Source organism: Sciurus carolinensis, assembly GCF_902686445.1.
Source record: "Sciurus carolinensis chromosome 19 unlocalized genomic scaffold, mSciCar1.2 SUPER_34, whole genome shotgun sequence".
Classification (NCBI taxonomy): Eukaryota; Metazoa; Chordata; class Mammalia; order Rodentia; family Sciuridae; genus Sciurus; species Sciurus carolinensis.
This window is the reverse complement of record NW_025920112.1, coordinates 1578602-1722780: the sequence shown is the minus strand read 5'-3', so window position 1 is coordinate 1722780 and position 144179 is coordinate 1578602. Positions and strand designations below refer to the sequence as shown.

General features: G+C 39.8%; 4 protein-coding genes and 3 pseudogenes across 4 annotated transcripts; all 7 read right to left on the bottom strand.

Moving 5' to 3' along the window:
- Positions 1-15840: 15840 nt before the first annotated feature.
- On the bottom strand, positions 15841-16779 carry LOC124973466 (olfactory receptor 2L13-like). The gene has a single exon (XM_047537386.1). The coding sequence runs from the start codon at positions 16777-16779 to the stop codon at positions 15841-15843; it is 939 nt and encodes a 312-aa protein (XP_047393342.1).
- Positions 16780-34236: 17457 nt separating this feature from the next.
- On the bottom strand, positions 34237-35175 carry LOC124973465 (olfactory receptor 2L13-like). The gene has a single exon (XM_047537384.1). It carries the CDS (start codon positions 35173-35175, stop codon positions 34237-34239), a length of 939 nt encoding a protein of 312 aa, XP_047393340.1.
- Positions 35176-58824: 23649 nt separating this feature from the next.
- LOC124973464 (olfactory receptor 2L13-like) lies at positions 58825-59897 on the bottom strand (annotated as a pseudogene).
- Positions 59898-67349: 7452 nt separating this feature from the next.
- On the bottom strand, positions 67350-68091 carry LOC124973463 (olfactory receptor 2L13-like; annotated as a pseudogene).
- A 10111-nt stretch (positions 68092-78202) lies between these two features.
- On the bottom strand, positions 78203-83518 carry LOC124973461 (histone H1.0-like; annotated as a pseudogene).
- A 15911-nt stretch (positions 83519-99429) lies between these two features.
- On the bottom strand, positions 99430-100368 carry LOC124973374 (olfactory receptor 2L13-like). Its single transcript, XM_047537328.1, has one exon. It carries the CDS (start codon positions 100366-100368, stop codon positions 99430-99432), a length of 939 nt encoding a protein of 312 aa, XP_047393284.1.
- Positions 100369-142744: 42376 nt separating this feature from the next.
- Positions 142745-143683, bottom strand: LOC124973460 (olfactory receptor 2L13-like). Its single transcript, XM_047537383.1, has one exon. The coding sequence runs from the start codon at positions 143681-143683 to the stop codon at positions 142745-142747; it is 939 nt and encodes a 312-aa protein (XP_047393339.1).
- Between the last annotated feature and the right edge of the window lie 496 nt (positions 143684-144179).

Here is a 144179-nt window from a genome sequence, read left to right as displayed (position 1 = left end):
GAACCATCAGGCTGCATGTGAACACCAAGGACAGTGCCCAACACATGCATGAGAATATCACTCAGGCTGCAGATAAACCACAAGGACATTGCCTAACCCATGAATACAAGGAGTATATAGGCTTCAGGTTCATACTAAAGACACTGCCTAATGTGGGCATGAGTTGAATATTCAGACTGTATGTGCACACACCAAGGACAGTACCCAACACATGCCTGAGAAGAGTCATCAGAGTGCATGTATACAACAAGAACAATGTTCTGCACATGCGTGCAATAAGCCATCAGGCTGTATGTGCACAACTGGGACAGTGTCCAGCACATGCATGAAAAGAGCTAACTGCCTGTGTCGTATGTGACCAGCACATACATGAAATGGTCGATCAGGGTACATGTGTAGACTAAGAAAAATGCTCAGAACATGAATGAGAATATACATAAGGCCTCATGTACACACCAATGCAGTGCACAGCACATGTATGAGAAAATTACTCAGGCTGATTGTGCACCCCAAGGACATTGTCCAGCACATAAATAAGAATAGAAATTAGGCTGAATGTACACACCAAATACACTGCCTTCCACGTGCATGAGAAGACTATTCAGACTTCATGTGCACACACCAAGGACTGTGCTCAAACATGCATGAGAAGAACCATCTAGCTGCATTTGCACACCAAAGGCAGTGCCCAGCACATGCCTAATAAGAGTAATCAGGGTGCACGTGCACACATAAAACAGTGCCTAGCACATGCCTGAGAGAGGCAATCATGCTGCATATGCACACCAAGGTGATTTTCCAGAACATGAATAAGAAGAACCATCAGGTTACCTGTGCACACCAAGGACAATGCCTACACATGCATGAGAAGAGAAATCAGGCCACATGTGCACACACCAAGGACAGTGCCCAGCACATATATGAGAAGAACCATCAGAGTGCATGTATTCACCAAGGACAATACCCAGCACATGCATGACAAGAGTCATCAGGCTGCATGTATACACCAAGGACAATGATCAGCACATGCATTAGAGGAGCCATCAGGTTGTATGTGCACAGGAAGGACAGTGCCCAGCACATGCCTAATAAGAACAATCATGGTTCTCGTGCACACCTAAGACAGTGCCTAGCACATGCCTGAGAGAAACAATCATGCTGCATATGCACACCAAGGTGATTTTCCAGCACATGCATAAGAAGAACCATCAGGTTGCATGTGCACACCAAGTACAATGCTCACACATGCATGAGAAGAGCCATCAGGCTGCATGAACACAACAAGGACAGTGACCAGCACATGCATGAGAAGAGACATCTGGCTGCATGTGCACACACCAAGGACTGTGTCCAACATATGCATGAGAGGAACCATCAGGGTGAATGTATATACCAAGGTCAATTCTCATCACTTGCATGACAACAGTCATCAGGTTGCATGTATACACCAAGGACAATGATCAGAACATGCATTAGAGGATCCATCAGACTGTATGTGCACAGGAAGAACAGTGCCCACTACATGCATTGGATATGCCATCATGCTGCATGTGAACACCAAGGACAGTGCCCAGCACATACAAGAGAAGAGTCATCAGGGTGTAGGTATACACCAAGGACAATGCTAGCACATACTTATAAAGATTCATGAGGCTGCAGGTACACACCAAAGACATTACCTAGCCCGTGAATATGAAGAGAAAGTAGGCTGCATGTTCACACCAAACACACGACCTACCTCATGTTTGAGAAGAGTATTCAGACTATATGTGCACAAACCAAGGACTATGCACAACACATGCATGAGAAGAGCTATCAGGCTGCATTTAACACCAATGACAGTGTCCAGCACATACATGACAAAAGCAATCACGGTGCATTCATGAACCAAGAACAATGCTCAGCACATGCATGAGAAGAGCCATCAGGGTGCATATATCCACCAAGAATAAAGCACGGCACATGAGTGAGAAGAGCCATCAGGGTGCACGTGTACACCAAGGTCAGAGCCCAGCAGCTACATGAGAAGAGCCATCAGGGTGCATGTGCACAGTAAGAACAATGTTCAGCACGTGTATTAGAACAGCTATTCAACTGTATGTGCACAAGAAGGATAGTGCCCAGCACATGCATGGGATATGCCATCAGGCTGCTTGGGCACACCAAGGGACATGCATAAGGGTGTATGTCCAGTGCATGCATGAGAAGATCACCCAGGCTGCATGTACACACCACAACCATTGCTCAGCATGTGCATAGGAAGAGAAATTAGGCTGCATGTTAGCAGCAAATACACTGCCTCTCATGTGCATGAGAAGAGTATTCAGATTGCATGTGCACAACCCAAGGACTGTGCACAACACATGCCTGAGAGTAGCCATCAAGCTGCATTTACACACCATGCACTGTTTCCAGCACAAGCATGATACGAGCAATTAGGGTGCATGTGCACACTTAAAAAAGTGCCCACCACATGTCTGAGAGGAGCAATCAGGCTGCTTGAACACACCAAGGTGATTTCCCAGCACATGCATGAGAACAGCCATCAGGGTGCATGTATACACCAAGGAAAATGGTCAGCACGAGCATGAGAATAGCCAGCAGGGTGCATGTCTCCACAAAGGACAATGCTCAGCACATGAATGAGAATAGCCAGCAGGGTGCATGTATACACCAAAGAAATGCTCAGCACATGCATGAAAGGGGCCATCAGGCCACATGTACACAACAAGCACAGTTCCCAACACATGAATCAGAAGAACCATCAGCCTGCATGTGTGCCCAAGACATGCATAGGAAGAACCATCCATCTGCATGTACTCACCAAGGACAATGGCCAGCAAATGCGTTAGAGGAACCATATGGCTGCATGTACAACAAGGACAGTGGCCACACGTGTGAAAAGAGACATCCAGCTGAATGTGCACACACCAAGAACAGTGCTCAGCAAAAGCCTGAAAAGAGCAATCAGCGTGCATGTACACACCCAGCACAGTACCCAGCACATGCATGAGATGGGCCATCAGGCTGCATGTAAATACTAAAGTCAGGGCGCTGCACATGCATGAGAAGAGAAAGTATACTGCATACACACACCAAGCACATTGCCTTCCTCGTGCATGAGAAGAGTATTCAGAATGCATGTGTAAACACCAATGACAGTGACCAGTACATGAATGAGAAGAGCCATCATACAGCATGTGCACAACAAGGACAGTGTCCAACACATGCTTGTGAGGAGCCATCAGTCTGCATGTGCACACCAAGGACAGTGCCCAGTACATGCATGAGAAGAGCCATAAGAGTGCATGAATACATCAAGGACAATCCTCAGAACATGCATGAGAACAGCCATCTGGGTGCATGTATACGCCAAGGACAGTGCCCAGCACATGCATGAGAAGAATATTCAGACTGTGCACACAACAAGGAAAATGACCAGCACATGCATGAGAAGAGCCATAAGAGTGCATGTACACATCAAAGACATTGCTCAGCACATGCATAAGAAGAGAGATTAGGCTGCATGAACACACCAATTACACTACCTTCACATGCATGAGAAAAGTATTCAAACTGCATATGCACATACCGTGGACAGTGCCCAGCACATGCGTGAGAAGGGCAATCAGGGTACATGTGCACACCTAAAACAGTTGCAAGCACATGCCTGAGAGGAACAATCCGGCTGCTAGTACACACCAAGGAGAGTGTCCAGTACATGCATGACTAGAGCAATCAGCCTGGATGTGCACACCAAGGACAACGCCCAGAATATTCATGAGAAGAGTAATCAGGGTGCATGTGCACACTAAGGAGAGTATCAAGCACATGCATGAAAAGAGCACTCAGCCTTCATGTGCATGCCAAGGACATGCATGAAAAGAGTCATCTGACTAGGTATAACACACACGAAAAAATAAGTCCAAATATCTTTCATTCATGTAATTAAAAAATTCGATTTACATTTGGTAAAAAAATGGGGGTAAAAGATGTGGTTAAAATTACTATTCCAAGTTTCTCTAGGGTTTCCTCTTGTGCCCGGTGGCTCGAGACCCCACAAAGACCACCAGAGACCTCGATCAATGCAAGCAACAAAGAGTCATTTATTAGCAAGTTCGAGCCTGGTCCTTCACGCACTCGGTAACCGTTGATGCTAAGAGGCCCCGAGTCCATGTTTAGCAGGGTTTTTATAATGAAAGGCAAGCAGTTTTACAGTGTTCTTTTTAATTGGTTAACATATAAAATTGTATACAAAGCAAGTTATTTTAAGTTCTGGGTCACCCTGACCTCCGAGAGGAGGATTGTCATTATCTTTAAGTTTGTTTTTTGTGCCAGCAAAGTTTACTTTTGGGTCAGCCACCAGGCCTTTACAGATAAGATAGGAGACAAGACGAAAATTCTTTGCGGCTTTTATGAGGGGTTGAGGGCAGTTTGGGAAGAGCCTTGTATTTACACAGGTGCAAGCTTTTTCTATCTTTTCATTTCCAAGAACATTTAGAGAGCCAATCTTGGGTCTCTATTGTTTTAATTATTGCTGCTTAATGAGCTGATATTGAGCCTTTAGCACTATTAGCTGTACCGTATTTATTCTATCTTTAACAAAGGCAATTAACTTATTTAAAATGCAGGGACCAAAAGTTAAAATAAGCAAAAGCAGAGCTAAGGGGCCTACTAGGGTAGAGATTAGGGTAGCAAGCCAAGGGGACCTATTGAACCATGCCTCCAATCAATTTTCTTGGGCCTCCCTCTCTTTCCCTTGGCGAGACCCTCTCTGACCTTAGCCATGGATTCCCTCCCTACTCCAGAATGATTAGCATAAAACCAACATTCTTCTCCCAGGGCTGCACATAGACCTCCTTGCTTACAGGCTTTAAAGGCAGGTAAATTTGGTAATTAATGAGCTTAGGAGATCCTTAAATTTTATTCTCCCAGGGGCAGTCTCCAACTTCCAGAAGCAGATGGCCTTCATGGCCTTCATTTCCTCAATTTGACCTGATCCCATATTTCTATACTAAGTGCCTGTCCCCAATTCTGACTTCATTTACCTCTCTAATACTAGGGACTCCTTCACTGCTGTAGGGAAAATGGATGATGACCGATCTGGCTTCTTCAAGTTGGAAGTGGGCAGTGTGGGGCTAGCAGTTTGGAGTTCCCTTTTTAGAAATTGGGTCAACTGAGGGGTCCAAGGTAGAAATACAGTTGGGGAAGAACAGGCTGTGAAGGCATCTGGGGATGGGTGCTTCTATGAGAGAAGAACAAAAAGACATGAGTACTGAAATGAGATTGATACAATATAAATGTTGCGGAATCTGGAACATGCCAATGCATATCATAAAGATGACAGAAGTCAATAATTCCTCACCGGGGGGGGGGGTGGAAGAACTGAGAAGTTGTTCCCATAACAAGGCCTAGCAAAGGCTGGAGGGGACAAGGCCTTTATTTGGGGACTTTAACATTGTCCAGGTTATCAGGAATGTAAACACAATATTTAACTCTTAATGTCATTGATGTCCCCAGAAAATATAGTTAAGCTACTTAATGTCATCTGATTTTTGTACAATATCCCCTTATTGGTATAGCCTGGGTTAAGTACAGATCTCTATATTTCTGTTGCTTAGGGCTAGATAATCATACTAGCAAACATAGATTAAGCCTACCTGTGACTGTAGGCCTTAAACTGACTAAAATCTTCTGACTCTGGCAGTTTCCCTTGATAGTTATCAGGCACATTTGCCTAAGAATCTTTCTTTTGTAGCTTCGACTCTTAATTTTAGTGGGCTAACACAAGTGTACATCTTAAGTTACTTTTAACTATTATTTCTTTTAAATGCCCAAGAATGGCATATTTTGGTTTTAACTGTTTTGCTAGTTGTTTAAGATCAAGCTGGTCAAAGTGACCTGTTCCTGTCTGTTAAAGAGTCAGCTGGGTTTCCACAGGGGTCACTCATAGAGAACTTAAGAGCAGCTTCTTAGCTCCATTAGTGCCATTGGTTAGGCAGGGTCTTCTCGATGGGGTGGCTTTTCTTGAAAGCATTAGGGGTGTCTCCCTTTTTCCATGACCCTCCTCTGCAGTAAGTGCACTGAGTGGCTTTTCCTCTAGTAGACTCATCAATCTCCTTGGTCAGGAGGTTGTGTGACCCAGAGTTTCAAAGCTCCTTAGAGAAGTTCTCTTGTTCCCTGGATTCAAACTGACTAAGGGCAAGACTCGAATACTGGCTTTTCTTGGCCTCTGTATTTAATCCCAATCTCTAAATTTGATCTTAACCATCCAGCAAGTCAGTCTCACCAGTCATAAAGTAAGAGTACTGGGCTTTAGCTTCAATGTTTATAACTTTACAGTCATTTACCCTTCTATTAAAGCACTACCATATGCTATCTGTTTTGTAGCTGATGTCCTATTATCATGAGTTACCTAGGTTGTATGTTCTGGAAGCAGCTACTTCTGCAAAACAGTAACAGGCAACAGTTTTACAAAGTGAGATTAGCAAGAGTAAAAACATATTTGGCTTGTATAATAGTTATCTTGAATTTTGGCTGAGTCCTACATTATATACCCTGTTTGAGATCACAGTAATCTTTACAACAAACATCAAACTTTTGAGCTCAACTTTAAATGAGTTAAAGTCTGGCTTACTTTGGAGTCATTCTAACATGCAGCAGGGTGAGGCAGACTCTTATCTCAGGTAAGGCAGGGCTCTTCACAAGTCTTAAGTAAAATGCTCTAATCTTAAAGCTAATTTTTGCCCCTTTTGCCATGACCAGCATGACCAAATTTTCAAGTTCAGTGAGGGTCAAAGGAGTATTAGAAAATAAAGGCTTATAGACACAGATTTTGAAGATTAAACTGAGATCAGATAGAGCTCTGTTCTCTGATGGAAATGCAGATCTAAAGAGTTATGTTAGCAATCTTTATACATGTCTTATTATTAGGTTAAAGACTATGTAAGCATTATTCTTTGTCTTCAGGAAAGATACAGAGACTAGAGCACCTATGTAACTTTTTCCCACAACTGCAAAGTGTGATGTTAGGAACTCTGTGTAGCTCTCAAAGATGTCCACTGTCCAAAGTTACTGTAAGGTGGGCAGGAACTAGAGAAGGGAACTGATGAAACACTGGTTATCTAGCCAAACAATTTCTTTCTGCCCAAGAGCTGTGTGCCTGAGATCAATGTAAGAGCTGATAGCCTCCCCAGCGAGGCTACTGCCACAGCAGTTAGGCATCTTGTGCTCCTACACAGGAACACTCCCAGGCACCAGGCATGCTACAGTCATGAGCTCAGAGACCCCAATGTCAGTCATTGTTTTTCCATTTTTGCTATTGAACATTATACTCTTTCTTAAATGTCGTTTTAAGAAGTTTACATATATTGATTTCTGAGTCCATATGAACATTAGTTAACACAGTCTAACATTATATCCAAAACAGGAATCAATCAAAGAAAGGCTGAGAGAGCTTTTAACTTTTCTTTTGTGTAGCAAAATGCTTTCACCTTCTTTGATATGAACCTTTATACAAATCAGGCTGTCACTAACTCTTAGATATACATTTACATTTAAATTTTTATCTCAGTGAAATGAATAACCGATTTTACATATACCTTACTGATAATAGGTCTCATAATAGAACATTAAATGATAGAAATAAATCCCCAATAAAATGTACTCTTTAAGTTTAAAATTACCATTACAGACAAGTTTATTCTGGAGAATAGCAGCATGATAAATTTCTTGCTTTAAAAACTTGTATACCTGGAAAATATGAATACATTTAATATACAAAGAGTGAACATTTCCCAAATACCTTGACACTTTAATCTTACTAAATTTAGTTTTTAAAGAAAAATTTAGACTCTGTAACATAGTACAATACTCTTAACAGTTTTTAACCATAATTGTATAAACCCCAGTTTTTAAGACTAATTGTTTTAAAGAATAAAACTTAATAGACACAAAGTTAAGAGTAAATTAGTGTTTCTAAGAAACCCTTGTCATTTTACCATGTCATTTTAACATACAGGTTAAACTTTGGCTTATATCAGAACATTAGTATTTCACCTTAGGAAAAACCTTAAATAGCTTTAGCTGTCTCACATACATACAGCCAACTTAGTTACACACAAACTTGTTGAAACTTGCCCTTTACTTACACACAGACTTTCTTAGCACTTACTTAGACCCTCATGTATTCCATCACACAAGCACTTTCTTACACAGAAACATTTCCTTTTCCTTTTTATTAAATATATTTCCATACCCAGAACCTTTTATTTTCTCTTTCCTATCTGTTGATCCCTTTTTGTTCACATTCTGAAACAACTCTTATGAAATTTTTGAATTTAGACAAATACTCCAATTTAACAAGATAAAATACTTTGTTGTTTATAGTACTCTAACTGAAACACAGTGAGAGGGGAGATGATAACTCTAAATTCAAATCTAAGAGCTCCTTGGAGCTTTGCAGAACTGGAGGGAGAGCAGGGGGAAGTGGTAAGGGAGCAGATGGAATGCTCACCCTCTGGGTTGGGGTTTTACCTGTTAGAACATAACTCTTAATAACCTGGTTTTTAGTAATGAAACAAAGCAATGTTAAACACTTTTTAATTTACCAACCTATGAAAACACCAATAATGTTTAAGTATGTTACTCCATGGAATTTAAGGACTTAAGAGTAATTGATGTTATTTAACAATGAGCATTTTAACTTTGCAAATTAATCAGATGTCACCAACAAACACATTTGAGTAGTCCCATACATGTTAAATTTAATTTACTTATTTTGAAAAAGCCAAGATATCAGACAAGTGTCCTGAACAGTATTTGCCATCTCTTTCCTGTTGAAGAAAAGTCCTAGAAACAATTGATATTAGACATTGTTTAACATCAACATTTCATTAGTTTGATCACCTAGAGATTTGTGAGTTATTTCTAAACATTTTACTTTTATTAGTTTACCCAATTTAAATTGAACCCTTTTAAACCACGTGAATAAAAGTATTTGGATTCATTTTTTAAATTTTGATTTTATGCACACTTATTATCTATGTCAATTTTGTCAGGTACATATAGGCAATACGACCTTAAACAATAACACATACACCTAACACAAAAGCAAAGGCCTTGTAATGTTTATCTCCATTGCAATGTAACAGATGTTTAAAAATAACTCTAGAGTTGGATAAAAATAGAACTGATTAAAAAGAGAAAAAGTCATTAACCTAGGTATGTAGGATCAAAATTATGAGCTCAAAAATACAGCATTAAAGAGAAACAAAACAAAACAAGAATCCTAGGAAATGAGTTAGTTCTGTGTAGCAGCCCAGGAGTTTAAAACGGACACCTTTTTTTTTTTTTTTCCTTCAGGTCACCCCCCACTTCCTGCTGAGACTGCTGCAGTTTACATTCCAATGCAGGCTTCAGCAAGGCCAGGCAGGGGGGAGGTGGGGATCACCTAGGACTTTTTAACTGTTTTTCTTCCTGGTTGAGAAATCAGGTTAGGTATAAATGTAAGAAAATCACAAAACATTATTTCTCACTACTTTTGAGGAATGGAGCTGCTGGGCTCTCTGCCTAGGGGGATTGGAGTAAACAAATCTCTCAGGAACAAGGAGAAGGACTGTAAAGTACCCTGCAATGAGTATCCCTAACCCTAAGATCGGATTAACACAATAAAGAATTTAATATGAGACAAGAGTACAGACCATACGGTACAATACACAAACAGACAGACATATAGTGCGCTAAATCAAAATTGGTTAGTTGGCATTTTGTCAACAAAAACAATTTCCGATTGCAACAAAGAGTCACCCCGATGCAACACAAAGGCTGCCCAGATGCAACACGAAAGTTGCCCAGATGTGACAAAGAGTCACCCAGATGCAACAAAGAGTCACCCCGATGCAACACAAAGGCTGCCCAGATGCAACATGAAAGTTTCCCAGATGTGACAAAGAGTCACCCAGATGCGACAAAGAGTTGCCCAGATAGGTCGAGGGGACATCTCCCGAGACCCTGCTGGGGTCCTATAGCGCATCCACCAGGACTTTGCCAGCCCAGAACCAGAACCTGCAGGCAATCCAGACCAGAAAAAATGCGGCAATGCCTTACTCACCGGCCGAAGGTGTCACTTATGACTCTATGATCAGGCGTCTGGGTGGGCTTGGGGCATCCCAGGCGAACCCCCATGATGTTGTGCCCAGCGGCTTGAGACCCCACAAAGACCACCAGAGACCACGATCAACGCAAGCAACAAATAGTCATTTATTAGCAAGCTTGAGCCTGGTCCTCCATGCACTTGGTAACTGGTGACGCTAAGAGGCCCCGAGCCCTTGTTTAGCAGGGTTTTTATAATGAAAGGCAAGCAGTTTTACAGTGTTCTTTTTAATTGGTTAACATATAAAATTGTATACAAAGCAAGTTATTTTAAGTTCTGGGTCACCCTGACCTCTGAGAGGAGGATTGTCATTATCTTTAAGTTTGCTTTTTATGCCAGCAAAGTTTGCTTTTTGGGTCAGCCACCTGGACTTTACAGATAAGATAGGAGACAAGATGAAAATTCTTTGCGGCTTTTATGAGGGGTTGAGGGCAGTTTGGGAAGAGCCTTGTATTTACACAGGTGCAAGTTTTTTCTATCCTTTCATTCCTACAAATAATAAAATGTTTATTTCTAAAGCCAAATTTTCTCGGATGTGTTTCAATGTGAAGAGATGGCTAAAACTCTTCAACCTGCTTGTCTGATGTCTTCATGTTTATGATGAAAGATAAGTAAATTAGATTTGACATACACAACATTAATCATAAATGTGTTTGTTAGAGCCATCTGATTAATTTCCAAATTTAAAATGCTAACTGTAAAATGTATCATCATGTATTCTTAACTTCTTGATTCCATTTTGTGATAGACTTGAGCACTGCTTGTGTTTTCACAAATTGTGAAATAATCAGATGTATGACTATGTGCAAGGGTTCCAAAATTTCAACTGCCTTTTAGTTAGAGTATTGTAAACAACATAAAGTCTTCCATCTTATTGAAATGGAGTAATTTGTCTAAAATTAAAAAAATCATAAAGGTTGTTTCAGACTGTAAACCAAGAAAAAGAGCTCGGAAAGTGAAACTAGAAGGTTCTAGGTATGGAAATGTATTTAGTAGAAGGACAAAGAAAGTGTCTCTGAGGAAGAAAGTTTTTGTGTGGTAAAGTTGTCAATTGTCTAAGTATCGAGAGGGTCTGAGTAAGTGAGAAGATGGACTGTGTAAGTAAAGGATAAATTTGAAAAGGTTTGTGTGCAACTCAGTTGGTTCTATATAAGTAGCACAGTTATCCTGTTCAATGTTTTCATGAGGTCACATACCAAGTATTGGTGTAAAACCAGTGTATAATTTATGTGTTATCATAACATAAATTTCTTCAAACATTCACTTGCTCTTAACATTGTTTCTGTTAGATTTTATTCTTTTGAGCTACTAATCATGAAGGAATTAGGATATATACAACACTGGTTAAACAGAGCAACTTGTTATTTTAGAGTATTTCACTATATTACAGGGTTTAAACTTTTCTTGAAATGCTAAATTTGGTGAATATGAAAATATCAATGTAATTGTGGTGCTATTATGGACTTCTTAGCATGCTAAATCTGTTCTTTCTTCTAGGTAAACAAGTCTTTAAAGTCAGAGGTTTAAAAGAACATTTTCATCTAGCTCGTGTTCTGTAAGTATAATTTGTCTGTAGCAGTAATTTTAGATTTATAATAATAGAAAAAATAATTGTGGCTATTTATATCATTTAATGTTCTCTAACTGGACCTGAATTTTCTATCACTTTTTATACTGGGGTAGAAATTTAAATGTATTTCTAAAAGATAATGAGAGTCTGATCTTTTTAAAGGTTAATATTGTGAAACACAACATTTTGCCACTTCATCCACAAAAGAAAGTTGAAAGCTCTCTTAGTGTCTCTCTGATTCATGTTTCAGATGTAATGTTGTATTTTGTGACTGGTGAAGAGCTGAGACTTATCTGAGATAAGGCTCTGCCTCCCACCTCACTGCATATTTGAAAGGCTCCACAACAGGCCACACCTCAGCAAATAAAAGTTGTGTGTGAAAGATTGATTATTGTTGCAAAGTCTACTGTCATCTCAACTGACTCTTCTCAATAGATAGGAACACGGTCCATTTGACATGAACTTGAACAACTAACCAAACCTTTAAAACCAAAGTACAGCCATCCCTGAATAATTAAAAGAAATGAAAATAGTTCCTTTTAATGGAATTTCACATTTACACATGGGTCACAGACAGAGTCCTGATGCCCCCTCAAATCTCAGTTAATTTTTCTTTGTGAGGTTCATATATAACTCTGGCTACCAAATATTGGAAGGGCCTCTGTATCTTGGTCATCCTTACTCCTCAAGTTGACATTTTTCCTAATAACCAAACACATCCATTCCAAAAACATCAACACCAAATATAGGAGGGCACCCCAAATTGGTCTCTTACTCATACGGCTAGGAACATCCACCAGGATCGGCACGAAGGTAGCAGGATTAGGAAGCTCTATTCACTGTAAATTGTCAGCACAGGTTATTTCAGTTATCCAACAGATCACTGATATGGTACTGACTTTTCGAAATCATGTGGAATTCCTGCCTTATGTTGTCCTGCATAACTCATTAGGGAAGAGTACCATTTCTATGTAAATCAACCAGGAGTGGTAAGAGACAGGGTTAAATGGCTCCATGGAAACCAGGAATATGGAGGGCAGGTCTGGCTCTGGAGCTCTTTCAGATCTGCAACTGTGAGACTCACTATAGTAAGTTCAAAGCTGTTACCTCTATAAACATTTATTTTGATGAGGAATTTTATCCCACTGCCTATGTATTAAATCCCTATGTTTTATTATCTGGACCCATTCAAGTACAATATAATGCCTCACAAAATATATGTTATGGTACAGAGAAGAACTATATGCTACAACAGTGGTCAATTGACATGTATGGCAAAGTCCAGCCAAACTGTTATGATCCTCCAAAGGCCAGTAGCCACCTGGCGCCCTGGATACTTAGAAGCACCATGGCGGGAGACCCCTTCAGTGGCACTCATGCAGGACCTGCTGGGACACGGGAAACCCTGCCCTACACACTTTTTCCTGGTGGCTTATAGATGACGTTGTCATCTTGGTTGGCATATTCCCTCTGCACCCGCTGCAGTGGTGGCATCACATCTGCAGGCACAAACTACTCAGGACCTTCAATGAGTCCAAAAGAACTTTACAGAGGCCTGACAAACTCAAGTACATATTGACCAGGAGAGTTTGAGCAAATGTCGAAAAGTAAAAGATTCTATGGTATGGCTAGGAGAATGAACACAGAAACTTCACTGCCATTATACCATCACCCAGTTTTGTGTTACTAGAGTTCCACATAATGATAAAACTGAGTTTCGATGACAAATGTGGTAATCACTGAAGGAGGCTTGATCCTTTTCACAATGCTTCTTGGGATGTGTTGAAATTACTATCTCAGGTTTTGGCCATGGCTAATGCAAAATCCACTGCTTTAATAATGAAGAGATTTGGGGAAGTTTGGTTCAAGGGATTTCTTAACCCTTTTAAGAACAGTTCTACACATATGACTGGTTTATTAGGTAAAATTCTCCTTGAAATTTTGTTGCTCTTCTTGTTTTGCATACTCTTTTAAGTAGGATGAAGAAAATTAAAATATCAGAAAAATATGATTTCAAAGTTCATCATGCTTGCTGCTCTGCTTCAAAGGACCCAGAATCCTGAGTTCATGGAAAGTGCACCCTAAATTTGAGTGGGGCATGATGGCCTTTATTAAGGAAAAATATAGTCCCAAGTATATTACCAGCTATCTACTTTAGGTGTACGTTTCCTGGCATTTTAAAGAACATATACTGTTTGACACTGGAAAAATGTTCCCTAGTAGTAGAAAATCAGTTATTCTTTACTTTTTCATGATAACCTTTCTTCTTCCTATTCTTAATTTTGTACCAAAACAGTTTCATAGTGAAGTGACAGACCCAGGTTAAATTGCCTCCTGGGAACATATTAGGTGCTCACCAACAGACTCTCTGAAACTACAGAAAGTGGGCATCCCCTCTGATGACCTCCAGGTCCCCACCAAATATGCCGCTCTCCCACCTCAGCCATGTGGTCTCCATGTTGTGTTCCGCAGCTCTGAGAGGAGGGGTATGTCCACTTCACCCTTCTCCGCAGGAAGCAGTCAGATCTGCTACCAATGTCCCAATTCATTCTTTCCTTTCAGAGTCTGGAATAAAGGATATGAAAAGTAAAAAGCCCAAGAGACAGAGTGACCTAAGAAGAGAGAGGGAGAAGGGAAGAAGACAAGCATTTTTCCTTTCCCATAAATTCCTGGGGAAAGAATGCAAATATCCACCCTTCCCTAGTGAACATGAATCCTACAGGGGGAGAAAAATCAATAACAATAAGTCCCAGAGCTATCAGATAAGCAATGAGCTCTGGGCTCTAAACTTTAACAATAAGTTTCTCCTTCTTCACTTCCCAAACCAGCACGTTCTGATCAATTCTCTAATGATTAAGTCACCCTCACTGTAACCCAGAATACAAAATCTCCTCTTGTAGAGAGTGGCCATTTCTTGTTTTTTTTTTTTTTTAATATACCAGGGCTTGAATTCAGGTTCACATGGCCACTGAGCCACATCCCCAGCCCTATTGTTTATTTATTTAGACAGAGTCTCACTAAGTTGCTTAGCACCTCACTTTTGCTTAGGCTGACTTTGAACTCCCTCTCCTGACTCCATCCCCCAAGCTGCTGGGATAACAGGCATGTCTTACTGCCCCAGAATTTGAGGCCATTTTATACCCCCAAAATGAGCCCCTTGAATGCCTGATTGACTATGCAGCTGCATGAACAGCATTACTGATCTGTGAGGTCTGCTCCCATCTCAGTTACTTTGTGCTGCTTTAGTCAGCTTTCTCACTGCTGTGACTAAACCATCTGATGAACACATTTATAGAGGAGGACATGTTAATTTTTGGACTCATGTTTTTCACAGGTCTCAGTGCATAGAAGGCCAACTCCATTCCTCAAGACTGGACCTGAAGCAGAAAATCATGTACTACAGGGAAGCAGCTTGCATCAGCAGGAAGCAAAGAGAGAGTATATCCCCCCTCCAGATACAAATATGTACCACAAATTCATGCCCCAATTTCAATCTCCTCCTGTCACACCCTACCAGGTCAGTTCCCACTGAATTAATCCCTATCAGGGGATTAAATCACTCATTGGGTAAAGCCTCTTACATCCGAATCATTTGTCTTCTTAATCTTCTTGCATTGTTACACACGTGAGCTTTCAGGGACACCTCAAATCAAACCATAACAGTGCTCAGAGACCGTGGCTCCATTAGATCAAGGAGCACATGAAATATGAAAAGTACAGTTTGCTATGGGTTATAAATTTCACACAAAAATATGTAAAATTGAATGAAAACAAGGTATAGAAGCACAGTCAGGATTAATTTCAAATATATAGATATGATAAATATCAACAATCAGTACAAATATTATTATATTATTTCAAAGATATATACCAACAGTGCAGAATAACATTAATTTGTAATAGAATTAACTATGACATTTTTAATCTACAAATTTTAATAAACATTATAGTTGAATATAGCAATAAATGTATCATCTGATCATTTATATTGATAAATATATCACTAAAATTCTAATTACATACATAGGTCCTATTATAATCCTATTGGTCAGTGGTGCTCTAGAGTTCTCTACTCAACATTGAAAGAAACCATGCAGAGGAGCAAGGACAGCTGTGCTCATGTCTTCCTGGAGGAGAACATCCCACACACTCTTCGCATGGCCCCCAGGACCTCCTTGTTCCTCAAGCTGTAGATGATGGGGTTGAGCATGGGGGTGAGGATGGTGTAGAAGACAGCCAGGCTCTTATCCTCTGTTGGTGAGCGGAGACTCCTGGGCCGGAGATACGTGTAGACAAAAGGTGCATAGTAAAAGGTCACCACAGTCAAATGTGTGGAGCACGTGGTGAAGGCCTTTTTCCTTCCCTCTTTTGAGCGCATGTGAAAGACAGCAAACAGGACCCGTCCATAGGAGGCAGTAATCCCAAGGAATGGAAGAAGGAGAAACACAACTGTGCTCCCAAAAATTGTGTACTCGTAGACCCAGGTGTTCATACACACCAGAGGCAACATGGTTGGAACCTCACAGAAAAAATGATTGATGGCCCGGGATTTGCAGTAAGGAAGATGAAGAGCATAGATGGTGTGCACCAGAGAGTGAATGGAGCCCAGTGTCCATGTTCCAATGATCATCTTCAAACACCTTATTTTACTCATATGGATGGGGTAGTGGAGGGGGTGGCAGATGGCCACAAAGCGATCATAGGCCATGGAGGCCAGGAGTAAGCCCTCAGAACATGCAATGGTTACAAAGAAGAACATTTGCACACCACAGCCCAGGAAGGAAATGCTGTTCTGTCCAGACAGGAAGTTGATGGCCATCTTGGGCACTGTGGTGGAGATGTACATCAGGTCCATGAGGGACAGCTGGCTGAGGAGAAAGTACATGGGGGTGTGGAGCCGGGGGTCCAAGAATATGAGGACAGTCATTCCTGAGTTCCCCAAACAGGCGAGGACAAACACAAAGATGATCAGGAGCAAGAGAAGTAGACCAGTTTGGTTTTGGGGTAACAACCCCAACAAAATGAAATCATTTGAAGTTTGGTTCCATTTCTCCATGAAAATGTACTGTTTTATTTTTTTGAAAATAATAATCAAATAAAAACTAAGAACTAAACCTGAAATAAAACAGAAAATGACAATAAAAGTGAATTGCCTTCATTCATAGTTTTTAGGATGAACTAATTCTCCTTCAACACCATAGCCTTGTTCAGTAGTTTGTTAGGACTGAATTGAATATTCCTGCCCCTATTCTCTTTGTAACCCTCTAAGCATGTTGTAGACACAAACATGGTTTTTAAGTAATACAAAGTCAATTAGAGGCACAGCAAACCCAGTGAGGTAGCTGGAGCCTTCCTCCCTGCTGAGTCCTGGCAGGACTTTCCTCAAGACTATGCATCAGTTTTATCTCCTGAGGAGCCAGGGTCCTGTTTCCCCATGTCAGCTAAGCACTGCTATTTACCATAGACCTGGTTGTGTGACTCAGAAGGTCCCTGTGTGCTTGAACCTGTATCCTCAGTGACCTGCCTGCTCCACGTTTTCAGTTCCTGCCCTTCCCTCCCCACTTGCACTACTGCAGGCCTTCTCCCAGGAGCTGTGCTCCTAGACAGAAATTTCACATCTCATTCTAAAAGTGGGCCACATTCACAACATTGTTTTTTAATGTAATTGTGTCATATGTCCTTAAAAATCCACCCAAATTATAGTATGCTCTTTGGACTTTGTATAGTCTCCCTTCCCTAAAGAGGTTTCCATTTTCTGCTGTCCAACAAATTCACAATCAAACACATAGACATCCATTCACATTTTTATTTTCTTCCTATAAGAAAAGAACACATAAGAAAAGTGCCAGATCAAATAATGTGCAACATAGTTTTCACCCTGTTCCTCAGATCAGCAGTTAGAACTAGCACGGTAATGGAAACATAGCATTGGCGTAGATGAGGGGACACACACACTCAATCTTGTTTCCATAGAAATCTTTAGATGCCTCAATTCACTTAACCATTCTTACATCTTTCACTACAATTTAATCAACAGCCCTAATTCTGTAAGTTAAGCATTGGTGTGTTACCTTTACAAATACTAAAAATGTAATTCATTGATGTAATGAATAAGTTTCAAATTGATTTATACAGAATATCATACCATGATCCTGTCTACTTCCTACTATTAATCATTTAGTAATCATTTGGAAAATGCTTTACCCAGCACACAACAGTTCATTCAACTCAGTTTGTGGCAGTCTTGGTGTCCTCGTGCCTAATTCCATATTTGAGAATAGGTAAGAGCACATGGATCTTAGGCTGTTCATTTTATCTCCCTGTCCTGTAGTTTAGTTTTTGTACATTTCAGGCAGGATGGTGCACCACATGCTCAGCTGTTCCACTAAGAAGAATGTGAGCAGTGGTGCCTTGTTGATTTATACCTTCCATGTTGTCATTGTCATCTTCAGAGTTAATCATTCAAGGAAAATGAAAGAAAAAATAGGTTTTGATCATTAAGAGTAAAATCGAATTGAGATAAACATGAGTAAAATTCCCTTCCAAAATACTGTTGTGGATTTTTGTGCCCATGCCCTTAGTTGAGAATTTGTATCAGGAATTTAACTCTTTATAAACTGTCTTTTCCCTTTGTGTCATTCTTGTCCTGGTATTTGTTTTCTATCATTCATTCTCTCAAATATGCAGAAATCGTGATTTATATTTCCATTGTATGTGTTTTAACTTCTTTATTTTTCTAGAGTTGGTATGAGATTTTCCACTTTCTATGTTTGTGTTTTCCTATTTTAAAGTATTAATGATGACACATCCCAAACCCAATATTAATTTCCATTATCACCTTCCACTATCAATTTTCCAAAGAAAAGAAAATTACTAAAACTTTGGCCAATATTCACATTTATTAATTTAAGATAAATTGTCAGTTCATAAAACACTGGTGAAAATAAATAAAACTGTGAAAGAGAGTTTATTATAAAACTGGAAAGTATTTGGATAGCTGTGTAATGGACAAACACTCAGAGTTAAATATGTGTGGTCAGGACCCAACAGGAACCCAGAACCACAGTCCAGCAGCAGAGACGGGATCACAGGCTCCACTTCTTCTAATAAAAACTTTTACAAACAAAACTCATGACCTCACAGAGGAGATAAACACAAGATCCCCAGCATGGTGACACATTTGGTCCTTCTCATTATGGAATGATTGATGGCAGTGTTTCTGGCTATGGACTTGCTTCAGTGGGTAAAACACATGAGGTTCCACAATCTGGAGTCTATGTTTAGTGGGTGACAAGACAACAGAGCAGCAACTCACATATATGCTGTGAGGTGTGTGGACATCAGTAAGAGCAGGAACAGTAGAACAAAGGGAAGGGACAGAGGGACAGATGGGCAAGGCATTGAAAACCACTCCAGGAGGAGCCATGGGAACCTCATTCTCTGGAACACTCTGCACAGACTGAACAGCAGGATCAGCCCTGGAGGAGCCTGCCTGTCTTCAGCACAGCACAGAGACAGAGTGCTCTGCAAGCTCCAGGCTCCAGGGCAGGTGTGTGGGAGGAAAGAGGACTTGGAGCCTGTTCTGGACCAGTGGGTGTGGCATGGGGTCAGGACCTGGAGATCACACAGGGGACTCTGGTTGAGCAGAGGTGAAAGAAGGAGCCCCAGAGAGCCTGGGCAGTGGGAAGTGAGGACAGTGGGGCTGCACTGGGTTTAGCAGAGGATGCCAAGCCTGCTAGGGACCTGTGAAGATTGGGCACATCAGCAGAGCTGGGTGCTTCTTAGGGACAGGGGAGACACACTGGGTCACTGTCTCTGCCCACTGCCTTAGGGGCTACCAAATGAGAGTCTCAGCAGATCTACTGATTGACTGAACCAAATATTACTCCCCAAAGTTAATTAGTAATATAGACCAAACTAAGATTATGTGACTAATTTTATAAATCAGCCTTTAGCATACAGACTGTAAGAAGTATGCCTAAGATCCTCTTGTGTACTTCCTCCACTCCTTGCTTAGTCCAGATTTAATTTAAGAAGAATCAGGGTACCAACATCCCTGACACTGCCAAGCAACGAATACATAGTGTACTGAAAGTTTATGCCCGCCTGGTCCAGTCATTTAGAAGGGAGACCTCTCTTTATATTCAGATGTACTGCTGTATAATTATAGCTCAGAATATTGTTCAAAACTTTGATGATAGTTATTACAATAACTATTATTTTTCCTATATTGAAAATTTCATGTTGTCATACAATGGATAGAAATAACTCAGGACTTTGTACATCTATGAATCTAAGCATCTTGGATCTTGTTCACTGGAATTAGACATGAGGGTCAAAATTCCTGATGACCATGACTTACTTTATGAGTCATTGGACTTCATTTCATGCCCAAGCATTCTGTAATACACATGCTCTTGGCTACATTATTTCTTGCAGAATATTTTTCCAGTGGCTAAACTGTGGATTTAAAGTTAATTACCTTCCCTGACCTTCCTCCAAGGCATGTTGCTCAAGCACAGAGTGAAGAAACCCTTACTGGATAAGGCCTAGTACCTGTAAGTGTAGCATGTGTAGAAAGCTGTGTTCTCAATTTGAAAGTTACACGTAATACACACTGTGTAAGTATTATAGATGATCAGCCCAAGAAAAGTAAGGAAATTCTTGAACTCATTCCCAGTTCACTAAATCCCAAAAACCTCATATGAAGTATGAAGGTGGAATTGGATGAAATGTATGTGTCTAGCACATACAGGAGCCTGACTGTGTGTCCATCTCTTCCCTTCCTCCCACACTTTAATGTTGAACACATCAGGTCCAGAGAAATTCATGATATTAAAGTCACATCACTGCAGAGAGCAACACATGGATTTTGACAAGTTTTCTTCATCTCATTTTACATTTGAGATTCCTCATATTTTTTCTGGTTGTTTTTAGAGCTGCCCTTTTTTTCTTAAATATTAAGTATTTCCTTATGACAGGAAAACCACGACTCCCAAGTATCGCCCTTTGTGAAATCTAACCCAAGTCAACTCTGTTTATATCATCATTTCGAATCACCTTGTCTAAAGTTCTTGAGATTTTATTTTGGAAGATGTAGTTTTATACCTACAAGATTGCCTCCTGAAAGTTTATTGAATTCTTTAAAATGTTTAAGCCCTAAGACATGCTCACACTCAGCCAGGCTGAGCAACTAGGCTTGGATCTCACCAAGCTCTCCTGATCTGAGAAGTAAAGGCACCAGGAAGGAATGCTCAGGACACATTCAGTGCTCACTGCTGCCTCCTCTACCATCATCTCTATGCTGAATCACAGAGCTCTTCACCTCCTGCAGGTGTAGAGTGTGCTCACACACCTTCCTTCACTATTCCCTTGTTCAAGAGAAAGCAGAATTAGACATGTCACACTTACTTCCTCGGGTGGGAGAAAGGGATCAGGAAAAGATGATGCATCAGATGTGTGGAATCTTCTTCTCTCAATTCTTAAATGCCATTCTTTTTCCTCTAAATGATTCCTGATTCCCAAGTTCATAGGGAGAGGATCTGTGGTCATTTCACCTGAGTTTGCCGACATGGAAAACAACTCAACTCTAGCTTAGACTAATCAACGAACCCTTTCAACATTGTTCTGCTCTCTTTGTACCCAGAATTAATCTCTGGAGGGATGCAGACACTTATGCCAGAATGTGATTGGAGAACTCTGAAGGATGCTAGGTGATGATTTCTGAATTCCCTTCTCTGAGTAAGTTAGAGAACATGAATCAATTACGAGTGCTCAGTCGATATTAGAACAGCAATATTAGAAGAAGGAATAATACCTTCCACTGTCTTGTTAGTTCCCAGAGGAAAATTGGCAGATGTGACTAAACTAAATTATGCTATGAACAAATATCCTGATTCTGCCAAAGTTAAAAGTTGACTCACAGGTCATGTGATCACATTAGGATTTGGACTTAGAGACAATCTAGACTGCCAGCTTCACCTCTTATTTAGGAAACTGTTTGGAAAATCACAGAAGACTAATCGATGAAGTAATAAGGCTAACAGGACTGCCAAGTGTCTTTTGCAGGGGTGGGAATTAATGGACATAAGGATCTCTTATTATCTTATAAAAACTTATATTTATACACCTTGGAAGTGCATGTTATATTTTATTTGGGGTATTTATCTCTGATATGGAGTGTCCTATAAGAAGAAGAGAAGGCAGAATGTTGCTTAATTAGATAGGACTTTGTAAATACATTACCCATGCGATGGAAGTATGATGAAGTAAAAAATGTAATGAATGAGACCCCTTGCTTTAAATTTTATTTGGGGATCAGTTATAAATATAAAGAGATGCTCTGCCATAGCCATTCATCTTTTGTGGGCAACTTCTCTTTCTCACCCTTGTTCAGAGTCGTTCCCTTTGCATATGCCTGAACAACACCCACCAGCTGAACACCATGTCCAGTCTGCCAGCCTGTTAAGTCCATATGGAAGGAAGAAACAGGGCTAGAGAAGAGTGCTCACTGAGCAGATAGATCTGAGCTCAGATTTATGGACACCCATCTCTCTTTGCCCAATTTGAATGTGACAATATGTTGGAGCATATGCATGCCTTGATCAAGCTTCAACATCCTTTGATGTTCCTTTATATTACTTGACTTGGAAAAGGAAGATGTTGTTAGGAAAACAGGATCAAATCTCTTCCAACTAAATGTGTTCATGTTACTCTACCTGGGTCCAACTCAGCCTTGTTTCCAGTGACAGTGCAGGAGAGGTCCCTTCTCCAGCCTGAATCCACCCTCCTGCTTTTGCATGGAGCTCACCTCTTCTTTCCATCTCTCTTTTCCACATTCCTGTCAGCTTGCTAACCCTCATAAGTGTGTAAACATAAACTGTTCAGAGGACACAGAGGAAGTCACCATGTTTAACCAGAACACAGCCCTCACCAGGAACTAACCCTGCAAACCCATGATCCCGAGCTTCAGGAGTCAAAAAGAGCAGATTTATGTTCCTGAAAACTTAGTTTAAGACACCTTGTTGACACAGCTAGAATGCATTAAGGTACAGTCTCTGCCATTCTTGTCAGTTGCTGTCCTAGGAAAGAACCTGAAGGATGCTGAATTAAGCAGAGTTGCTGAGTGGAGGCCCTGTGCTCATTCCACAAAGTGGATAATGGAGGAAACCAGGAACCTGGTCCACTCTGAACCACCAAGTTCTTGGAGAACTCATGAATCTCTCAGAACTTATTTTTCTGGGGGGCACTGTGCCTTGTAATACCAGTAATATACTCATTGAAGTTCCTCTGACTTTCAATGCCTTCCTTTGTATTTTGACAAGCACACAAATAAAAGCAATCTTATGATACTGATCTAAGGCAGGACTGAAACACCAGAAGGAGAAAACACTACTGTCCCAAAGAACTGCTTCAGAAATGGCCCAGCAGTTTGTCTTCAACACTATATTTGTTTTTCTCAGCATGTTTTGATGGAACTGAAAAACAAGACCTTAAGACTAATTTTACAATGTAGCTGTGAGACTCACTTTTCCAAGATGGCCTGCTCCCACATGACTCCAAAGCATCCCTCTTCCCAATGAGCCCTTCCATCCACCTTTCCTTCTTTTTCAAAACATAACAGAGTCCACCAAACCTGTGCACAACATCATGCATTATAAACCTATTCTCTGTTCCCAGATAAAATGCCTTTTTGAAAGGTCCATCTCTCTCTTTTGTTTCTGTGATTGATTGATTACACATTGACTTTCCTCAAAGGTCAGAGAAAACGTGATTTTTGATTCCCATAACTGTTTTCTCTCAACAAATATGGAGAAATTTAAGGGTATAAGAAATGACTTTGTGAAATTCCTTAAAGTAGATCCTCTGACTCAAGAAGATATTAGAGTCCTGCCCAATGACATGTGACTGCACCCAGAAGCTCTTCCTCCCTTTATTACCTGACATCAAGAGGGGCCATGTAGAAGGAGGTGGCACTCAGAGGTCCTGAACTTGGGGACACTAGTCACATGTGGTCATGAACATTTGAAATGTTTGTACTATCAGTTGCTCTGTTCTACAACTCTAAAATACAAACAAGAGTTTCAACTTAGAATGCCACGAAAGTGTACAAGTACAATGATCACTTCACACAAAATACATAGAAATGAAAACATGTCAGTATCAGTACAAATATTATTACATTAGCAATATTATTAGAACATAAAAGATATGATATAGGATACTATAAGTAATATGTAATTAATTACATTGTCCATTTTGACATCTCTTGTATATTTTCAACTAAATAAATATATTAATCATTGCAGACGTTTGTATAAAATGATCCTTATATTGAAATTGATTTTATGTAAGTGTGTGATAAAAAACATTTAATTCCCTATGTGGATAACTACCATTAGCTTGTTCAACTCTGCTCTAGAGTGCTGAGTCTGCATGGAAGGAAATGCAGAGGAGCAGGGTCAGCCTTGCTCATGTCTTCCTCGAAGGAACATCCCACACATTCTTCTCATGGTGCCCAGGACCTCCTTGTTCCTCATGTTGTAGACTCTGGAGCACCATGGGGGTGAGGATGGTTTAGAAGACAGTGAGGCTCTTATCCTCTGCTGGCGAGCAGAGACTCCTGGGAGATATGTGTAGACAAAAGGTGCATAGTAAACAGTCACCACAGTCAAATGTTTGTAGCACGTGGTGAAGGCCTTTCTCCTTTCCTCTTTTCAACACATTTGGAAGACAGCAAAGAGGACCTGTTCTTAGGAGGCAGTTATGTCAAGGAAAGGAACAAGGAGAAACAGGCATGTGCTCAAAAACACCATGTACTCACAGGCCCAGGTGTCAACACAGGCCAGAGGCAACCTCACAGTAGAAGTGATCAGAGGCCCTATACCTACAGTAAGGAAGATGAAGGGTATAGGTTGTTTGTGACAGTGAGTTAATGGAGCCCAGTATCTAGGACCCCAGGGTCATCTTCACACGTCATTTTACTCATACAGATTGGATAGCAGAAGGGGTGGCAGATAGCCACAAAGCAGTCACAGGTCATGGAAGCCAGGAGTAAGCCTTTAGAAAATGCTATTGTTATGAAGAACAAGCTTTTCATTACACACTTCAGGAAGGAGATGTTCCTCTGTCCAGAGAGAAATTTGGACGCCATCTTGGGAACAGTGGTGGAGAACACAAGTCCATGAGGGAGAGCTGGCTGAGGAGAAAGTACATGGGGGTGTGGAGTCGGAGGTCCAAGAGGATGAGGGTGGTCATTCCTGAGTTCCAAAACAGGAAGAACAAATACAAAGATGATCAAGAAAAGAAGAAATAGGACAATTTGATTTTGGGGTAAACACACCAACAAAATAAAATCATTTGTAGTTGGGCTTCATTTCTCCATGAAAATGTACTGCTTTAATTTCCTTGAAAGAAAAACAAAAGTAGAAACTAATAGCTAAACAATAATTAAAACAGAAAAGTAGAATAAAAGGAATTGATTTTATTAATATTTAGGATGAATTATTTTTCCTTCAACACTGCAGCCTATGTTCAATTGATTTTAATTCCTGAATTAAATATTCCTGCCCAATTTGTCTGGTAACATCTCAGCAAATCGTAGACAGATGTAAGGTCTTAAGATAGAAACTCTACTACCACATGTGTAAAACTCAACATGGTAGCTGGAACCTTCCTTCCTGCTGACTCATGGCTGGACATTCCTCTGGACTGTTCACCAGTCTCAGCTCCTGAGGAGCCAGGTCCTGCTTCCCCTCCTCAACTCAGTGCTCAGGGTTACCACAGACCTGACTGTGTAACTCAGAATGTCCCTGAGTGCTTGACCCTGCATCCTCAGTGACCTCCCTGCTCCACATCTTCAATTCCTGCTCTTCCCTCCCTACAGGTGCTATTGCAGCTGAGGAATGAGGCATCTCCCAGGAGCGGTCTGCTCACCTTCGCAACAGAAGCTTCTCTGCTGGTCCTTAAAGTGGGTACATTCCAAAGAGAATTGTTCTTGACCTGTGAAGTTATCATGTGTCCTATGTGATCCACCCTAAATATAATGTGCCCAAGGATAGTCTCTTATTCCCAATGAGATTTACATTGTTCAATCCTCACAATCTCAAAGCCAAACACATAGATTTTTACATAAATTTTTCTTTTCTTCATAGAAGCAAAATCCACATGATAAACATGAAATAGTGTGCAAAGTTTTCACCCTATTTTTCACAACGGCCATCTAGGAGCACGATGATAATGCAAATATAACATAGGTATGAAAAACAGCATCACATTCAGATATTCTTCCTGTCTATAAAAAAGGCTTGGAGATACCCAATCTTCTGTGAATCGTTCTGATCACTTCATAAATCACAATCTGCCTACACCCTTTTCTTTAGATTTAGGTCTTTATTTCCTCTTTATCCATAAATTACCAGTAGAATTCATTGATAGGAATATTACAATTTTCAAATATGATTTTGCTTAGGATCAGGTTTTGAGCCTGTGTTCCCACTTCACATTTTTAGTCCTAGGACAGGGTTTATTAGAAGCTTTACTTTGTGGACAAGGAGTCATTCAGTTTCGGTAACTATGAGTCTCCTCATAAGTTCACACCTAATTCCATACTTTAGTTGGTCTGAACCTTGGGGAGGATGCTCATTTTCCTTCCTGTTCTGTGTTTAAATTCCTATGTGCAGGCAGGAGCCGACTCTGGTGCTTAGCTGCTCACCTTGGAAGGAACCTGAGAAGAGGGGACATCATGATGGTCACTTACACAGGTGTGCACTTGCCCTGTTCAGAGATATTTATTTAAGCAGAGCAACATTAATTAAATGTGAAGCATTCAGAGGAAAGAAGTCAAAATGAGAAACCAAAAGTTAACTTTCCCTTCCATGAGGAGGAAGTGAAAAACAACAATGTAGGTCAGCAAAGGGAGGAACTAACTTAAGGGAAAAGCCAACCAAAGGAGAAACCAAGTCAAGTTAAAAACCAAAAATAAGATCAAATGACTTGGAATACAAATCATATCTCAATAAGAACCCTGAATGTTAATGGTGTAAACTCAATAAATCAGAAGACATAGACTGGCAGATTTTATTAAAAAGAAAGACCCAAAAACATGCTGCCTTCAAGAGACTCATCTCATAGAAAATGACATTCACAGACTAAAGGTGAAAGGATGTGGAAAAACCATCCACACACACAGGCACAGTAAAATAGTGGGAATTTCCATCCTTCTACCACGTAATGTGAACTTCAAGCAAAACTTACTCAGAAGGAATAAAGAAGGTCATTTCATACTGCTACAGGAACCATAAATCAGGAAGACATAATGATCATAAATATTTATGCCCCAAACAACAGTGCATCCATGTACATCAAACAAATCCTTCTCAATTCCAGGAATCAAATAGACCACAACATAATAATTCTGGGTGACTTCAACACACTGATATCACCACTGGATAGTTCTTCCAAGCAAAAGCTAAACAAAGAAATCATAGAACTCTATATCACTGTCAATAACTTAGACTTAACAGACATATACAGAATACTACACCAAACAATGAGCGAATACACTTTCTTTTCAGTAGCACATAAATCCTTCTCTAAAATAGACCAAGAAGCAGTCCTTAGTAAATGCTAAAAAACTGGAGATAATACCTTGTATTCTATTAGACCATAATGCAGTGAAAATTAGAAATCTATTATAAAAAATAAAACAGATACTACTCCAACACCTGGAGACTAAATAATATGCTATTGAATGAAGCATGAATAACAGAAAACATCAGAGAGGAGATTAAAAATAAGGTCTCATAGGTAAAGGAGAATGATGATACAACATATCAAACTCTCTGGGACACTATGAAAGCAGTACTAAGAAGAAAATTCATTGCATGGAGTGCATTCAATAAAAGAATAAAAAGTAAACAATTAAATGACCTAACATTACATCTCAAAGCCCTAGAAACAGAAGAACAGAACAACAACAAAAGTAGTAGAAGACAGGAAATAATTAAAATGAGAGCTGAAATCAATGAGATTGAAACAAAACAATTTTAAAAATTCACAGAATCAAAGAATTTATACTTCTTTGAAAAAGTAAACAAAATAGATAAACTCTTAGTCACACTAACAAAGAGGAGAGAGAAAACTCAAATTACCAGAATTCGTGATGAAAAAGGAAATATTGTGACAGCTACTATTGAAATACAAAACTTAATTAGAATCTACTTTGAAAATCTACGCTCCAACAAAGTAGAAAATCTTAAAGACATCAACAAATTTCTAGAGACATAGGATCTTTCCAAACTGAACCAGGAGGACATACACAATTTTACTAGAACAATTTCAAACAATGAAACAGAAGAAACCATCAAAAGCCTACCAGCCAAGAAAAGCCCAGGATCTGACAGATTGTCAGCTGAGCTCTACAAGACCATCAATGAAGAACTTATACCAATACTCCTCAAAGTATTACATGAACTTGAAAAGGAGGGAACCCTTCCAAATTCATTTTATGAAATTCCAATGACTCTGATACCAAAACCAGACAAAGATGCATCAAGGAAAAAAAAAAAAAAAACTCTAGACCAATAGGTCTAATGAAGGTAGATGTAAAAATCCTTAAAAAATTCTAGCCAATCACATACAAACAATGATGGACCAAGATCAAGTGGGGCTCATACCAGGGATGCAACGCTAGTTCAACATCTGGAAATCAAAAAATGTAATTCATCACATCAATAGACATGTAGTTAAGAGTCATATGATTTTTTCAATAGATAAAGAGAAAGCATTTGACAAAAATAGAATAACCCTTCATGCTGAACTCAAGAGAAAAAAAAGATAGCAAGACTATACCTCAACATTGTAAAGGCTATCTATGCTAAACCCATGACCAACATCATTCTTGATACAGAAAAACTGAAAACATTCCCTTTAAAACAGGGATATCCTATTTCAGCACTTACATTCAACATCATTCTTGAAATACTAACTGGAGCAATAAGACAGACCAAAGAAATTAAAGAGATATGAATATTAAAAGAAGAACTAAAACTGTCACTATTTGCTGATGACATGATTCTATATTTAGAGGATTCAAAAAAATTCCACCAGAAATCTTCTAGACCTAATAAATGAATTCAGCAAAATGACAGGATATAAAATCAAATTACATAAATCTAATGCATTTCTATTCATAAGCGATGAATCACCTGAAAGAGAAATTATGAAAACAATTCCATTCATAGTAGCCTCAAAAAAAATATGGTGAATCAATGTAAGAAAAGAGGTAGAATGCCTCTACAGTAAAAAGTACAAAACATTAAAGAAAGAAATTGAGGAAGACTTAAGAAAGTGAAAAGATGTCCTCTGTTCTTGGACAGGCAGAATTAAATTGATTGAAATGGTCATACTTCCAAAAGCTCTATACAGATACACAATTCCAGTGAAAATCCCAATGACATTCCTCATAGAAATAGAGAGGGCTATCATGAAATTCATCTGGAAAAACAAAAGACCCAGAATAGACAATGCACTCTTGGGCAGAAAGAGTGATGCAGGAGGTATCACAATACCAAACTTAAACTCTACTATAGAGCGATAGTAATAAAAAAAAACACATGGTATTGGCACCAAAGTGAACAGGTAGATCAATGGTACAGGATAGAAGACACAGAGACTTACCCACATAAGTACTCTTATCTCATACTAGACAAAAACATACAATGGAGAAAAGATAGCCTCTTCAAGAAATGGTGCTGGCAAAACTGGAAATCCATATGCAGTACAATAAATTTAAACCCCTACCTCTCACCCTGTACAAAATTCAACCAAAAATGAATCAGGATCTAGAAATTATACTGGTGACCTTTCATCAAATACAAGAAAAAGTAGGCCCGAATCTTCATCATGTTGGTGTAGGAACAGACTTCCTTAACAAGACCTCCAGAGCACAAGAAATAAAAGTGAGAAACAATAAATGGGATGGATTCAAACTAAAAAGCTTTATCTCATCAAAGGAAACAATCAGTAATGTGAAAAGAGAGCTTACACAGTGGGAGAAAATCTTTTTCACACACACTTTAGACAGAACACTGATCTCCCAAATTTATAAAGATTTAAAAAACTTAACACCAAAACTACAAAGAACCCAATCTATAAATGGGGTAAGAACTTGGCAGACACTTCACAGTAGAAGATATACAGGTGATCAACAAATATATGAAAGTATTCAACATCTCTAGTAATTAGAGAAATGCAAATTAAAATCACCATAAGATATCTAACTATAATTAGAATGGCAATTTCAAGAACACAAACAATAATAAGTGTTGGTGTGGATTTGGGGAAAAAGGCACACTCAAACATTCTTGGTGAAGTTGGCAAATGGTTGCACTCACTCTGGAAAGCAATATGGAGATTCCTCAACAAACTGGGAATGGACCCACCATTTGACAACAGCTGTCCCACTCCCTGTTGTATACCCACAGGACTTAAAATCAGCATACAATAGTGATGTAACCACATCAATGTTCATAGTTGCTCAATTCACAATAGATAGAATGTGAAACCAACCTAGATGCCCTTCAGCATATGAAAGGATAAAGAAACTGTGGAATATATACATAATGATGTATTACTCAGACATAAAGAAGAATAAAAATATGGCATTTGTTGGTAAATGGAGGAGTTGGAGAATATTGTGCTAAGTGAAAAAAGCCAAGTCCATAAAACCAAAGACGAAATATTTTCTCTGATAAGTGGATGATGATACATAATGGAGGAGGTGGCAGGGGTGGGGAAGAGAAGAATGAAAGAACATTAGATGGTGTAGAAGAAAATGGGCAGGGAAAGGGGAGGGGAAGGAAAGATAGTAGACTGAGACAGACACCATTACCTATGTACATGTATGATTACATGAATGGTGTGAATCTACATCATGTACAACAATAGAAATGAAAAGTTGTACCCCATTTGTGTACAATGAATCAAAATGCAGTCTGTAAAAGTAAAAATTTTTAAAAAATCAGTAATATGAAATTCGTCCAGTCTGCCAGGCTAAGCAAATATGTCCTGTTGCTGAGGACAGCCCTAGATGTCATCCAGTTTGCCAGAGAGAAGAAACCAAAGACACCAGGAAGGCATCCTCAGACATATTCAGTGCTCACTGCTCATTCCTCTAGTATCTAGTATGTTTTATGCTGAAAATAAAAAGAAGGTTGGCACAAAAGCAGCAGGATTAGGAAGCTCTACTCACTGTAAATTGTCAGCACAGGTTATTTCAGTTATCCAACAGATCACTGACATGGTACTGAGTTTACAAAATCATATGGAATTCCTGACTTATGTTGTCCTGCAAAACTCATTAGGAAAGAGTACCATTTCTATGTAAACCACCAGAAGTGGTAAGAGACAGGGTTAAATGGCTCCATGGAAACCAGGAATATGGAGGGCAGGTCTGGCTCTGGAGCTCTTTCAGATCTGCAACTGTGAGAATCACTATAGTAAGTTCAAAGATGTTACCTCTATAAACATTTCTTTTGATGAGGAATTTATCCCACAGCCTAGGTATTAAATCCCTATGTTTTATTATCTGGACCCACTCAAGTACAATATAATGCCTCACAAAATATATGTTATGGTACAGAGAAGAACTATATGCTACAACAGTGGTCAATTGACATGTATGGCAAAGTCCAGCACAAACTGTTATGATCCTCCAAAGGCCAGTAGCCACCTGGCGCCCTGGATACTTAGAAGCACCATGGCGGGAGACCCCTTCAGTAGCATTCATGCAGGACCTGCTGGGACACGGGAAACCCTGCCCTACACACTTTTTTCTGGTGGCTTATAGATGACGTTGTCATCTTGGTTGGCATATTCCCTCTGCACCCGCTGCAATGGTGGCATCACATCTGCAGGCACAAACTACTCAGGACCTTCAATGAGTCCAAAAGAACTTTACAGAGGCCTGACAAACTCAAGTACATATTGACCAGGAAAGTTTGAGCAAATGTTGAAAAGTAAAAGATTCTATGGTATGGCTAGGAGAATGAACACAGAAACTTCACTGCCATTATACCATCACCCAGTTTTGTGTTACTAGAGTTCCACATAATGATAAAACTGAGTTTCGATGACAAATGTGGTAATCACTGAAGGAGGCTTGATCCTTTTCACAATGCTTCTTGGGATGTGTTGAAATTACTATCTCAGGTTTTGGCCATGGCTAATGCAAAATCCACTGCTTTAATAATGAAGAGATTTGGGGAAGTTTGGTTCAAGGGATTTCCTATCCCTTTTAAGAACTGTTCTACACACATGACTGGTTTACTAGGTAAAACTCTACTGGAAATTTTGTTGCTCTTCTTGTTTTGCATACCCTGTTAAGTAGGATGAAGACAATTAAACTATCAGAAAAATATGATTTCAAAGTTCATCATGCTTGCTGCTCTGCTTCAAAGGACCCAGAAGGCTGAGTTCATGGAAAGTGCACCCTGAATTTGAGTGGGGCTTGATGGCCTTTATTAAGGAAAAATAGAGTCCAAATATATTACCAGCTATCTACTCTAGGTGTATGTTTCCTGGCATTTTAAAGAACATATACTGTTTGACACTGGAAAACTGTTCCCTAGTAGTAGAAAATCAGTTATTCATTATATTTTCATGATAACCTTTCGTCTTCCTATTCTTAATTTTGTACCAAAACAGTTTCATAGGGAAGTGACAGGCCCAGGTTAAATTGCCTGCTCGGAAACATTGTGGGCATCCCCTATGATGACCTCCAGGCCCCCACCCAATATGCCCCTCACCCACCTCAGCCATGGGATCTCTGTGTTCTGATCCTGAGCTCTTAGAGGAGGGTTATCTCCACTTCATACTTCTCAGAAGGAAGCAGCCAGGTCTGCTACCAATGTCCCAATTCATTCTTTCCTCTCAGAGTCTGGACAAAAGGATATGAAAAGTAAAAAGCCCAAGAGACAGAGTGACCCAGGAGGAGGGAGGGGGAAGGGAAGAAGAAAAGCATTTTTCTTTTCCTAGTAAATTCCTGGGGAAAGAATGCAACATTCTCCATTTCCCAGTGATGATGAATCCTACAAGGGGAAGAAAATCAATAACAATAAGTCCCAGATAAGCAATGAGCTCTGGGTTCTAAACTTGAACACTGAGTTTTTCCTTCCTCACTGACAAAAGCAGCACGTTCTGATCAAGTCTCTAATGATTAAGTCACCCTCATTATAACCCAGAAAACAAAATCTCCCTTGTAAAGAGTGGCCATTTCCTGTTTTTTTTTTTGTTGTTGTTGTTCTTGTTTTTTTTTTTGGAAACCAGGGCTTGAACTCAGGTGCACATGGCCACTGAGCCACATCCCCAGCCCTATTATGTACTTTATTTAGACAGAGTCTCACTGAGTTGCTTAGCACCACAATTTTGCTTAGGCTGGCTTGGAAGTCCCTCACCTGCCTCCGTCCCCCAAGTTGCTAGGATAATAGGCATGTGTCACTGCCCCAGAAATTGAAGCCATTTTATACCCCAAAATGAGCCCCTTGAATGCCTGATTGACTCTGCAGCTGCATAAACAGCATTACTGATCTGTGAGGTCTGCTCCCATTTCAGTTACTTTGTGCTCCTTTAGTCAGTTTTTTCACTGATGTGACTAAACCATCTGATGAGCACATTTATAGAGGAGGAAATGTTAATTTAGGACTCTTGGTTTCACAGGTCTTAGTGCATAGAAGGCCAACTCCATTCCTCAGGACTGTAGGTGAGGCAGAACATCATGGCAAAAGAGTGTAGCAGAGGGAAGCAGCTTGCATCAGCAAGAAGCAAAGAGAAAGTATTTCCACTCTCTAGATATAAATATATATCCCAAAATCATGCCCCAATTTCAATCTCCTCCTGACACACCCTACCAGGCGAGTTACCACTCAGTTAATCCCTTTCATGGATTAAATCACTCATTGGGTTAAGCTTCTTACCGCACAATCATTTCTCTTCTGAATCTTCTTGCATTGTTACACACATGAGTTTTTGGGGACACCTCAAATTGAAACCATAACAGAGTTTAGAGACCGGGCCCCATGTGATCATGGAACACATGAAATATGAAAAGTACAGTTTGCTAAAATTCACATAAAACTGTACAAAATTAGAATGAAAACAAGGTATAGAAGCACAGTCAGGAATCTTTTCAAATATGTAGATATGATAAATGTCAACATCAGTACAAATATTATTATATTAGTATTATAATATTTCAAAGATATACACCAACAGTGCAGAATAACACTAATTTGTAATACTAGAATTATTTATAACATTTTGAATCTAACAATTTTAATAAATATTATAGTTCTACATAGCAATAAATATCATTTGATTAATTTTACTGATAAATATATCTCTAAAATTCTAATTACACACATAGATCCTATTATAATCCTATTGGACAGGGCTCCTCTAGAGTGTTCTACTCAACATGGAAAGAAACCACACAGAAGAGCAGGGACATACATGCTCATGTCTTCCTGGAGGAGAACATCCCACACACTCTTCCCATGGCGCCCAGGACCTCCTTGTTCCTCAGGCTATAGATGATGGGGTTGAGCATGGGGGTGAGGATGGTGTAGAAGACAGCCAGGCTCTTATCCTCTGTTGGTGAGCGGAGACTCCTGGGCCGGAGATACGTGTAGACAAAAGGTGCATAGTAAAAGGTCACCACTGTCAAATGTGTGGAGCATGTGGTGAAAGCCTTCTGCCTTCCCTCTTTTGAGCGCATGCAGAAGACAGCAAACAAGACCCGTCCATAGGAGGCAGTGATCCCAATGAAAGGGAGGAGGAGAAACACAATTGTGCTCCCAAAAACTGAGTACTCATAGACCCAGGTGTCCATACAGACCAAAGGCAACAAGGTTGGAATCTCACAGAAAAAATGATTGATGGCCCTGGACCTGCAGTAAGGAAGATGAAGAGTAGAGATGGTGTACCCCAGAGAGTGAATGGAGCCCAGTGTCCATGTTCCAATGATCATCTTCACACACCTGCTTTTACTCATGTGGATGGGATAGTGGAGGGGGTGGCAGATGGCCACAAAACGGTCATAGGCCATGGAGGCCAGGAGTAAGCCCTCAGAACATGCAATGGTTACAAAGAAGAACATTTGCACACCACAGCCCAGGAAGGAGATGCTCTTCTGTCCAGAGAGGAAGTTGATGGCCATCTTGGGCACTGTGGTGGAGATGTACATCAGGTCCATGAGGGAGAGCTGGCTGAGGAGAAAGTACATGGGTGTATGGAGCCGGGGGTCCAAGAATATGAGGACAGTCATTCCTGAGTTTCCCAAACAGGCGAGGACAAACACAAAGATGATCAGGAGCAAGAGAAGTAGGCCAGTTTGGTTTTGGGGTAACAACCCCAACAAAATGAAATCATTTAAAGTTTGGTTCCATTTCTCCATGAAAATGTACTGTTTTAATTTTTTGAAAACAATAATCAAATAAAAACTAAGAACTAAACCTGAAATAAAACAGAAAATGACAATAAAAATGAATTGCTTTCATTCATTTTTTTTAGGATGAATTAATTCTCCTTCAACATTATAGCCTTCATTCAGTTGTTTGTTAGACCTGAATTGAATGTTCCTGCCCCTGTTCTCTTTGTATCCATCTTAGCAGGTGGTAGACACAAACATGGTTTTGCAATGCAAATTCTATTAGAGGCACAGCAAACCCAGTGAGGTAGCTGGAGCCTTCCTCCCTGCTGAGTCCTGGCAGGACTTTCCTCAAGACTATGCAGCAGTCTCATCTCCTGAGGAGCCAGGGTCCTGTTTCCCCATGTCAGCTAAGCACTGCTGTTTACCACAGACCTGGTTGTGTGACTCAGAAAGTCCCTGTGAGCTTGAACCTGTATCCTCAGTGACCTGCCTGCTCCACATTTTCATTTCCTGTTCTTCCTTCCCCACAGGCACTACCTGAGCTGAGGAACCAGGTCTTCTCCCAGGAGCTGTGCTCCTAGAAAGAAATTCCACAGTTCATTCTAAAAGTGGGTCACCATTCAAAACATTGTTTTTTAATGTAATTGTGTCATATGTCCTTAAAAATCCAACCAAATTATAGTATACTCTTTGGACTTTGTATAGTCTCCCTTCCCTAAAGAGGTTTCTATTTTCTGATGTCCTACAAATTCAAAATCAAACACATAGACATCTATTCACATTTTTATTTTTGTCCTATAAGAAAAGAACACATAAGAAAAGTGCCAGATCAAATAATGTGCAACATAGTTTTCACCCTGTTCCTCAGATCAGCAGTTAGAACTAGCACGGTAATGGAAACATAGCTTTGGTGTAGATGAGGGGACACACACACTCAATCTTATTTCCATAGAAATCTTTAGATGCCTCAACTCACTTAACCATTCTTACATCTTTCACTACAATTTAAACAGCCCAAATTCTGTAAGTTTAAGCATTCGTGTGTTCATTTTACAAATACTAAAAGTGTAATTCACTGATGTAAAGAATAACAGTTTAAAATTGATTTATGCGGGCTGTCAGACCATGATCCTGTCTACTTCCTATTTTTAATCATTTAGTAATCATCTGGAAAATGCTTTACTCGGCATACAACAGTTCATTCAACTCAGTTTGTAGCAGTCTTGGTGTCCTCGTGCCTTGTTCCATATTTGAGAGTAGGTAAGAGCACATGGATCTTAGGTTGTTCATTTTATCTCCCTGTCCTGTAGTTTACTTTTTGTACATTTCAGGCAGGATGGTGCACCACATGCTCAGCTGTTCCACTAGGAAGAATGTGAGCAGTGGTGCCTTGTTGATTTATACCTTCCATGTTGTCATTGTCATCTTCAGAGTTAATCATTCAAGGAAAATGAAAGAAAAAAAAGGTTTTGATCATTAAGAGTAAAATCAAATTGAGATAAACATGAGTAAAATTCCCTTCCAAAATACTGTTGTGGATTTTTGTGCCCATGCCCTTAGTTGAGTTTGTATCAGGAATTTAACTCTTTATAAACTGTCTTTTCCCTTTGTGTCATTCCTGTCCTGGTATTCATTTTCTATCATTCATTCTCTCAAATATGCAGAAATCGTGATTTATATTTCCATTGTATGTGTTTTAACTTCTTTATTTTTCTAGAGTTGGTATGAGATTTTCCACTTTCTATGTTTGTGCTTTCCTATCTTAAAAAATTACTGATGACACATCCCAACCCCAATATTAATTTGTATTGTCTCCTTACATTATCAATTTACCAAAGGAAAGAAAAGTTATTAAGAATTTGTTGTCAATATTCACATTTAATATTTTAAAATAAGTTGTCATTTAATAAAACTCTGGTGAAAATAAATAAAAGAGTGAAAGAGAGTTTATTATAAAAACTAGAAATTATTTGCATAACTGTGTAATGGACAAACACTCAGAGTTAAATATGTGTGGTCAGGACCCAACAGGAACCCAGAACCACAGCCCAGCAAGCAGAGATGGGATCACAGGTTTTGCTACTTCTTACAACTTTCACAAACAAAACTCATGACCTCACAGATAAGATAAACACAAGATCCCCAGCATGGTGACACATTTGGTCCTTCTCATTATGGAATGATTGATGGCAGTGTTCCTGGCTATGGACTTGCTTCAGTGGGTAAAACACATGAGGTTCCACAATCTGAAGTTTATGTTTAGTGGGTGACAAGACAACAGAGCAGCAGCTCACATATGTGCTGTGAGGTGTGTGGACATCAGTAAGAGCAGGCACAGGAGAGCAGGGGGAAGCACAGAGGGACAGCTGGGCAGGGCACTGAAACCACTCCAGGAGGTGCCATGGAAGCCTCAGTCTCTGGAACACTGTGTACAGACTGAGCAGCAGGACCAGCCCTGGAGGAGCCTGCCTGTCCTCAGCACAGCACAGAGACAGAGTGCTCTGCAAGCTCCAGGATCCAGAGCAGGTGTGTGGGACGAAAGAGGACTTGGAAACTGTTCTGGACCAGGTGAGAGGCCAGTGGGTGTGCATGGGTCATGTTCCTGGAGATCACACAGGGACACTGGTTGAGCAGAGGTGAGAGGAGGAGCCTCTTCACAGCCTGTGAAGTGGGCAGGGAGGACAGTGGGGCTTCCCTGGGTTTAGCAGAGAATGCCAAGGCTGATAGAGACCCCTGATGACCAGGCACATCAGCAGAGCTGGGTGCTGCTAAGGGACAGGGGTGACCCACTGAATCCTCTCTCTCTGACCCCTCCCTCATGGGCTACTGTATAGGAGGCTCAGCAGATCTGCTGATAGACTGATCCAAATATTACCCCCAAAGTTAATTAGTAATATAAACCAAACTAAGATAATGTGACTAATTTTATGAATCAGCCTTTAGCATACAGACTGTAAGAAGTATGCCCGAGATCCTCTTGTGTACTTCCTCCACTCCTTGATTAGTCCAGGTTTAATTTAAGAAGAAGCAAGGTACCAACATCCCTGACACTGCCAAGCAACGAATACATAGTGAATTGAAAGTTTATGCCCACTTGGGCCAGTCATTTAGAAGAGAGACCTCTCTTTACATTTAGATTTAGATTTACTGCTGTATAATTATAATTCAGAATATTATTGAAAACTTTGATGGTAGTTACTACAATAATTATCATTTTTTCCTAAATTGAAACTTCCATGTTGTCAGAAAATTGATAGAAATAGATCAGGACTTTGTACATCTATGAATCTAAGCTTCTATCATCTTGATCACTGGAATTAGACATGAGGGTCAAAATCCACTCATGACCATGATTTATTTTATTAGGTATCAGACTTCATTTCATGCCCAAGAATTCTGTAATTCTCCTGGCTACATTATATCCTGAAGAATATTTTTCCAGTGGTTAAAACATGGGTTGAAAGTTAATTACCTTCCCTAATCTTCCTCCAAGGCATGTTGCTCAAGCACAGAGTGTAGAAATACTCAGTGGATAGGGCCTAATACATGTAAGTGTAGCAAGTGTAGAAAGCTGAGTTCTTCATTTTCAAGTTACACATAATGCACACTTTGTAAGTATTATAGATGATCAGCCCAAGAAAAGTAAGGAAAATTTTCAACTCAGTCCCAGCTCACTCAATCCCAAGAACCTCATATGAAGTATGAAGATGGCATTGGATGAAATGTGTGTGTGTCTAGCACATACAGGAGCCTGACTGTGTGTCCATCTCTTCCCTTCCTCCCACACTTTAATATTGAAGACATCAGATCCAGAGAAATTCATGATCTCAAAGTCGCATTACTGCAGAGAGCAACACATGGATTTTGACAGGTTTTCTTCGTCTCATTTTACATTTGAGTTTCCTCATAATTTTTCTTGTTGTTTTTAGAGCTGCCCTTTTCTTCTGAAATATTATTTCCTTATGATAGGAAAACCACGTCTCCCAAATATCGCCCTTTGTGAAATCTAACACAAGTCAACTCTGTTTATATCATCATTTCGAATCACCTTGTCTAAAGTTCTTGAGATTTTATTTTGGAAGATGTAGTTTTATACCTACAAGATTGCCTCCTGAAAGTTTATTGAATTCTTTAAAATGTTTAAGCCCTAAGACATGCTCACACTCAGCCAGGCTGAGCAACTAGGCTTGGATCTCACCAAGCTCTCCTGATCTGAGAAGTAAAGGCACCAGGAAGGAATGCTCAGGACACATTCAGTGCTCACTGCTGCCTCCTCTACCATCATCTCTATGCTGAATCACAGAGCTCTTCACCTCCTGCAGGTGTAGAGTGTGCTCACATACCTTCCTTCACTATTCCCTTGTTCAAGAGAAAACAGAATTAGACATGTCACACTTACTTCCTCGGGTGGGAGAAAGGGGTCAGGAAAAGATGATGCATCAGATGTGTGGAATCTTCTTCTCTCAATTCTAAAATGCTATTCTTTTTCCTCTAATTGATTCCCAATTCCCAAGATCATAGGGAGAGTATCTGTGGTCATTTTACCTGAGTTTGCCGACATGGAAAACAACTCAACCTCTAGCTTAGACTAATCAACGAACCCTTTCAACATTGTTCTGCTCTCTTTGTACCCAGAATTAATCTCTGGAGGGATGCAGACACTTATGCCAGAATGTGATTGGAGAACTCTGAAGGATGCTAGGTGATGATTTATGAATTCCCCTCTCTGCGTAAGTTTGAGAACATGAATCAATTATGGGTGCTCAGTCAATATTAGAACAGCAATATTAGAAGAAGGAATAATACCCTCCACTGACTTGTCAGTTCCCAGAGGAAAATTGGCAGATGTGACTAAATTAAATATGCTATGAACAAATATCCTGATTCTGTCAAAGTGAACAGTTGACTTACAGGTTCAGGGATCACATTAGGATTTGGAATTAGAGACAATCCAGACTGCCAACTTCACTCTTATTTAGGAAACTAAGTTTGGAAAATCACAGAAGACTTATGGAAGAAGTAACAAGCTAACTTGACTGCCAAGTGTATTTTGCAGGGGTGGGAATAATTGGACATGGGGATCTCTCATTACCTTATAAAAACTCAGATTTGTAAATCTGGGAAGTGCATGTTTCACTTTATTTGGGGTATTTATCTCTGATATGGAGTGTCCTATAAGAAGAAGAGATGGCAGAATATTGTTTAATGAGAGAGGACTTTGTATTACATTACTCATGTGATGGAATTATGATGAAGTACAAAATGTAGTGAATGAGACCCCTTGCTTTAAATTTCATTCAGGGATCAGTTTTTTTTTTTTTTTTTTTTTTTTTATTTATTTCTTTTTTCTTTTACGTTTACATAGGGTAATGATGTTTATTATATTTTTCCCCTCCCCCCCACCCCTCCCACCCCTCCCACCCCTCCCACCCCTCTTTTCCCTCTACACAGTCCTTCTTTCCTTCATTCTTACTGCTCTCCTTAGCCTAACTCTAAACCTAACCCTAAACCTAATGCTAGCCCGTCCCACCCCCCATTATATGTCCTCATCCGCTTATCAGCGAGATCATTCGTCCTTTAGTTTTTTGAGATTGGCTTATCTCACTTAGCATGATATTCTCCAATTTCGACCATTTGCCTACAAATGCCATAATTTTATCATTCTTCATTGCGGAGTAATATTCCATTGTATAAATATGCCACAGTTTCTTTATCCATTCATCAACTGAAGGGCATCTAGGTTGGTTCCACAATCTGGCTATGGTGAATTGAGCAGCAATGAACATTGATGTGACTGTATCTCTGTAGTATGCTGCTTTTAAGTCCTTTGGGTATAGGCCAAGGAGTGGGATAGCTGGGTCAAATGGTGTTTCCATTCCAAGCTTTCTGAGGAATCTCCACACTGCTTTCCAGAGTGGTTGCACTAATTTGCAACCCCACCAGCAATGTATGAGTGTTCCTTTTTCACCACATCCTCGCCAACACCTATTGTTGCTTGTATTCTTGATAATCGCCATTCTAATTGGGGTGAGATGAAATCTTAGGGTAGTTTTGATTTGCATTTCCCTTATTACTAGGGATGTTGAACATTTTTTCATATATCTGGTGATTACTTGTACATCTTCTTCTGTGAAGTGTCTGTTCATTTCCTTAGCCCATTTGTTGATTGGATTATTTGTATTCTTGGTGTAGAGTTTTTTGAGTTCTTTATAGATTCTGGAAATTAGCGCTCTATCTGAGGTATGGTTGGCAAAGATATTCTCCCACTCTGTAGGCTCTCTCTTCACATTTCTGATAGTTTCCTTTGCTGACAGAAAGCTTTTTAGTTTGAATCTATCCCAGTTGTTTATTCTTGCTTTTATTTCTTGTGCTATGGGAGTCCTGTTAAGGAAATCTGATCCTGAGCCAACAAGTTGAAGATTTGGACCTACTTTTTCTTCTATAAGATGCAGGGTCTCTGGTCTGATTCCGAGGTCCTTGATCCATTTTGAGTTGAGTTTTGTGTAGGGTGAGAGATAGGGGTTTAGTTTCATTCTATTGCATATAGTTTTCCAGTTTTCCCAGCACCATTTGTTGAAGAGGCTATCTTTTCTCCATTGCATATTGTTGGAACCTTTGTCTAGTATGAGAAAATTGTATTTATTTGGGTTTGTGTCCATGTCCTCTATTCTGTACCATTGATCTACCTGTCTATTTTGGTACCAATACCATGCCGTTTTTGTTACTATTGCTTTGTAGTAGAGTTGAAGATCTGGTATTGCAATACCCCCTGCTTTGCTCTTGCTACTGAGGATTGCTTTAGCTATTCTAGGTTTTTTATTCTTCCAGATGAATTTCATAATTGCTTGCTCTATTTCTGCGAGGTACATCATTGGGATTTTAATTGGAATTGCATTGAATCTGTATAGAACTTTAGGTAGTATAGCCATTTTGACGATATTAATTCTGCCTATCCAGGAACATGGGAGATCTTTCCATTTTCTAAGGTTTTCTTGAATTTCTTTCTTTAGTGTTCTGTAGTTCTCATTGTAGAGGTCTTTCACCTCTTTTGTGAGATTGATTCCCAAGTATTTTATTTTCTTCGATGCTATTGTGAATGGGGTAGTTTTCCTAATTTCTCTTTCTGAAGATTCATCACTTATGTATAAAAATGCATTGGATTTATGAGCATTGATCTTGTAACCTACTACTTTACTGAATTCACTTATGAGTTCTAAAAGTTTTCTGGTGGAATTTCCAGGTTCCTCTAAATATATAATCATGTCATCAGTGAACAGGGATAGTTTGAGTTCTTCTTTTCCTATTCGTATCCCTTTAATTTCTTTGGTTTGTCTGATTGCTCTGGCTAGAGTCTCAAGGACGATGTTGAATAGAAGCGGTGAAAGAGGGCATCCCTGCCTTGTTCCAGTTTTTAGGGGGAACGCTTTCAGTTTTTCACCATTTAGAATGATATTAGCCATGGGCTTAGCGTAGATGGCCTTTATAATGTTTAGGAATGTTCCCATTACCCCAATTTTTTCTAGTGTTTTGAGCATGAAGGGATGCTGTATTTTATCAAATGCTTTTTCTGCATCTATTGAAATAATCATGTGATTCTTAACTTTAAGTCTGTTGATATGGTGAATGACATTTATTGATTTCCGAATGTTGAACCAACCTTGCATCCCTGGGATAAAACCCACTTGATCGTGGTGCACTATCTTTTTAATATATATTTGTATGCGATTTGCTAAAATTTTGTTGAGAATTTTTGCATCGATGTTCATTAAGGATATTGGTCTGAAATTTTCTTTCCTTGATGTGTCTCTGTCTGGTTTAGGTATCAGGGTAATATTGGCTTCATAGAACGAGTTTGGTAGGGTTCCCTCCTCTTCTATTTCATGGAATAGTTTGAGGAGTATTGGAATGAGCTCTTCTTTAAAGGTTTTGTAGAACTCGGCTGAGAACCCATCTGGTCCTGGACTTTTCTTTGTTGGTAGGCTTTTGATGACCTCTTCTATTTCATTGCTTGAAATTGGTTTATTTAAGTTGTGTATGTCCTCCTCGTTCAGTTTAGGTAGTTCATATGTCTCTAGAAATTTGTTGATGTCTTCAAGGTTTTCTGTTTTGTTGGAGTATAGATTTTCGAAATAGCTTCTAATTATGTTTTGTATTTCACTCGTGTCTGTTGTGATGTTTCCTTGTTCATTCCGAATTTTAGTAATTTGAGTTTTCTCCCTCTTTCTCTTTGTTAGTGTGGCTAAGGGTTTATCAATTTTATTTATTTTTTCAAAGAACCAACTATTTAATTTGTTAATTTTTCCAATTGTTTCTTTTGTTTCGATTTCGTTGATTTCGGCTCTGATTTTAACTATTTCCTGTCTTCTACTACTTTTGGTATTGGTCTGCTCTTCTTTTTCTAGTGCTTTGAGCTGTAGTGTTAAGTCGTTTATTTGTTGATTTCTACTTCTTTTTTTGAATGCACCCCATGAAATAAATCTTCCTCTAAGTACTGCTTTCATAGTGTCCCAGAGATTTTGATATGATGTGTCTTTGTTCTCGTTTACTTGTAAGAATTTTTTTATTTCCCTCCTGATGTCTTCTGTTATCCATTCATCATATAATAGTGTATTATTTAGTCTCCAGGTATTGGAGAAGTTTCTGTTTTTTATTCTGTCATTTATTTCTAATTTCAATCCATTATGATCTGATAGAGTACAAGGTAGTATCTCTATCTTCTTGTATTTACTAACAGTAACTTTGTGGCATAAAATATGGTCTATTTTAGAGAAGGATCCATGTGCTGCTGAGAAGAAAGTGTATTCATTCTGTGTTGGATGGTATATTCTATATATGTCCGTTAAGTCTAAATTGCTGATTGTGTTGTTGAGATCTATAGTTTCTTTATTCAATTTTTGTTTGGACGATCTATCCAGTGGTGAGAGAGGTGTGTTAAAATCGCCTAGTATTATTGTGTTGTGGTCTATTTGATTTCTGGAATTGAGAAGGATTTGTTTGACGTACGTGGATGAGCCAATGTTCGGGGCATAGATATTTATGATTGTTATGTCTTGCTGATTTATGCTTCCCTTAAGCAGCATGTAATGTCCTTCTTCATCCCTTCTGACTAGTTTTGGTTTGAAGTCCACATTATCTGAGATGAGGATGGATACTCCAGCTTTTTTGCTGTGTCCGTGTGCATGGTATGTTTTTCCCCATCCTTTCACCTTTAGTCTATGGGTGTCTCTTTCTATGAGATGAGTCTCTTGCAGGCAGCATATTGTTGGATTTTTCTTTTTAATCCAATCTGCCAGTCTGTGTCTTTTGATTGATGAATTCAGGCCATTAACATTCAGGGTTATTATTGTGATATGATTTGTATTCCCAGTCAATTGACTCATATTTGTTTTTGACATGATTTGGTTTCTCCTTTATTTGGCTATTCCTTTAGGCTAGCGCCTCCTGTTGCTGATTTGCATCGTTGTTTTTCATCTCTTCCTCATGGAATATTTTGCTGAGAATGTTCTGTAATGCTGGCTTTCTTTTTGTAAATTCCTTTAGCTTTTGTTTATCATGGAAGGATCTTATTTCATCGTCAAATTTGAAGGTAAGTTTTGCTGGGTATAAGATTCTTGGTTGGCATCCATTTTCTTTCAGGGCTTGGTATATGTTGTTCCAGGCCCTTCTAGCTTTTAGGGTCTGGATTGAAAAATCTGTTGATATTCTTATTGGTTTCCCTCTGAATGTAATTTGATTCTTTTCTCTCGCGGCCTTTAAAATTCTGTCTTTATTTTGTATGTTAGGTATTTTCATAATAATGTGCCTTGGTGTGGGTCTGTTGTAATTTTGTATGTTTGGAGTTCTATAAGCCTCTTGTACTTGGTTTTCCATTTCGTTCTTCAGATTTGGGAAATTTTCTGTTATTATTTCATTGAATAGATTGTTCATTCCTTTGGTTTGTTTCTCTAAGCCTTCCTCAATCCCAATAATTCTCAAATTTGGCCTTTTCATGATATCCCATAGTTCTTGGAGATTCTGTTCATGATTTGTTACCATCTTCTCTGTTTGTTCCACTTTGTTTTCAAGGTTAAATATTTTGTCTTCAATGTCTGAGGTTCTGTCTTCCAGGTGTTCTATCCTATTGGTTATGCTTTCTATGGAGTTTTTAACTTGGTTTATTGTTTCCTTCATTTCAAGGATTTCAGTTTGGTTTTTTTTCAGTATCTCTAACTCTTTATTGAAATGATCTCTTGCTTCCCGTATTTGGTCTTTTAACTGTTGATTGGTGCGATCATTTAATGCCTGCATTTGCTCTTTCATCTCCTCCTTCAATGCCTGCATTTGCTCTTTCATCTCCTCATTAGCTTCCCTGATCGTTTTAATTACGTACATTCTGAACTCCCTTTCTGACATTTCTTCTGCTGTGCTATCATTGGGTTTTATTGATGTAGTATCTAGGTTTGTTTGGGACATTTTCTTCCCTTGTTTTCTCATAATGGTCAGTTGTCAGTGGGACCCTGAGATATTGCAGTTTTCCACTATTGGCTTATAGTGTCCCAGTAGATTTCCAGTGTATCACCTCCCAGCCTTCAGTAGCCTGATGTCTTGGAGGAATCTGATAAAGCAGCTCATTCAAAGAATACTGCCCCTAGCCCCCTACTGGTTCCACGTTTTGGAACTGGCTCTGTGCGGAAATGCTCTCACTGTGGGCCTGCACCGTGCAGCTGGCCGTGTGGGAAGAGCCCACTGCCGGAGTGTGGAAGACTACCTTGGGAAGACTCAAGCTGCCCTGCCCGGCTCTGCTATGCCACCTCTATCTGGGCCTGCCACCCGGGCTGAGCTTTACCCAGTGGGCAGACTCACCCGTGGCTCCACTTCAGTCCGAGTCTCTCAATGCCTCCCCTTCTTAACTCCTGGGTTGTGGAGCGACTGGGGGTGCAGTCTCCCTCTAGGCCGCCATCTTGGATCGCCCCGTGAAGAGAGCCCGCAGCCGGAGTGGGCAGAGCCGCCTGAAGAGGTCTCCGGCTGCCCTGCCCTTATCCCTGAGACTGACTGCAGATCGAGGCTCTCCGCTGGTTCTTTGCAGGAGTACACTGCACTGCAGGGGCTCCGGGACTCGGAGCCTGCTCTGTTCAGACAGGCTCTCACTAGCGGGCCAGTTCCGTTCCGAGAACCTGGAGAAGCTGGCTGTGTGGGCGGGGCCCACCGCCGGAGTGCGCAGGACTGCCTGTGGATGACTCTAGCTGCCCTGCCCGGCTCCGATAAGCCACCTCTATCTGGGCCTGCCACCCGGGCCGAGCTTTACCCAGTGGGCAGACTCACCCGTGGCTCCACTTCAGTCTGAGTCTCTCAATGCCTCCCCTTCTTAACTCCTGGGTTGTGGAGCGACCGGAGGTGCAGTGTCCCTCTAGTCCGCCATCTTGGATCGCCCCGTGAAGAGAGCCCGCAGCCGGAGTGGGCAGAGCCGCCTGAAGAGGTCTCCGGCTGCCCTGCCCTTATCCCTGAGGCTGACTGCAGATCGAGGCTCTCCGCTGGTTCTTTGCAGGAGTACACTGCACTGCAGGGGCTCCGGGACTCGGAGCCTGCTCTGTTCAGACAGGCTCTCACTAGCGGGCCAGTTCCGTTCCGAGAACCTGGAGAAGCTGGCTCCAGGGATCAGTTTTAAATATAAAGAGATGCTCTGCCACAGCCATTCATTTTTTGTGGGCACCTTCTCTCACTCCTTCTTGTTCAGAGTCGTTCCCTTTGCATATGCCTGCACAACTCCCACCCAGCTGAACACCATGTCCAGTCTGCCAGGCTGTTAAGTCCATATGGAAGGAAGAAACAGGGCTAGAGAAGAGTGCTCACTGAGCAGATAGTTCTGAGCTCAGATTTATGGACACCCATCTCTCTTTGCCCAATTTGAATGTGACAATATGTTGGAGCATATATATGCCTTGATCAAGCTTCAACACCCTTTGATGTTCCTTTATCTTACTTGACTTGGAAAAGGAACATGTTAGGAAAACAAGATCAAATCTCTTCCAACTAAATGTGTTCATGTTACTCTACCTGGGTCCAACTCAGCCTTGTTTCCAGTGACAGTGCAGGAGAGGTCCCTTCTCCAGCCTGAGTCCACCCTCCTGCTTTTGCATGGAGCTCATCTCTTCTTTCCATCTCTCTTTTCCACATTCCTGTCAGCTTGCTAATCCTCATAAGCATGTAAACATAAACTGTTCAGAGGACACAGAGGAAGTCACCATGTTTAACCAGAACACAGCCCTCACCAGGAACTAACCCTGCAAATCCATGATCCCGAGCTTCAGGAGCCATGAAGAGCAGATTTATGTTCCTGAAAACTTAGTTAGGACACCTTGTTGACACAACTAGAATGCATTAAGGTACAATCTCTGCTGTTCTTGGCAGTTGCTGTCCTTGGAAAGAACCTGAAGGATACTGAATTAAGCAGAGGTGCTGAGTGTAGACCCTGTGCTCATTCCAGGCAGTGGACAATGGAGGAAACCAGGAACCTGGTCCACTCTGAACCACCAAGACCTTGGAGAACTCATGCATCTCTCAGAACTTAGTTTGCTGGGGGGGCATTGTGCCCTGTAATACCAGTAATGGATTTATTGAAGTCCCACTGGCTTCCAATGCCTTCTTATGTATTTTGACATGCACACAAATAAAAGCAATCTTATGATACTGATCTAAGGCAGGACTGAGACACCAGGAGAAAACACTACTATCACAAACAACTGCTTCAGAAACGGTCCAGCAGTTGGTCTTCAACACTATATTTGTTGTTCTCAGCATGTTTTGATGGAAGGGCAAAACATGACCTTAATACTAATTTTATAGTGCAGCTGTGAGATTCACTTTTCCAAGATGGCCTGCTCCCAGGTGACTCCAAATCATCCCTCTTCCTAATGAGCCCTTCCAACTCTCCTTCTTTTTCCAGACATAACTGAGTCAACCACCTGTGCATGGCTTCATGCGTTATCAACCTATTCTCTGTTCCCAGATAAAATGCCTTTTTGAAAGGTCCGTTTCTCTTTTTTGCTTCAGTGATTGATTGATTACACATTGACTTTCCCTTTCCTTCAAAGGTCAGAGAAAATGTGATTTTTCATTCCCATAACTGTTTTCTCTCAACAAATATGGAGAACTTTAGGGGCATAAGAAATGACTTTTTGAAATTCTTTAAAGTAGATCCTCTGACTCAAGAAGATATTAGAGTCCTGCCCAATGCCATGTGACTGCACCCAGAAGCTCTTCCTCCCTTTATTACCTGACATCAGGAGAGGCCATGTAGAAGGAGGTGGCACTCAGAGGTCCTGAACTTGGGGACACTAGTCACACGTGGTCATGGACATTTGAAATGTTTGTACTATCAGTTGCTCTGTTCTACAACTCTAAAATACACACAAGAGTTGACAACTTAGAATGCCACCAAAGTGTACAAGCACAATGATCACTTCATACAAAATACATAGAAATGAAAACATGTCAGCATCAGTACAAATATTATTACATTAGCAATATTATTAGAACATAAAAGATATGATATAGGATACTATAAGTAATATGTAATTAATTACATTGTCCATTTTGACATCTCTTGTATATTTTCAACTAAATAAATATATTAATCATTGCAGATGTTTGTATAAAATGATCATTATATTGAAATTGATTTTATGTAAGTGTATGATAAAAAATCTTTAATTCCCTATGTGGATAACTACCATTAGCTTGTTCAAATCTGCTGTAGAGTGTTGAGTCTGCATGGAATGAAATGCAGAGGAGCAGGGACAGCCTTGCTCATGTCTTCCTTGAGAGAACATCCCACACACTCTTCTCATGGTGCCCAGGACCTGTTTTTTCTCAGATTGTAGATGATGGGGTTGAGCATGGGGGTGAGGATGGTGTGGAACACAGCCATGCTCTTATCCTCTGCTGCTGATTGGAGACTCCTGGGAGATATGTGTAGACAAAAGGTGCACGGTAAAGAGTCACCACAGTTAAATGTGTGTAGCACATGGTGACGGCCTTTCTCCTTCCCTCTTTAGAGCGCATTTGGAAGACAGGAAAGAGGACAGTAAGAGGAGGCATTTATGCCAAAGAAAGCGACAAAGAGAAACAGGATTGTGCTCAAAAACACCATGTACTCACAGGCCCAGGTGTCAACACAGGCCAGAGGCAACCTCACAGTAGAAGTGATCAGAGGCCCTATACCTACAGTAAGGAAGATGAAGGATATAGGTGGTTTGTGACAGTGAGTTAATGGAGCCCAGTATCTAGGACCCCAGGGTCATCTTCACACATGTCATTTTACTCATGCAGATGGGATAGCGGAAGGGGTGGCCGATGGACACGAAGCAGTCACAGGTCATGGAGGCCAAGAGTAAGCCTTTAGAAAATGCTATTGTTATGAAGAACAAGCTTTGCACTATACACTTCAGGAAGGAGATGCTCTTCTGTCCAGAGAGAAAGTTGGATGCCATCTTGGGGACAGTGGTGGAGATGTACATCAAGTCCATGAGGAGAGCTGGCTGAGAAGTACATGGGGGTGTGGAGTCGGAGGTCCAAGAGGATGAGGGTGGTCATTCCTGAATTCCAAAACAGGAAGAACAAATACAAAGATGATCAAGAAAATAAGAAATAGGACAATTTGATTTTGGGGTAAACACACCAACAAAATAAAATCATTTGTAATTGGGTTTCATTTCTCCATGAAAATGTACTGCTTTAATTTCCTTGAAAGAAAAACAAAAGTAGAAACTAATAGCTAAACAATAATTAAAACAGAAAAGTAGAATAAAAGGAATTGATTTTATTAATATTTAGGATGAATTATTTTTCCTTCAACACTGCAGCCTATGTTCAATTGATTTTAATTCCTGAATTAAATATTCCTGCCCAATTTGTCTGGTAACATCTCAGCAAATCGTAGACAGATGTAAGGTCTTAAGATAGAAACTCTACTACCACATGTGTCAAACTCAACATGGTAGCTGGAGTCTTCCTTCCTGCTGACTCATGGCTGGACATTCCTCTGGACTGTTCACCAGTCTCAGCTCCTGAGGGTCCTGCTTCCCCTCCTCAACTCAGTGCTCAGGGTTACCATAGACCTGACTGTGTAACTCAGAATGTCCCTGAGTGCTTGACCCTGCATCCTCAGTGACCTGCATGCTCCACATCTTCAGTTCCTGCTCTTCCCTCCCCACAGGCACTACTGCAGCTGAGGAATGAGGCATCTCCCAGGAGCGGTCTGCTCACCTTCACAACAGAGGCTTCTCTGCTGGTCCTAAAAGTGGGTCACATTCCAAAGAGAATTGTTCTTGACCTGTGAAGTTATCATGTGTCCTATGTGATCCACCCTAAATATAATGTGCCCAAGGATAGTCTCTTATTCCCAATGAGATTTACATTGTTCAATCCTCACAATCTCAAAACCAAACACTTAGATTTTTACATAAATTTTTCTTTTCTTCATAGAAGTAAATTCCACATGATAAACATGAAATAGTATGCAAAGTTTTCACCCTTTTTTCACAATGACCTTCTAAAAGTAGGATGATAATGCAAATATAACAAAGGTATGATAAAGAGCATCACATTCAGATATTCTTCCTGTCTATAAAAAAGGCTAGGAGATGCCCAATCTTCTGTGAATCATTCTGATCACTTCATAAATCACAATCTGCCTACACCCTTTTCTTTAGATTTAGGTCTTTATTTCCTCTTTATCCATAAATTACCAGTAGAATTCATTGATAGGAATAATAGAATTTTCAAATACGATTTTGCTTAGGATCAGGTTTTGAGCCGGTGTTCCCACTTCACATTTTTGTCCTAGGACAGGGTTTATTAGAAGCTTTACTTTGTGGACAAGGAGTCATTCAGTTTCGGTAACTATGAGTCTCTTCATAAGTTCACACCTAATTCCATACTTTAGTTGGTCTGAACCTTGGGGAGGATGCTCATTTTCCTTCCTGTTCTGTGTTTAAATTCCTATGTGCAGGCAGGAGCTGACTCTGGTGCTTAGCTGCTCACCTTGGAAGGAACCTGAGAAGAGGGGACATCATGATGGTCACTTACACAGGTGTTCACTTGCCCTGTTCAGAGATATTTATTTAAGCAGAGCAACATTAATTAAATGTGAAGCATTCAGAGGAAAGAAGTCAAAATGAGAAACCAAAAGTTAACTTTCCCTTCCATGAGGAGGAAGTGAAAAACAACAATGTAGGTCAGCAAAGGGAGGAACTAACTTAAGGGAAAAGCCAACCAAAGGAGAAACCAAGTCAAGTTAAAAACCAAAAATAAGATCAAATGACTTGGAATACAAATCATATCTCAATAAGAACTCTGAATGTTAATGGTGTAAACTCAATAAATCAGAAGACATAGACTGGCAGATTTTATTAAAAAGAAAGACCCAAATATGTGCTGCCTTCATGAGACTCACTATAGAAAATCCACAGACTAAAGGAGAAAGGGTGTGAAAAAACCTACCATGCACACAGACACAGTAAAATAGTGGGAGTTTCCATCCTTCTATCAGGTAATGTGAACTTCAAGCAAAAGTTACTCAGAAGGGATAAAGAAGGTCATTTCATACTGCTACAGGGAATCATAAATCAGGAAGACATAATGATCATAAATAGTTATGCCCCAAACAACAGTGCATCCATATACATCAAACAAATCTTTCTCAATTTCAGGAATCAAATAGACCACAACATAATAATTCTGGGTGACTTCAACACACTGATATCACCACTGAATAGTTCTTCCAAGCAAAAGCTAAACAAAGAAACCATAGAACTCAATATCACTGTCAATAACTTAGACTTAACAGACATATACAGAATATTCCATCCATCAAAGAGTGAATACACTTTCTCTTAGCATCACATGAATCCTTCTCTAAAAAGACCAATACTATGCCAAGAAGCAGCTCTTAGTAAATGCAAAAAACTAGAGATATACCTTGTATTCTATTAGATCATAATGGAGTGAAATTAGAAATCTATTATATAAAGAAAATCAGATACTACTCCAACACCTGGAGACTAAATAATATGCTATTGAATGAAGCATGAATAACAGAAAACATCACATCAGGGAGGAGAGAAAAAAAGTTCTTATAGGTAAAGGAGAATGATGATACAACATATCAAACTCTCTGGGACACTATGAAAGCAGTACTAAGAAGAAAATTCATTGCATGGAGTGCATTCAATAAAAGAATAAAAAGTCAACAATTAAATGACCTAACATTACATCTGAAAGCCCTAGAAATGGAAGAACAGAACAACAACAAAAGTAGTAGAAGACAGGAAATAATTAAAATGACAGCTGAAATCAATGAGATTGAAACAAAACAGTTTTAACAAATCACAGAAACAAAGCATTGATTCTTTGAAAAAGTAAACAAAATAGATAAACTCTCAGTCAAAGAGGAGAAAGAAAACTCAAATTACCAGAATTTGTGATGAAAAAGGAAATATTGTGACAGATACTATTGAAATACAAAACTTAATTAGAATCTACTTTGAAAATCTACACTCCAACAAAGTAGAAAATCTCAAAGACATAAACAAATTTCTAGAGACATATGATATTTCCAAACTGAACCAGGAGGACATACACAATTTTAACAGATCAATTTCAAGCAATGAAACACAAGAAACCATCAAAAGCCTACCAGCCAAGAAAAGCCCAGGATCTGACAGATTGTCAGCTGAGCTCTACAAGACCTTCAATGAAGAACTTATACCAATACTCTTCAAAGTATTACATGAAATCGAAAAGGAGGGAACTCTTCCAAATTTATTTTACGAAATTCCAATGACTCTGATACCAAAACCAGACAAAGATGCATCAAGGAATAAAAAACTCTAGACCAATATGTCTGATGAAGGTAGATGCAAAAATCCTTAAAAAATTCTAGAAAATCACATACAAACAATGGTGCACCGAGAGTAAGTGGGGCTCATCCCAGGGATGCAAGGCTACTTTAACATCTGGAAGTAAAAAATGTAATTCATCACATCAATAGACTTATGGTTAAGAGTCATATGATTTTTTCAATAGATATAGAGAAAGCATTTGACAAAAATACAACAACCATTCATGCTGAACTCAAGAGGAAAAAAAAAAAAGGATAGCAAGACTATACCTCAACACATTGTAAAGGCTATCTATGCTAAACCCATGACCAACATCATTCTTGATACAGAAAAACTGAAACATTCCATTTTAAAACCTGGAACAAGACAGAGATATCCTATTTCAGCACTTCCATTCAACATCATTCTTGAAATACTAACCAGAGTAATAAGACAGACCAAAGAAATAAACAGGATATGAATACTAAAAGAAGAACTAAAATTGTCACTATTTGCTGATGACATGATTCTATATTTAGAGGATTCAAAAAAAAATCCACCAGAAATCTTCTAGACCTAATAAATGAATTCAGCAAAATGACAGGATATAAAATCAAATTACATAAATCTAATGCATTTCTATTCATAAGCGATGAATCACCTGAAAGAGAAATTATGAAAACAATTCCATTCATAGTAGCCTCAAAAAAAATATGGTGAATCAATGTAAGAAAAGAGGTAGAATGCCTCTACAGTAAAAAGTACAAAACATTAAAGAAAGAAATTGAGGAAGACCTAAGAAAGTGAAAAGATGTCCTCTGTTCTTGGACAGGCAGAATTAAATTGATTGAAATGGTCATACTTCCAAAAGCTCTATACAGATACACAATTCCAGTGAAAATCCCAATGACATTCCTCATAGAAATAGAGAGGGCTATCATGAAATTCATCTGGAAAAACAAAAGACCCAGAATAGACAATGCACTCTTGGGCAGAAAGAGTGATGCAGGAGGTATCACAATACCAAACTTAAACTCTACTATAGAGTGATAGTAATAAAAAAAACACATGGTATTGGCACCAAAGTGAACAGGTAGATCAATGGTACAGGATAGAAGACACAGAGACTTACCCACATAAGTACTCTTATCTCATACTAGACAAAAACATACAATGGAGAAAAGATAGCCTCTTCAAGAAATGGTGCTGGCAAAACTGGAAATCCATATGCAGTACAATAAATTTAAACCCCTACCTCTCACCCTGTACAAAATTCAACCAAAAATGAATCAGGATCTAGAAATTATACTGGTGACCTTTCATCAAATACAAGAAAAAGTAGGCCCGAATCTTCATCATGTTGGTGTAGGAACAGACTTCCTTAACAAGACCTCCAGAGCACAAGAAATAAAAGCGAGAAACAATAAATGGGATGGATTCAAACTAAAAAGCTTTTTCTCATCAAAGGAAACAATCAGTAATGTGAAAAGAGAGCTTACACAGTGGGAGAAAATCTTTTTCACACACACTTTAGACAGAACACTGATCTCCCAAATTTATAAAGATTTAAAAAACTTAACACCAAAACTACAAAGAACCCAATCTATAAATGGGGTAAGAACTTGGCAGACACTCCACAGCAGAAGATATACAGGTGATAAACAAATATATGAAAGTATTCAATATCTCTAGTAATTAGAGAAATGCAAATTAAAAGCACCCTAAGATGTCATCTAACTGTAATTAGAATGGCAATTTTCAAGAACACAAACAATAATAAGTGTTGGTGTGGATTTGGGGAAAAAGGAACATTCAAATTTTCTTGTTGAAGTTGGCAAATGGTTGCACCCACTCTGGAAAGCAATATGGAGATTCCTCAACAAACTGGGAATGGACTCACCATTTGACCCAGCTATCCCACTCCTCGGTGTATACCCACAGGACTTAAAATCAGCATGTAATAGTGATGTAACCACATCAATGTTCATAGTTGCTCAATTCACAATAGATAGAATGTGGAACCAACCTAGATGCCCTTCAGCATATGAAAGGATAAAGAAACTGTGGAATATATACACAATGACGTATTACTCAGACATAAAGAAGAATAAAAATATGGCATTTGTTGGTAAATGGAGGAGTTGGAGAATATCGTGCTAAGTGAAAAAAGCCAAGTCCATAAAACCAAAGACCAAATATTTTCTCTGATAAGTGGATGATGACACATAATGGAGGAGGTGGAAGGAGGTGGGGAAGAGAAGAATGAAAGAACATTAGATGGTGTAGAAGAAAATGGGCAGGGAAAGGGGAGGGGAAGGAAAGATAGTAGACTGAGACAGACACCATTACCTATGTACATGTATGATTACATGAATGGTGTGAATCTACATCATGTACAACAATAGAAATGAAAAGTTGTACCCCATTTGTGTACAATGAATCAAAATGCAGTCTGTAAAAGTGAAAATGAAAAACAATTCAGAAATATGAAAATCGTCCATTCGATATCCAGTGATCAAAAAAGTTTTCTTTCCACCCCCAAAATATATATTGAAGCCGCAAGCTGTGTTCCAGTCTGCCAGGCTAAGCAAATATGTCCTGTTGCTGAGGACAGCCCTAATATTTCACCCAATTCTCCTGACATAAGAAGCCAAAGACACCAGGAAGTCATCCTCAGAACATATTCAGTGCTCACTGCTCCTTCCTCTAGTATCTAGTATGTTTTATGCTGAAAACAAAAAGAAGATTAGGAAGCTCTATTCACTGTAAATTGTCAGCACAGGTTATTTCAGTTATCCAACAGATCACTGACATAGCACTAATTTACAAAATCATATGGAATTCCTGGCTATGTTGTCCTGCAAAACTCATTAGGGAAGAGTACCATTTCTATGTAAACCACCAGGAGTGGTAAGAGACAGGGTTAAATGGCTCCATGGAAACCAGGAATATGGAGGGCAGGTCTGGCTCTGGAGCTCTTTCAGATCTGCAACTGTGAGACTCACTATAGTAAGTTCAAAGATGTTACCTCTATAAACATTTATTTTGATGAGGAATTTTATCCCACAGCCTATGTATTAAATCCCTATGTTTTATTATCTGAACCCATTCAAGTACAATATAATGCCTCACAAATATATGTTATGGTACAGAGAAGAACTATATGCTACAACAGTGGTCAATTGACATGTATGGCAAAGTCCAGCACAAACTGTTATGATCCTCCAAAGGCCAGTAGCCACCTGGCGCCCTGGATACTTAGAAGCACCATGGCGGGAGACCCCTTCAGTAGCATTCATGCAGGACCTGCTGAGACACGGGAAACCCTGCCCTGCACATTAGTATCTGGTGGCTTATAGAGGACATTGTCATTTTGGCTGGCATATTCCCTCTGCACCCGCTGCAGTGGTGGTATTTCTTATCCCTTTTAAGAACTGTTCTACACACATGACTGGTTTACTAGGTAAAACTCTACTGGAAATTTTGTTGCTCTTCTTGTTTTGCATACTCTGTTAAGTAGGATGAAGACAATTAAAATATCAGAGAAATATGATTCCAAAGTTCATCATGCTTGCTCTGCTGCAAAGGACCCAGAATCCTGAGTTCATGGAAATTGCACCCTGAATTTGAGTGGAGCTTGATGGCCTTTATTATGGAAAAATAGAGTCCCAACTATATTACCAGCTATCTACTTTAGGTGTATGTTTCCTGGCATTTTAAATAACATATACTGTTTGACACTGGAAAAATGTTCCCTAGTAGTAGAAAATCAGTTATTCTTTACTTTTCATGATAACCTTTCGTCTTCCTATCCTTAATTTTGTACCAAAACAGTTTCATAGTGAAGTGACAGGCCCTGCTTAAATTGCATTCTGGGAACACATTGGATGCTCACCGACAGACTCTCTGAAACTACAGAAAGTGGGCATCCCCTATGATGACCTCCAGGCCCCCACCAAATATGCCTCTCTCCCACCTCAGCCATGGGGTCCGTGACCTGTTCCTGAGCTCTGAGAGGAGGGGTATGTCCACTTCAGCCTTCTTAGCAGAAAGCATCCAGGTCTGCTACCAATGTCCCAATTCATTCTTTCCTTTCAGAGTCTGGAATAAAGGATATGAAAAGTAAAAACCCCAAGAGACAGAGTGACCCAGGAAGAGGGACGGGGAAGTGAAGAAGACAAGCATTTTTCCTTTCCCAGTAAATTCCTGGGGAATAAATGCGAACATTCATCATTTCCCAGTGATGATGAATCCTACAAGGGGAGGAAAATCAATAACAATAAGTCCCAGATAAGCAATGAACTCTGGACTCTATACTTGAACACTGAGTTTCTCCTTCCTCACTGCCCAAAGCAGCATATTCTGATCAAGTCTCTAATGATTAAGTCACCTTCATTGTAACCCAGAAAACAAAATCTCCCTTGTAAAGAGTGGCCATTTCCTGTTTTTTTTTTTTTTTTTTTTTTTTTTTTTTTTTTTTTTTTATAAACCAGGGCTTGAACTCAGGTGCACATGGCCACTGAGCCACATCCCCAGCCCTATTGTTTATTTATTTAGACAGAGTCTCACTAAGTTGCTTAGCACCTCACTTTTGCTTAGGCTGACTTTTTTTTATTGTAAACAAATGGGATACATGTTGTTTCTCTGTTTGTACATGGAGTAAGGGCATACCATTTGTGTAATCATAAATTTACATAGGTTAATGTTGTTTGATACATTGTTACTTTTTCCCTTTCCCCCCACCCCTCCCAACCCTCTTTTCCCTCTATACAGTCCTTCATTCCTCCATCTTGCCACTCTCCCTAACCGTAACCCTAAACCAAACCCTAACACTAAGACAAACCCCTCCCACCCACCATTATGTGTCATCATGCCCTTATCAGTGAGATCAAGTCCCTCTCCTGCCTTGGTCCCCCACATGCCTGGGATAACAGACATGTGTCAATTCCCCGGAAATTGAGGCCATTTTGTACCCCCAAAATGAGCCCCTTGAATGCCTGATTGATTCTGCAGCTGCATAAACAGCATTACTGATCTGTGAGGTCTGCTCCCATCTCAGTTACTTTGTGCTGCTTTAGTCAGCTTTCTCATTGCTGTGACTAAACCATCTGATGAACACATTTATAGAGGAGGACATGTTAATTTTTGAACTCGTGGTTTCACAGGTCTTAGTGCATAGGAAGGCCAACTCCATTTCCCAGGACTGGACCTGAGGCAGAACATCATGTACTACAGGGAAGCAGCTTGCATCAGCTGGAAGCAAAGAGAGAGTATTTCCACTCTCCAGATACAAATATGTACCACAAATTCATGCCCCAATTTCAATCTCCTCCTGTCACATCCTACCAGGTCAGTTAACACTGAGTTAATCCCTACCAGGGGATTGAATCACTCATTGGGTAAAGCCTCTTACATCCAAATCATTTGTCTTCTTAATCTTCTTACATTGTTACACACATGAGCTTTCAGGGACACCTCAAATTGAAACGATAATAGTGCTTAGAAACAGTGGCCCCATTAGATCAAGGAGCACATGAAATATGAAAAGTACAGTTTGCTATGGGTTATAAATTTCACACAAAAATATGCAAAATTTGAATGAAAACAAGGTATAGAAGCATAGTCAGGATTAATTTCAAATATATAGATGTGATAAATATCAACATAAGTACAAATATTATTATATTATTATATTGTTTCAAAGATATATACCAACAGTGCAGTATAACATTAATTTGTAATAATAGAATTAAATATAACATTTTTAATCCATAAATTTTAATAAATATTATAGTTGAACATAGCAATAAATGTATCATAGGATCAATTTCACTGATAAATATATTTTTAGAATTCTAATTACATACATAGATCTTATTATAATCCTGTTGGTCAGGGCTGCTCTAGAGTGTTCTAATCAACATAGAAAGAAACCATGCAGAATAGCAGGGACAGACGTGCTCATGTCTTCCTGGAGGAAAACATTCCCACACTCTTCCCATGGTGCCCAGGACCTCCTTGTTCCTCAGGCTGTAGATGATGGAGTTGAGCATGGGGGTGAGGATGGTGTAGAAGACAGCCAGACTCTTATCCTTTGTTGGTGAACAGAGACTCCGGGGCCGGAGATACGTGTAGACAAAAGGTGCATAGTAAAAGGTCACCACTGTCAAATGTGTGGAGAATGTGGTGAAGGCCTTTCTCCTTCCCTCTTTTGAGTGCATGTGGAAGACAGCAAAGAGGACAGCATAGGAGGCAGTAATCCCAAGGAAAGGGAGGAGGAGAAACACAATTGTGCTGCCAAAAATTGAGTACTCGTTGACCCAGGTGTCCATACAGACCAAAGGCAACAAGGTTGGAACCTCACATAAAACATGATTGATGGCCCTGGACTTATAGTAAGGAAGATGAAGAGTATAGATGGTGTACCCCAGAGAGTGAATGGAGCCCAGTGTCCATGTTCCAATGATCATCTTCAAACACTTGCTTTTACTCATGTGGATGGGGTAGTGGAGGGAGTGACAGATGGCCACAAAACGGTCATAGGCCATGGAGTAAGCCCTCAGAACATGCCAGTGTCACAAAGAAGAACATTTGTACACCACAGCCCAGGAAGGAGATGCTCTTCTCTCCAGAGAGGAAGTTGATGGCCATCTTGGGCACAGTGGAGGAGATGTACAGCACGTCCATGAGGGAGAGCTGGCTGAGGAGAAAGTACATGGGGGTGTGGAGCCGTGGGTCTAAGAATATGAGGACAGTCATTCCTGAGTTCCCCAAACAAGCAAGGACAAACACAAAGATGATCAGGAGCAAGAGAAGAAGGCCAGTTTGGTTTTGGGGTAACAACCCCAACAAAATAAAATCATTTGAAGTTTGGTTCCATTTCTCCATGAAAATGTACTGTTTTAATTTCTTGAAAAAATAATCAAATAAAAAATAGGAACTAAACCTGAAGTAAAACAGAAGAAGTAAATAAAAATGAATTGCCTTAATTAATTGTTTCTAGGATGAATTAATTCTCCTTCAACATCATAAACATTGTTCAGTTGTTTGTTAGACCTGAGCTGAATGTTCCTGTCCCTGTTCTCTCTAACATTCTCAGCAGGTTGTAGACACAAACATGATTTTGAAATACAAAGTCTAGCAGAGGCACAGCAAACCCACTGAGGTAGCTGGAGCCTTCCTCCCTGCTGAATCCTGGCATGACTATCCTCAGAACTATGCAGCAATTTCAGCTCCTGTGGAGCGAGGGTCCTGCTTCCTCTCCTCAGCTATGCTCTGCTATTTACCACAGTCCTTGCTGTGTGGCTTAGAAGGTCCCTGTGATCTTGAACCAGCATCTTCAGTGACTTGCCTGTTTCACATCTTCAGTTCCTACTGTTCCATCCCCACAGGCACTACCTGAGCTGAGGAACCAGTTCTTCTCCCAGGAGCTGTGCTACTAGACAGAAATTTCTCAGCTCATTCTAAAAGTGGGTCACCATTCAAAACATTGCTCTTGAATGTAAATGTGTCATATATCCATTAAAATACAGCCAAATTATAGTATGCTCTTTACACTTTGTACAGTCTCTATTCCCTAAAGAGGTTTCCATTTTCTGATGTCCTACAAATTCAAAATCAAACACATAGAAATCCATGCACATTTTTATTTTTTCCTATAAGAAAATAACACATAAGAAAAGTGCCAGATCAAATAATGTGCAACATAGATTTCACCCTGTTGCTCAGAGCAGCAGTTAGAACTAGCACGGTAATGGAAACGTAGCATTGGCGTAGATGAGGAGACACACACACTCAATCTTGTATCCAGAGGAATCTTTAGATGCCCCGACTTGGGTAACCATTCTTACATCATTTACTATAATTTAATCAACAGTCCAAGTTCTGTAAGTTTAAGCATTCATGTCTTCATTTTACAAATACTAAAAATGTAATTCACTGATGTAAAGAATAACAGTTTAAAATTGATTTATGCGGGCTGTCAGACCATGATCCTGTCTACTTCCTATTTTTAATCATTTAGTAATCATCTGGAAAATGCTTTACTCGGCATACAACAGTTCATTCAACTCAGTTTGTGGCAGTCTTGGTGTCTTTGTGCCTAATTCCATATTTGAGAATAGGTAAGAGCACATGGATCTTAGGTTGTTCATTTTATCTCCCTGTCCTGTAGTGTAGTTTTTGCACATTTCAGGCAGGATGGTGCACCGCATGCTCAGCTGTTCCACTAGGAAGAATGTGAGCAGTGGTGCCTTGTTGATTTATACCTTCCATGTTGTCATTGTCATCTTCAGAGTTAATCATTCAAGGAAAATGAAAGAAAAAATAGGTTTTGATCATTAAGAGTTAAATCGAATTGAGATAAACATGAGTAAAATTCCTTTCCAAAATACTGTTGTGGCTTTTTTGTGCCCATTCCCTTAGTTGAGAATTTGTATCAGGAATCTAACCCTTTATAAACTGTCTTTTCCCTTTGTGTCATTCCTGTCCTGGTATTTGTTTTCTATCATTCATTCTCGCAAATATGCAGAACATGATTTATATTTCCAGAGTATGTGTGTTAACTTTATTTATCCAGATTTGGTATGAGATTTTCCCCTTGTTATTTTGTGCTTTCCTATATTAAAAAATTACTGATGACACATCCCGTCTCAAATATAATTTGGATTGTCTCCTGGCATTATCAATTTTCCAAAGGAAAGAAAAATTACTAAGAATTTGTTGTCAATATTCACATTTATTAATTTAAGATAAATTGTCATTTAATAAAACTCTGGTGAAAATAAATAAAAGTGTGAAAGAGAGTTCATTATAAAACTGGAAAGTATTTGGATAGCTGTGTAATGGACAAACACTCAGAGTTAAATATGCGTGGTCAGGACCCAACAGGAACCCAGAACCACAGCCCAGCAGCAGAGACGGGATCACAGGCTCCACTTCTTCTAAGAAGTTTTACAAACAAAACTCATGACCTCACAGAGAAGGTAAACACAAGATCCCCAGCATGGTGACACATTTGGTCCTTCTCATTATGGAATGATTGATGGCAGTGTTCCTGGCTATGGACTTGCTTCAGTGGGTAAAACACATGAGGTTCCACAATCTGGAGTTCATGTTTAGTGGGTGACAAGACAACAGAGCAGCAGCTCACACACGTGCTGTGAGGTGTGTGGACATCAGTATGAGTAACAACAGGAGAGCAGGGGGAAGCACAGAGGGACAGCTGGGGAGGGCACTGAGAACCACTCCAGGAGGTGCTGTGGGAGCCTCAGTCTCTGGAACACTGTGTACAGACTGAGCAGCAGGACCAGCCCTGGAGGAGCCTGCCTGTCCTCAGCACAGCACAGAGACAGAGTCTCTGCAAACTCCAGGCTCCAGGGCAGGTGTGTGGGAGAAAAGAGGACTGGAGTCTGTTCAGCAATAGGTGAGAGTCCAGAGGGTGTGGCAATGGTCAGGACCCTGCAGCTCACACAGGGGGTTCTTATTGAGCAGATGTGAGAAGAGGAGCCCCACAGAGCCTGGGCTGTGGGTAGTGAGCACAGCGGGGTAGTGCTGGATTTAGCAGACGAAGCCAAGTCTGCTAGGGACCCCTAAGGACAGGGCACATCAGCAGAGCTGGGTGCTGCTTAGGGACAGGGGTGACCCACTGAATCCTCTGTCTCTGACCCCTGGCTCAGGGGCTACTGCATAGGAGTCTCAGCAAATCTGCTGATTGAACCAAATATTACTGCCCAAAGTTAATTAGTAATATAGAAAAAATCAAAATAATTAGACTAATTTTATGAATCAGACTTTAGCATACTGACTGTAAGAAGTAGCCCAGGTTTAATTTAAGAAGAAGCAAGGTACCAACATCCCTTACAGAGTCAAGCAATTAATACATAGTGTGCTGAAAGTTTATGCCTGCCATGGGTCAGTCATTTTGAGAGAGATTGCTCTTTACATTTAGATTTGCTGCTGTATAATTATAATTCACAATATTATTCAAAACTTCGATGGTAGTTACTACAATAGCTATTATTTTTCCTAAATTGAAACTTTCATGTTGTCATAAAATAGAAAAAGCTCAGCACTTTGTACATCTATGAGTCCAAACTTCTAGGATCTTGATCACTGGAATTAGACATGAGGGTCAAAATCCATTGATGACCGACCGTGACTTACTTTATTAGGCATCAGACTTCATTTCATGCCCCAAAATTCTGTAATACACATGCTCTTGGCTACATTATTTCTTGCAGAATATTTTTCCTGTGGCTAAAATATGGGTTTAAAATTAATTACCTTCCCTAATCTTCGTCCAAAGCATGTTGCTCAAGCACAGAGTGTAGAAATACTCACTGGATAGGGCCTAATACATGTAAGTGTAGCAAGTGTAGAAAGCTGAGTTCTTTATTTTCAAGTTACACATAATGCACACTTCATAAGTATTATAGATGATCAGCCCAAGAAAAGTTAGGAAATTCTTCAACTCAGCCCCAGCTCACTCAATCCCAAAAACCTCATGAAGTAGGAAGATGGAATTGGATGAACTGTGTGTGTGTCTAGCACATACAGGAGCCTGACTGTGTGTCCATCTCTTCTCTTCCTCCCACACTTTAAATATTGAAGACATCAGGTCTAGAGAAATTCATGATATCAAAGTCACATCAAACCGGGGAGTAGAACAAGAAATTTTGACAGGTTTACTTTGTCTCACTTGACATTTGAGGTTCCTCACATTTTTTGTAGTTCGTTACACAGCTGCCCATTTTTTTCTGAAATATTATTATTTCCTTATGATAGGAAAACCACGTCTCCCAAATATTGCCTTTTGTTAAATCTAAACGAGGTCAAATCAGTTCAATATCATCATTTTGAATCACCTTGTCTAAAGTTCTTGAAATTTTATTTTGGAAGATGTAGTTTTATAACTACAAGATTGCCTCCTCAAAGTTTATTGAATTCTTTAAAATGTTTAAGCCCTAAGACATGCTCACACTCTGCCAGGCTGAACAACTAGGCCTGCATCTCACCAAGCTCTCCTGATCTGAGAAGCAAAGTCACCAGGAAGGAATGCTCAGGACACATTCAGTGCTCACTGCTGCCTCCTCTACCATCACCTCTATGCTGAATCACAGAGCTCTTCACCTCCTGCATGTTGTAGAGTGTGCTCACGCACCTTCCTTCACTATTCCCTTGTACAAGAGAAAGCAGAGTTAGACATGTTACACTTAATACCTCGGGTGCGAGAAAGGGGGATGGGAAAAGATGATGCATCAGATGTGTGGAATCTTCTCTCAATTCTTAAATGCCATTCTTTTTCCTCTAATTGATTCCGAATTTCCAAGCTCATAGGGAGAGGATCCGTGGTCATTTCACTTGAGTTTGCTGACATGGAAAACAACTCAACGCTAGCTTAGGACAAATCAACCAACCCATTAAACATTGCATTGCTCTCTTTGTACCCAGAATTAATCCCTGGATGGATGCAGACACTTACGCCAGAATGTGATTGAGGAATTGTGAAGGATGCTAGGTGATGATTTCTGAATTCCTCGCTGTGCTTAAAATTAGAGAATGTGAATCAATTAAGGGTGTTCAGCCGATATTAGAACAGCAATATTAGAAGAAGGAATAATACCTTCCACTGACTTCTCAGTTCCCAGAGGAAAATTGGCAGATGTGACTAAACTAAATATGCTATGGACAAATACCCTGATTCTGGAAAAATGAAAAGTTGACTCACAAGTCCTATAATCAAGTTAGCATTTGGACTTAGAGACAGTCTACACTGCCAGCTTCACCTCTTATTTGGGAAATGATTTGGAAAATCACGTACAACTAATCGATGAAGTAATAAGACTAACAAGACTGCCAAGTGTCTTTTGCAGGGGTGGGAATTAATGGACTTAAGGATCTCTTGTTATCATATAAAAACTCAGAATTGTAAACCTTGGAAGTGCATGTTTCATTTTACTTGGGGTATTTATCTCTGATATGGAGTGTCCTATAAGAAGAAGAGAAGGCAGAATATTGTTTAATGAGAGAGGACTTTGTAAATATATTACCCATGCGACGAAAGTATGATGAAGTACAAAATGTAGTGAATGAGACCCCCTTCCTTTAAATTTCATTCAGGGATCAGTTTTAAATATAAAGAGATGCTCTGTCATTGCCATTCATCTTTTGTGGGCACCTTCTCTCTCTCACCCTTGTTCAGAGTCGTTCCCTTTGCATATGCCTGCACAACTCCCACCGAGCTGAACTCTACGTCCAGCCTGCCAGCCTGTTAAGTCCATATGGAAGGAAGAAACAGGGCTGGAGAAGAGTGCTCACTGAGCAGGTAGATCTGAGCTCAGATTTATGGACACCCATCTCTCTTTGTCCAATTTGAATGTGACAATATGTTGGAGCATATGCATGCCTTGATCAAGTTTCAACACCCTTTGATGTTCCTTTATCTTACTTGACTTGGAAAAGGAAGATGTTGTTAGGAAAACAGGATCAAATCTCTTCTCACTAAATGTGTTCATGTTACTCTACCTGGGTCCAACTCAGCCTTGTTTCCAGTGACAGTGCAGGAGAGGTCCCTTCTCCAGCCTAAGTCCACCCTCCTGCTTTTGCATGGAGCTCATCTCTTCTTTCCATCTCTCTTTTCCACATTCCTGTCAGCTTGCTAATCCTCATAAGCATGTAAACATAAACTGTTCAGAGGACACAGAGGAAGTCACCATGTTTAACCAGAACACAGCCCTCACCAGGAACTAACCCTGCAAATCCATGATCCCGAGCTTCAGGAGCCATGAAGAGCAGATTTATGTTCCTGAAAACTTAGTTAGGACACCTTGTTGACACAGCTAGAATGCATTAAGGTACAATCTCTGCTGTTCTTGGCAGTTGCTGTCCTTGGAAAGAACCTGAAGGATGCTGAATTAAGCAGAGTTGCTGAGTGGAGACCCTGTGCTCATTCCAGGCAGTGAACAATGGAGGAAACCAGGAACCTGGTCCACTCTGAACCACCAAGAACTTGGAGAACTCATGCATCTCTCGGAACTTAGTTTCCTGGGGGGCCTTGTGCCCTGTAATACCAATAATGGACTCATTGAAGTCCCTCTGGCTTCCAATGCAGTCTAATGTATTTTGACATGCACACAAATAAAAGCAATCTTCTGATACAGATCTAAGACAGGCCTGAGACACCAGAAGGCGAAAACACTACTATCACAAACAACTGCTTCAGAAATGGCCCAGAAGTTTGTCTTCAGCACTGTATTTGTTGTTCTCAGCATGGTTTGATGGAACTACTAAACATGACCTTAAGACTAATTTTATAGTGTAGCTGTGAGACTCACTTTTCCAAGATGGCCTGCTCCCAGATGACTCCAAAGCATCCCTCATCCTAAGAAACCCTTCCACCTTTCGCTCTCATTTCAAGACATAACAGAGTCCACCAGATCTGTGCATGGCATCTTACATTAAAAAACTATTCTCCATCCCCTGATAAAATGCCTTTTTAAAGATCCATCTCTCCTTTTTTGTTTCTGCATTTGATTGATTTCACATTGACTTTTCTTCAAAGGTCATAAAACATGTAATTTTTCATGCTCATAACTGTTTTCTATCAATGAATATGGAGAACCTTAACAGCATAAGAAATGACTTTGTGAAATTCTTTAAAGGTCCTCTGACTCAAGAAGATATTAGAGTCCTGCCTGATGCCATGTAACTGCACCCAGAGGCTCTCCTTCGACTTCAGTACTTGACATTAGGAGGTGTCAAGTGGAAGAAGGTGGCATGCAGAGTTCCTGCACTTGGGGACACTAGCCACATGTGGTCATGGACATTTGAAATGCCTATACTTTCAGTTGCTCTAAAATACACACAAGACTTGACAATTTAGAATGTCACCAAAGTATACAAGCACAGTAATCACTTCGTAATAAAAACATAGAAACGAAAACATGTCAGTATCAGTATAAATATTATTATATTAGCATTAACATGTTTTGTTTTAATTAACTTTAGAACAAAAATTTATGATATAAAATACTATAAATACTATGTAATTAATTACATTGTCCATTTTGACATCTTTTCTATATTTTCAATTTATTAAATATATCATTCATTACAGATGGTGTATATGATGATCATTATATTGAAATTGATTTCATGTAAGTATATGATAAAAACTCTTTAATTCCATATGTGGATAACTACTATTAGCTTGGTCTGCTCTGCTCTAGAGTGTTTAGTCTGCATGGAAGGAGGAAATACAGAGGAGCAGGCATGTTCATGTCTTCCTGGAGGAGAACATCCCACACACTCTTCTGATGGTGCCCAGCACCTCCTTGTTCCTCAGGCTGCAGAAGATGGGTTGAGCATGGGGGTGAGGATGGTGTAGAAGACAGTCAGGCTCTTATCATCTGCAGGAGAGCAGAGACTCTTGGGTCTGAGATAACTGTAGGCAAATGGTGCACAGTAGAATATCACCAGAGTCAAATGTGTGGAGCATGTGGTGAAGCCTTTCTTCTTCCCTCTTTTGAGCACATGTGGAAGACAACAAAGAGGACCCATCCATAGGAGGCAGTGATGCCAAGGAAAGGATCAAGGAGAAACAGGCTTGTGCTCACAAACACCATGTACTTGTAGACCTAGGTGTCCACACAGGCCAGAGGCACTGTAGCTGGGACATCACAGAAGAAATGATTGGTGGCCCTGGACCTGCAGTAAGAAGAAGGAAGATGTAGATAGTGTGTGACACAGAGTTGATGGAGCCCAGTGTCCAGGATCCCAGGGTCATCATCACTCATGTTATTTTACTCATACAGATGGGATAGTGTTGAGGGTGGCAGATGACTATGAAGTGGTCACAGGTCATGGAGGCCAGGAGTAAGTCTTCAGAGCATACTATTGTTATGATGAACAAGATTTGCACTACACACTTTAGGAAGGAGAAGCTCTTCAGGGCAGAGAGGAAGTTGTAGGTCATCTTGGGCACAGTGGAGGAGATGTACAGCAGGTCCATGAGAGAGAACTGGCTGAGGAGAAAGTACATGGTGGTGTGGTGCCTGGGATCCAAGAGGATGACAGCAGTCATTCCTTAGTTCTCCAAACAGGTGAAGATGACCAAAAAAAAAAAAAAAGAGAGAGAGAAATAGTCCAATTTGATTTTGGGGTAAAAAGCCCAACAAAATAAAATCATTTGTTGTTGGGTTTCATTTCTCCATGAAATATACTGCTTTAATTTCCTTGAAAGAAAAACAAAAACAGAAATTAATATCTAAACATTATTTAAAACAGAAAAATAGAATAAATGGAATTGACTTTATTAATATTTAGGATGAATTATTTTTCCTTCAACACTGCAGCCTATGTTCAATAGATTTTATTTCCTGAATGAATGATCCTGCCCCAGTTTTAACATCTCAGCATGTCATAGAGAAATATAAGGTCTTAATATATAAACTCTAGTACCACATGTGTCAAACCCATCGAGGTAGCTGGAGCCTTCCTCCTGATGACTCCTGGCAGGACTTTCCTTAGGACTGTGCACAAGTCTCAGCTCCTGAGGAGCCAGGTCCTGGTTCCCCTCCTCACCTCAGTGCTCAGGTTTACCAAAGACCTGGCTGTGTGACTCAGAAGGTCCCTAAGTGCTTGAACTTGCATCCTTAGTGACGTCCTGCTCCACATCTGCATTTCCCATTCTTCCCTCTTCACAGGCACTACTGTAGCTAGGAACAAGGCATCTCCCAGGAGCTCTCTGCTCACCTTCACAACAGAAGCTTCTCTGCTGATCCTAAATGCAGGTCACATTTCAAAATGAATTGCTCTTGACCTGTGAAGTTATCATGTGTCCTATGTGATCCACCCTAAATACAATGTGCCCAAGGACAGTCTCTTATTCCCAATCAGGTTTACATTGTTGAATCCAAACAATCTCAAAACCAAACACATAGATTTTCACATGAATTTTTCTTTTCTTCCTAGAAGCAAATTCCATGTGATAAACATGAAATAGTATGCAAAGTTTTCACCCTATTCTTCACAATGGCCACCTAGAGGCAGCATTAAAATTGATACATAACATAGGTGTGAAAAACACCATCACATTCAGATATTCCTCATGTCTATAAAAAAGGCTTGGAGATTTCCAAGCTTCTGTGAATCATTCAGATCACTTCATAGATCAATTCTGCCTACACCCATTTCTGTAGATTTAGATCTTAATGTCTTCTTCTTTCCATAAATTACCAGTAGAATTCATTGATAGGAATAACAGCATTTTCAAAGACAATTTTGTATTGAGACGTATTGAGCCTGTGTTCCCACTTCACATTTTTAATCTTGATAAGGGTTTATTAAAAGCTTTACTGTGTGTAGAGGTCATAATTCAGTTTGTGTAACTATGACTTTCTTCCTAAATTCAGGCCTCATTCCATAGCAAAAATAAGACCAAATGACTGGGAATACAAATCATATCTCAATATTAACCCTGATTGTTAATGGCATAAACTCATCAATCAGAAAACATAGACTGGCAGACTGGATTAAAAAGAAAGACCCAACACCATGCTGCCTTCAAGAGGCTCATCTCATAGAAAATGACATCCACAGACTAATGGTGAAAAGATATGAAAAAACCTTCCACGCACACAGACTCAGTAAAATAGTGTGGGTTTCCATCCTTCTATCAGGTAACGTGAACTTCAAGCAAAAGTTACTCAGAAGGGATAAAGAAGGTCATTTCATACTGCTACAGGGAACCATAAATCAGGAAGACATAATGATCATAAATATTTATGCCCCAAACAACAGTGCATCCATGGACATCAAACAAATCATTCTCAATTCCAGGAAGCAAATAGACCACAATACAGTAATTCTGGGTGACTTTAACACACCACTGTCACTGCTGGATAACTCTTCCAAACAAAAACTAAGCAAAGAAACCATAGAATTCAATATCACTATCAGTAACTTAGAAAACAGACATATATATATATAGAATATTCCATCCATCAGCAGCACATGAGTCCTTCTCTAAAATAGACCAAAATTATGCCACGAAGCAGCCCTTAGTAAATGCAGAAAAATAGAGATACTATGTTGTATTCTATCATATCATAATGGATTAAAATTGGAAATCCATTATAAAGTGAGAAACAGATACTACTCTAACACCTAGAGACTAAATAATATGCTATTGAGTGAAGCATGAATAACAGAAAACATCAGGGAGGAGATAAAAAAAATTCTTATAGGTAAAGGAGAATGATGATACAACATATCAAACTCTCTGGGACACTATGAAAGCAGTAGTAAGAGGAAATTCATTACATGGAGTGCATTCAAGAAAAGAATAAAAAGTCAACAATTAAATGACCTAACATTACATCTCAAAACCCTAAAAACAAAAGAATAGAACAACAACAAATGTAGTAGAAGACAGGAAATAATCAAAATCACAGCTGAAATCTATGAAATTGAAACAAAACAATTTTAAAAGTTCACAGAAGCAAATAATTAATTCTTTGAAAAAGTAAACAAAATAGATAAACTCTTAATCACACTAACAAAGAAGAAAGAGAAAATTCAAATTACCAGAATTTGTAATGAAAAAGGGAATATCGTGACAGATACTATTGAGATACAAAACTTAATTAGAGGCTACTTTGAAAATCTATGCTCCAACAAAGTAGAAAATCTTAAAGACATCAACAAATTTCTAGAGGCATATGGTATTTCCAAACTGAACCAGAAGGACATACATAATTTTAACAGATCAATTTCAAGCAATGAAACACAAGAAACCATCAAAAGCCTATCAGCCAAGAAAAGCCCAGGATCTGACAGATTCTTTGCTGAGTTCTACAAGACCATCAATGAAGAACTTATACCAATACTCCTCAAAGTATTACATGAACTTGAAAAGGAGGGAACCCTTCCAAATTCATTTTATGAAATTCCATTGACTCTGATACCAAAACCAGACAAAGATGCATCAAGGAATAAAAAACTCTAGACCAATATATCTGATGAAGGTAGACGCAAAAATTCTTAAAATATTCTAGCCAATCACATATAAACAATGGTGGACCAAGATCAAGTGGGGCTCATCCCAGGGATGCAAGGCTACTTCAACATCTGGAAGTCAAATAATGTAATTTATCACATCAATAGACTTATGGTTAAGAGTCATATGATTTTTTCAACAGATAAAGATAAAGCATTTGACAAAAATACAACAAGCCTTCATGCTCAAAACACTAGAAAAAATAAAAAAGGATAGCAAGACTATACCTCAACATTGTAAAGGCTATCTATGCTAAACCCATGACCAACATCATTCTTGATACGGAAAAATTGAAAACATTCACTTTAAAACCTGGAACAAGACAGGGATACCCTATATCATCACTTCCATTCAACATCATACTTGAAATACTAACCAGAGCAATAAGACAGACCAAAGAAATTAAAGGGATATGAATACTAAAAGAATTAAAACTGTCACTATTTGCTGATGACATGATTCTATATTTAGAGGATTCAAAAAAATCTACCAGAAATCTTCTAGACCTAATAAATGAATTCAGCAAAATAGCAGGATATAAAATCAAATTACATAAATCTAATGTGTTTCTACTCGTTAGCAATGAAACAACTGAAAGCGAAATTAAGAAAACAATTCCATTCATAGTAGCCTCAGGAAAAAAAGTACTGTGAATCAATCTAACAAGACAAGTGGAAGACCTCTACAGCAAAAAGTACAGAACATTAAAGAAAGAAATTGAGGAAGACTTAAGAAAGTGAAAAGATGTCCTCTGTTCTTGGACAGGCAGAATTAAATTGATTGAAATGGTCATACTTCCAAAAGCTCTATACAGACTTAACACAATTCCAATGAAAATCCCAATGACATTCCTCATAGAAATAGAGAAAGTGACCTAGGACGGTGCCATCACTGGTTGGTCACAGTTGTGGAACAAGTGGGCAGGTGAGCCAGGCACCTACATAATGGAGGTAGGTGGCAGGCAAATAACCCCTCCCCCAGCCAGCAGGTCAAGGAAGACATCAAAACTGAGCGACCCCACCAGACCCCTGCACCTAGCTCTGTGCCATCACTAGTTGGTCACAGTCATGGAGCTAGAGGGCAGGCAAGTCAGGCCACTTGCCTCATGGAAGTAGCAGGCAGGCACCCAACCCACCTGCCTTGCTGAGCTGGGTGGCCGGTAGACAACCCATCCAACCACCAGGCCAAAGACAGACTCCATCACTGAACAACCCCGCCCAACCACCATGCCAAGGTTTGTCGCCATCATGGAGTTAGCCAGAGGCTTCTTTATAGGCTGGTGCAGGCACTGAGGGCGTGGCCATCATCATTGGAAGGGAAACTCCCTTCCTGGGACACCTACAGGAGTTAGAGGACATTTGACAAGATCCAGGAGCCAGGAAGAGGAGGTACTGAGAGACTCAGGATCAACTTGGAGCCACCAGGGAATATACCCCACCTGAAGTCCACCACCCCTAGAAGGCCAGCTTCCTAGGGGAGCAACACATTATCAAGTTCCTCCAAGACATCAGGGTACTGTAGGCTAAGAGGTGAATTATTGGAAATCTACAGAGACAATATTAGTCAAGAGGAAATCTGCAATATCCCAGAGTTTCACTATTAGAGGGGGAGATACCTGAACAATATGAGAAACCAAGGGAAGAAAATGTCCCAAACAAACCTAGATGGTATAGCAATAAAATCCAATGACAGCATGGCAGAAGAAATGTCAGAAAGGGAGTTCAGAATGTACATAATCAAACTGATCAGGGAAGAAAACAAGGAGATGAAAGAGCAAATGTAGGCATTGAAGGATGGATGAGATAAAAGGGCAAATGCAGGAATTGAATGATCGCACCAATCGACAGTTAAAAGAGTAAATACAGGAAGCAAAAGATCATTTCAATAAAGGGTTAGAGATGTTGAAAAAAAAACAAGCAGAAATACTTGAAATGAAGGAAAAAATAAACCAAATTAAATCTTCCATATAAAGCATAACCAATAGAATAGAACACCTGGAAGACAGAACCTCAGTCACTAAAGAAAAAATATTTAATCTTGAAAACAAAGTTGACCAAACAGAGAAGATATTAAGAAATCATGAAGAGAATCTACAAGAACTATGGGATATCATGAAAAGGACAAATTTAAGAATTATCAGTATTGAGGAAGGCTTAGAGAAAAAAATCAAAGGAATGAACAATCTGTTCAATGAAATAATTTCAGAAAATTTCCCAAATCTGAAGAATGAAATGGAAAATAAAGTACAAGAGGCTTATAGGACTCCAAATACACAAAATTACAATAGACCCACACGAAGGCACATTATAATGAAAATACCTAACATACAAAATAAAGACAGAATTTTAAAGACTGTGAGAGAAAAGAATCAAATTACACTCAGGGGAAAACCAATATGGATATCAGCAGATTTTTCAATTCAGACCGTAAAAGCTAGAAGGACCAGGGAAAAACATTTTTCAAGCTCTGAAAGAAAATGGATCCCCACCAAGAATCTTATACCCAGCAAAATTTACCTTCATATTTGATGATGAATTAAAAAACTTCCAGGAGAAACAAAAGCAAACAGAATTTATGAAAAGAAAGCCAGCATCACAGAACATTCTCAGCAAAATATTCCATGAGAAAGTGATGAAAATCAATGATGTAAATCAGTAAAGGGAGGAACCACACTAAAGGAACAACCAAATAAAGGAGAAATCAAGTCATGTCAAAAAAAAAATGAGCCAAATGACTGGGAATACAAATCAATTCTCAATAATAACCTTGAATATTAATGGCCTGAATTCATCAATAAAAAGACATAGACTGGCAGATTGGATTAAAAAGAAAGATCCAACAATTTGCTGCCTGCAAGAGACTCATCTCATAGAAAGAGATAACCAATGACTAAAGGTGAAAGGATGGGGAAAAACATAGCATGCACATGGACTCAGTCAAAAAGCCAGAGTATCCGTCTTCATATCAGATAATGTTGACTTCAAGACAAAATTAGCCAGAAGGGATAAAGTAGGACATTTCATACTGCTTAAGGGAAGCATAAATCGCAAGACATAACATCATAAATATCTATGTCCCAAACAGAGGCTCATCCATATACGTCAAACAAATCCTTCTCAATTCCAGAAATCAAATGGACCACAACACAATGATACTAGGTGATTTTAACACACCTCTCTCACCACTGGACAGATCCTCCAAACAAAAATTGAACAAAGAAATCATAGATCTCAAAAACACAATCAATAATTCAGACTTAACCGACATTTATAGAATATACCATCCAACAAAGAGAGAATACCGTTTCTTCTCAGCAGCACATGGATCCTTCTCTAAAGCAGACCATACATTATGCCATGAAGCTACTGTTAGCACATACAAGAAGATAGAGATAATACCTTGTATTCTATCACATCATAATGGATTGATATTAGAAATAAAGGGCAGAGTAAAAAACTGAAACTGCTCCAACACCTGGAGACTAAAAATGTACTATTGTATGATGAATGGATAACAGAATATATTAGAAAGGAAATTTTAAAATTCTTAGAGGTAAATGACAACAAAGAAATGACATATCACAATCTCTGGGACACTATGAAAGCAGTACTTAGAGAAAGATTTATTTCATGGAGTTCATTCAATAAAAGAAGAAAAAATCAGCAAGTAAATGACCTAACACTACAGCTGAAAGCCCTAGAAAAAGAAGAACAGAGCAACACCAAAAGAAGTAGAACACAGAAAATAGTTAAAATCAGAACTGAAATCAACAAAATGGAAACAAAAGAAAAATTTGTGAAAATAAATAGTTGGTTCTTTGAAAAAATAAACAAAACTGATAAACCTGTAGCCACACTAACAAGGAGAAGAAGAGAGAAAACCCAAATTACTAAAATTCGGAATGAACAAGGAAATATCACAATAGAACGATTGAAATACAAAACATAATTAGAAGCTATTTTGAAAATCTACACCCCAAAAATAGAAAATTCAAAGACATCAACAGGTTTCTAGAGACATATGAATTACTTAAACTGAACAAGGAGGACATACAAAATTTAAGTAGATCAATTACAAATAATGAAATAGAAGAAATCATCAAAAGCCTACCAACAAAAAAAGTTCAGGACCAGATGCGTTCTCAGCTGAGGTCTACAAAACCTTTGAAGAAGAGCTCATTCCAATACTTCTCAAAGTATTTCATGAAATAGAAGAGAAGAGAACCCTCCCAAACTCATTCTATGAAACCAAGTATCACCCTGATATCTAAACCAGACAAAGACACATCGAGGAAAGAAAACTTCAGACCAATATCCTTAATGAACATTGATACAAAATTTCTCAATGAAATCTTAGCAAATCGCATACAAAAATATATTAAAAAGATAGTGTACCATGATCAAGTGGGTTTTATCCCAGGGATGCAAGTTTGGTTCAACAACCAGAAATCAATAAATGTAATTCACCATATCAATAGACTTAAAGTCAGGAATCACATGATTGTTTTGATGGATGCAGAAAAAGCATTAGATGTAATATAGCTCCCCTTCATGCTCAAAACACTGGAAAAATAGGGATAGTGGGAACACTCCTTAACATTTTAAAGGCCATCTATGCTAAGCCCACAGCCAATATCATTCTAAATGGTGGAAAACTGAAAGCATTCCCCCTAAAAACTGGAACAAGGCAGGAATGCTCTCTTTCACCACTTCTATTCAACATTGTCCTTGAAACTCTAGCCAGAGCAATTAGACAGACCAAGGAAATTAAAGGGATATGAATAGGAAAAGAAGAACTCAAACTATCCCTATTTGCTGATGACATGATTATACATTTAGAGAAACCAGAAAATTCCACCACAAAACTTTCAGAACTCATAAGTGAATTCAGTAAAGTAGCAGGATATAAGATTAATGCTCATAAATCCAATGCATTGTAGGCAAATGGATGAAATTGGAGAATATCATGCTAAGTGAGATAAGCCAATCTCAAAAAACTAAAGGACAAATGATCTCGCTGATAAGCGGATGAGGACATATAATGGGGGGTGGGAGGGGTTAGCATTAGGTTTAGGGTTAGGTTTAGGGTTAGGGATAAGGAGAGCGGTAAGAATGAAGGAAAGAAGGACTGTATAGAGGGAAAAGAGGGGTGGGAGGGGTGGGGGGAAGGAAAAAAAATAAACATCATTGCCCTATGTAAATGTATGATTACACAAATGGTATGCCTTGACTCTATGTACAAATAGAGAAACAGCATGTATCCCATTTGTATACAATAATAAAAAAAAAGTGATTAAGAGAACTTAGGAAAACTACCCCATTCACAATAGCCTTGAAAAAAAAAATACTTGGGAATCAATCTAACAAAAGAGGTGAAAGACCTCTACAATGAGAACTACAGAACACTACAGAATGAAATTAGAGAAAACATTAGAAGATGGAAAGATCTCCCATGTTCTTGGATAGGAAGAATTAATATTGTCAAAATGGCCATACTACCAAAAGTGCTATACAGATTCCATGCAATTTCACTTAAAATCCCAATGACGTACCTTACAGAAATAGAGCAAGCAATCATGAAATTCATCTGGAAGAATAAGAAACTCAGAATAGCTAAAGCAATCCTTAGCAGGAAGAGTGCAGCAGGGGGTATCGCAATACCAGAACTTCAACTATACTACAAAGCAATAGTAACAAAAATGGCATGGTATTGGCACCAAAATAGACACGTAGATCAATGGTATAGAATAGAGGACATGGACACAAACCCAAATAATACAATTTTCTCATACTAGACAAAGGTGCTAAAAATACGCAATGGAGAAAAAATAGCCTCTTCAACAATGGTGGTGGGAAAAGTGGAAATCCATATACAAAAGAATGAAACTAAACCCCTATCTCTCACCCTGCACAAAAATCAACTCACAATGGATCAAGGACCTTGATATCAGACCAGAGACACTGCATCTTATAGAAAAAAAAGTAGGTCCAAATCTTCAACTTGTTGGCTTAGAATCAGACTTCCTTAACAGGACTCCCATAAAATAAGAAATAAAAGCAAGAATCAATAACTGGGACAGATTCAAACTAAATAGCTTTCTCTCAGCAAAGGAAACTGTCAGCAATGCGAAGAGAGAGCCTACAGAGTGGGAGAAAATGTTTGGCACTCATACTTTAGATAGAGCACTAATTTCCAGAATATATAAAGAATTCAAAAAACTTGACAAGAAGTATACAAATAACCCAATCAACAAATGGGCTAAGTATATGAATGGACACTTCCCAGAAGAAGATCTACAAACAATCAACAGATATATGAAAAAATGTTCACCATCTTTAGTAATAAGAGAAATGCAAATCAAAACTACTCTAAAATTCCATCTCAACCCAATTAGAATGGGGATTATCAAGAATACTAGCAACAATAGGTATTGGAGAGAATGTGGGGAAAAAGGTACACTCATATATTGCTGGTGGGCTGCAAATTAGTGCAGCCACTCTGGAAAGCAGTATGGAGATTCCTCAGAAAGCTTGGAATGGAATCACCATTTGGCCGAGCTATCCCACTCCTCGGCCTATACCCAAAGGAATTAAAATCAGCATACTACAGAGATACAGCCACATCAATGTATATAGCTGCTCAATTCACAATAGCCAGTTTGTGGAACCAACATAGATGTCCTTCAATTGATGAACGGATAAGGAAACTGAGGTGTATATACATACAATGGAATATTACTCAGCCATAAAGAATGATAAAATTATGGCATTTGCAGGCAAATGGATGAAACTGGAGAATATCATGCTAAGTGAGATACACCGGAGGTCAGCCCAGGGAGAGTTCTCTCTACCTCCCCCCTTTGTTGCTACTGGCTGCCACCCATTTCCTCCCCACCAAAGGTTCTGAAACTGTCAAAAGGGGCACCCAATCTCAAAATTTGGAGCTACTCCTACAACCAGCATTCCCTGGGCTCCCTATAGATTAGCCAAAACAGACGTCCTTGCTGTTCTCTCCTCCTCCATCTGCCTTCAGAGTAAACAAACCACCCAACATACACACACCCAAATCCATACCCTGTAAGATTACTATCAGATCAACAAAACAAAACACAAGCAATTCCTCATCATGGCACAGATCAGATCTGTGGTTGCTGTCCTTGGGTGTTATCCACAATTTTTGAGGAATCCAAAGTGTATCTTGTAAAGTCAAAATAGAACAGGGTGAAGGGTTGCAGATGAGGATCAAGAGAACAGAAAGGAGAAAAGCATTTACAGAAAACAGGGAGGAAGGAGCAACCATAGAAAGGCCTCCACTCTCCCTTCATCTTGCTGGACTGCTTGGCACTGGACATGACTTTGAACTTCATCAGTTTGACCTTCTTGGACTTGGAGGCCTTGCTGGACTTGGCTTTGACAATCTTGGGTGTTTTGGTTTTCCTGTGCATGGCAGCCAACTTCTTTACTTTCTTGACTAGCAGGGCTTTGGGCTTCTTGCTTGGGGCTTTGGTAACAGCTGTCTTAGACTTGGTGGACTTTTTTGGTTGAACACCTTCTTGACTTCATTCTTGGTTTTCTTGAAAGCCACTGACCTCTTGGGCTCATCACTCTTGGCCAGACAGTAGGGCCGTGAGTCACCCACTCCTTTGGTTTGCGTGAGAACACTGGTGGTTGATGGATAACTTGATCTGGGGGTCTGTGTTCTCTCTCACCTTGTAGTGACTTTTGATGCACTTCTGCATGGATTCTACCCAGGAGCTGGCATGTTTCTTTTCAGCCTGCATGGTGGCCTCAATCATGTCTGAATAGTGGGGGTCTGTGGATGTCTTGGAGACCTTGGAATGCTTAGTTTTGTCTGCAGTATGGGACTATTGACATGTTAACTAACTCAGGCTGACTCCTTACTCCCTGGTGGGTGAGCAAGATCAAGACCTCAAAGACGGTTTCAAAGGTTAATGATGATAAATCGGACCACCATCAGGGATTGGTTAACAATAGTTCCACAAACTTGATCAGCTCGTGCTTGCCATATAGTCCTATGGACTCTCACCTGCGTGAACCCCCCCATGCCTTGCTGACCTTTAAGCTGATTGGTTCCCTGCCTCGTCTCTACCCTAAATAAAAGCTGTGTGACTTCCTTAATAAATTAGTTCCTGCTGTTACTGCTCTCTCTGATGCGTCTGATTGTCCTCTGCCCAGAGAGCTGGGTGCAGGCGGTCAGTGGGCCCTACCTACCTGGTCTGACCTTGTTGGGGAGTGCTCCCTTCCATTGTTGCTGGTTGAGAAGAGCAGGGAGGCTTAAGACCCCAAGATCTGGCGCCGAACATGGGGCCCTTTAAGGCTGATCCGCAGCCAAAGCAAAGAGGCAGCTTCAAAACTGAAAGTACCAGCAGATCGGGTCAAGCAAGTTCCGAGGTAAGGGCATCCCCAAAATATGGGGCAAACACACACCACACATAGTGACCCTGCGCTCTCAGCTCTTAAACTAATGCTGAAGAGTAGGGGCCTTGAGTTGTCTGATACACAGGCGGAAAAAGCCTGGAACACCTTTACTTGGGTGGCTCCTTGGCTTCCTGCCACTAATCTTTTTGACTGGTCCACATGGGATTGTGTAAAACAACTTGTTAGGAAGAGGGAAATCAATTTAGGGGAGGGTCCCCCATTGGGAGTCTAGCCTATGTTTTCTGCCCTTAAGGCCTGCTTCTCTCCAGGACCTCCCAAAGGGGGCTCCACGTTTCCCCCAAAAGAGCCGCTGCCTCTGGATGGTGGGAAATCTTCCCGGTGGCCATTTTATGATACTGGGAGAGAACTCACTGACTCTAACCTCCCCCCTCCCTGTATGGCCTTCTAGGTAAATGCTAAAATGTTAGTTTGGGAAGGAATGACTACTGATCACAAATTGGCCTGTGCAAGGATGAAAGATCACTCCATGGGAAGGTGGATTGTGGCTACCAAAGATATTGGCACACAGCTTCTGTGAGCGAACGGGCAGATAGAAAGGGATTCCTTATCTTCAAGTTTCTTCTTTCTTGTGCTTCTATGCTCTTCCTGCAAACTCAAACCCTCCTTCTTCTCCCCCTCTTAATCCCTCCTCCTCCTCCAACTTTGACTCAGTTGTTTCTGCTTCCATTCCCTGGCCCAGCCCACCTAGTCCTCCTGCCATGAGGTCCCACATATGCCAGTGTGCAGGGAGTAACCAGCCCAACTATCAGTGGCATGTCCTAGTAAAGAGTATGATATAGTAGCCCCATTCCCCACAATTAGTGGAAGATAATTGTTTCACAATTTTCTGCTTCCAAACCTGAATTGAACCAGAAAAAAGGGTTAAAATGCCCTAGGCATCAAGTTTCTGCTAGAACATTTTAGCTCCTTTCAGATTCAGATCTCAGTCAAGGCTTACATTGAAATGTAAATAGAGAAAGCCTGAGGGCTCAGAATGAGACCGGTCTCAAACCCAAGGAAGAAAAAAAAGGTAAAAAGAGTCTTACCTAAACTCCAGCAAAAGTAAATTTTATGATGCTTTACTAAAGTAATTAACAGTCGTATAATTTTTCCAGGACTCTTGTTTTTTAGTTTTTTGTTTTTTTTTTGAATTCTACATTTTTTGAGCTCATGACTTTTTTGATCAGTTCTATTTTTTTATTCAACTAGAGTTTTTGAACATCTGTTACATTGCAATGGAAATTCACCTATAAAGTTACAAGGCCTTTGATTTTGTGTTATTTGTATGTCGTGCTGTCTGATGTCATGTTTTGTCTGTATCAAAATTGAGCGCTCCTAAAATGAAAATTTAAAAATGAATCCAGATACTTTTAATTCACGAGATTTAAAAAGGTTCAATTCAAATTGGGTAAACTAATAGAAGTAAAATGTCTTTAAAAATAACTCGCAAGTCTCTAGGTGGTCAAACTAATAAAATGTTGATGTTAACAAAATGTCTAACATCAATTTCTCTAGGACTTTCCTTCAACAAGAAAAAGATAGGAAACACTGTTCAGGACACTTGTCCAATATCTTGACTAAAAACAAGGTTACTAAGAGTTATGTCCTAACAGGTACAATTCTACATAAAAAAATGTTCTAGAGGTTTCAACTGTGTTTCAATTAGAGTACTATAAATAACAAAATATTTAATCTTATTAAAATGAAGTAATTTATATAAATTAAGAAATTTCTTAAGAGTTGTTTCAGAATGTGCACAAAAAGGTCAACACATAGGAAAGAAAAAATAAAAGGTTCTAGATATGGAAATATATTTAGTGAAGAACAAAATGTTTCTGGGTAAGAAAGTGCTTATGTGATAAAACACATGAGGGTCTAAATAAGTGCAAAGAAAGTCTGTAAAGGGCAAGTTTCAACAAGTTTGCATGTAACTAAGTTGGTTGTATGTATGTGACACAATTAAAGCTATTTAAGGTTTTTCCTAAGGTAAAATACTGATGTTCTGATATAAACCAAAGCTTAATCTATATGGTAAAATGACAAAGATTTCTTAGAAACACTAATTCACTCTTAACTTTGTGTCTATTAAGTTTTAGTCTTTAGAAAAATCAGTCTTAAAAATTGGGGTTTATACAATTATGGTTAAACAACTGTTAGAGTATTACACTACGTTAGAGTCTAAATTTTTCTTTAAAAACTAAATTTGGTAATATAAAAGTGTCAAGGTAATTGTAAAATGTTCACTCTTTGTATATTAAATGTGTTCATATTTTCCAGGTATACAAGCCTTTAAAGCAGAAAATTTATCAAGCTGCTAAACTTGTCTGTAATGGTAAACCTATCATTTAACATTCTATTATAGGACCTGTTATCAATAGGGTATATGTAAAATTTGTTAAATGTATTTCTAAAAGTTATTGAGAGCCTGATTTGTTTAAAGGTTAAGCATGAAAGCATTTTACCACTTTGCCACACAAAAGGAAACTTAAAAGCTCTCTCAACCTTTCTTTAATTCATGTTTTAGATATAATGTTAAATTGTGTTAACTAATGTTCATATAGACTCAGGAGTCAATATGTGTAACTGCTTAAAATGACATTTAAGAAAGAGTGTAATGCACAGTAGCAAAAATGGGACAACAGTGATTAAGATTAGGGTCTCTGACCTCATGACTTTGGCAGTCGACTTCCTTGAGAGCTACACAGAGCTCCTAACATTGCACTTTGCAGCTCTACCATCTTAGATCTACAGGCTCAACTTGATTCCTTGGTCGCTGTCATCCTGCAAAATCACTGTGGTTTAGATCTGCCAACAGCAAAGGAAGGAAGGTTTTGCCTGTTCCTTGGTGAAGAGTGCTGTTTCTATGCCAACTGCTCTGGCATTGTACAAGATAAAATCAAAAACCTACAAGAAGATCTGGAACGTTGTAGGAGCAAGCACCACTCTAATTTCCTCTGGACTAGATTATACAGGTGGCTCCCCTACCTCCTCCCACTTAGGCTACCACTAATCACCATTATCCTTGTGTTCACCTTTGGACCTTGCATAATCAATAAGCTTATCCATTTCCTGAAAAGCCAGGCTAAGTCTGGGCAGCTCATGGTGGTCCAAAAGCATTATACCACCAGTCATAATGATGATTGGGAGCCCTATAGGATCATGGATCACTTGTATCAGGACTCTGGGGTCTAAGTGTCTCTCCCATAAGCCCTGCTCCTCCTTAGGGGCCCGCCTGAAGTGCTAAGTTGGTAGTCAATGACAGGTAAGATCCTTAAAGGAGGACAATCTAAGACAGGCATGCCTTCAAGTAAGGCAGACCCCCCAAACTGCTAGGGTGATGTTCCATGATGGGTAAGACCCACCCAGGGGCAACACAAGAAAGACAAACCCTTAATATAAAATAAAACAGGGGGATATGTTGGGACTAATGACATGTTAACTAACTCAGGCTGACTCCTTACTCCCTGGTGGGTGAGCAGGATCAAGGCTTCAAAGGCGGTTCCAAAGGTTAATGATGATAAATCAGACCACCATCAGGGATTGGTTAACAACAGTTCCATGAACCTGATCAGCTCGTGCTTGCCATATAGTCCTATGGGACTCTCACCTGCGTGAACCCCCCCATGCCTTGCTGACCTTTAAACTGATTGGTTCCCGCCTCGTCTCCACGCTACATAAAAGCTGTGTGACTTCCTTAATAAATGAGTTCCTGCTGTGATTGCTCTCCCTGATGTGTCTGATTGTCCTCTGCCCAGAGAGCTGGGTGTGGGCAGTCAGTGGGCCCTACCTACCTGGTCTGACCTTGTTGGGGAGTGCTCCCTTCCCTTGACACTGCTCGAGAAGAGCAGGGGGGCTTAAGACCCCGACAGATTCCAGCCAGGTGCTGGCATGTTTCTTCTCAGCCTGCATGGTGGCCTCAATCATGTCTGAATAGTGGGGTGGTCTGTGGACTTCTTGAAGACCTTGGAATGCTTGGGTTTGTCCACAGTATGGGACTTGGTGCTCTCGTTCATGGTAGCCTGCCTGGATCAGCTGTTGAAGGTTACTTCCAAAGGACCAGCCATTTTTGGAAACCAAACAAAGCCTGACTAGGGGTACAATCTCAGGCAACTAAAAAGCAGAAAAGTCTGGAGTCTTGATTTCAGGGGTGCAGGCAAGGGATCACGGCCTCTCCTATTGGGCATGGGTCTCCAGAGGGCTCCCTGTGCTGGCTCTGCATGGCCCAACTGCACAGTGTGTGATAGATTTGAGCTCTTGTCCAGCCTGCCAACCTTTTCTAAGCTCTGAGTCTCCCATTCCACATTCAAAGACTCACTCAGTTTGTAAAAGAATGAGTGTGTTAAGAGCACCTGGTCAGCCAGTACTGACACCTCCTACCACTAAACATTCAGCCCAGTGCACTCTACCCCACATGCTCAGCCTTCTGTCCAGGGAAAGTGCAGAGAGCAGGTGCACGGGCACAAGTCCACTCCTATGGCTTTATATATAACTTCCCCCTTCCTCCCTTCATCTCCTCTTTCCAGGATTTTCTCAGCTACAGCTTCTTTAAAATTATGCAACATCAACTTTTTAGAGCACAATGGTGGGTCTATGGAATTCAATAATGCTTTTAAACCCATATAACAATTGAAGGATCTGACCTGACATTGAGTTTCTTCTTCTGTATGTAGAGATGGAAGTTAAGGTGGAATAATGGTGGGAATTATGGAGAAGGGTTTTCAAGAATGGTGATCAAGAGGGCATCAAGAGGGCTGGGGTTTTGGCTCAGTGGCAGAGTGCGTGCTTCACCTGGGTAATACACTGGGTTCAATTCTCAGCACACTATATAAATAATCATAATAGTGAAAGAGTCCATTAACAACTTAAAAAGAAACAGAGAAGGCATCCAGAGTGAAAGCCACTGCTCCAAGGTGGTGTTCCCAGGACTCAGAGGACCTTGGCTCATGGAGAAACCCTTTCCACTTAATGGTCAGGGAAGGATGGATTTCCCAGGGTGCAGATGTCCTTCTGGGAAGATTTACCAGCACAGGGCAAGAAGGTGTAACAGGCACTCCTCAAGGGAATGTCCAGCTAAACTTGGAAGACAGGGAGGCCAGGAGAAGGGACTCATTAAAGCAGGCACACAGCAATGACCACTGTGGAGGATGATACATGGCTGGTAAGGGACTTAGGAACAGCAAGATGAAGAACAGTGACTTTGGTAATGGGTCCATATAAATGGATGCTTTTGAAATGTGATTATATCCATTTATATGCCCACTGCAGTACAAAAATGTTAGTTCTGGCCCCAAAACAGATACAGATACTTAGACTCTCCAGGAAACACCAGCTGCCCTCCAGCACACTGTTTCTTACTCCATGGTTCCCTTTAGAAGTATCAGTGGTGGTGTAGGCAGAGTTAGTGCAGAGGTTCATCAGCATGAGCTTGACCTCTCCAGGGCTCATTTGTTATTAGTATTGAGACACAATATTGATTCATCTTTCTGGGTCCCACAGGATATCTGCTACATATTACAGCATGTTATAGAAAAACGAGAGAAATAAGCAATTCCACCTCCTCAAACTTTAATCATTTCTGTGGTTTGGAAACTTGCATAAACCTCCAGCTATTTTAGAATATATCATGGATGACAATGGTCATATATTATACTTGTCTTTCTGTGTCTGTCTGACTTCACTTAAATACTCCCAGTGCCATGTATATTGCTGCAGAGTGGAGGGCTTCACTCTTTAATGTTCCATTTTGAGTAAGTGCAAATGTTTTTCTCGCCCATGTGTCTCTTATTGGGAACCTTGGTTGATTGAACTATTGTGGCTCCTGTATATGGTGCTACAGTACACATGGGAGTGCAGGCATGTCTTTGATAGAATCACTTTATTTCCCTTGGATACACCCATTCGTAGGACAGTTAAATCCTGGGAGAGTCCTATTTTTAGTTTTCTAAGACCCCGCCAACTGTTTTCCAGAATGCCAGTACTAATTTATAGTTCCACCAACAGTGAATAAGAGAATCCCTTTCCCTAGCATCATGAGCACTTGTGTTTTTTTTCTATTTTATATGAACGTTTCTAACTTGGGTGAGATTATATCTCATTGTAGGTTACATTTGCATTTCCTTCATGACTTATGTTGACTATTTTTTATAGACTTTGCCACTCATATGTCATTGAGAATGTCTATTTGGGTCTTTACCCATTTTATCAATGGGTTACCTTTTTCTTCAAGACAAATTTGATTACTATCTGACCTCCCAACAAGGTAAACAGAAGCTGAGCCTCTGAGGGTGCATCATTCTCTGAGACAGTGAGCAGCTTCCTAGAGGCAGGCTGATTGTTTGGATCTCTTCCATGCCATAGAGGATGTCAGCTTCTTCTCCAGCAGATGGACACAAGCTTAGCTTTTGTTTGACAGCCTGTGCCATTGCTTTAGTAGACAGTAGGTCCTCCAGGAATCTGCACTATCTGTCACTCTTGTACCTGAATACCTTAACCCTGGGATCTTCTAGTGTATGATCTCTGGACAGCAGGTAGATCTTATGGAGAGCAATGTGGGCAGTGGACTCATTTCCACGGGGCATCCTGCTGACAGACACCTGTGAACCATGTATGTGAACTGAGCCATGTTTGAGCAGGGAAGCCTCATCTTAGAAACTCCCAATCAGAACCCCCTGCATTTAGAATGCCTGATTGATGGGGCACCCTGTCTTGGCTTCCTTCCCAGGTTGAAGCACAGCCTTCCTGGGATGAGTGTAGCTTGCCAAATGCCAATCAAACTATTTACTGCAAGATCCCAGCCACACCAGGAAACAAGCACTCAAACAAAACTCCTCCCACTGAAATCCTGTCCCTGCCTTTGATGTATTCCCCCTTAAAGAATCAGGGCCTTTTTCAGCGGTCAGTTCCAGTTTGTACTTTACATTTTCTCCATACTGGCTCCTGGGCACATCAATACTTGTGCAGTGCTCACCCTCCTTCCAGTCTCTCAAGGGTCTGCATCCCTCTTGTTGGCTCAGGGAAGGGTGAACTCCGGACCTTTCTTTGTCAATAGAAATGTCCCCTCAGATGCTTTAGGATCTAGTTCCCAAAGCAAATTTTTCATGAAAATGCTTTCAATAAAGCTTCTCCTTCTTTTTTGATGTTTTCATGCTTCTTTAAAACAATAGCACAGATATTTGATTTTGGAGAATTCTTTTCATTCACAGTGTGATATTTATTATATTTTATTTTTTTAAATATTTTTTATTAAATTTTATTACATATCTAGGAAGACACATAAGCAATATTAGTTCTCTTTTTACCCTCACCTACATTTTCTACCTTTTCCAAATGTCAGTCTTCTAATGTTGCTGCTCTTGTTGTCTTTTCCTTCTGGGGATTTTCCCAGTTTGTCTTTTAAAAATTTCCTTTTGCATTTCTATCAGTCAGTGTAATTTATTTTCTAACAAAAATTTTTTCTTCCCTTCCTGAAAGGATACAGTTGTTGTTTCTTCAGTCACATTGAGGTCTTCTCTGGACTTTTGAACTTTTATTTAGAATGATCACTCTCTTGCTCATTCTTCAAGTCACCTTCAACTCCTGTGTATGCATGCATGTTAGTGTGTGTGTCTCAGTGCAAGTTTCTGTTTGTACTTGCACACTGTGTGGATTTACTGTTTCCTGATGTTAGGCTTCCTCATAAGTTCAGTGACTTTGACTCTAAGGTAACATTGAGGAATGAAAGCTTTAGGTCTCTTGGTAATGTTTTACTCATTGTCCAATGTTCATTTTTTATCAGGAGAAGAACTCCCTATGCATCTCTGCCCTGAGATTCCAGGACACTGTCTTCTCTTTGCATGTGGACTCCTGACTACTCCTGTATACAAATCCCTCCCCCATGCTCAGCACATAATCCACTGACATCACATGTGGCCACTGCCACTCCTGGATCAAACAGTGTCTGTCAGATGAGATGTGCTGGAGCTGCATGTCATGGTGTGGAGGTGAGGTGTCCCCCAAGCTCCTGTGTGGGATAATGGAAGAGGGTGCAGAGGTGACTTGACTGGGGTGAGAGGTTCATGCACTCAGTGCATTCATCCATTGGTGACTTTACATGGGTGGCAACTGTTGTCAGGCAGGGTGGTGTGGATGGAAGAGGTGGGTCCCTTGGAGTGTGCCCTTGTGGTTTTATTTTTTGTTTGTAGAGCAGAGTAGTTACCCTTTGCTTCTTGTGGTCCTGTCCTGAGCCACGTCCCTCCATCTCACCATCACCATAATGTTCTTCCTCCACTTGAGCCCTGAGGAATGGAGTCGCCATCTATGGACTGAGACCTAAAATGTGACCCTCACATTATTTATTCCTCCTTAATCTTGTTCTTTTCAGGTGTTTTGATCACAGCAGCAAAAATACCAAATACTCACTGTGTCTCTTACACCTGCAGAAGTGGGTTACAGAAAGTGAACGTCTGTGAACATTCCTAGCACTTCTTAGATGGCAAGTAGGTTAAACAGTGATTAATTATGAGAATAATGTTCTTCCTTAATTTTCTATAGTTTTCTCAGAAATGTTTATAAACTTAAAGGCTATTGGAATAAGTTTATGATCATTATTTCAAAATACAATTTCTAATATGTGTAAAGATAATGGTTCCCAGGGGGCAATTTATTTTCTAACATGATATAGCTCTTCATAGAAATGAATTTCATGTCAGTCTCAGTGTGTGTGTGTGTGTATGTGTGTGTGTGTGTGTGTGTGTGTGTGCGTGTGTGGAGAGAGTGGTGTGTAGAGAGAGAGAGAGAGTTGTTATTGCTGTTGTAATTTGGTTATTGATTTTGGATACTTTCCCGGCATCTAACTCGGGTTCTATTGTATGTGAAACAAGATCTCCACCAGTGAGATACACACTAGATCCTAAACTTAAATTAAAAACTAGTCAGTAACACTTAAATCTCACCCTTATAAAACTTATAGAAGCTATAAAGTTATTTAAACACACATGCGGATGTGTACATTTTATCACATCATTCTCAATTGCAGAGTAAAGTCAAGAACTTTTTTACTATTAATGATTGATTCATCTGACCCTTTATAATAAAATGTTTTATCCATCCTAAAATATCTACTATTAATTTCTTGGAAGTTTAAAAGATCTTTATTCATATTTCTGTTTCATAATGGGCATGTATTTACTTTGCAATTGAGAGTGTTTAAATCCATAGATTATGAACTTGATGAATTAGAATAACTCCTTATTTTCTTTTCTTGCATTTATCATGTATACACTCTATTCAACTATAACTTCCTAGTGAAATATAATGCCTAAGCTCAGGCATGACCTGTCTTTGCATTAAAGTCAAATGGTAATTGTCTTGGAGACTCCACAGGGCAAAACTCTGAACAGAAGGGAATCCAGCTTCCAGGTATGGGGAGGGCCTGTGCCAACAGCAGCTCCTCAGCTCTGCCAGGCAAAGGCCACTTGGTGCCTTCCTTTCCTTCTGCTGCTCCTTCCATAACTGCCATCATGTCAATCCAGTCCCACCTCCAAGGCTGCTTTGGGTACAGAGAAACCATGAAAAGCCTCAAGATGTGTGTAAACACATGAGAAGCCAAAGTTAATTTCTCTGAATGTATCTTGCTGGAAAACAAATGTGTGAGCACATCAGCTGTAGGTAGAGATGAGAATGTTAAAAGAGGAGTTTGTGTCCTCCCCAACAATTTTTAAAATCCTGAACCCCACAGTGATGACTTTGGAGGTAAGGTGACGGGAGGTGATCAATCAGTAATGAATGCAGGGCCTCACAAATGGACTGGGTGCCTTTGAAAATAGTTTCTAGGGAGCTTGTTCAACCTCCACCATGTAAGGTTGTGGCAAGCAGGCACCATATCTAACCAGGATGCTTCCCTTGCCACACAGTAATACTGAACGTCCCAAGATCCTGAGATTCCCAGCTTCCGAGGTAAGGAGGAATAGATTTATGTTGCTTATACACTTCCTACCTACAGGTATCTTGTTATCCCAGCTTGATTTCACTAAGGTGTAATCTCTACTATTCTTGTCAGTTGCTGTCCTTGGAAAGAACTTGCCCAGCACATGCATGAGAAGAAAAATCAGGCTGCGTGGGCACTCCAAGGACAGTGCCCAGAATATGGGTGACAAGAGCAATAGAACTGCATGCACACACCAAGGACAGTGCCCAGGAATGCATGAGAGGAGCCATGATGTGAATGTTTACACCAAGAGAGTGCCCAGCACATGCATGAGAAAAGTCATTAGGCTGCATGTGCACACACCATTGACAGTGCCCAGCACATGCATGAGAAGAGTCATCAGGCTGCATGTGCACACCAAGGACAGTGCCCAGCACATGCATGAGTAGAGCCATCAGGCTGCATGTGCACACCAAGGACAGTGCCCAGCATATGTATGAGAACAGCCATCAGACTGCATGTGCACACCAAGGACAGTGCCCAGCACATGTATGAGAACAGCCATCAGGCTGCATGTGCACACCAAGGACAGTACCTAGCACATGTATGAGAACAGCCATCAGGCTGCATGTGCACACCAAGGACAGTACCCAGCACATGCATGAGAAGAGCCATCAGGCTGCATGTGTACACACCAAGGACAGTGCCCAGTGCAAGCATCAGACGGAGTTGTTCAAAGGTGTCACCTGGTGAAACAGCAGAAACCTTGTACTAACTTATCCAGGACTCTCAGAGCAAGGGTTACAAAGACAGCCCATGAACATGAACTTGGGAGATGCAGACAGGGCTCTGAATGGAGAGTTACCTCCAGGGAGAACTGGGCATGTGCCTGATGGCTCATGGTAATAATCAGGCAAACAGTTCAGAAAAGATGAGACACAGTGATAACTAGTTACGGTTTAGATGTGGTGTCCCCAGAAAGCTCCTGTATGACACCATGCAAGACTTCAAAGTGAAATGATCAGGTCATCAGAGTTTGATGAGGATTAACTGGGTAGTAACTGCAGACAGGTAGGGCATGTCTAGAGACCATGTGTCATTGGCTGTGTCTTTGAGGTCTACATTTTCTCCCTGGTGATCAGGGCCCACTCTGCCTCCTGATTTTCATGTTTGAGCTGCTCTGACACACTCTTCTACTATGATCTTCTGCCTCACCTTGGTCTCAGAGCAATGGAGTTGGAAATATATGGACTGAGATCTCTGAAAACATGAGCCCCAAATAAACGTTTCTTCTAAAATTTATCTTGGCAGGTCTTTTAGTCACAATGCTGAAAAATGTTGACAAAATCTGAAATTAGTACTGAGAAGTGGGGCCATTACTGTGAATAAGCTGACCAAGTTGTTTACAATTCCTTGGAAAATGACCATGGTTTAGAAAACTTCTCAGGGGGAGAAATTCTGAAAAGTTTATAGATGCAAGCTGGAAAACCTTTACACTATTTCAAGCAGTGTTTAATGGGTGATTCAGAAGAGGACCCAGATGTCCAGAATGCAGATAGGGCTGTGGAGAGTGAAGGCTGGACTCCTTTGAGAGGAGGACTCTAATGGAAATTGCCTTAAAGGCCATTCATGTTATGTTCTGGATAAGAAGTTGTCACATTTTGTTTATGCCCTTAGAGTTTCTATGAGGTCAAAGTTAACATGATAAATTGAATAATCTGGCAGAAGAAATTTGTATGCAGCATGGCATTTCGATGGTTGCACGAATGTTGCTGGAGGCTTGATCCGCGTTTATTGTGACAATCAGTGTGATGGACTGACAGATCTGACTCCATGAGAATGTTATAGGTCAGACTCTAAGGGAAATGACTATACAGACTCCCTTTTGCTCTGAGACTCCAGGTTATGCAGGAAATAAACTTCTCCCATGGGAACACCCTGCCTCTGTGCCCATCCCGTTACTTGGTGTGACATGTTTAATAATATACAATGGCAACTCCTATGTAGTAAAGAATTGCTCTCTTTTGATTCCTATTGCTCCTGAACAATGTACCATGTAAACAGTAATTGTGTGGATGTTAGCAACCATTCTTTAGTTTGTACCTAGGTAAGGGTCAGTTTGACCCACTTCCCCCTCTGTCAATGATCTCATGATGTTAGTTTGTATCATAGCAACAGACACTTATGATTGATGTGATTTTTGGTATAAGAACCCCTACAACCCTGTGGTCGGGGCTGTTCTCCCAATAGTCATTTTTTGGGGCATTGTGTGAGACAGTCAACTGGCCAACTTAATAAAGACCCTCAAATTTGGACTTCTCAGTGGTGATCGGTCTGTTCTTAAGTTGTGCCCCACAACATTAGGAGCAGAAAGCAGAGCAGTAAAATTGGTAAAACTTACAGTTGGACCTGAAAAATGTGAGAAAAACTGGGACCAAGACAGTTTTGGTTATTAGAGACAGTACAGTCAGTAGAGAGATGCTGAATACTTCACTAGGAAAGAGGACATGTTTGCTCAGCTGGATTTCAGTCTTTGCTTCGGTTCCATCCTTTCTTTCTATGCTCCTATTTCTCTCTTCTGGATAGAAACTGATTGCTCTCCACATATTGGAGATATGTAAATTGTTTTGATTTTTAAAAGGGCTCATACTGAATTTTTCCTGAGTTTCAGAGAATTTGGATATGAACTTTTGGGCAGTGCTGGAACTGTTAAAATTACAGAAAATTTAAAAATGGAGTAAATGTATTTTGCACTCTAAATAGGATATGAGTTTTTGGATGCTGTGGTACAATGTTATTTTTGAATATGAGGTGTCCCCAGAACTCATGTGTGAGCCACTTTGAAAAGTTTAGAGGTAAAATGATTGGGTTATGATAGCTTTAATCTAGTCAATGAATTAATCCACTGACAAGGATTAACTGGGTGGTAACTGTAGGCAGGTAGGATATGGCTGGAGGTTCACAGGGGATAAGACTTTGGGGTGTATGTTTTCTCTTATGTGACCTAGCACTCTCTCTGCTTCTGACTGTCATGTGCTAAGCTGCAAACTAAAACACAACTATATGCACAAGTCTGTGTGTGAGACTTTGGTTGGTGAATGCATGTGCCTTTAGAGAGGCTCATAACAATAACTGTCTACAGTTTAGGGAAACTGAGACCCCAAATTCCAGCTCAGAGAGCCACTGAGGATAAAAGCCAAGGATGAGTTCCTCGGTGAAGTCAAGGACCATCCATAGTATTTAATCAAGAAGTTGAACAGGGAAGAAAAAAAAAAAAAAAGGTAGTATTCGGCCCAAGGCAAATAAGCTTCTTTACAAATTACATGTGAGGAGAATAATTAAATGTGTCAATAACTGGTTTCTGGGAGTCAAATGGAGTTCCATATCTCTACAAGACTAAATCTGAACCTTAAAAGAAAAGAATAAATGACTGATTTTAAGAATACAGAGGACAATTCACTGTCCCATGATCAGAAATCATAGAACAATCTTCCCAGAGGGAAAGATTAAAAGTCACCCAGATGTTGCACTTTTGTGGATACTGGTCACATGTGGTGTGATACAATATTCTACGTGTTAAAAATGTAACATATGCACAGGATTTGACAACTTAGAATGAAAAAAAAACAAACATAATAATAATTTCATGTATAATAACTACATGTAATAAATATCAACCTCATAAAAATTTTAGTACTCCAATATTAACATATGTACAATGGTATAAAATAGAGTATGATATAAAACAATCTATAATTAGTTTTTTTTGTTTTTAAAATTTATTTTTATTGTAAACAAATGGGATACATCTTGTTTCTCTGTACATGAAGTAGAGGCATACCTTTTGTGTAATCACACATTTACATAGGGTAACGGTGTTTGATTCTATCTGTTTTTCTTTTCTTTCCCCCCACCCCTCCCACAACACTTTTCCCTCTATACAGTCCCTCCTTCCTCCATTCTTGCCCCCCTCCCACTCTCATTATGTGCCATCATCTGTTTATCAGCGAGATCATTCGTCCTCTGTTTTCTTGAGATTGACTTATGTCACTTAGCATGATATTCTCCAATGTCATCAATTTGCCTACAAATGCCATGATTTTATTATTCTTTATGGCTGAGTAATAGTCATATATATATATATATATATATATATATATATATATATATACAGTTTCTTGATCCATTCGTCAAATGAGGGGCATCTAGGTGGGTTCCACAATCTGGCTATTGTGAATTGAGCAGCTATGAACATTGATGTGACTATCTCCGTAGTATGCTGATTTTAAGTCTTTGGGTACAGGCTGAGGAGTGGGATAGCTCAGTCAAATGGTGGTTTCATTCCATGTTTTCTAAGCTATCTCCACACTGCTTTCCAGAGTGGCTGCACTAATTTACAACCCCACCAGCAATGTATGAGTGTACCTTTTTCCCCATATGCCTGCTAATCCTGTGTACCTTTTTCCCCACATCCCTGATAATCGCCATTCTAATTGGGGTGACATCAAATCTTAGGGTAGTTTTGATTTGCATTCCTCTTATTACTAAAAATGGTAAACAATTTTTCATATGGTCATTGAATGCTTGTAGATCTTCTTCTGTGAAGTGTCCATTCATATACTTAGCCCATTTGTTGATTGGGTTATTTGTATACTTCTTGTCAAGTTTTTTGAATTCTTTATATATTCTGGAAATTAGTGCTCTATCTAAAGTATGAGTGCCAAAGATTTTCTCCCACTCTGTAGGCTCTCTCTTCGCATTGCTGATAGTTTCCTTTGCTGAGAGAAAGCTATTTAGTTTGAATCTGTCCCAGTTATTGATTCTTGCTTTTATTTCTTATTTTATGGGAGTCCTGTTAAGGAAGTCTGATCCTAAGCCAACAAGTTAAAGATTTGGACCTACTTTTTCTTCTATAAGATGCAGGGTCTCTGGTCTGATATCAAGGTCCTTGATCCATTATGAGTTGATTTTTGTGCAGGGTGAGAGATAGGGGTTTAGTTTCCTTCTGTTGCATATGGATTTCCACTTTTCCCACCACATTTGTTGAAGAGGCTATCTTTTCTCCATTGCATATTTTTGGACCCTTTGTCTAGTATGAGAAATTGTATTTATTTGGGTTTGTGTCCATGTCCTCTATTCTGTACCATTGACCCACCTTTCTATTTTGGTATCAATACCATGCCATTTTTGTTACTATTGCTTTGTAGTAGAGTTGAAGATCTGGTATTGCGATACCCCCTGCTTCACTCTTTCTGCCAAGGATTGCATTAGATATTCTGGGTTTCTTATTCTTCCAGATGAATTTTATGATTCCTCGCTCTATTTCTATAAGGTACATCATTGGAATTTTAATTGGAATTGCAGGGAATCTGTATAGCACTTTTGGTAGTATGGTCATTTTGACAATATTAATTCTGCCTATCCAAGAACATGGGAGATCTTTCCATCTTCTAAGGTTTTCTTTAATTTCATTCTGTAGTGTTCTGTACTTCTGATTGTAGAGGTCTTTCTCCTGTTTGGTAAGATTGATTCCCAAGTATTTTAATTTTTTCGAGGCTATTGTGAATGGGGTAGTTTTTCTAACTTCTCTTTCTGAAGATTAATCACTTATGTACAAAAATGCATTGGATTTATGAACATTGATCTTATATCCTGCTACTTTACTGAATTCACTTATAGTTCTCAAAGTTTTCTGGTGGAATTTTCCGGTTCCTCTAAATATATAATCATGTCATCAGCAAATAGTGATGGTTTGTGTTCTTTTCCTATTCGTATTCCTTTAATTTTCTTGTTCTATGTAATTGCTCTGGTTAGAGTTTCGAGGACAATGTTGAATAGAAGTGGTTAAAGAGGGCATCCCTGCCTTGTTCCAGTTTTTAGGGGGAATGCTTTCAGTTTTTCACCATTTAGAATGATATTGGGCCATGGGCTTAGCATAGATGGTCTTTAAAATGTTAAGGAATGTTCCCACTATCCCTATTTTTCCAGTGTTTTGAGCATGAATGGATGCTGTATTTTATCTAATGCTTTTTCTGCATCTATCGAAATAATCATGTGATTCTTACTTTAAGTCTATTGAAATGGTGAATTACATATATTGATTTCTGGATGTTGAACCAACCTTGCATCCCTGGGATAAAACCCACTTGATCATGGTGCACTATCTTTTTAATATGTTTTTGTATGTGATTTGCTAAGAGTTTGTTGAGAAATTTTGCATCAAAGTTCATTAAGGATATTGGTCTGAAATTTTCTTTCCTTGATGTATCTCTGTCTGGTTTAGGTATCAGGGTGATATTGGCTTCATAGAATGAGTTTGGGAGGGTTCCTTCCTCTTCTCTTTCATGGAATACTTTGAGGAGTACTGGAATGAGCTCTTCTTTAAAGGTTTTGTAGAACTCAGCTGAGAACCCATCTGGTCCCGGACTTTTCTTTGTTGGTAGACTTTAGATGACTTCTTCTATTTCATTACTTGCAATTGATCTATTTAAATTGTGTATGTCCTCCTTGTTCAGTTTAGGTAATTCATATGTCTCTAGAAGCCTGTTGATATCTTTGAGATTTTCTATTTTCTTGGAGTTTAGGTTTTCAAAATAGTTTCTATTTATGTTTTGTATTTCAATCATGTCTGTTGTGATATTTCCTTTTTCATTCCAAATTTTAGGAATTGGGTTTTCTCACTTCTTCTCTTTGTTAGTGTGACTAAGGGTTTATCAATTTTGTTTATTTTTTTCAAAGAACCAACTATTTATTTTGTCAATTTTTTCATTTTTTCTTTTGTTTCCATTTTGTTGATTTCAGTTCTGATTTTAACTATTTCCTGTCTTCTACTACTTTTGGTATTGCTCTCTTCTTCTTTTCTAGGGCTTTGAATCGTAGTGTTAGGTTGTTTATTTGTTGATTTTTTTTCTTCTTTTGTTGAATGCACTCCATGAAATAAATTTTCCTCTAAGAACTGCTTTCATAGTGTCCCAGAGATTTTGATGTGATGTATCTTTGTTCTCCTTTACCTCTAAGAATTTTTTAATTTCCTTCCTAATATCTTCTTTTATCCTTTCATCATACAATACCATATTTTAAATCTGTACGTGTTGGAGTAGTTTCTTTTTTATACTCTGTCATTTATTTCTAATTTCAATCCATTATGATGTGATAGAATACAAGGTATTATCTCTATCTTCTTGTATTTGCTAACAGTAGCTTTGTGAAATAATATATGGTCTGTTTCTGAGAAGGATTCATGTGCTGCTGAGGAGAAAGTGTATTCACTCTTTGTTGGATGGTATATTCTATAAATGTCCATTCAGTCTAAATTATTGATTGTGTTTTTGAGATCTATGTCTTCTTTGTTCAATTTTTTTTTGGAGGATCTGTCCAGTGGTGAGAGTTGTTTTAAAATCACCTAGTATTATTTCCTGTGGTCTATTTGATTTCTGGCATTGAGAAAGAATTGTTTGATGTATATGGATGAGCCACTGTTTGGGGCATTGATATTTATGATTGTTATGTCTTCCTGATTTATGCTTCCCTTAAGCAATATGAAATGTCCTAGTTTATCGCTACTGACTAACTTTGACTTGAAGTCCACATTATATGATATGAGGATGGATACTCCAGCTCTTTGATGTGTCCATGTGCATGATGTGCTTTTCCCCATTCTTTCACCTTTAGTCTGTGGGTATCTCGTTCTATGATATAAGGCTCTTGAAGGCAGCAATTTGTTGGATCTTTCTTTTTAATCCAATCTGCCCGTCTATGTCTTTTGATTGATAAATTCAGGCCATTAACATTCAGTGTTATTATTGATAATTGATTTGTATTCCTGGTCATTTTGCTTTTTTTTTTTTTTTTGACTCGACTTGATTTCTTTTTTATTTGGTTGTTACTTTAGTGTAGTTCCTCCCTTTGCTGATTTACATCATTGTTTTTCAACTCTTTCTCATGGAACATTTTGCTGAGAATGTTCTGTAATGCTGGTTTCTTTTTGTAAATTTTTAACTTTTTTTTATCATGGAAGGATTTAATTTCATCGTCAATTTGAAGGTAAGTTTTGCTGCGTATAAGATTCTTGGTTGTGATCAATCCCATTTGTTCACAATAAAAAAAAAAGTCAAAAAAAAAAAAAAAGATTCTTGGTTGGCATCCATTTTCTTTCAGGGTTTGATATATGTTGTTCCTGGTCCTTCTAGCTTTTAGGGTCTGGGTTGAAAAATCTGTTGATATCCGTATTGGTTTCCCTCTGAATGTAATTTGATTCTTTTCTTTCACAGCCTTTAAAATTCTGTCTTTATTTCTATGTCAGGTATTTTCATTATAATGTGCCTTGGTGTGGGTCTGCTGTAATTTTTTTATATTTGGAGTCCTATAAGCCTCTTGTACTTCATTTTCCATTTCACTCTTCAGATGTGGGAAATTTTCTGAAATTATTTCATTGAATAGATTGTTCATTCCTTTGGTTTGTTTCTCTGTGCCTTCCTTAATCCCAATAATTCTTAAATTTGGCCTTTTCATGATATCCCATAATTCTTGTAGATTCTGTTCATGATTTCTTGCCATCTTCTCTGTTTGGTCAACTTTGTTTTCAAGGTTAAATATTTTTTCTTCAATGTCTGAAGTTCTGTCTTCCAGGTGTTCTATCCTATTGGATATGCTTTCTATGGAGTTTTTAATTCATTTATTGTTTCCTTCATTTCAACGATTTCTCTTTGGTGTTTTTTTTTTTTTTCAGTATCCTTAACTCTTTATTGAAATGATCTTTTGCTTCCCATATTTGCTCTTTTAAGTGTTGAGTGGTGCGATCATTCAAAGCCTGCATTTGCTCTTTCATCTCATCATTTGCTTCTGATCATTATAATTATATACATTCTGAACTCCCTTTCTGACATTTCTTCTTCCATGTTGTCATTGGATTTTATTGATGTAGCATTTAGGTTTATTTGGGACATTTTCTTTCCTTGTTTTCTCATATTGATCAGGTATCTTCCTCTCTAGTATTGAAACTCTGAGATATTGCAGATTTCCTCTATGGACTAAAAGTATCCCTGTAGATTTCCAATAACTCACCTCCTAGCCTACAATAGCCTGAAGATTGGTGGAAGGTGATAATGCACTGATCCACAAGGAAGCTGTTCCTCTAGTGGTGGTGGCCTTCAGGTGCGGTATATTGTCTGCTAGTGGGCAGAGCAGTCTCTACTTATTGAACGATGGTCAGTCCAAGGGGGACTAGGCTGCAGGCTGGGGCATGGCTGGTCTGGACCTGGGTCTCTGGTTATACCATTCTGGTGGGAAAGGCTCACTTGGCAGGGAAAACTCACCCAGAGGGGAAGTATCACTGGACAGCTCTCCTCCAAGAAGTTACCTTCAGTCCAGAACTACTGCCTGGTCCAGGGAGTCTCACCCTAAGAGTGAGTCTTTCACTTGACAGCCCTCCTCTGCAATGTTCCCTGTTGTCTGGAAGTACCGCCTGGGCTGGGGAGTCTGGTCCTGCAAAGGAGTCTCCAGCTGTGTGACCCTGCTCCAAGAAGCTGCCTGCAGTCCAGGTCTGCCACTTGGGCCCAGGGGAGCCTAGCTTTGTGCACAAGTCTCTTGCTGGGTGGCCCTGCTCCATGAAGTAGCATGTGGTCAGGGCCTGCCGCCCAGTCTGGGGTAGCCTTGCCCAGTGGGAGGACTCACCTAGTGGCTCTGAGTTAGTCCTGAGTCTCTTAATACCTCCTCTTCTTGAATCCTGAATTTTGGACCAACATGAGATGCAGTCACCCTCTAGTCTGCCATCTTGGTTTCCTCTTATAATTAGTTGTACCAATATTAACATTAACATTGATTGCAATTCTTTCAATTAAATTAAAACACTAATAATTAGTATAAATGCTCATTCATGTGAAAATATCATCTAAATTAATTTTACATTTAAATGTGTAAGTGAAAAATTTTAATTGCATATGAGTCTCATACATCATTTACACAGCACTGCTCCTGATTCTGCATGGAAAAAGTCATGCAGAGGAACAGAGACAGGCAAGCTCATTTATTCCTAGAGGAGAACATCCCAAACACTCTTCTCATGGCGCCCAGTACCTCCTTGTTCCTCAGGCTGTAAACAATGGGATTGAGCATGGGAGTGAGGATGGTGTAAAAAACTGCAAGATTCTTGTCTTCTTCTGGTGAGCGGAGATTCTTGGACCGCATATAAGTGTAAGCAAAAGGAGCATAGTAAAAGATCACCACAGTTAAATGTGAGGAGCACGTGGTGAAGGTCTTTTTCCTTCCCTCTTTTGAGTGCATGTGGTAGACAGCAAGCAGGACCCGCCCATAGGATGCAGTGATGCCAAGGAAAGGAATGAGGAGAAAGAGGACGGCACTCACAAACACCATGTACTCATAGACCCAGGTATCCATGCAGGCCAGAGGCATCATAGCTGGGATGTCACAGTAGAAATGATTGATGGCCCTGGATCTGCAGTAAGGAATTTGTAAAGTGTAAATGGTATGTGCCAAGGAGTTGATGGAGCTCAGTGTCCAGGACCCCAGGATTAACTTTAGACACATGCTTTTACTCATGCGGATGGGATAGTGGAGGGGGTGACAGATGGCCACAAAGCGGTCATAGGCCATGGAGGCCAGGAGTAAGCATTCAGAACATGCCAATGTCACAAAGAAGAAAATTTGTACACCACAACCCAGGAAGGAGATGTTCTTGTGACCAGAAAGGAAGTTGGACACCATCTTGGGGACAGTGGTGGAGATGTACATCAGGTCCATGAGGGAGAGCTGGCTGAGGAGAAAGTACATGGGAGTATGGAGCTGGGGATCCAAGAGGATGAGAGCAGTCATTCCTGAGTTCCCCAAACAGGCAAGGACAAACACAAAGATGATCAGGAGCAAGAGAAGTAGGCCAGTTTGGTTTGGATGTAACAATCCCAACAAAATGAAATCATTTGAAGTTTGGTTCCATTTCTCCATGAAAATGAACTGCTTTGATTTCCTTGACAGAAAAATAAAAATAAAAACTAAGCAGTAAATATGGAAGTATCAGCATAGGAGAATAACAAGGAATTGACTTTATTAGACTTTGTTTATAATTAATTTTTCATTCAACATAGTTTTTGTTAGATTGATTTTAAGACTTGAATTGAATGTGGCTTCCAGTTTTCACTGGGAACCATCTCAGCAGGTCATGGAAATATACATGGCTCTGAAATACAAACCAATAACAGGTCCAGCAAACCCAGTAAGGTGGCAGAAGGATTCCTTCCTGCTGAGTCCTGGCTGGAACCTCCCTCAGGTTTCTATGAAACGCTCTCAGCACCTGAGAAATCCAGAATTCCACCTTTCTTACCAACCTCAATTAAATCCTGCATGTTTACCACATACATGGCCTGTGGGACTCAGTGTTCCTGTGAACTTGATGCTAGGTACTCAATTACATTCCCTCTTCCACATCTCTCATTTCTTATCTCCCCTCCACAGATGTCACAATTGCCACTCAGATAATTGGGATCTTCTCCCTAGGATGGTAGTGCTCACCTTCTACAAGATAATTCTCTCCTGGTCCTTCAAGTATGTCAACATACACAATCATTGTTTTTGAAGTATAAACGTGTTCTGTGTCCTGTGAGTTCAACCCAATCACAATGTGCTTCTTCCCTAATGAAGGGTCCATTCTCTGAGGCCCTACAAACCCAATATCCAACAGTTAGATATTCTCTTTTTTTGAGTAAGCCAATGGCCCATGTAAAGGTGACAGAGTAAATAATGCACATGGCTTTCATGCAGTTTGCAAATAGAAGTGGAGTGATAATGGAACTATAACATGGGTGTGGACAACAGACCCACACACTCACATGTTTTTTCTATACATGAAACTTCACAATTCCATAACTTCTCTGAACTCTTCTCACATGGTAATGATTTTTTTCCATACATAACACAGTACTGTATAATTGGGAGATAATCCCCTCATTTTCCAAATACAAAGAGCAGAACTCACTGGCGTGGAGTATGACATTATCAAATGCAGCTGTGCCTGGGATCAGACTTGGAATCTCATTCCTACTTCACATTTCTATCTTTCAAAATGCCAATCTGAGGAACTGATGAAGACTCACTGTGTGTAAATTCATTCATTCAATTCAACGTGTGTAATTACTACTCTCCTACAGAACATCATGTTCAAGTCCACATTCCATCCAGGTGAAGGCACACAGAACTCAGAGGGGATGATGGCCTGCTCTCCTGGACTGTGCGTGGTCTTCCTAACAGCAGGCAGGAGGACCAGTGTGCAGCTGAGCTGCTCAGCTGGGAAGGAGCATGGGCTGCATCTGCCTTAGCTGTCCTCTCCAGAGTTAAGTGCACAAAAGTCAGATGCTCAGCATCGACAGTAACAAAATGAAAACAGTAAAAAATGAGGTAATTTACCTTCCTTGATACTTTTTTCTTACTTCTTATACCCAGATAATTACTCGGGAAATTTCATCTCACTCCATGACTTCCTTTCTTTCTCTTTCTACCATCCCTCTCTGGCGTTTGCTCTGTTATTATTTCACTATCCCAAATGTGCACAAAATGTATTTTAGCATTTCTTTTACTTCCACCATATGTGCCTGACTTCTGTTCTGATTGTGGTTTTTAGAGTTTGTACTTTGGATCTTTCATCAGAAAGCAACAGTGAGGCCAGATCCAGTCTCAGATGGCAGTTTTGGCAGTTCTCTTGGATTATTGATATTTTCTCAGCAAAGAACAGTAATTAGTACTTTGATGGTATTATTATTCTCCATTGGTAACTTAAATTGTTGCTTCATGTAATTTTGGTTGATAGGAATAAAATTTTGAAAGAGAGCTTATATAAAAATGGGAATTATTAACTCTCTCTAGTCATCACATGCTGAGAGTGAAAACACATGCTCAGGCACCCACCAGGAGCCCAGAATGATCCCAGGGTTGTCTGCTACTAACAACTTTGAGTAGCAAGAACTCATGACCTCATAGAGAAAGACACGACACAAGATCACATCATCATGACACACTCACCCTTCAAAACGTGTTCAGTGCTGCTGATTTGTGGCAGTGCTGCAGGTATCGACTTGCTTCAGTGGTTAAAGCACATGAGGTTCCACAATCTGGAGTTCTTCTTTAGTGGGTGACAAGAACACAGAGTAGCAGCTCACACACGTGCTGTGAGGTGCATGGACATCAGTAAGAGCAGGCACAGGGGAGCAGGGGGAAGCACAGAGGGACAGCTAGGCAGGACACTGAGAACCCCTCCAGGAGGTGCCCTAGGAGCCTCAGGCTCTGGAACACTCTGCACAGACTGAGCAGCAGGACCAGCCCTGGAGGAGCCCGCCTGTCCTCAGCACAGCACAGAGACAGAGTGCTCTGCAAGCTCTAGGTTCCAGGGCAGGTGTGTGGGAGGAAAGAGGACTTGGAGTCTGTTCTGGAGCAGGTGAGAGGCCAGTGCATGTGGCATGGGTCAGGTCCCCTGGAGCTCCCACAAGGGGCTCTGGTTGAGCAGAGGTGAGAGAAGGAGCCCCACAGAGCCTGGGCAGTGGGCAGTGAGGAGTGGGGTTGTTCTGGGTTTAGCAGAGGAAGCCAAGCCTGCTAGAGACCCATGAGGACTGGGCACATCAGCAGAGCTGGATGTTGCTTAGGGACATGGGGGACCCAGTGAATCCTCTGTCTCCTATTGCATAGGAGTCTCCGCACATCTGCTGAGTAACTGAGCCAAATATGAGCCTCACAAGTGTATTAGTAACATAGACCAAACTAACAAAATGTGTCTGGATCATTCGGTACTTCAATATTTAACAATCATACCCTGGCCTGTAGGACATGGAGCCTCTCGGGGTGCTTTCCTCCTTTCTTTGTTTAGTCTAGGTTTAATTTCAGAGGAGTAAAGGGGCCAGCAACCTTGGCAGTGCCAAATCCTGAGTGTCCTGTAAATTCACATTTTCCATGGGCCTTTCAGTTTGAAGAGAGGGCATTTTTCCATGTATACTATCTGTTGCCTAAATTGGAGTTCGGAATATTATATGAATGGTTTGATGGTCATTAATACAGCACTACATTTCTTACCTACACTGAAAGCTTTCATATTGTCAGGCAAATAATGAAGATAGTAATTTTCAGAATTCTATACATCTGGTATTTGAAACTTTTAAGATCCGGGAGCTAACCAGAGGGTCTATTTCCATCTGTGAACAGTGATTTTTTTTCTTACGGGATGCATCCTTATTTCATGCATCACAATTACATAAAACATCACCCTCTTGGTTATAATAAACCTTGGAGAGTGCTGTTCCTGTGACATCAGGTGGGTCTAAGATCTGTGTCCCTCTGAAAACATGATACAAGGCAAGCACTTAAATATACAGAGATAAAAACTAACCTCATGTGACAGGGTGTCATACATGTAGAAGTATCAAGTGTAGAAAGCTGATTTTATCTCTATAAGTTGTAAGGAAAAGAGTTTTGAAAGTCTTGTAGACACTCAGTCCTACACTAATCAGGCAATGGTTGAGCCTCCGCTCACTGAGTCCCAAGAACCTCAGGTGAGAGCTGAGGAGATGGATCAGTGAGCCCTGTGTGTCCAAAACACAGTGGTCCTGAAGGTGTGTCCTTCTCCTCCTCTCTTCCCATACTTTAAGCCCTGAAGACACTCAGATCCAAGGAAATTTATGATCTTAATTAAAGTCGCACCCCTGGAAGTTACCTCAGGGTAGAATTTTAACAGGTGCACATCAATTCCTTTTACACTTAAGATGGTTCTGCTTGGAGGTTGTTATGAAACAACCTCTACCTTGGTCAACAGAAAGTGTGTCCTGATGATGGGAAAACCACATTTCAAAACTATCTCTCTTGTTTAAATCTAGCCAAAATCAACTCAGTATAAGAATATCAGTGTGACTCACCTCGTCTAAAGTCGTTGAGTTTGCATTTTGAGAGAAGTAGTCTCATAGTTAAAAGTTTACCTGCTGAGAGTTTATTGAATTCTTCAAGATGGTTAATCCCCAAGCCATGCCCACCCACATAGTCTGCCAGGATAAGCAGCTAGGTCTGCACTTTGCAGCAGCTGGGATCTCACCCAGCTCTCCTGATGTGAGGAGCCAAAGGCACCAGGAAGGAATCCTCAGAACACAGTCAGGGCCCACTGCTCCCTCCTCTACCATCGTCTTTGTGCTCAGTTCACAAAGCCCTTCATCTTCTGCAGGGCTCCCTCTGTTATTGCTTTGCTCACACATCTTCCTTTACTATCACTTTGTTCAAGTGGAAACAGAGTTAGATATGTCACACTTACTTCCTCAGGTTCCACAGCGGGACAGAAGGAGTAGTTGCAGCACCTGGAGTGCAGGCCTTCCTCCAGCAGACCTTACATGGCCTCCTGTTCCTCTAATTGATCCCCAATGTCCAAGCCCACAGGGACAGGAGCCTGGCCCTTTCACCAGACTTTCCTATGTGGAAATGAACTCAGCTCAATCTTAGAGCAAATCCTCCCACCTGGTCAGATCTGCAGCTCTGGCCTGATGTCCTGAGTTAGTCTCAGGAGGGAGGAACCCGCTATTCCAGAACAGGATGGAGAGTTGTAAAAGGTATTAGGAAATGTTCACCCAAATCCTCTGATTTGTAAGTTAGAGATATAAGGATCAAGAAGACACAGGCAGCTCTACAAGTGTTCAGCTGAGTAATGGCTCCATTAGTAGCAGGAGCAATTACCTCCTACAGTCTAGGTTCCAAAGGCATTTATTGTTGATTGTGACTTAGTTAAATTATCCTCTGATGAAATACTTCCTTTCTTTGAGAGGCAGACAGATGGTTAGTGAAATAACTCATGCACTCAGCAATGCTATTAATTGGAACATATACTCAGAGGTCTTGTGAGAAAATGAGACCTTAGACTCGGAGAGACCAGTCCAGTCTGCTAGATCCACCCTGACTAGGAGACTGAGCTAGAAAATCTACAGGAGACATTGGTTTGTTGCCACATCCTTTAAACCAGACTAATTGGGGGGCTATTCTAGAAGTGATGGTAGTGTGCTTGCCAGGTGTGTGCTCAGTGTCTGTTGCAGGGTCAGAATGGGTAGATGTAGGATCTCTTACCTTCTCATTCACTCCATGGGTTATAAACCAGACAGGTGTGCATTTGAAGGTATTTGGGGTCTGTATCTGTGTCCTGTGTCTTTTATCATAAAAAGAGATGACAATGTTATTCAATGAGGTCATATTCAATCAATGTTTGTGACCAGCACTAGGAAACACAATGTACCAAACTCAACTAGTGGGTTCTGTTACTTTGAATTTGGGGTTGGGTAAGGCAAAGGTATGCAGGGCTCTTAATTGTCACTGACACTGCTCATTTCTGTTCCCAGTTCTGTCTTCCCCATGCAGTGACAGCCAGGGCCTTTACCTGCATGATGCCAGCCCAGCTAATCCCACCTGCAGCCCATCATGGGGCTTTGAAATCCATGAGGATCAATGACACATGGTGGAAGAAAAGAGCAGGCCAGGATGACCAAACTCTGCTGTAAAATAGGAGCAGGAACCTCATCTTGGTCCTGTGGTGTGTCACAAAACAGTTTTTGTTTTGTTTTGTTGGTCCCAGGTATTGTTCTCAGGGATGCTTAACCCCTGACCCTCATCCTCAGTCATTTTTTTTTAAATTTTATTTTGAGACAGGCCTTTCTAATTTCCTGAGGCTTGTCTTCAACTCATGATCCTCCTGCCTCAGCCTCCCAAGCTGCTGGGATTACAGGTGTGCCACCCATCCTCATCCCCTCACAATAAATCCTTCCTCTCTAAAACCTAGGAATGCATGCCTTGTCCACACTACAGCACCATTCCATGTTCCTTTGAGTCAAATGGGAAAAGAATAGATTTCATAAGGAAACATGGTCAGTCAGAATGCAAGTCTCCTGCATGCACATACATCTCCCTGATCATTCTGTCACACATGCCCACCACCTTCCCTGTGACAGTGCAGGACTTGGCCCTTCCCCTGCCCGAATCCACTCTCCTGCTTTTGCAGGGGCCTCATATCTTCTCTTACTCTCCTCTCCCCAAATGTCTTCTCAGCAGGATCATCCTCATAAACATGTAATTATGTGTAAGAGGAAACATGTGGCTATATTTAATTTAATCCTGTTCTTCAAACCAATATAAAAAAAAAAAGGTTCTGATCTGAGAGTGCTAAATCTTTCTCTTTCTGTAGAGATCAAGTTGCCTACTTTTAAGGTGACATGAGGATGAATAGTATGGATAAGCACTTTCAATCATGTGATCAAGGAGGGAATCCAGAGTGTAAGAGAATACTGTACATGGGGTACATTTGTGTCCGGGACTTAGAGCAGGAAATTCTTCACACTTAATGGAAAGGAAAGCCTGGGTTTCCCAGGGGGAAGAGGTCCTTGTGAAAAGACTTTGCCAACACAGGGGCACTTGCTGTGACAGGCAGCCCTCAAGAGAATGGCATGAATGTCATGCTGACTTTGGGAGTGTGGGAGGCCCAGGAAGGGACACAGTGGAGCTGGTGCAGATGAGTCCCAGATCTGTGTGTTGACAAATGGCCAGTAAGGGGTTTGGGAATAGCAAGATTTAGAATGGTGACATCTTGGAATGGCACATATAAATGGACGCTTTAGGAATGTGATTATATCCATTCACTCTAACCGTTCAATTCAGTGTTGAAACAGTTTATGAAGACCCAATAAGGAGTTCAAGTATTTGCACTCTTCCGGATATGCCACCTCTCTGTCCAGGCCCTGTGGCGGACTTCATGGGCCCATGGGATACAGGCATTTCAGGAGCTCTTGGAGATGAGTTTGGACTAAATGCTTTTTGCATTGTGAGATGGACATTTGCTTTGTAGGTTCAGGGGGAAATGCTATGGTTTAGAAATGAGCAGACCCCAAAAAGCTCCTGGGTGAGACAAAGCAAGAATGTGCAGAGTTGCAGTGATTGGGCTATGAGAATCTTAACCTGATCAGTGCATAACCCATGGGTGGGGATGGACTGACTGGAAACTGCAGGCAGGAGGGTGTGCTACTGGAGGTAGGTCACTGGGTGTGGTCCTTTTGGGTTCATATTTTGTGCCTGGTGTGTAGAACTTTCTCTCTGCTTCCTGACTGCCGTGTCTTGGGTGACTTTTCTCTATCACAATTTCTGCCATCTTGTTCTGCCTCTCACTTGAGTCCAGAGCAACAGAGTCAGTCAACCATGGGCTGAACTCCTAAAACTGTGAGCCAAAATAAACTTTGTCTCAACTCCATTGTTCTTGTCAGTTCTTTTGATTACAACAACAAAAATCCTAAGTAAAACATACCCATTTGTTTTGCATTTATTTTTATCCATATTTTGAGTAGAGCAGCTGACTTACATACTTTATAAGTTCATGGGAGGTTATGAAGCATTCATATCCTATTGAAATTAAAACAAAGAGATTTCTGTAACATACATTTTCAAATTTCTTACAAAATATTTTAGTCATAGACAGTTGTCTCACAAAGTCCTAAGTTTGGGGGAATTACCTCAGATTTCTTTCCACATAGATAATAGTGGTTCTTCATTTAAGATATATAACTTTTACAAATACTTCACAGTCTAATTTTACTAACAAATTTATCCGAATTGGCTTAATAGTTCACACTTAACTTACTGATTCTTAGGTCTCCCTTTACAATAAATCTTATGAATGCTGTGTGTCAAATTGTAATCAAATATCAACTAATTTCATCATACTAATATTGTTCTCATCATCAAGAATTGACCTTCAATTCTCCTCTTCATTTTATTTTATTTCTTGGTCCTGGAATTGACCCTAGGGGTATTTGCCACTGAGAAACAATCCCAGAGATTTTTCTGTTTATTTGATAGTCTCAATAAGTTGTTCATGTTCTCCCCAATTTGCAAAGCCTGACATTAACCTCAGGACCCTCTGCCTTAGACTCCTGGCTCACTGGGATTACAGGTATGTGCCATCCTGTCTGCTCTTTGTCTTTATTGCTCTTGTCTTCCTGATGGCCCTAACTGGCAACTTGTCCATGACTCCTCTCATCCTCCTGGACATCCATCTCCACACACCATGTTACCTCCTTAGTCGACTTTCCCACTCCTGTCTAAGCTGTATCTCCATCAGAGTCCCCAAGATCCTTGGTGCTTTGCTATTTTTAAAGTCTGTATTTCCTCATATTTTTGATTCTGATCTTCTTCTTCCTGACTTTTTCAGGTGCAGAAACACATCTGTTCATATCTAAGGTCTGTTACCATCATGTGACAATCTGCTTTTCTCTCCACTATCCCATTCTTATGAACAAAAACTATGATTTCTGATAATAATGTAGATGTGGATAATGTTCCCTATCAATCCCTGTGCTCACACCATATGGGCACCCACATCTATTATTGATGATCCAGAGCTCTCAGTTGACTTCTGTGATGTCCCCACTCAGCTGCCTCTGGCCTTAAAGGACACCTGCGTCTATGAACACACAGTGTGTGTGAGCACCACTCTTTCTCTAGTGCTTCCATTCATTGGAATTGCTTGCTCCTTGGATTCTATTCTCCTTACAGTCTGCCACATCAGTCAGGAGAGGCAGGAAGAAGTCCTATTGTACCTGCAGCACCCTCTTCACTGTGGTGACTTTCCACTCTGCACCCTTTGCATACATTATCATGCCACGATTCCTCCAGTCTCCAGCAGAGGACAAGATTGTGGTTGTGTCCTATACCACCCTCTCTCCAATGCTTGACACCATCCTCTACAACCTGAGAAACAAGGTGATGGAGGCCTGAGATCACTGACTCAGAACCTGTTCTATGTAAGGGTTCATAACTCTTCAGCCTCATTCCCAGGACTCAGGTGCAAGTCCATTCAGTAATGTGCATTAAATGAAAATGCACTTCCATGCCTACAGTGAAATGATTTAAAACCATGTATAAAACAAGAAACTTCCTCAGGCCAGTACACAATTGTCTTATTAATATGTGTAGTTGGAATAGGAGCTTTTGTGGTATATCACCAATCAATTTTTCAATTCTTTTGTTTTCTGCTCTTTTGTTGTCAATGAGAAGATGCTTTGGTCTGATTGAAATAAAGATGGAAATTGTCCAGCTGGAGTAGGAATTCAGCATGATATTTTTATTATTTTCTCTTTTCATTCCACATATTTTATTATTATTTTTGTGTGTCTAAACCAGAAAACCAAGTTTCATGATTGAGCACATCTAACAAAAAGCCATAGATGTTTTCCCCTCATTGTACACCTTTAATTAATCTGGATCAATCACTTTTTCTTTCAATATAGCTACATTAGTATAGGAATTCAGCACAGCTCATTATAAGATTCTGCAGTCTTCACTTAGATGACATGATAAATTAATGCTTCTTGTAGGGGAGGAATCCTAAGGAAATGACCAACAATAAAGACTGGGAGGTGCCAGCAGAGGTCGAGTGAGGGGTGGGGAACACTAAGATAGAGGGATCAAGGTTTAGTCTGATGAGTGCACTTAGGAATATGGAGGCCACTCCAGCTCTCCTCCCCATGCTCAGCACACAGTCCATGTACACGCCATGGGGACACTGTACTCATGGATCAGCCATGTCTGCAGAAGAGGGTTTGCTTTCCAGGTTCTATGCTTCATGCACCTATTGAAGAGGGTCAGGGAAAGTCAACCGATTTGGACCAAGTGATGTCAGTCATTCTTAGCAACTATGAGATGACAATCAATTTCAATTGCCTTTAATTTTGAGACAAATATTTCTTATTTTTCTTGGATTGTTCAGAATGCTTGCAACATGAAAAACATTGTGATGAATTTCTGATAAATTTCTTCTAAATAAAATTGTATTATGACTGATGTTGGAAATTCTAAAGGAGTCATTTGCTATTGTCCATTGGTTATTTGAATTTTGGCAGTGCTAACTATCCAACCCAGAATCTCTTGCCTAGGAGGTAAGGACTTCACCACTGAGTTCTTCTGAGGCCCTGAATTTAAATACAAACTTACCCAATAGCATTTCAATGATTCTCACATTCTGGTAAGGGTTAGAAGTTGTTTTGTTGTTGTTGTTGTTTTGATTCTGTTTAAGAAAATACCAGAGTGGATGCATACTTCAATGCTCATTTGTTTATTTTATCACCTTATTTTCAATGACAAGGTAACTACATATTTCCTTTACTGTTAACAATTGGTTCATCTTGCTCTTTGTAATTAAAGAGAATTTTAACCATCAAAAATCTTTACTTGGAATTTCTTAAATATTCAGGTAATCTACAGTTTTATTTCAATTATTAAACTGGTAAGAATTCAGTTTGTAGTAAGAGTGTTCAAATTCATAGAATATGAACTTTATGTGCTTATATGTACACTTTTATTTTGTAATAATTCTGTGGCAATGTATGATCCTTAAGCTCCTAGTTATCCCTTCCCTAGAATTCAGATAAGATGGAAAGGGTTCTGCACACCCCACAGGAAAGGGCTACGAACAAAATGGATAAACAGCCTCCGCCATGGGTAGAAACTCAGCCAAAGGGACTCCTAGTCTCTCCCAGGCAATGCCCACTTGGCCCACCTGTTACATCTGCTGCTGCTGCTACCATCCCTACCATCATCCGAACCCAGTTCAATCTCTGCAGCTTCCCTGGTTCATTGGAACCAAGAGTTACTCCAAGACATACGTGTGCACATGAAAGAAGCTGAGTTCTTTGTGTACATGTTGCCTGAGAGCAGATGTGTGGGCGCTGTTGCTGGAGGGAACTCTGTGCTGATGCTGTCACCAGCTTACCTGCTCAGGTTTCATGCATGCCAGAGATGAGATGATCAAGAATTTGAATGTGGCAACAACACAGTCACAAATAAAAGAGGACACGTTCAGAGTGTGTGGCACTGGGCAGGTGCACAGGTCACATGTACCAAGGCAAACTGGGGAGGAGAGAACAGGGAGTAGGATGACATGGTCATCATGGAAACATAGGTATAGATGGGAATGCTAAAATCTTAACCCTGCCTTGATGGCATTGGAGGTGGGATCTCTGGGAATTGATCAATCAGTTATGAGTGTTGGGCCTCACAAATAGACAAGCTGCTACAGAGTTTGTTCACACCAAGTGAGAACACAGCAAGAGTGCACCATATTTAACCAGGATGCAGCTCTCACCATGTACTGAATCTGCAGGAATAGATTTACATCGCTCATATGCTTCCTACCTGAAGGCGTCTTGTTATCACAGCTTGATTGCACTAGGGTACAATCTCTGCAGTTCTTGTCAGCTGCTGTCCCTGAAAAGAACCTGATGGAAATTGAATCAAGCAGAGGTGCTGAGTGCAGGTTGTGTGCTCATTTCTGGCAGCAAGCAGTGGAAGAAAGCAGGATCCTGGTCCACTGCTCTCTGAAACACACGTTCTAGGGGAACTCGTGCATCACTCTGAACTTAGTTTGGTGGAAAGCCAAATGTCAGCACCCTGCCCTGTAATATCAGCAACGAAATCACTCAAGGCCCTCTTGCTGTTGTGGAAGGGAGCACACAAATAAATCCACTCTTGTCACACCCCTCCGAGGTAGAGGTGAGACATCAGAAGGAGGAAGCACCAAGGTGACAAACAATTGTAGCAGAGCAGCCTCAGCAGGCCAATCCAGGGAAACAGTGGTTGTCTTCAAGACTACATGTTTTGCTCTTAACAACTGTTGATGGAGTTGTCCACCATGACCTGAGACTAGTTTCACCAAGTACCTGCAGGGCCCACTTTCCAGAGCTTGAATGCTCACTGAACACCTCCAGCAGATTCCTCCTCCTAATGAACCTTCAACCTTCCTATGTTTTCCAGACACTGAAGTCCACTTTAGGCTGTACACTGGTTTCTGCGTGCTTCATTCCCAGAGAAATTTCCTTTTCTAAAGATTCATCATTCTATTTTTGCTTGTTTGATTGACTTTCACACTGTTCCTGCTGCAAAGGTCACAGGAAGTCCAATATTTCATGATCAATAACTCTGGACTACCAGGAAATACAGAGAAACAAAATGCTTTCGGAAATGTCTTTGTGAAATCCTTTGTCCTAAAAAATCCTGGCTCGGGAGAAAAACAAAACTCCCTCACATGTGACTACACAGAGACACTCCTTTTTTCCTAGCCCAAGGACATTAGGAAGTTCAATGTAGATAACATTCAGAAAGGTCAAATTTTGCCATCTGAAACCTTCTTTAGTAACTTCTACTCCAGATAATTTCAACTGTTGGGCATCAATGCTTCTTGGGAGACATACCCAAATCATCACTCCCTCAGAGTGTCCCTGGATCTATCTTCACTATGCATCATTTTAGCTATTTCAGACAACTATTTAATTGCAATCATTGTACTACACTTCCTCTCACTCATTATATTCAGTCCTTCAACTGTGACATGCAAATTTCTTAGCACATGGTACCTGTTTTAATGGTTTTATAATTTACAGTGTGTGCATTCACAGATTTATTATAAATTAATGTAATAAAATTTGATTTAAGGAAGGAAAATGGTATGGCTTTCCTTTCTATGTTGACAGATGAGTATTTTTTGCATCACAATGGACTTTCAGCAGTGTAATGATGTGGAATGTAATAATCATTAACTTCCTGTTTTAAGATTTACCTCCACCCAATTATCCATTTTTTTCTTTATGCATTTAAAATGTGTGAATGGGAAAAATAATCACTTCAAGGAGTAGGTGTTCATTAGACTTTGAATAGTGAATCCATACAATGTTTTGTGGATATGCAAGTATCCCATAAATTGTAGCATGGCTGGATATTTTGACTTTCAACTGAGTCATTTATTAAAATGCCACAACTCTAAACAATCAAATTGTTTTTATTCTTTACTCTCATAATTATTTAGAAATATTTTTAACCTCCTCAGTCACTGAAATAATGACTCATGCTTTCCATAGAATTTTGTAATTAAATTCAAATGCAATTGGAATCAGTTTGTGAAGACAGATTTTAAATTGAAAGGGAATGAAACAAATCATTTTAAATGAATAAAAAGGCATATACTGAAGAAATATGTGGAACCAAGAACACAGAGCACTTAGGCTACAGGTTCAAATCAAGGACAGTGCCCAGCACATGTGTGGAAGAGCAACCTGGCTGATGCACACACCAAGGACAGAGCCCAGCAATACATAAGAAGAGCCATCAGGATGCATGTGCACACCAAGGACAGTGCCCAGCACATGCATGAGAAGAGTCATCAGGATGCACGTACACACCAAGGACAGTGTCCACCACATGTGTGAGAAGAGTCATCAAGATGCATATACTCACAAAGGACAGTGTCCACCAAATGTGTGAGAGAGTCAACAGGATGCATGTACACACCTGCCACCATCCAGCAGGACATAAGGACACATACACCTCAGATTTTCATGAAGCAGCTTCTTCTTTATTCAGATCCCAACAACAACAACAACAGAACCCCCAAAAAGCAGTCTCGCCCTCAATATATAAGCAGTCTCATGCATAAGCAATTTCAATCAGATATATCCGCCCAATCCTGTTAAAGGTCAAGCAATCACGAGCTCAAGCATACCTGTAGCCAATTGTAACAGCTTCCTGTTTTTCTCCAGGTATACCAAGCACACCCTTTGGCTCCCTGCCAGTCCACATCTCCCCCTGTCTGTTTATAAAAAAACTGTGCCTGTCTTAAGTTGTCCATGACAGAGCAACATCCTTACCTGTCATTGGAAAATGAAGCTTATATCTTCATTCCGTGTCTTAGGTTGGTATGAGCTCTTCACGAATCTTACCCATCTCTGACTACCAGTCTAGCATAGCCAAACTTGGGGGGAGGTTCCCACATAACCTGCTAAGTCATAGGAGCCATTTGGGAAGGGTGCTAAGTCAGGAGAAAAGGGTACAGTAGGTAGCCCTAATGTGGAATTAGTGGTAAGAATAGGAGGATATAGATTGGAAGAGTTAGTAAGGGGCAAAGAGCAAGGCCACGCCTTTACTATCCCCTATAGGTAACGCAAGGCTCCTCCATTAACATGATGAGGGATCATCAACAACAACAGTTGGAAGAACTTCCACATCTTCTTGTTGTTCTTGGTTTTCTATTGAGGAAGCCTTGACCAATCTTTCAGGCACCCAAACTGGCGGTTATGCGTCTTGCAGAAAAACACAAACAGATCCTCGGGTCCAGATTAATACCGGATCCAGGCCTTTCCATTGTCCCAATAGAATGTCCTTCCAGAGCACTTGAGGTAGATGTTCTTTATTAGGCTCTGAATGACGGTCAGCAGCCGATCGACCCTCAGAATCAAGATTTTAAAAATTTTAAATGAACAAGGCAACAGATAATTTGACTTTTGGGGATCTATTCCCCCTTTTTGTTTCTAAAGCATGTTTTTAAGTGTTAAATGGGCATGCTCAACAACACTTTGTCCAGTAGGATTATAGGGAATTCCTGTGACATGTTGAATACCAAAGGTGGAACAAAATTGTTTAAAGGCCTGGGACGTATATCCAGGACCATTATCTGTTTTAATTTGTTTGAGGACCCCTAGGATGGAGAAAGAATGTAAACAGTGTGTTATTACATCTTTGTTTTTTTTCTCCAGCATGAGTAGAGGCCATAATAAATCCTGAAAAGGTATCTATTGACACATGGATGAATTGTAGTTTTTCAAATTCTGAATAATGATTTACATCCACTTGCGAAATATGATTGGGCTGAAGCCCTTTAGGATTTACTCTTAACGAGGGGTTAGGAATAAGTGTAGCACATTTAGCACAAGACTTGACTATGTCCCGAGCTGTTGCCTTACTAATCTGATAGTGTAAACATAGAGTAGAAGCATTTACATGAAATTTGGAATGAAAATTTTTTGCATTTTCAAATGCATCAAAGATATGTGGGTCTCTGGTAGCCATGTCTGTTAAATCATTCTGTAAACTTAGAGGACCTGGAAGGCCAGTATGAGCCCAAACATGCCAAATAAAAAAAGGGCTTTTTCTATGGCAAGTAAGTTTTTATAAAGATTATAATTACTTTGTGATGGTGTAAGTGAGGGAGAGCAGACCAGTTAATTCTAAATTTTGAAAGCATTTTTTTTTATTGCAAACAAATGGGATACATGATGTTTCTCTGTTTGTACATGGCGTAAAGACATACCATTTGTGTAGTCATAAATTTATATAGGGTAATGTTGTTTGATTCATTCTGTTATTTTTTTCCCTTCCCCCCCTCCCCTCCCACCCCTCTTTTCCCTCTATACAGTTCTTCTTTCTTCCATTCTTGCCCCCCTCCCTAAAACTAAATCTAACCCTACCACTAACCGCTCCCACCCCCCATTATGTGTCATCATCCACTTATTAGCGATATCATTTGCCCATTGGATTTTTGAGATTGGCTTATCTCACTTAGCATGATATTCTCCAGTTTCATCCATTTGCCTGCAAATGCCATAATTTTATCATTCTTTATGGCTGAGTAATATTCCATTGTATATATATACCACAGTTTCTTTATCCATTCATCAATTGAAGGACATCTAGGTTGGTTCCACAATCTGGCTATGGTGAACTGAGCAGCTATGAACATTGATGTGGCTGTATCTCTGTAATATGCTGATTTTAAGTCCTTTGGGTATAGGCCAAGGAGTGGGATAGCTGGGTCAAATGGTGGTTCCATTCCAAGTTTTCTAAGGAATCTCTACACTGCTTTCCAAAGTGGCTGCACTAATTTGCAGCCCCACCAGCAATGTATGAGTGTATCTATCTCCCCACATCCTCACCAACACCTGTTGTTGCTTGTAGTCTTGATAATCGCCATTCTAATTGGGGTGAGATGGAATCTTAGGGTGGTTTTGATTTGCATTTCTCTTATTACTAGAGATGTTGAACAGTTTTCCATATGTTTGTTGATTGCTTGTAGATCTTCTTCTGTGAAGTGTCTATTCATTTCCTTAGCCCATTTGTCGATTGGATTATTTGAATTCTTGGTGTAGAGTTTTTTGAGTTCTTTTGGATTCTGGAGATTAGCGCTCTATCTGAAGTATGATTGGCAAAGATTTTCTCCCACTCTGTAGGCTCTTTATTCGCATTGCTGATAGTTTCCTTTGCTGAGAGAAAGCTTTTTAGTTTGAATCTATCCTAGTTATTCATTCTTCCTTTTATTTCTTGTGCTATTGGAGTCCTGTTGAGGAAGTCTGGTCCTAAGCCGACATGTTGAAGCGCTGGACCTACTTTTTCTTCTATAAGATGCAAGGTCTCTGGTCTGATTCTGAGGTCCTTAATCCATTTTGAGTTTAGTTTCATGCATGGTGAGAGATATGGGATTAGTTTCATTCTGTTGCATATGGATTTCCAATTCTCCCAGCACCATTTGTTGAAGAGGCTATCCTTTCTCCATTGCATATTTTTGGCCCCTTTGTCTAGTATGAGAAAATTGTATTTATTTGGGTTTGTGTCCATGTCCTCTATTCTGTACCATTGATCCACCTTTCTATTTTGGTACCAATACCATGCCGTTTTTGTTACTGTTGATTGTAGTAGAGTTGAAGATCTGGTATTGCGATACCCCATGCTTCACTCTTTCTGCCAAGGATTGCTTTAGCTATTCTGGGTTTTTTATTCTTCCAGATGAATTTCATAATTGCTTGCTCTATTTCTGTAAGGTACATCATTGGGATTTTAATTGGAATTGCATTGAATCTGTATAGCACTTTTGGTAGTATGGCCATTTTGACAATATTAATTCTTCCTATCCAAGAACATGGGAGATCTTTCCATCTCCTAAGGTTTTCTTGAATTTCTTTCTTTAGTGTTCTGTAATTCTCATTGTAGAGGTCTTTCACCTCTTTTGTTAGATTGATTCCCAAATATTTTATTTTTTTTGAAGCTATTGTGAATGGGGTAGTTTTCCTGATTTCTCTTTCTGAAGATCCATCACTTATGTATAAAAATGCCTTAGATTTATGTGCATTGATCTTATATCCCACTACTTTACTGAATTCACTTATGAGATCTAACAGTTTTCTGGTGGAATTTACTGGTTCCTCTAAGTAAACAATCATATCATCAGCAAATAGGGATAGTTTGAGTTCTTCTTTTCCTATTCGTATCCCTTTAATTTCTTTGATCTGTCTAATTGCTCTGGCTACAGTTTCAAGGACGATATTGAATAGAAGTGGTGAAAGAGGGCATCCCTGCCTTGTTCCAGTTTTTAGAGGGAATGCTTTCAGTTTTTCACCATTTAGAATGATATTGGCCATGGGCTTAGCGTAGATGGCCTTTACAATATTAAGGAATGTTCCCACTATCCCTATTTTTTTCTAGTGTTTTGAGCATGAAGGGGTGCTGTATTTTATCAAATGCTTTTTCTGCATCTATCAAAATAATCATGTGATTCTTGACTTTAAGTCTATTGATATGGTGAATGACATTTATTGATTTCCTGATGTTGAACCAACCTTGCATCCCTGGGATGAAACCCACTTGATCATGGTGCACTATCTTTTTAATATGTTTTTGTATGCGATTTGCTAAAATTTTGTTGAGAATTTTACGTTGATGTTCATTAAGGATATTGGTCTGAAATTTTCTTTCCTGATGTGTCTCTGTCTGGTTTAGGTATCAGGGTAATATTGGCTTCATAGAATGAGTTTGGGAGGGTTCCTTCCTCTTCTATTTTATAGAATACTTTGAGAAGTATTGGAATGAGCTCTTCTTTAAAGGTTTTGTAGAACTTGGCTGAGAACCCATCTGATCCTGGACTTTTCTTTGTTGGTAGGCTATTGATGACTTCTTCTATTTCATTACTTGAAATTGGTCTATTTAAATTGTGTATGTCCTCCTCGTTCAGGTTAGGCAATTCATATGTCTCTAGAAACCTGTTGATGTCTTTGAAATTTTCTATTTTGTTGGAGTATACATTTTCAAAATAGCTTCTAATTATGTTTTCTATTTCAGTCGTGTCTGTTGTGATATTTCCTTGTTCATTCCAAATTTTAGTGATTTGGGTTTTCTCTAGTCTTCTCTTTGTTAGTGTGGCTAAAGGTTTATCAATTTTGTTTATTTTTTCGAAGAACCAACTATTTATTTTGTCAATTTTTTATATTGTTTCTTTTGTTTCAATTTCGTTGATTTCAGCTCTGAGTTTAACTATTTCCTGTCTTCTACTACTTTTGGTATTGGTCTGTTCTTCTTTTTCTAGGGCTTTGAGTTGTAGTGTTAGGTCGTTTATTTTTTGAGTTTTACTTCTTTTATTAAATGTGCTCCATGAAATAAATCTTCCTCTAAGTACTGCTTTCATAGTGTCCCAGAGATTTTGATATGATGTTTCTTTGTTCTCATTTACCTCTAAGAATTTTTTAGTTTCCTTCCTAATATCTTCTGTTATCCATTCATCATATAATAGCATATTGTTTAATCTCCAGGTGTTGGAGTAGTTTCTGTTTTTTACTCTTTCATTTATTTCTAACTTCAATCCATTATGATCTGATAGAATACAAGGTAGTGTCTCTATCTTCTTGTATTTGCTGACATTAGCTTTGTGGCATAATATATGGTCTATTATAGAGAAGGATCCATGTGCTCCTGAGAAGAAAGTGTATTCGCTCTTGGTTGGATGGTATATTCTATAAATGTCTGTTAAGTTTAAATGATTGATTGTGTTATTGAGATCTATGGTTTCTTTGTTCAATTTTTGTTTGGAAGACCTGTCCAGTGGTGAGAGAGGCGTGTTAAAATCACTTAGTATTATTGTGTTATGGTCTATTTGGTTTCTAAAGGTGAGAAGGATTTGTTTAACATACATGGATGAGCCACTGTTTGGGGCATAGATGTTTATGGTTGTTATATCTTGCTGATTTATGCTTCCCTTAAGCAGTATGAAATGTCCTTCTTTATCCCTTCTAACTAACATTGGCTTGAAGTCCACATTACCTGAAATGAGGATGGAAACTCCAGCTTTTTTGCTGAGTCAATGTGCATGGTATATTTTTCCCCATCCTTTCACCTTTAGTCTATGGGTATCACTTTCTATGAGGTGAGTCTCTTACAGGCAACATATTGTTGGACCTTTCTTTTTAATCCAATCTGCCAATCTATGTCTTTTGATTGATGAATTCAGGCCATTAACATTCAGGGTTATTATTTAGATATGATTTGTGTTCCCGGTCATTTGGTTCATATTTAAAATTTTATTTATTTATTTATTTATTTTTTGACACATCTCGGTTCCTCCTTTATTTGACAGTTCCTTTAGGGTAATTCCTCCCTTTGCTGATATGCTTCTTTGTTTTTTATCTCTTCCTCATTAAATATTTTGCTGAGAATGTTCTGTAATGCTGGCTTTCTTTTTGTAAATTCTTTTAGCTTTTGTTTATCATGGAATGATTTTATTTCATCGTCCAATTTGAAGGTAAGTTTTGCTGGGTATAAGATTCTTGGTTGGCATCCATTTTCTTTCAGAACTTGAAAAATGTTGTTCCAGTCCCTTCTAGATTTTAGGGTCTGGATTGAAAAATCTGCTGATATCCGTATTGGTTTCCCCCTGAATGTAATTTGGTTCTTTTCTCTCACAGCCTTTAAAATTCTGTCTTTATTTTGTATGTTAGGTATTTTCATTATAATGTGCCTTGGTGTGGGTCTGTTGTAATTTTGTGTATTTGGAGTCCTATAAGCCTCTTGAACCTGATTTTCCATTTCATTCTTCAGATTTGGGAAATTTTCTGATATTATTTCATTGAATAGATTATTCATTCCTTTGGTTTGTTTCTCTAAGCCTTCCTCAATCCCAATAATTCTCAAATTTGGCCTTTTCATAATATCCCATAGTTCTTGCAGATTCTGTTCATGATTTCTTACCATCTTCTCTGTTTGTTCAACTTTGCTTTCGAGGTTAAATATTTTGTCTTCAATATCTGAAGTTCTGTCTTCCAGGTGTTCTATCCTATTGGTTATGCTTTCTATGGAGTTCTTAATTTGGTTTATTGTTTCCTTCATTTCAAGGATTTCTGTTTGGTTTTTTTCAATATCTCTAACTCTTTATTGAAATGATCTTTTGCTTCCTGTATTTGCTCTTTTAACTGTCAATTGGTGCTATCATTCAATGCCTGCATTTGCTCTTTCATGTCATCATTCAATGCCTGCATTTGCTATGTCATCTCATCGCTTGCTTCCCTAATCATTTTAATTATGTACATTCTGAACTCCCTTTCTGTCATTTCTTCTGCCATGCTGTCGTTGGATTTTATTGATGTAACATCTAGATTTATTTGGGGCATTTTCTTCCCTTGTTTTCTCATATTGTTCAGGAATCAGTGGGTCATTAAGATTTTGCAGATTTCCTCTATGGACTTATAATGTCCCTGAAGATTGCTAGTGTATCCCCTCTTATCCTTCAGTAGCCTGAAGTCTTGGAGCAAGTTGATAATGTGGAGCTCCACAAAGAAGCTGCCTCTCTAGGGGTGGTAACACTCAGGTGGCATATATTCCCTGCTAGTGGGCAGAGGTGCCTCCACTAGTTGACCAATGGTCATCCAACGGGAAACTAGGCTGCGGGCTGAGGTAAGTCCTGTTTGTGCCTGTGTCTCTGGTTTTACCATCCCTGTTGGAAAACCTCCCCCGGCAGGGAATACTCACTCAGTGGGGACGTCTCGCTGATCAGTTCCCTTCCTAGAGGTTCCCCTCAATCTACAACTACCGCCTCGGCTGGGCTGTCTTCCTCTGCAACATTCCCAGGGGCCCGGACCTACCTCCTGGGCCTGGGAGCCTCACCCTTCGCAGGCGAGTCTCCTTAGGCTGCCTCTCCCAGAGAATCTGCCCGCAGTCCGGGAAACTTCGCTCCACCCCTAGTCGTGTTTCTGTGCGGGTCTTCCAGCAAGAAGCCACCTAGCTCCTGGGACCCTGCTCTGCACCTAATCACCTGGCTATGAGGCCCCTCCTCTGAGCCGCCACCTGGAGCCCCGTACAATAGCTCCAAGACCCAGAGATCTGCCACACACCTCCTCCTCTGGACAGCCGCCCGGTTTCCGATGCAGTCACTAGGAGCCCAAGCAATTTACTTCGCATCTCCTCCTCCCGCCAACCGCCCATAGCCCTAGGCAGTCACTCCAAGTCCAAGCGACCCGCCCTGTTCCTCCTCCTCCTCCTTGGGGTAGCCCCCCGGGTGTTCAGGAGCAGTGGCTCCGAGACCAAGTGACCCACCATGCTCCTCCTGCAGGCAGGCCACTGGTATTCAGGAGCGGTCGCTTTTAGTCCAATCAACTCCCCACTCGCCTCCTCCTCTGGCAACCGCCTGTGATTCTGATGCAGTCACTCCTAGACCAAGCGACCCACCGCACTTCTCCTCTTCCTCCGCACAAACCCCAGTGTTCAGGAGCGGTCGTTCTGAGCTCAAACAGCTGGCCACGCAGCTCCTCCTCTGGCAACCGCCTGTGGCTCTGATGCAGTCATTCCTAGACCAAGCAACCCACCGCACTCCTCCTCCAGGCAGGCCACCGGTGTTCAGGAGTGGTCCTTCTGAGTTCAAACAGCTCGCCACACAGCTCCTCCTCTGGCAACTGCCTGTGGCTCTGATCCAGTCACTCCTAGACCAAGCGACCCGCCGCATTCCTCCTCCTCCTCCTGGCAGCCCCCCGGTGTTCAGAAGCGGTCATTCTGGGTCTAAACAGCTCGCCACGCTGCTCCTCCTCAGGCCGCCGCCCGGAGCCCCAGTGATTGCTCCGAGTCCAAGTGCTGTGCTGAGCCGCCTCCTCTACGATGATCCCAGTGGTCCGTGTTTACCGCTCTAGCGGGGGGAGGGGTGTTTCGCCGATCAACTCTACTTCACAAAGTTCCCTGCGTTCTGGGGCTACAGCCTCATCCGGGATGCCTCCCCAATGGGAGAGACTCACCCGGCGGCTTTGAGTTGGTCCCAAGTCTCTCACTATCTCCTCTTTTGAATCTTGCGTCCTGGAGCAACGTGAAATGCAGCCGCCCTCTAGTCCGCCATCTTGAAACTCCAAATTTTGACAGCATTAACAATGTATTTGCTATCAGAGAATAGGTTAAAGGGCTCATGGTGGGTTCTGAATACTTCTCTAGCTACTAATAATTCTGTTTGTTGTGCAGGTAGAGTATTAAACAGAAATGTTTCTGTAACATTATTTACAGTAATAGCACCCATACCATTTTTTGATCCATCAGTAAATATAAGGGTAGCTCCTATAATAGGTTCTTTTCAGGTGACTTTGGGGAAAATTTTAGGATGTTGATTCCAAAACTGGAGAAGAGGATCAGATGGCAAATGATTGTCAAACACAGCAGAAGTACTAGTAAAGACTATAGCCCATGAATTTGAATTATTAATAAGATATTGTATCTTATCAGTAGTATAAGTAGTAGTTATTGTTGAGGGATGTGACCCAAAGATGGAAAGGGATAATTTTAATGCCCTAAGGATTAATTCTGCCACAGATTCAGTAAACAAGAATAAGACCTTGTTAGGGGCATAATTCATGTGAACCCATAGAATAGGACCCTTTTGCCAAAACACTCCTGTGGGTAACTTATTTGTGGTCAAGACAATGAATGATAAAAGCTTAGCTAGGTCAATAGGATCAAGATGAACCTTTTCCATAGCTGTTTCCACAAGCTTGAGAGCTGTTCGAGCCTTAGGGGTAAGCACCCGCTTAGAAAGGGGATCAGAATCACCTTTAAGAATGTCAAACAGGGGGCCCAAACTTGAGGTGGGTAAGTGAAGGTAAGGTCTAATCCAGTTAATGTCACCTAATACTGCTCTGGCAGAGGCACAGAGTTCCAATCCTGCGCTTCCTCTTGTTTGTCTAATTGAGGTGTCAAGGGGTAATGGGTCCAAGGTACGTATTGGATAGCCCCGTATATTTGTGGACCCAAAGGCCGGGGTCCCTGATTCCCGTTTTTTTGGAGGTAAAGGGTTACCATCTTTGTCTCTAGTGGATTTACAGTCACTTGCTCAGGGTTTACCTTTTTTACATTGGGGACATAATTTTGGCACAGGACCCTGGGGGCAGTCCTTTTTTATGTGTCCATATTGTTACACTGAAAACACTGTTGACCTGGGCTGGAGTTGGCATTGCCTCTAAGACCCTGTGCAAGTTCTGCAGCCATCACCTGACCTTGAATAAAAGCCTCATTAATATCCCTACAAGCCTTTAAATAGACTCCAAGGTCTTTGTTTTTCCAAGGTCTTATTGCTTCTTTACACCATTTATTTGCTTGCTCATATGCAAGCAGTTTGACTAAAGGCATAGCCTGGTCTACATCTCCAAATATACGTCCTGCTGTTTGAATCAATCTGTCTACAAAATTGGCATAGTGTTCATTGTTGCCTTGAATAACCTTAGATAACTGTCCTTGAAGATCGCCAGCCCCTGAAAGCATTTTCCAAGCTTTAGTGGCAGCAGCACTAATTTGTTGATACACACCAGGGTGGAAATTAATCTGATTACCTTGCCCTTCATATGTTCCTTGGCCTGCCAGCATATCTAGATTCCATTGAAGATTGCCCGCAAGTGCATTACATTGGACAGTATCAGAACATAACTCCTGGTTGGCCACCTTCCACATAAGATATTGTTCCCCAGATAAACATGCTTTTGCTAACTTACCCCAATCAGTTGGAGTAAGATTTTGACTTGCAACATTCTCTACTAAAGAAATGGTAAATGCAGCTTGTACTCCATAGGACATAACTGCCCCTTTTAACTGTTTCACTAATTTTATATCTAATATTTGATGATATCTCTGATAGTTTTGATTTTCAAATACCAGGAATATTGGGAACACGGATCGAGATTCTACATCAGCCCACTCTCTGCGGGCTGCCCCTGTGCAGCAAGTACATGCTCCCCTACAACTTAGAAAAGAGTGGTGACCTGGATTATATGCCAGAGGGCGCAGTGTGGTAGGGGCTAAATGTCACTCAGAGAACTTCTTTTCTAGCTCTGTCTCAGATAGTTCCTGTTCTTCAGAGTCATATCCCTGTTCTGAGTCTGAACATCTACTTTCTCTTTCAGAAGCTCAACATGATTGTTCTTCTTTTACAATTTCTAATATCTCTTCCCCTTCTCTTAGCTGTTCTTGAAATTTTGGTTCCCTGGAAGTCAGACAGAAATGAACTAATGTCCATATAGGCACAGTACCAAGAGGGAGAGGCGTTAAGAGAGTATTCCATGTGAATCCGTGAAATTTAAACAGAAACCAAACAAGAAAAAGTAACAAAAATATTAACACAACTAACACCTTACATACATTCATTTACTACAGGATATCCTTTGCTGTCTTTTGGGACAGCCTTCTGTTAAGTTCCCTCACCAGGGGAGCCTTCCGTTAGTACCTTAAGGCCACTGTTTCCTCGAATAGGAAAACCTGATAGTAGACTGCTAGTTGACTGTGCTAGTGAAAAATTTTCTCCTTTATTACTTACCTGAGTGCTCACCATTCCCCATACGGGCCATCAAATGTCACCGTCCAGCAGGACATAAAGACACGTACATCTCAGATTGTCAAGAAGCAGCTTCTTTTTTATTCGGATCCCAACAACAACAACAACAACAAAATCCCCAAAAAGCAGTCTCACCCTCAATATATAAGCAGTCTCATGCATAAGCAATTTCAATCAGATATGTCCACCCAATCCTGCTAAAGGTCAAGCAATCACAAGCTCAAGCTTACATGTAGCTAATTGTAACAGTTTCCTGTTTTTCTCCAGGCATACCAAGCACACCCTTTGGCTCCCTGCCAGCCCACACACACCAAGGACAGTGTCCACCATATGTGTGAGAAGAGCCATCAGGATGCATGTACACACCAAGGACAGTGCCCAGCACATGTGTGAGAAGAGTCAACAGGCTGTATGTGTACACCAAGGACAGTGCCCAGCACATGCATGAGAAGAGCCATCAGGCTGCATATGCACATCAAGGACAGTGCCCAGCACATGCATGTGACAGAATTGTTAATGATTGCCACCCATGAAACAACATGAAAATCTTGTTACCTCTTCCAGGATTCTCAGAACAAGAGTGGAACAACAACACATGAGCATGGACTTGGGAGATATGGAGAGGGCACAGGATGGAGAGTTACCTCCATGTGACTGACAGCTTACAGAAATGACTGGGAAAACAGATCAGAAAGGATCAGACACAGGGAAAACTTGTTATGGTTTATATATTAGGTGTCCCACAAAAGCTCCTGTGTGACACAATGTAAGAAAGTTCAGATGTGAAATGATCAGGTCTTGAGAATTTGATTAGGGTTCACTGAGTCATAACTGCAGACGTGTAGGTTGTGTCTAGAGGTATTGTGTCCTTGGGTTGTACCTTTGGGTGTTATATTTTGTCTTTGGTGATATTTAAGTGGGTGATAACTGTAGGCTGTTGGGATGTGGCTGGAGGATGTGGGTCACTGGGGACAAGGCTTTGGGGTGTAAGTTTTCTCCTAGATGACCTAGCACTCTCTCTGCTTCTGATGGTCATGTGCTAAGCTGCTAACTAAAACACAGCTATATGCACAAGTCTGTCTGTGTGCCTTTGGTTGGTGAACGTACATGCCCTTATAGAGGCACATAACAGTATCTGTCTATAGTTTAGGGAGCCCAAGACCCCAAAATCCAGCTCAGAAAGTGACTAATGATAAAAGCCAAGGATGAATTCCTCAGTAAAGTCAAGGACCAACCACAGTATTCAATCCAGGAATTGAACAGGGCAATAAACAGCAACAATAAAAGTGTATAGCATTTGTCCCCAAGGCAAAAAGAGCTTCTTTACATATTACATGTAAGGAGAACAATTAGGGGTGTGAATAGCTGTGCTTTCTAGGAGTCACATGATTTTCCATATCTCTGAAAGAAGAAAATTAAAAATTAAAAGAAAATAATAAGAGTATAGCAGATAATTCTTTGTCCTAAGAACAGTGATCATGGAAGAGCTGTCCCTGAAGGAGGTTAAACCCATCCCAGTTCTTGCACTTTTGTAGACCCTGGTCACATATGGTGTGAACACTTGAAATGTGGAGGGTACAATTTTCTTTCCTTCTTTATTTTTTTGGGACAGCTGGGTATTAAATCCAGAGCCTTATGCATGCAAGGCAAGCACTCTACCAACTGACCTACATCCCCAGTCAAAGGATACAATTTCCTATATGCTGAAAATATAAAATATGCCCAAGATTTGACAGCGTAGAGTGAAAAAAAAAGAAATGTACAGTGATAATTTCATGTATAAATATATAGATAAGATAATGTCAATAGCATAACAAATATTATTACATTAATATCAATGTATACCCCAACAGATGATGTAAAATATCATTTGCTATAGATTGTTCATAATTAGTTTCACCATTTTAAAGTTAACATTGGTTGCAATCTTTTCAATTAAATAAAAATACTAATAATGTAGTTGTTTATAATCATCAATATATTATTTTAATAAATCTTATGGTTGAATGTTTGACTACACAACGTAAATTGCATGTGTGTCTCGTACTTCTGTTGGCCAGCACTGATCTCTCATGCTCTAGTCGGCTTGGGAGAAGTCATGCAGAGCAGCAGGGTCAGGCAAGCTATTTCTTCCTGGAGGAGAATATCTCACACACTCTTCTCATGGTACCCAGCACCTCCTGGTTCCTCAGGCTGTAAACAGTGGGATTGAGCATGGGAGTGAGGACACTGTAGAAAACTGCAAGAATCTTGTCTTCTTCTGGTGAGCGGAGATTCCTGGGCCGAAGATAAGTGTAGACAAAAGGTGCATAGTAAAATGTCACCACAGTCAAATGTGTGGAGCACGTGGTGAAGGCCTTTTTCTAAACTTCTACCCTATTCTCTATCCCCAGGTAAAATTATATTTGTAGACTCATCTCTCAATTGTCTTTGTTTTTCTGATTGACTTTCACACTGACATTCCTACAAAGGTCAGAGATAATATAATTTTTCTTACCAGTAACTTTACTACCAGCAAATACAGAGCACTCCAAGGCCATCAGAAATGACTTTATAAAATCCTTGAACTAGAAGATTTTCCCATCACCTTCCACTCCCTTCATTCCCTTTATCTAATTCAATGAACTTCTATTCTTCCCTCTCCTGCTTATTATGTATTAGCAAACACATAACAAAGAGAACAATTGACCTTATGTTTTTTGTGATTGGTTTATTTCACTTAGCATGTTAGTCTCCAGTTCCATCCATTTACCCACAATTGGAATAATTTCATTTTTTATGGCTGAACAATATTCCATGGTGTTCATATGATACATTTCCTTTAATCTTTCATCTGTTGAAGGGCACCTAGTTTGGTTCCATAGCTTAGCTCTTGTGAATGGAGCTACTATAAACACTGATGTTGCTATTTCACTGTAGTTTGCTAATTTAAAATCATTTAGTTATATACCCAGGACTGAGATAACTGGGCTAAATCGAGGTTCCAGTTCAAGTTTTCTGACAAATCTCCATACTGCTTTCCAGAGTGGTTGCAACAATTTGCAGTCACACCAGCAATGTATGAGTGTATCATTTCCCCCACATCCTCATCAACACTTATTGTTGCTTGTATTCTTGATACTTGCCATTCTGACTAGACTGAGATGGAATCTCAGTGTAGTTTTAATTTGCATTTTTTTATTTGTTTTATTGTAAACAAATGGGATACATCTTATTTCTCTGTTTGTACATGAAGTAGAGGCATGCCATTTGTGTACTCATACATTTACACAGGGTAATGGTGTTTCATTTATTCTGTTATTTTTTCCTTCTCCCCCACCCCTCCCACCCCTCTGTTTCCTATATACAGTCCTTCCTTCCTCCATTCTTGCCCCCTCCCACACCCCATTATGTGTCATCATGTGCTTATCAGTGAGATCATCATCGTTTGTTTTTTTTTGAGATTGCCTTATGTCACTTAGCATGATATTTTCCAATTTCATCCATTTGCCTGCAAATGCCATAATTTTATGATTCTTTATGACTGAGTAATGTTCCAAGATATATATCTATATATATACATATATATCACAGTTTCTTGATCCATTCATCAATTGAAGGGCATCTAGGTTGGTTCCACAATCTGGCTATTGTGAATTGAGCAGCTATGAATATTGATCTGGCTGCATCACTGTAGTATGCTGCTTTTAAGTCCTTTGGGTATAGGCCAAGGAGTGGGATAGCTTGGTGAAATGGTGGTTTTATTCCTCGTTTTATAAGGAATTTCCCCACTGCTTTCCAGAGTGACTGCACTAATTCACAACTCCACCAACAATGTATGAGTGTACCTTTTTCCCCACATCCTTGCCAGCACATATTGTTGTTTGTATTCTTGAAAATCACCATTCTAATTGGAGTGAAATGGAATCATAGGGTAGTATTTATTTGCATCTCCCTTATTACTAGAGAAGTTGAACATTTTTTTTATATCTGTTGATTGCTTGTAGATCTTCTTCTGTGAAGTGTCTGTTCATTTCCTTAGTTCATTTGTTGACTGGGTTATTTGTATTCGTAGTGTAGAGATTTTTGAGTTCTTTATAGATTCTGGAAATTAGTGCTTTATCTGAAGTATGAGTGGCAAAAGATTTTCTCCCACTCTGTAGGCTCTCTCTTCACATTGCTGATAGTTTCCTTTGCTGAGAGAAAGCTTTTTAGTTTGAATCTACCCCAGTTATTGATTATTGCTTTTATTTCTTGTGCTATGGGACTCCTGTTAAGGAAGTCTGACCCTAAGCCAAAATGTTGAAGATTTGGTCCTACTTTTTCTTCTATAAGATGTAGGGTCTCTGCAGGGTCTTTGGTAGTATGGCCATTTTGATAATATTAATTCTGCCTATCCAAGAACATGGGAGATCTTTCCATCTTCTAAGATTTTCTTTAATTTCTTTCTTTAGTGTTCTCACTTCTCATTGTAGAGGTCTTTCACCTCTTTTGTTAGATTGATTCCAAAGTATTTTATTTCTTTCAAGGCTATTGTGAATGGGGTAGATTTCCTAACATCTCTTTCTGAAGATTCATCACTTATGTATAAAAATGCATTAGATTTATGAGCATTGATATTATATCCTGCTACTTTACTGAATTCACTTATGAGTTCTCAATGTTTTCTGGTGAAATTTCCCGGTTCCTCTAAGTGTATAATCATGTCATCAGCAAATAGGGATAGTTTGAGTTCTTCTTTTCCTATTCGTATTCCTTCAATTTCTTTGGTCTGTCTAATTGCTCTGGCTAGAGTTTCAAGAACAATGTTGGTGAATAGAAGTGGTGAAAGAGGGCATCCCTGCCTTGTTCCAGTTTTTAGGGGGAATGCTTTCAGTTTTGCACCATTTAGAATGATATTGGCCATGGACTTGTCATAGATTGCCATTACAATGTTAAGGAATGTTCCCACTATCCCTATTTTTTCTAGTGTTTTGAGACTGAAGGGGTGCTGTATTTTATCTAATGCTTTTTCTGCATCTATCGAAATAATCATGTGATTCTTGACTTCAAGTCTGTCAATATGGTGAATGACATTTATTGATTTCTGGTTGTTGAACCAAACTTGCATCCCTGGGATAAAACCCACTTGATCATGGAGCACTTTTTTAATATATTTTTGTATGCTAAAATTTTCTTGAGAATTTTTGTGTCGATGTTCATTAAGGATATTGGTCTGAAATTTTCTTTCCTCGATGTGTCTCTGTCTGATTTAGTATCAGGGTGATATTCGCTTCATAGAATGAGTTTTGGAGGGTTCCCTCCTCTTCTGTTTCATGGAATACTTTGAGAAGTATTGGAGTGATTTCTTCTTGAAAGGTTTTGTAGAACTCGGCTGAGAACCCATCTGGTCCCAGACTTTTCTTTGTTGGTAGGTTTTTGATGTCTTCTTCTATTTCATTACTTGAAATTAATCTATTTAAATTGTGTATGTCCTCCTGGTTCAGTTTAGGTAATTCATCTATCTCTAGAAACCTGTTGATGTCTTCAAGATTTTCTATTTTGTTGGAGTATAGATTTTCAAAATAGTTTCTAATTATGTTTTGTATTTCATTCAAATCTGTTCTGATATTTTCTAGTTCATTTTGAATTTTGGTATTTTGAATTTTCTCTCTCCTTCTCTTGTTAGTGTGGATAAGGGTTGATCAATTTTGTTTATTTTTTCCTAGAAACAACTTTTTATTTTGTCAATTTCTTCAATTGTTTCTTTTGTTTAAATTTCATTGATTTCAGCTCTGGTTTTAACTATTTCCTGTCTTCTACTACTTTTGGTGTTGCTCTGTTCTTCTTTTTCTAGGGATTTGAGGTGTAGTGTTATGTTGTTTACTTGTTGATTTTTTTATTCTTTTATTGAATGCACTCCATGAAATAAATTTTCCTCTAAGAACTGCTTTCATTGTATCCCAGAGATATTTATATGTTGTTTCTTTGTTCTCATTTACCTCTAAGAATTTTTTAATTCCCCCCCAATGTCTTCTGTTCTCCATTCATCATTCAATAGTGTATTATTTAATCTCCAGTTGTTGGAGTAGTTTCTGTTTTTTTTTTTTTTTTTTTACTCTGTCATATATTTCTAATTTCAATCCATTATGATCTGATAGAATACAAGGTAGTGTCTCTGTCTTCTTGTATTCGCTAACAGCAGCTTTGTGGCATAATATATCGTCTATTTTAGAGAAGAATCCATGTGCTACTGAGAAGAAAGTGAATTCGCTCTTCATCGGATGGTATATTATATAAATGTCCATTAAGTCAAAATTATTGATTGTGTTATTAAGATCTATGGTTACTTTGTTCAATTTTTGTTTGGAAGATCTGTCCAGTGGGGAGATAGGTGTGTAAAAGTCACCTAGTATTATTGTGTTGTGGTCTATTTGATTCCTGGCATTGAGAAGAATTTGTTTGATATACGTGGATGAGCCACTTTTTGGGGCATTGTATTTATGATTGTTATGTCATGCTGATGTATGATTCCCTTAAGCAGTATGAAATGTCCTTCTTTATCCCTTCTGACTAACTTTGGCTTGAAGTTCACATTATCTGATATGAGGATGGATACTCCAGGTTTTTGCTGAGTCCATGTGAATGGTATGATTTTTCCCATTCTTTCACCTTTAGTCTGTGGGTATCTCTTTCTATGAGATGAGTCTCTTGCAGGCAGCAAATTGTTGGATCTTTCTTTTTAATCCAATCTGCCAGTCTATGTCTTTTGATTGATGTGTTCAGATCATTAACATTCAGAGTTGTTGAAATATGATTTGTATTCCCAGTCATTTGGCTCATTTTTGTTTTTTGACATGACTTGATTTCTCCTTTATTTGGCTATTCCTTTAGGGTAGTTCCTCCCTTTGCTGATTTACATCATTGTTTTTCATCTCTTCCTCATGGAATATTTTGCTGAGAATGTTCTGTAGTGCAGGCTTTCTTTTTGTAAATTCTTTTAGCTTTTGTTTAATCATAGAAGGATTTTATTTTATTGTTAAATCTGAAGGTAAGTTTTGTAGGGTATAAGATTCTTGGTTGGCATCCATTTTCTTTCAGAGCTTGAAAAATGTTCCAGGCCCTTCTAGCTTTTAGGGTCTGGGTTGAAAACTCTGCTGATATCCATATTGGATTCCCCCTGAATGTAATTTGATTCTTTTCTCTTGCAGCCTTTAAAATTATGTCTTTATTTTGTATGTTATGTATTTTTATTATAAAGTGCCTTGGTGTGAGTATGTTGTAATTTTTTATATTTGGAGTCTTATAAGCCTCTTGTACTTCATTTTCCATTTCATTCTTCAGATGTGGGAAATTTTCTGATATTATTTCACTGAATAGATTGTTCATTCCTTTGGTTTGTTTCTCTAAGCCTTCCTCAATCCCAGTAATTCTTAAATTCAACCTTTTCATGATATCCCACAATTCTTGTAGATTCTGTTCATGATTTCTTGCCATCTTCTCTGTTTGGTCAACTTTCTTTTCAAGATTAAATATTTTGTCTTCAATGTCTGAGGTTCTTCTTCCAGATGTTCTATCTTATTGGTTATGCTTTCCGTGGAGCTTTTAATTTGGTTTATTGTTTCCTTCATTTCAAGGATTTCTCTTTGTTTTTTTTCAGTATCTCTAACTCTTTATTGAAATGATCTTTTGCTTCCCATATTTACTCTTTTAACTGTTGAGTCATGTGATCATGAAGCCTGCATTTGCTCTTTCATCTCATCATTTGCTTCTCTGGTTACTTTAATTACATACATTCTGAACTCCCTTTCTGACATTTCTGCTGCCATGTTGTCATTGAATTTTATTGTTGTAGCAGCTAGGTTTATTTGGGACATTTTCTTTTCTTGTTTTCTCATATTGGTCAGGTGTCTACCCCTCTAGTACTGAAACTCTGAGATATTGCAGATTTCCTCTATTGACTGATAGTGTTCCTGTAGATTTCTAATCACTCACCTCCTAGACTTCAGTAGCCTGAAGTCTTGGAGGAGCTTGATAATGCAGTGCTCCACAAGGAAGCTGTCCCTCTAGGGGTGATGGCCTTCATGTAGGGTGCTTTTCCTGCTAGTCAACAGAGGTTCCTCCACTTGTTGACTGATGGTCAGTCAGAAGGGGGACTAGGCTGCAGGCTGGGGCATGGCTATTCTGCTCCTATATCTCTGGTTCTACCATCCTGGTGGGAAAGCCTCACCCAGTGGGGAAGACTCACCTGGTGGGTAAGTATCACTGGGCAGCTCTCCTCCTAGATGTTTCCTTCAGTCCAGAACTACCCCCTTGGCTGGGCAGCCCTCCTCTGCAATGTTCCCTGGGGTCTGGAACTATCACCTGTGCCAGGGAGCCTCGCCCCTGGCCAAAGCCTCTCACAGGCACCCCCTCCTCTCAGTAGCTGCCTGTGGTCCTATCCTGCTGCTGGACCCGGGACCCTCGCTCTGCTCCGAAGTCCCTCGCTGAGCGGTCTCTCCTCTACAATGCTCCTCATTGTATAAGTTCACAGCTCCAGTGGGGCAGTCTCACTGGGCAACTGTACCCCACAAAGTTTCCTGCATTCCAGGATTACTGCCCAGTCCAGGTAGCCTCGCCCAGGGGGAGAGACTCACCTAGCTGCTCTGAGCTGGTCCCGATTCTCTCAATACCTCCTCTTCTTGAATCCTGAGTCCTGGAGTGACATGAAATGTTGTCACCCTCTAGTCTGCCATCTTGAAAGTCCCTAATTTGCATTTATATAATTGCTAGAGATGTTGAACTTTTTATACTTTTTATATGTTTATTGATTGTTCATATTTATTCTTCTGTTTAATTCCTTTTCAGTTCCTTTGTTCATTTATTGATTCAGTTATTTACTTTTGTTGGTTTTAAGTTGTTTGAGTTCTTTGTATATCCTGGAGATTAATTGTCAATCTGAGGTGCATATGGTAAAGACTTTTTCCCATTCTGTAGGTTCTCTCTTCATGCTCTGATTGTATCCTTTGCTGTGAATAAGTTACTTAATTCAATACCATCCCATTTACTGATCCTTGATTTTATTTCTTGCAACTTATAAGTGTTGTTGAGGAACTCAGTCCCTAAGTTGACATGATGGATAGTTGCACCTACATTTTCTCCTAGTAGATGCAGGGATTTTGGTCAAATGCCTGTGTCCTTGATCCACTTTAAGTTTTATGCAAGGTGAAAGATAGGGGTTAAGCTTTTTTCTATTACACATGAATTTCCAGTTTTCCCAGCACTAGTTGTTGAAGAGGTTATCTTTTCTATAATGTATGTTTTATGGTGCCTTTGTCTAATATAAGGTAAATTTATTTGTGTGGGTTTGTCTCTGTATCTACCAGTCTGTTCCATTGGTCTTCATATCTGTTTTGGTGCCAATACTATGTCATTTTTGTTACTATAGTTCTGTAGTATAATTTACAGTCTGGTATTGTTACCTCTTGCTTCACTTTTCTCACTAAGGATTACTTGGGCTCTTCTGGTTCTTATTTTTCCAAATGATTTTCATGAATGCCATTTCTAGTTCTATGAAGAATGTCATTGGGATTTTAATAAAAATTGCATTAAATCCGTATATTGGTTTTGGTAGTATGACCATTTTGACAATATGAATTCTGCCTGTCCAAGAACATCTAAGATCTTTCCATCTTCTTAAGTCTTCTTCAATTTCTTTCTTTAGTGTTCTGCAGTTTTCCTTGTAGAGGTCTTTTGTTTCTTTTGTTTGAGTGATTCCCAAGATTTTTTTTTTTGAGGCTATTGTGAATGGAATAGTTTTTCTAATTCCTTTTCAGTTGACTCATCATTGGTGTATAGGAACACAACTGATTTATGTGTGTTAATTTTATGTCATGATACTTTGTTGAATTCAATTGTGAGTTCTAGAAGTTTTCTGGTGGAGTTTTGGGGGCCTTCTAAATACAGAATTATTTCATTGGCAAATAGGAATAGTTTGAGTTCTTCTTTTCCTATTCATATCCCTTTAATTTTTTTCATTTGTCTAATTGCTTTGGCTAGGGTTTCAAGGACTGTTGACTATAAGTGGAATACGAGGTCATTCCTGTCTTATTCCAACTTTTAGAAGGAATACTTTCAATATTTTTCTATTTAGAATTATCTTGGCCTTTTACAATGTTGAGGTATATTCCTACTATCCCTAGTTTTTCTAGTGTTTTGAACATGAAGTGGTGCTGTATTTTGTCAAATGCTTTTATTTTGCATCTATTAAGATAATCATGTGATTCTTGTCTTTAAGTCTATTGATGTGATGAATTGTGTTTATTGATTTTCATATGTTGAACCAACCTTAAATCCCTGGGATGAACTCCACCTGATCATGGTGCACTTTATTTTTAAACTATGATTTTGTATATGATTTGCCTGTATCTTATTAAGAACGTTTGTATCTATGTTCATGAGGGATATTGGTCTGAAGTTATCTTTCCTTAACATGTCTTTGTCTGGATTTGATGTCAGTTTGATTTTAACCTCATAGAATGAGTTTGGAAGGGTTTCCTCCTTTTCTAATTCAGGGAATACTTTGAGGAGGATTGGTATTAGTTCTTCTTTGAAGGTCTGGTAGAATTCGACTGAGAATTCATCTGGTCCTGGGTTTTTCTTTGTTGGTAGGATTTTGATGGCTTCTTCAATGTCATTGCTTGAAATTGATTTGTTTAAATTTGACCTAGAAAGTTCTCAGACTTGGAAAAATAATATAGTAATTCCCACTGCCATGTGACTTCACCCACATGCCCTCCTTTCCCTTTATATTCAGGTTGTTCACAGAAGTGATGTAGAAAGAAGTAGCTTTGCTCAAATCTGTGCAACATGCATCACTCTTTCCTAGCATCTACTCCAGGTTGTCCTGAATGTTAGACTCAGATGCCCTCGGGGAGAACCACATCTTCATATGCCCCTGATACCCTCTTCATTGATCACCATTTTGCCATTTTTCACCCAAATGTTAATCTACAGTCATTATTTTGCACTTTCACTCATTCAGTTTTTTTGCCTCCAACAGTGAGATGCAAATTTTAAACCACATGCTATCTATTGAAATGATTTTATAATGTGTACTGAATGCATTTTTGGTTTTCCTCTATATTTGTTTAGCAGAACATGGGTTATTGAAATAAAAATATTTTCTTTCTCTCTTCCTATGTTCAAGGATTGATATCTTTCTCATCCCAATTGTGGTTCAACAGTGGGATAATGTGGAATGTAGTGATGATTATCCTCCTGTTCTATGATTTACTCAAACCTACCATTTATATTTTTGTTTGCTTGTTTTTGAGGAGAAGAGAAAGTCCCTTTGGCATAGTTTTAGATATCTCAGTCCATACAGCAGCTGAATTCACTGCTGTGCATTCGAGGTGAGGCAGAACATCATAACGAAAGGTTGTGCTGAGAAAGTCAGTTCAGGACATTTCAAGCAGGAAACAGAGAGAGTTCTGCTCACCAGGGACAGAACACTGCCCAGAGGCACATTCCCAGTGACTCACTACTCCAGTCACACTCCACCTGCCTATGGCTACCACCCAGTTTATCCCTACAGTGAATGAAGTCACAGATTAGGTCATACTCTCATAATTTAATCATTTCACCTCTGTACATTCTTACATTATCTCACACATGAGCTCTGCAGGGTCACGAACCATAACATTCCTGGCCCTAAAATGCTCATGACTGTCTCACAAACCAATTCTTGGTTCCAGCTTCTGTTTTAGTCACTTTGTAATCCCTTTGACCAAAAAACCTGATGAGAAGTATGCAGAGGAAGGAAATTTTATTTGGGGTCATGGTTTCTCAGGTCTCAGTCCACAGACATCTGGCTCCATAGCCCTGTGCCCAAGGTGAGGCAGAGATCATAGTAGAAGCACAGTGGAGGAAACAGCTCAGAAAGGACCATCAGGAGTCAGTCTTCCACTGTTTTTTGCCTTTAAAATCTGGAGGGAAAAAAAGAGCAGTTACTTCTAAGAGTGGAAACTTTATCAGTCACTAAGTCCTGAGTACTTATTATATCGGGGGCACTGAGGTGTAAGTGTCTCATAAATTGGAAACAAGTGTGACATTTAAGTCTTAAACTAAGTTATTTTATTCCATTGCCACCACTCTGAACAATGATAAATTCATCTTACTCTGTTTCCGAAGTATGTAAAGATATCTTTATCCCTGCTCCTTGTTTGTAATCACTGCCCTTACTTTCCATAGGATTATTCAGTTACATTCAAACTGACATTGAAATATGATTGTATCAGCCAGGATTCTTAGTTGAGAAAGAAAAAAAGAAATTATATAACTAATTAGAATACAGATAATTTTTTTAAAAAAAAATTAATCTTCATTGGTGAAAGAGAGAAACATATTTAAAGAATCTGGTGGCCCTTAAAATCTTCCAAAACACAGAGGAATCAGGCTGGATATATACATACCAAGAACAATGCACTTGCAAGAAATAGGATTAATAAAATATATTAGAAGGTCAAATAGCAGATAAATTGTTTTAACTCATTCTTGGATTAAAGGACCTCAGGACAGCACATGAGCATGGGTTTGGTGAAATGTGGAAAGCACAGATTTCAGAATTACATCCAGGAAGGAATTAGTCAAGTGGTCAAGGGCTCATGGAACTGAACAAACAATAGATTAGAAAGCACAAGAACATAGTGACAATTATATCTGAAAGCCTGTCTGTGAGGCTTTAGATGGTAAACTCATGTGTCCTTTGAGAGGCACAAGATATTAACAGCATAGATTTTAGCAAAACAGACATCCCAACATCAAGCCCAGATGAACCACTGATGAGTAAAATCAAGGATAAATCTCTCAGTGAAGTTCAAGGACCGTGGACAGTATTGGATCAAGAGTTTGAATAGGGCAATGAATGAAAAGTTGTAAGCAACTCTCCCCATGGTAGGAAGAGCTTCTTTACCTGTTGTATACCAGGAGAATAATAAGCATGGTTTCTAGGATCCACTTGGAGATGAATATCCCTAGAAGGATTAAAACTAAAAATTAGTGGAAGAGAAGATGGCAGATTAGAGGAAGGGTGCCCTTCCCAGCATTTTCTTAGCTTGAGATTTAAAAAACAAGAAGACTGCTCTTGAGCAAGGTGTGTACCTAAGGAAATTAACTAAAATTCACTGTGGACAGTAAAACCACATCAAAACAAGACAAACACAGGGACACAGAAAGTTGGGTGCTTTGTGCACAATATGAGAAGTCAGGCATTAGACTCACATTGGTTTGGCAAGTGGTAGCCAATTCTGAGGGAAAGAGAAGCAAAGGCAGAGAGAGAAGGTCAGCACAGGGAAAAGTTGATGTAGGGGAGTGTGTGACATGCAGGAGACTGTCCTTCATGGACTCAGAGGTGGTGGGGAAATGTATTAGTCAGGTTCTCTAGATGAACAGGATCCACAGGATCCTGTGATTATAAAAGCAAATTTATTAGATTGGCTTACATGATTAGAAGCTGGATAGTCCACAATGGCCATCTGCAGCTGAGAGCTGGAAGAACAGCACCTACACAGTCCAAGATCTTCTGAGACCCAGAACAAGAAAGATCAACAGGGCCACCCTAGTCCAAGACCAAGGCATCTGGAAACTCTCTGGAGAATCCCTGGCAGAGTTCACTTTGGAAGAGTAAAGAAGCAAGAGTCTGATATCCTCAGATGATTGAAGCAGCAATAAAGAACCCATTCAAGAAGAGTCACACTTTCATCTGCATTTGCTTCCTTGTCCTTCCAGCTTTTATTCCATGCTACTGGGCCGTGCTACCCATGCTTAGGGAGGGGTTCCACTTCAGTTCACTATCCCACATGCCAATCATTCCTAGACACACACTCAAAGACACACTCAGAGTCCTCTTAATCCAATCGAGTTAACAATTCAATTTAACCTTTACAAGAAAGTTACTGAGTGAAAAGCAGCCAAAGTTGCCAGGTGTGCAGGTTAAGAGTCCTGAGCAAACCGGGGTCACTGAAATTGGGCACCATTTCTAAGTGGCCTCACAGCAGAAGCAGAGGCAGGAGATCAGGAGCTCATGAAGTATTGCCAGTCAGACAGAGCAGTCACCTATTGTGGGGTACAGATTGTGCCTGAGTCAAGGTGAGTGAAGTAGGCACAGAGAGAATGGTGCCTCAAGTGATCCAGACTTGAGATATCAAGGACAGAGGTGGCTCTAAATTGCTGGCATCCCATGCAAGCTAATTGGAAGATGGCAACAAACAGTCAGACAGGAGTGTCCATTCTCCAGGCATGACCATGGGTAATTCATATTCATAGCAGTGAAGGTGAGACCTATGGAGGTTTGGATTCTACATCCTAAAAGAGGAGTTTACAGGAGGCCCCAGAGACTCAGATGTCCAGCAGAGCCAGCATCTCCCAGCAATAGGAGGTTATGGGTCAAATCACAAATACCCATTAAAATAGTTCCAAAGATCAGCCACACCTAATCCCGATTACAGGAACTTCCAGTTTAGAACTCTGCACCAAGCTTGCTATGGGAGGACACCACTGGTCAGCATTCCCCAGTCTATACCATACAATACTGGGAGATGGGGTGCTGGGAGTTATACCACCAGCTCTGACTTCAGCCCAAGGCCTGGCACCAGGTGAGAAAACCAAAGACACTGGACTCAACCATCCCTGAGGACATTACAGAGCCAAACAATAAACACAACGAATGGCCAACTGCAGAGGCAAGGGACATCCATCCTGGCCCACAGTTTTGATAGCCACCGTGGAAACAAACCCTTTGCTTTTCATTAAAAACTTTTACCATGTTTTATTCCCTATCCATTTACTTTTTTAAAATTGTACTTTTAATTTTACTTGCTATGTTTTACCATTTTGAATGATTGTGAGTATGTGTGTTATCTTTTCAAAGACCAATTTATTTTGGGTATTTGAAAGACTGGTACCATTGAAAGACTTCTGGTACCATTGCTAGTACCAGAAGACTTCTAGAACTGATAAACAAATTAAGCAAATAGGTAGATTTGGATATATATTTTCATATAATCTTACATTCATTTCAATTTCCTTCTTCGCTTACTTATTATTCACCCTTGATTTTACTTTGGTGGGATAAAATTTTATGTTAGCTTGAGTTGTTTTGATCTTACATTCCTTTGTTTCTACCTTGGTTTTTTCCCTTATTACCCCTTCTTCACTTCTACCTCCACTACTAGCCAAACTTTGATGTTCTACCTTCTTCTTTTTCATTACTTTATTGTTTTTAATTATGTTCTTATTCTCTTTCTTTATAGCCACCATAGTCACCATCTGCTACTTAACTTCTTTTTCTACTCTGTTCATTCTTTAAATGTTTCACTTTTTCCCTTGCCTCCCAACCCTATTTTCTCTGCATTTATAGAAAAAGCTGTAATTACACAGTCTGATAGAATTATATAGTTTATACAATTCCTGATGCATTCATTCTGTTGTGATTTTTAGTGTAGTGGATGCATAGTAAACGCCTGCTGCTTCATGTCTGAACTAATCATGGTTGTTTAGTGGTGCTGATGTTAAATTCTGACCTCAGCAGTCCTAGACATATATTTTAAGGCTATACATCTGTTGCTAACAGCATATCTATTCCCGGTTCCCCTTTTCTCTAAGAGGGGCTGGAAAATGATCAGAACATTCATTTTCAAGTTAAAAATTCATGAATTAGAGATCCTGGGGCTGAAAAATATTCAAAACTCAGCAAAGTATTAGCAGTTTAAGTCTACACATAAACTAGCCTGATGTGAACCTCAATAATCCTGCAATGTGTATAGAGTTGTTTAGGGTCTTCCCTCTCTCTTTTTGGTTAGTGTGGCTAAGGGTTTGTAAATCTCATTTATCTTTTCAAAGACCAATTTATTTTGGGTATTTGAAAGACTGGTACCATTGAAAGACTTCTGGTACCATTGCTAGTACCAGAAGACTTCTAGAACTGATAAACAAATTAAGCAAAGTAGCAGAATATAAGATAAACACTTATAAATCAATAGCTTTTCTATTTAATCCAACAGTAATTCTGCTGAAAAAGAAATCAGGAAAATAATTCCACTCACTATCACCTCAAACAAATAAAATAAAATACTCAGAAATTAATATAGCAAAGGAGTTGAAGTATCTCTACAATTAAAATGGTAGAACAATGAAGAAAAAAATTGAAGAAGACCTTAGAATATGGAAAGGCCTTACATGTTCATGGATAAGCAGAATTAATATTGACAAAATCAGTATACACATTCAGTGCAATTTCCATCAAAATATCAATGGCATTCTTCACAGAACAACAACATCATCAAGTTCTAAAATTCATTGAAAGAATAAGAGACTCAGAATAACCAAAACCATCCTGAGCAAGAAGAGTGATGCTGGACACATCAGAATACTTGATTTCAAATTATGCTACAGAGTTATAGTAATAAAAATGGTACCATAAGGGTATCAAAACAGACATGAATATCAACAGAATAGAATAAAAGACACAAATAAAATTCACATCTGTCATCTAATACCTAAGAAAAGTGCAAAAAAAAAGTTGCAGAAAAAAATAGCCTTTTTAACAAATAGTGCTAGAAAATATGTAAAAGAATAAAATGAGATCCCTATTTCTCATCCTGAACAAAATCCCAACCAAAATGGATCAAAAACTCAGAAATTAAGTCAGAATATTTGCCACTGCTAGGAGAAAAAATAGCATCTACACTCCAACATAGCAGTGTGGGCACTACTTCCTTACACAAACCCTAAAGCTCAAGAAATAAAGAATTAACAAGTTGGATGGATCAAATTAAAAAGACTCAGTGCTGAAAAGTAAATGGCTGAGAGCATAAAGAGCCTACAGAATGGGAGAAAATGTTTGTGAGCTGCTCATCTGACAGGGGATTAATATCCAAAATATATAAAAAACTCAAAAAGCTTATTACCAAAACAAATAACCCAATCAGTAAATGGGTTAAAGAACTAAAGAGACATTTCTCAGAAGAAGAAATGCAAATGTATAAAGAAGTGTGAAAAAACGTTTGGTATCTCTAGCAATCAGTGAAATGCAAAGTAAAACTACACTAAGATTCCATCTCGCTATAGTCATGAGAGCAATTATCAAGAATAAAAAGAATAAATGTTGGGAATTTTAGGGAAATGCACACTCATTCATTGGTGGGGCTGCAAATTAGTCAAATCACTCTGGAAGGCAGTTGGGAGATTCCTCTTAAAACTAGGAATGAAATCACCATAAGACTCAGCTATCCCACTCCTCAGTATTTCTCCAAAGAACTGAAGTTAGCATACTGTAGCAATACAGTCACATGAATGTTTGTAACAGCACAATTCACAACAGCCAAGTTGTAGAACCAGCCCAGGTGCCCATTCTTAGAAGAACTGAATAAGAAAACATGGAACATACATGCAATTAGTTTTACTCAACCATCAAGAATTATGATATTATGGCATTTGCCAGTAAATAGATGGAAGTGGCAGACATGCTGAGTGAAATAAGCCAGACTCAGAAAATCAAGGATCAAATGTTGTCTCACATATGTAGACGCTAGAGAAAAATAGTAATAAAAAGGAGAGGAATAGATATGGAAGTATCTACAGAAGATCACTGGAGTTTAAGGAGGAGAGGGAGGCAGAGGGAGGAGGGAAGGGAAAAGGGAATTTAAAAGAAAGTAAACAGATCTTTTAAAGCGTGTGGGTAAAATTCATTGTCCCAACACCAGGAATAATGATCAGAAAAAGAAGCCACATCTGGCTGTGAAGGGGAGGACTGTCAGTCACCCAGAGGTCCTGTGCTGTGATATGTGGTTTACTGATGATGAATATATATATATATTATATATATAATATATATATATTCATCAGCTCTGCTTTGAAGTGCTAGTCAGCATGGAAAGAAGCCACACAGAGGAGCAGGAACAGCCATGCTCATGTCTTCCTGGAGGAGAACATCCCACACACTCTTCCCATGGCACCCAGGACCTCCTTGTTCCTCAGGCTGTAGATGATGGGGTTGAGCATGGGGGTGAGGATGGTGTAGAAAACCGCAAGAATCTTGTCTTCTTCTGGTGAGCGGAGACTCCTGGGACGGAGATATGTGTAGACAAAAGGTGCATAGTAAAAGGTCACCACTGTCAAATGTGTGGAGCACGTGGTGAAGGCCTTTCTCCTTCCCTCTTTTGAGCGCATGTGGAAGACAGCAAAGAGGACCCGTCCATAGGAGGCAGTGATGCCAAGGAATGGAAGAAGGAGAAACAGGCTTGTGCTCACAAACACCATGTACTCGTAGTCCCAGGTGTCCACACAGGCCAGAGGCAACATGGCGGGAACATCACAGAAGAAATGATTGATGGCCCTGGACCTGCAGTAAGGAAGATGGAGGGCATAGACAGTGTGTGCCAGGGAGTTGATGGAGCCCAGTGTCCAGGACCCCAGGATCATCTTCACACATGTCACTTTACTCATGCGGATGGGGTAGTGGAGAGGGTGACAGATGGCCACGAAGCGGTCATAGGCCATGGAGGCCAGGAGTAAGCCTTCAGAACATGCCATTGTCAGAAAGAAGAAGCTTTGCACACCACAGCCCAGGAAGGAGATGCCCTTCTGTCCCGAGAGGAAGTTGGACGCCATCTTGGGCACAGTGGAGGAGATGTACAGCAGGTCCATGAGGGAGAGCTGGCTGAGGAGAAAGTACATGGGGGTGTGGAGCCGGGGGTCCAAGAGGATGAGGGCGGTCATTCCTGAGTTCCCCAAACAGGCGAGAACAAACACAAAGATGATCAGGAGCAAGAGAAGTAGGCCTTTCTGATTTGGTGGAAACAACCCCAACAAAATGAAGTCATTTGAAGTTTGGTTCCATTTCTCCATTAAAGGCTACTGCTTTAAATTCCTTGAAAGAAAAACAAAATCAAATGCTAAGGAATAATCATGAAATGAAACAAGGAGGGAGAATAAGAAGGAATTGACTCTATTAGACTTTGTTAATGAATCTTCTTCCCCCAAAACCATAGCCTTTGTTCAGTAGTTTTTAAAACCTGAATAGAATTTCCTGCCCCACTTCTCTCTGGTAACCATCTCAGCCTCTCATACATGGACACATACATGGTCCTGAATACAAAGTCTAGTACAGGCACAGCAAACCCAGTGAAGTACTTGGAGCCTTCCTCCCTGCGGACTCCTGGCAGGACATTCCTCAGTACTATGCACCGTCTCAGCTCCTGAGGAGCTAGGGTCCTGCTTCCCCTCCTCAACTCAGTGCTCTGGTTCACCACAGACCTGGTTGTGTGACTCAGAATGTCCCTGTGTGCTTGAACCTGCATCCTCAGTGACCTGCCTGCTCCACATCTGCTGTTGCTACTCTCCT

Excerpts from the sequence above, each read along its gene's own strand:
- LOC124973466 (XM_047537386.1), bottom strand. The coding sequence starts at position 16,779 with ATGGAGAAATGGAACCAAACTTCAAATGATTTCATTTTGTTGGGGTTG.
- LOC124973465 (XM_047537384.1), bottom strand. The coding sequence starts at position 35,175 with ATGGAGAAATGGAACCAAACTTTAAATGATTTCATTTTGTTGGGGTTG.
- LOC124973374 (XM_047537328.1), bottom strand. The coding sequence starts at position 100,368 with ATGGAGAAATGGAACCAAACTTCAAATGATTTCATTTTGTTGGGATTG.
- LOC124973460 (XM_047537383.1), bottom strand. The coding sequence starts at position 143,683 with ATGGAGAAATGGAACCAAACTTCAAATGACTTCATTTTGTTGGGGTTG.